Source organism: Schistocerca serialis, chromosome 2 (assembly GCF_023864345.2).
Source record: "Schistocerca serialis cubense isolate TAMUIC-IGC-003099 chromosome 2, iqSchSeri2.2, whole genome shotgun sequence".
Classification (NCBI taxonomy): Eukaryota; Metazoa; Arthropoda; class Insecta; order Orthoptera; family Acrididae; genus Schistocerca; species Schistocerca serialis.
The window spans coordinates 1,163,048,106-1,163,162,867 of NC_064639.1; the positions used below are offsets into that span (position 1 = coordinate 1,163,048,106).

Here is a 114,762-nt window from a genome sequence, read left to right on the forward strand (position 1 = left end):
CCCAAAGTTAATACTTTGCTGAAAGTCAGCAGGCATTCAAGGTATAGTTCAGGAATACCTGCGGGAACATCATGGGACAAATTTCATGTTCGACCTAATGAAGCACTTGTGCCATTTATCGCGTATTAAGAAACCACAAACCTGTGCTTTGCACCCACATGCGAATGACCGTACTGGCAAGGAACCCCTTGAGTGAGAGATTGCAAAATGCCTATGATGTTTACGGTTTTCGACGCCAAACATATTGTCTCCCACGCAACCACAACATTGACTGCTAATGGCAACAGGAGCCAGGACCAGAGGTATTCAATGGTGAGCATAGCAAGAGGCTACAGAGAGTAGCTGACGTGTTTCGTCGACGAGTAACTCACAACAGTGCTACAGTGCTAGTGGTGTCGATGTAAAGCAGAGCAATGGCAACGATAAAAAATGGGAACATTGTCTTATATATACAATAATAGTATCCAAAGTTGACATTTCGTAAGAAAAAAACGAAGGAATTTCGCAAAATGAAAAAGACGTGGGAGATGAAATACTAATAAAATTATGAGCAGCCGACCGGTTGCAATGGATAAAGAAATTCTTTACCTAGATTTCGACAAATATAAATTTGTCTTATTCAGAAGGTAGCAATTTTACATTAGTAAGGACTAATGTACCATCGCCGTTTTTACAATTGTCGGCATAGATCCATTTGTCAAAAATGAAAGATAGCCCTAAAATTAGGGTTTGTCACGTAAATACAAAATAGTTCATGGATCTTGCAGAGTCGGTTGTGAGCCATCCTCCACCTTTTATTATTAATCATTGAATTCCTTGTGTTTATTGATGAAGTTCAACCAGCGATATTTTTCTGCCTAGTGGCCGCTAGCGCCCCAGTTACCTGCCCTGATGTTAGAGTATTTTCGCAGCAGTGTACCTTTCCTCGCCTTGCCTCTGCTGTCCGGTAAGGCGTCTAGTCTGACACCCTCCTTGATTGTGGTTCGGACGTTTGCTTCTTTTGGACTACTTTGGTCGTAATGGGTACTTCTGCTTCTGGGTGTTCTAACATCAGATTCAGAAGACGCAGTGCTGTCCGCCACTTCCGCCTTCCCTGCGTTATTCCATCGATGTGTTGGTTATCAGACGTTAGGTAGATGTTGCAAGAGTTTAAACTGTCACTAGTTTGAGTTGCCATCCTGTTAAGTGAATAAAACTCTTGGCTGCCTGTCTCACCGTTTACGAAACTGAGCGACTTTTCCAGGTCGACCCTTGAAGCACTGTCTGAGGCCCACTCCTCTCTTGATTTGATCAGATTGTGATGATTGTCAATAAGGCCTTCAGTCGTGAATGCAATTTGTCTTAAGAACTTTTAAGTAGATAGCTTAACAGTCAAATTTGATAATTGTTCCTTATTGTAAACCTTATATGCAATTTGTTCCAAATAAAGTGTACGTGATTGAAAAAACAATAAACCTGAGCAACTAACGGTAACTGAGTAAGGCGCTGTGCACACCTTTTCCTGCCTTCCCTGAGTAAACACGTTTGAAGTGTGTTCCTCTTCTGATATAAATGGATAATCATCCACCTTTTGAAGTAGTCCTTCCATATAGCGATAATATTACATGATGGATTTCTGTGTTTCTATACCAGCGCTCTGTGACACAAACCACTGTGTACTTTAAAGATTGGAGCTCAATTTCAAATTACTGTATTTTAATTATCTGTTGATTGCATATTTCGATGAAGGATTGTTAAGTCTGTGAAAACTCTCATTATGCTTTCTCCGATGGTATCTTTTCTTTATACCTAGTAAGCGTGCAGTTTGGTATGTCAGAATTTGCGTTGTGAGTACTTAACACAGAATTTTTTAGACTGTGGTGGAAACTGTTTAGGCAGGGGAACATGTCCGGATTCATCCTAAACAGGACCTGCTTATCGTACCCACGATGCACGCCTCATATTTTCCTGAATAAGTTGTACCAAACGTCGCTGCACAGTCTTAATTATGTGAGGGCCATACTTAATGGAACGTCATCTATCAGTGGTCTCGACTGGTATCGGAGCAGCATGCTCCAAATCGACAGCCCATCGAGCATTGATGATTCTTTTTGCAAATCTATGCCCAAAATATTACATATATTTACGTTTATGGCAAACTACCAATCCCTGCATCAATCCTCTACCCTATACATGTCTTTCTCTATTTCGCTACAGTTTTCAGGCGTTGAAACTTTCTCGTAGGCAAGAGAATCGCTTCCAAACATCCTCAAGCAACTTCCTTTTGGCACTTTTCATTATTTTGGGTCGATTGCCAATTTTTCACCGTGTAGATATCTTATAAAATCGTTTTGCATTTGGTTTCGATCTTCTGATGACCTCACTAGAAGATAGAACGACAGCATTATCTGCAAACAAAATAAGACTGTTCTCAGATTGTCGCATAAGTTTTTTATGTACATAAGAAATAGTAGAGGGTCTGTAAGACTACCTTGGGGAACGCCAGAAATAAATTCTGTTTTACTCGATGACTTTCCTTCAATTGCTACGAACTGTGACCTCTGCGACAGGAAAGCACGAATCAAGTCGCATAACTGAGATGATATTCCATAAGCAGCCAATTTGATTACAAGCCGCTTATGAACAACGCTGTCAAAAGCCGTCTGGAAATCTGAAAATACAGAATCGATATAAGATCCCCTTTTTACTTCTTGCGAATAAAGAGTTCATTGTGTGTCACAAGAATGATGTTTCCTAAATCAGTGTTGACTGTGTCTCAACGCACCATTCTCTTCAGGTAATTCATAAAGTTCGAACATCCTCAAGGAGCTTCTGACGTGTTCCACTGGATCATCTATGTACTATTATCTGGTCGATTGCAGCTATTTTAATTCTCTACGCTCGTCGAATTATATCTCATACGGTGAATTTTCCGAGAAGAGGAAAAAAATTAGCATGGACTTACATTTTGGGAAATGATGCAGGGAGGGAAAGCCTAGGAAACACAGAGACACTTTCATTCATTACTCTTTTCCAGAGAAGGAACTGTCATAGGATGCATTGGCGGCACAAACCAACCACTTATGCTGAGGTGAAAAAAATCATGGGATACTTCTTGATATCGTGTAGGACCTCCTTTTGAACGGTTGTTGTTGTTGTGGTCTTCAATCCTGAGACTGGTTTGATGCAGCTCTCCATGCTACTCTATCCTGTGCAAGCTTCTTCATCTCCCAGTACTCACTGTAACCTACGTCCTTCTGAGTCAGCTTACTATATTCATATCTTGGTCTCCCTCTATGATTTTTACCCTCCACACTGCCCTCCAATGCTAAATTTGTGATCCCTTGATGCCTCAGAACATGTCCTACCAACCGGTCCCTTCTTCTTGTCAAGTTGTGCCACAAACTCCTCTTCTCCCCAATTCTATTCAATACCTCCTCATTAGTTATGTGATCTATCCATCTAATCTTCAGCATTCTTCTGTAGCACCAAATTTCAAAAGCTTCTATTCTCTTCTTGTCTAAATTATTTATCGTCCATGTTTCACTTCCATACATGGCTACACTCCATACAAATACTTTCAGAAACGACTTCCTGTCACTTAAATCTATACTCGATGCTAACAAATTTCTCTTCTTCAGAAACGCTTTTCTTGCCATTGCCAGTCTACATTTTATATCCTCTCTACTTCGACCATCATCAGTTATTTTGCTCCCCAAATAGCAAAACTCCTCTACTACTTTAAGTGTCTCATTTCCTAATCTAATTCACTCAGCATCACCAGACTTAATTCGACTACATTCCATTATCCTCGTTTTGCTTTTGTTGATGTTCATCTTATATCCTCGTTTCAAGACACTGTCCATTCCATTCAACTGCTCTTCCAAGTCCTTTGCTGTCTCTGACAGAATTACAATGTCATCGGCGAACCTCAAAGTTTTTATTTCTTCTCCATGCATTTTAATACCTACTCCGAATTTTTCTTTTGTTTCCTTTACTGCTTGCTCAATATACAGATTGAATAACATCGGGGAGAGGCTACAACCCTGTCTCACTCCCTTCCCAACCACTGCTTTCCTTTCATGCCCCTCGACTCTTATAACTGCCATCTGCTTTCTGTGCAAATTGTAAATAGCCTTTCGCTCCCTGTATTTTACCCCTGCCACCTTTAAAATTTGAAAGAGACTATTCCAGTCAACATTGTCAAAAGCTTTCTCTATGTCTACAAATGCTAGAAACGTAGGTTTGCCTTTCCTTGATCTTTCTTTTAAGATAAGTCGTAAGGTCAGTATTGCCTCACGTGTTCTAATATTCCTACGGAATCCAAACTGATCTTCCCCAAGGTTCGCTTCTACGAGTATTATGCAGCTGTGGCTTATTAAACTGATGTTCGGTAATTTTCACATCTGTCAACACCTGCTTTCTTTGGGATTGGAAGTATTATATTCTTCTTGAAGTCTGAGGGTATTGTGCCTGTCTCATACATCTTGCTGACCAGATGGTAGAGTTTTGTCAGGACTGGCTCTCCCAAGGCCGTCAGTAGTTCTAATGGAATGTTGTCTACTCCCGGGGACTTGTTTCGACTCAGGTCTTTCAGTGCTCTGTCAAACTCTTCACGCAGTATCGTATCTCCCATTTCATCTTCATCTACATCGTCTTCCATTTCCATAATATTGTCCTCAAGTACATCGCCCTTGTATAGACCCTCTATATACTCCTTCCACCTTTCTGCTTTCCCTTCTTTGCTTAGAACTGGGTTTCCACCTGAGCTCTTGATATTCATACAAGTGGTTCTCTTTTCTCCAAAGGTTTCTTTAATTTTCCTGTAGGCAGTATCTATCTTACCCCTAGTGAGATATGCCTCTACATCCTTACATTTGTCCTCTAGCCATCCTTGCTTAGCCATTTTGCACTTTCTGTCGGTCTCATTTTTGAGACGCTTGTATTCCTTTTTGCCTGCTTCATTTACTGCATTTTTATATTTTCTCCTTTCATCAATTAAATTCAATATTTCTTCTGTTACCCAAGGATTTCTATTAGCCCTTGTCTTTTTACCTACTTGATCCTCTGCTGCCTTCACTACTTCATCCCTCAGAGCTACCCATTCTTCTTCTACTGTATTTCTTTCCTCCATTTGTGACAATTGTTCCCTTATGCTCTCCCTGAAACTCTGTACAACCTCTGGTTTAATCAGTTTATCCAGATACCATCTCCTTAAATTCCCACCTTTTTGCAGTTTCTTCTGTTTTATTTGCCCCTGGAAATGTCTTACAATTTAATACCTGGTTCCTAAATCTCTGTCTTACCTTCTGATACCTTCTAGTATTTCCAGGATTCTTCCATGTATACAACTTTCTTTTATGATTCTTGAACCAAGTGTTAGCTATGATTAAGTTATGCTCTGTGCAAAATTCAACCACATGGCTTCCTCTTTCATTTCTTTCCCCCAATCCATATTCACCTACTATGTTTCCTTCTCTCCCTTTTCCTACTCTAGAATTCCAGTCACCCATGACTATTAAATTTTCGTCTCCCTTCACTACCTGAATAATTTCTTTTATCTCATTATGCATTTCATCAATTTCTTCTTCATCTGCAGAGCTGGTTGGCATATAAACTTGTACTATTGTAGTAGGTGTGGGCTTCGTGTCTATCTTGGCCACAATAATGCGCTCACTATGCTGTTTGTAGTAGCTTGCCCGCACTCCTATTTTCTTATTCATTATTAAAGCTACTCCTGCATTATCCCTATTTGATTTTGTATTTATAACCCATTTGCTACTGAGCATCTCTCTTGCAGAGTCTTCCACTGGAGTTTATTTCTCATCTCCATAACGCTTTCACGATTACCAAGTGATCAAGTAACGAAGCACGCTGCTCTCCGTTGGATCTCTTCTATCAACCCTATCTGGTACGGATCCCACACTGGTAAGCAGTATTCAAGCAGTGGGCCAACAAGTGTACTGTAACCTACTTCCTTTGTTTTCGGACTGCATTTCCTTAGGGTACTTCCAATGATCTCAGTCTGGCATCTGCTTTACCGACCATTAATTTTATATGGTCATTCCATTTTAAATCACCCCTAATGCCTACTCCCAGATAATTTATAGAATTAACTGCTTCCACTTGCTGACCTGCTATATTGTAGCTAAATTCGTTGCACATCCTCTTGCATTACAGTACAATTTTCCATTGTTAAAACCTCTCGATATACTACGGAATCATCCGTAAACAGCTTCGGTGGACTTCCGATGTTATCCACAAGGTCATTTATATATATTGTGAATATCAACGGTTCTACGACACTCCCCTGTGGCACACCTGAAATCACTCTTACTTCGGAAGACTTTTTTCCTTTGAGAATGACATGCTGCGTTTTGTTATCTAGGAACTCTTCAATCCAATTACACAGTTGGTCTGATAGTCCATATGCTCTTACTTTATTCATTAAACGACTGTGGGGAACTGTATCAAACGCCTTGCGGAAGTCAAGAAAAACGGCACCTACCTGGGAACCCGTGTCTATTGCCCTCTGAGTCTCATGGACAAATAGCGTGAGCTGGGTTCCACACGATCGTCTTTTTCGAATTCCATGCTGATTCCTACAGAGTAGATTTCTAGCCTCCAGGAAAGTCTTTATATTCGAACATAATACGTGTTCCAAAATTCTACAACTGATCGACGTTAGAAATATAGGTCTATAGTTCTGCACATCTGTTCGACGTCCCTTCTTGAAAACGGGGATGACCTGTGTCCTTCCAATTTTTTGGAACGCTACGCTCTTCTAGAGACCTACGGTACACCGCTGCAAGAAGGGGGGCAAGTTCCTTCTCATACTCAGTGTAAAATCGAACTGGTATTCCATCAAGTCCAGCGGCCTTTCCTCTTTTGAGCGATTTTAATTGTTTTTCTATTCCTCTGTCATTTATTTCGATATCTACCATTTTGTCATCTGTGCGACAATCTAGAGCAGGAACTACTGTGCAGTCTTCCCCTGTGAAAGAGCTTTGGAAAAAGACATTTAGTATTTCGGCCGTTAGTCTGTCATCCTCTGTTTCAGTACCATTTTGGTCACAGAGTGTCTGGGCATTTTGGTTTGATCCACCTACCGTTTTGACATTAGACCAAAATTTCTTAGGATTTTCTGCCTAGTCAGTACACAGAACTTTACTTTCGGATTCGTCGAACGTCTCTCGCATAGCCCTCCTCACACTACATTTCTCATCGTGAAATTTTTGTTTGTCTGCAAGGCTTTGGTAATGTTTATGTTTGCTGTGAAGTTCCCATTGCTTCCGTAGCAGTTTTCTAACTCGGTTGTTGCACCACGGTGGCTCTTTTCCATCTCTTACGATCTTTCTTGGCACACACTCACCTAATGCATATTGTACAATGGTTTTGAACTTTGTCCACTGATCCTCAACACTATCTGTGCTTAAGATAAAACTCTTGTGTTGAACTGTCAAGTACTCTGAAATCTTCTTTTTGTCACTTTTCCTAAACAGAAAAATCTTCCTACCTTTTTTAATATTTCTGTGTACGGTTGAAATCACCGATGGTGTAACTGCTTTTTGATCGCTGATTCCGTGTTCTGTGTTAAATGTTTCAAATGGTTCGGGTCTGTTTGTCACCAGAAGGTCTAATACGTTATCGCCACGAGTCGGTTCTCTGTTTAACTGCTCAAGGTAGTTTTCAGATAATGCACTTAAAAAAATTTCACTGGAGTCTTTGTCCCTGCCACCTGTTATAAACGTTTGAATCTCCCAGTCTGTATCTGGTAAACTAAAATCTCCACCCAAAACTATAACATTGTCAGGAAATCTACTCGAAATATTTTCCAAATTTTCTTTCAGGTGTTCTGCCACAACAGCTGCTGAGCCAGGGGGTCTATAGAGACATACAATCACCATGTTTGAGCCTGCTGTAACCGTGACCTTCACCCAAATTATTTCATATTTCGGATCTCCGTCAATTTCCTTCGATACTATTGCACTTTTTATCGCTATAAAACGCCTCCCCCTTCACTCTGCAGCCTGTCTCTGCGGTATACATTCCAGTCTAAGTTTAGTATTTCATTACTGTTTACATCTGGTTTCAGCTTAATTTCCGTCCCTACTACTATGTGGTTTATTAATGAGAGCAGTTCTGGGACCTTTCTATAGACGCTCCTGCAGTTTACTATTACCACATTAATATTGTTATTCCCTGTTGTGTTTTGCCTACTGCTACCTTGTCGCGTGTCAGAAGGCGTCTTGTCGGGCCTATGGAGGGAATTCTCTAACCTAACAACCCACATGTGCACTGCACATGTACTCCACTACCCTTGTAGCCGCTTCCTGCGTGTAGTGCACGCTTGACCTATTCAGGAAGACCGTAGATTTCTCCACCCGATAGCGGAGGTCGAGAAATTTGCACTCCAGATCTGCGCAGAATCGTCTGAGCCTCTGGTTTAAGCCTTTCATTCGGCTTCAAACCAGAGGACCACATTGGTTCTGGGAACGAGCTCAGATTCCACCCCGTGAGCGAGGCTTTCCGCCTTCACCAACTCCGCCAACCGCCTGTATGAACTGAGGATGACCTCTGAACCCAGACGCCAGGAGTCACTGGTGCCGACATGAGCAACAATTTGCAGTCGGGTGCACCCAGTGCTCTCTATCGCCGCTGGCAGGGCCTCCTCCATTTCTCGGATGAGACCTCCAGGCAAGCAGACAGAGTGAACACTGGCCTTCTCCCCCGACCATTCCGCTATTTCCCTAAGGGGCTCCATCACCCACCTAACATTGGAGCTCCCTATCACTAATAAACCCCTCCCCCCGTGTGCCTGCTCGGTCCTTGCTGAAGGAGCGGCCACATGTCCACTCACAGGCAGAGCGGGCGATGCCACATGGCCAGCCCCCACATTGACCCTCCGCCTCGTGCGACGCGAACGCCATTGAAACCGCCATTGCCCTGGGGAGAGGGTGGCCCAATTGCAGCCGGTAGCCATGGTTAATTAATCTAGTAAAAGTTTGCATTAAGAAAAAGGATTCCTTATACGATGTAGTATAATGTTGTGCATTGTAAAATACATAACTGTGTTATATGCTATAATGGATCATTGACCCTTAGATTATTTATGACAAATAAAAATAATAAAATCACACATCCAAAAAGTCTCCGTACAGTGCTGACCTATTATTTATTTAGCGTATGGCAAGTACAAATCACGTTTATAGAGAAATAAGCTGCTACAATAACTTTATAACTTTGGCACTAAAAAACAAGACATAAAGAATTAAATAGAGTTATGTCATGAACAACATATATATAATTACAAATTAACATTTAGGTTTTTAATATATTGAACTGCACTTCGAGTCGCATCCAGGATGTCCGTTGTTTGACCTGAGTAGACTCTCAGAGGCCGCTCTGCAATGATGTGCCGGATCGTCTGCTTCTCAGCGCCGCAGTCGCACTTTGGGGATGGTGCTCTTCCCCATTTGTGCAGAGAGGCCACACATCGGCCATGGCCCGTCCTGATCCTGTTGAGGATGGTCCAGGTTTTACGTGGTAAGCCAAAGCCTGGAGGTCTGTTCGACGGTTTCAGTAAGGTGTTTACCTGTGGTAGTGCAGATTCCTCCCATTCCACTTTCCAGCGTTCTTCAAGACAGAAACCATTTTCCTCCAGATCTTTAGCCCTTATAAGAGGTGGATGTCTAGAGCGCAATCTATCTCTGTCAATGCCATTGCTCAAAGCGTGAATCGGAAGTTGCGGGTTGTCTTGTATTTTTTTAAATTCTCTGAGAAGCGCATATTCTCTTCGTAAGTGAGGTGGCGGTATGTGGCTCAGTACAGGTAGCCAGTGAAGGGGAGTTGAGTTTATTGTATCTGAAATAATCCTCATAGTATGGTTCAGTACTGTGTCCACCATCTTGGTGTGAGTGCTCTTTTGCCAAACAGGGGAACAGTACTCTGCCGCAGAGTAGACAAGTCCCAAAGCAGAGGCGGAGGAGCCCCAGCTGGTACCACATAGTTTTTGAATGATATTGTTTCTAGTACGGATTTTTGCAGCGGTGTTGATGAGGTGTTGTTTGTAGCTAGGGTTCTATCTAATGTCACTCCCACGTATTTTGGATTTTTATTATAAGGCAGAATATTGTTATCAAAATATATCTTAAGACGTCTGTTAGCCAATTTATTATTCAGGTGGAAACACGTAGCCTCAGTTTTAGTTGGACTAGGTTGTAGTCTCCATTCACGAAAGTACGTAGCGGTAGCTGTTTGGTTGGCCATTCGGTTCACCTGGTTTCAGTATCGCTATGAATTTTGCTTTCTTAAGGGTATTTGGTATTCTTCCAGTTTCCATCATGCTAGAGAAGAACTGTGCAAGCCATAATTTTGCAAATTTACCGCAGTGAATCAGAAACTCTGGATGAATTCCATCAAAACCTGGGGCTTTCCGTGGCTTGATGTGTCTCAGAGCCAGTGTTATCTCTTCGATTGAGAGGGGCTGCGAGTGTAGTGAATTGTTTCCTACTAAAGATTACAACTTTTTGAGTTCCTTTTTAACTTTTATGGTATGAGCTCGATCCCCTGGAGCTCTAGAGGTTTTACTGATGTGCGCCGCAACTGTGTTTGGAGAAATAGAGCTGGTTGGTCGTTGGTTTCTGCTACTGCCACCAAGCTTCCGTAGTAGCGACCACGCCTTTCTGCTTGATTTTGTGAAGTCCATTTCCTCAACAGTCTCTATCCATTTAGTGCGCCTGGCAGAGTCCAGACTGTGCAATAAGTCATCTGCAGTCTCCCTGTCCCCATGCTCTAGGAACTGTTTATAGAGGCGCTCACTCTCTTCGTACCACTCCGGCACGTATTCTTTTCCAAATCCCCGGGGAATGCTGCTCTTAGCTGAGCTGATGACTGCTCCCACAAATCTTTTGTAATTTTTATAAGTTGGAGGTATCCATCCAAGGCGTTTATCAAGTTTTTCTGAGAAAGTAGCCCAGTCCGCTTTCCCAAAGTTCCATCTGGGCCGAGGATATGAGGAAATTAGGGGAATAGTAAGGCCTATTTCTATGAGCACCGGACGATGTTGGGAGTGAGGCAAGTCCCCAAGTATTCTGCGGGAGGCTGGTATAGGTTTGTTATTAGTGTCAGCCGTAACAAAGCATAGATCAGGGTGGGTTTCAGTTCCCCATGCAGCTGACTGAAATGTACTTTGGTCTTTAGCGTCAAAGATTAGCTGTGTATTGCAGTCTTCAGCCCATTTCACCAAGTCTTCACCATTCTGGTCAGATGTGCGGTATTTCCACAGTTCGTGGTGGCTGTTGAAGTCACCCACATATATTGTGGGGTGAGGCAGGGGTTGTAGAACTTGTGGAGGCCACGAGTGGCCTGGAGGTTTGTAGATGTTGTTTACTGTTAGTTCACCTACTTTTACAGTAACTTTGTGGATATCACATGTGGTAGATGTAGAAATAAGGACTGCATCTTCTATGACCTTTCTAACGTACGTTGCTGTACCATAAAGCCTGTGATGTGTAGCACCTATCAGGTCATAGCCCGTTATTTTACCTCTTGATCTTAGCTGCTCATCGTTTTCTGTATGGGTCTCCTGGATTGCAACTATGTCAATGTTGAACAATGTTAAAATTTTATGCATGTATTGGCATTTGGCTTTACTTACGCCTTCAATATTAAGTTGGCAGACTCGTACGATTGGTCCGAGCTGTCTAATCAAGTTGGCCTCAGAAGGACACTCAGCATTCCGTTTTCTGTGAGTCATCGTGATTTGATTATGACCAGGAGATCGTTTACCGATTGTCTGGTCGCCAGTATGGTGCTAGTTCATTTAGCGTTACCCAGGGTGCACGTGTAGTTTTCAACTACGGACGCAAACTAGCTTTACACCCCTGCTGACCTATTAAATATATTTATCAGAAATCAGAATACAATATTTTAAGAGAAGTAGCAAATCAAAGATGGGGTGAAGTGTGTAGAGAAACTAGAGTAAATTCGAAATTCTCTAAACTCTCACAAATGGGTAACAGCCAGTGTTAAGAAGCCCAGCTCAGTTCCAAGGAAAAGTGTCATAATGAAAGAGGGTGCTTAAAATTTTATCATAGGTACACAAAGATTTAGAGGAAGGCGATGTTCGCTGCAAAAATATCGTTTAATGGGAAAAACAGTATAAAATGCAGAGACTATATGCAAAGCACTCTGTGACGTCATTAAACAGGAAACAGGAAGAGACAAACGCATATTAACATGCCATTAAGTGGAGGGTTAGAGTTATAAGTGATCCACACCACCTACCAAATTATATGGATGAACATATTTCAAGTTATGTAGAGAAATTACAGTAAAAATTCCGAAAACATACGTAGCAGCTTTTAACAATTATGCACTAAGTGTAGTGAGGTTTCTACCAGCCATAGAATAGAAAGGCAGTAAAATTGTGCAATATCTAAAAATAAAAACGTTTGTAGGTTTAAATAAAGTACCAATATGTGTGTCGATACAAGGTTCCTTCACAAGCGTAATAAATGAGTCACTTCCGTCTGGGGAATTTCCAGAATATTTAAAATAGACAACAGCTGTTCCCCCGCCAAAGAAATGTCATGCAGAAGACACAGATAGCTATTGGCTTGCCCATTTCCATGCTGTCATCATTCTAAAAAATAATAGAGTTAGTTATGATAGCTTAAAGGATTATTTGTACAAATGCAATCTTCTATGTGAATCACAGTTTATATTCAGAATGGTAGAAGTATGGAATCAGCCACTGTGGACTTCACAAAAGTGGTAGCTGATTCTTGTGTCAAGGATAAGTACTTCATAGCCATATTCTTAGACCTTCTTAAGGCTTTTGTTGCTGTTGACCACAAAATTCTATTAAATAAGCTAGAATCATTAGGAATAAAAGGCATAGGTAATGATTGATTATAATTATACACCCAGTAGATAAGGTACAAAGAGTACACACACTTATCACAAGAAAAATACATTAAATTTCCTCAGAGTAGAGTATTAGGACCAATACTGTTTGCGATATACATCAGTGAGTTTCCCAGTAGTTTCAGTTATGGGATCAAAATTCCATTTGTTGGTAACAGTAATATTATAATCACTCAAAAAACAAGAGAACTCCTAGCAGAGTAAGCAGATGAAACCCTCAAGAAGTTTACAACAGGTCAATATGAAAGAATGTGACAGTGAACATAAGGAAAACAAATGCCAGGAATTTTAGTTTGAAGAGGAAAAAAAGACACATAAACTAAATATAGGCGGCATCTCTACAGACTGAATAACAAACACAGAATTTCTGCAGATGAATACTGATTCTCAGTTTAAGTGGTTGAACAGACAAAGTTACCTGAAACAGGATGTCATCAGTATGCTATATTCTTAGAATCCTGTCATAATTATGCAACAGCCAGTATCTGTAAGTTACAGACTATTCGAATGTACACTCAGTTCTTAACTATGAAATTCGTTTCCGAACAATAAAGACGCACAAAAAAGAACACAGTTTTCGAACGACAGAAAAGGGCCATAGTAGCAGAGTTTATTGTAAAGATATGTAAGAAACAGTGGAGATTTTAAAGACAGCGTGTGAGTACATAATCAGTTAGTTGCATGCATCACAAATAAACTCGTTCATGATAATTACTGCACAAACAGCTCTGTCATGACCATGGAACGAGATCTACACTGAATTTACAACTACAAAATACCAATAGAAATCAGAAAACAGTTTTCTACATACGAATAAAATTGCACAATAGATTGACCAAGGAGATCAAAGAGATTACTAACAGTAACTTATTTAAAAAGGCGGTTAAAACACCTGTTAAGCAATGCGTTTTATACAATGAAGGATTACTTAAATAACTCTGGTTAGGGATTTGACAGAAAATGTAACACAAGTAGACAATTATAACGATAATAATACTAAAACCTGATTTCAAATAACACTTATACACTAACTTTGTTTTCTTTCGTTCTTCTTTTTCTTACCTGGAAATACTTGCTCTCAAAGGTGAACACTGTATAATACTAGTATTTCATCTTCTTTCTAAGTTGAACATCTGACTCCACATAGAAGGACAGTGAGTCGGTTTTTGAGGCTAGCAAACGAGTTGTGGTACACAAAATGGAAACAAACTTCATCACTAATGTCATGATGTCAGCTGATACTGTATACATTGTTAGGAAATAATGTGTAGGTATTGTATGTAGTGTGCGAAGTTTGTAAGTGTGTACAGTCAATGAGAGTGAGAAGTAGTGTTGTACAGTGTGTAAATTATTAAATATCTTCCATGAGAAATAGCATTTGTTCTAGGGATAAACCGAATAAGATAGCACTGCTTTAAACAATGTTTTGTCGACCACTTCTTTTCTGCATGAATTATACTTCCTAATTATTATTCCAATGAGTCTCAGCCAGTCTTGCCCGTGGGAGAGTAAAAGATTCAGTCTTAATATTACCATCCAGATTTTGCTTGTCCTTGTTTCCTCCAAACCACTTCAAGAAAATATTGCAATAGTTCCTGCTCTCAGTCCACGACCAACCACTCATCCCATCCGTGTCAAACCATATCTGCAAGTATATAAATGTCTATACAAATAAATCTTGTTATTTCTTAAATTGTAATGCCATAATACGTCCAATACCCTTGTACAGGTGATCTAATACTACTACTACAATATCAGTAGTAAACCGCTGGAAACAGTACCAGCTGTAAGATACCAAGGAGTAACTGTCCGACCGGACAGACGCAAGTGGAACGGCCGCATAAAACGAACAGTAGAGGAAACAGTTGCCAGGCTGAGAGTCACTGGAATAAAAATTTGGAAATAGAATTCATCCACAAAATAAGTGGCTTTCAGAACAATTGTAACACGTTTTGTTGAATGTTTTTCGTGAGTCTGGGACCATTTCCAGGCTGGATTCATAGAAGAAATTGAGAAAACGCAAAGACGTGTGTCACGTTTTGTTATGGTATCGTTTAAGAAGCGCGAGGCCGTTATGGAGATGTTTAGTAAACTGCAAGATTTTACAAGATAAGAGTTGAGTATCGAGGAGAGGTTTGCTATTGATATTTAGAAAACAAACATTCCAAGAGGAAACAGTGAACGTATTATTTCCTGCTATGTTTCACGCGAAATGACTACAACAAGATAAGTAGGATGAATTGGAGCCGTTACAGAGGTTTACTGGCTGCGGTTCTTCCCACTTGCAATACAGGAATGGAAAGGAGGAGGGAGAGCGAACGATAGTGGAGCCGCAACTACCTTCCACAACGCACCGTAAGGTATTTTTCAGAATATAGGTGTACCACCTAACCACGACTGTTGCAGGAAACATGCGGTGACGGTGTGGTGGCCAAGGAAACCGCATCGCACAGTGAATGTGTTCGGCACAGCTGTGCATATATTATCAAGTGGTTTAGCGTATCCTCGTGAATTATCAGGGTAAAAACGCTCGATAAACTGACCGAAGGGCCCAAACTCCCAGGTGCAATAACACTGTGGGCGAGTAATAGAGGCAGATTACATGCTTGATTACCAGAGGTGCGTATGATCATTACAATAGCAGGTACTTTCCAAGAAGAGTAATTTGAAAGCGGCAGACTAAATTTGTAGTTTACTGTGCGTATTCTGCGTGTAACTTGCATATTGCGAGGTGATATAGTGGTTGTCAGACTCCACATGTCCGAGATTTAATCGTCAGGCGGTCTTCAGATTCATGTGTTATCACGGCTTTCACCTCTGTTGATGACGAAGCTTCACTGTGGTGGGGCGGCCACTGCAGGTAATTCTGTAGCTGGCTAGTTATTTGTCGAAAAATTGGAGAAAGGCAAAAACATATGCTCATCAATTTAACAACGCCTAATAAATTACTGAGGTGTTAAAACGATCCTTCGAGTTGGAGACAGCTCTACTTTGTTCTTAAGATTCTCGTAAAAAATCTGAGTCATTACTTATTTACAGACCTCGAATTTGTATGTGGCAAGTGTTGCGCGTCAGCTGAAAAGTTCTCCACGGACTACCAGTGATCCCCATCTGCTCTCATATTCTACAAAATACAAGATTCTTGTACTAGAGTAGTACCGGTTACAAATTTCTCATTAACGCGCTATCTCGAGAGCCCCCGAACGAGGCAACTTCGCTGTCCAATTGTGTTCGACGTCTGCGCTGCACCCCGAGCCAGCTGCCGCCCTTGATGGCCATCGTCAGACTGTTGGGGTCCGTCTGGAGAGTCGCCGGCGTTTCGGCGACGGCCACCAGGCTGAACCGCGCCAGCAGGTGCACCAGCACCAGCTTCACCTCCATCAACGCGAACCTCTGCGCTGCAACAACAAGACCCCAGTCAGAAGCATATTCTGTGCTCGTAATTTGCTACCTACTGGTGTTCTCAAGGAGTTAGTATTAACTACTTTCCTATTCTTCAGTTGTGTAGAAGAAATAATTAGCCCAAAAAGAACATGTGTATCTTTCAGGAGGTGCTTACCGATGTTTCATTCTAGCATATCTCTAAAGATTAGCTATCTGCAGCTCGTCATCGTCTTCATTTAAAGGAAACATTTCTCGGTACATACCATTTACGTAGTTTCTAGGCTTCCACATGGTGATCCTGTGAGGACTGCGGTTTAAACTATCAGTCGAACGTATCTTGTAATCACTTTTATTCGTTTCTCTCGATGCCGCAGCCATCCATAAAGTAAGAAATCTCCATAAACGAAACCGCCTCGGCTGCCCAAGCTCTAATTTATAATTCTGGGCAACCACAATTAAACAGATGATCTCGCAGAGCCATTTAAAAGTGTCTTCATCAGAATGTGCAGTCGACACATGAAGCACATGCTACGACTTCACAGCCACAGTAACGGTGGTCCAGATCTTCACGGCTGGCTGGTTCCGCTTGTGCTTGTGCAGAGTGTTACAGGAGAATTTTGGCAGCCTAGACGATTTCTTTACCAGAATTTCCTACTTCAGTATACTCACTTAACGCTGCATATGCTCGTACAGAGTTTGGACGAAAATATGGGAAGACTGCCAGAAATGCGTTGTTAATCATAAATGGAGATGCTAGCCAAGCGTGAAGCTTGCCTTGTTGTTGTACCTGACCACAAATGGCAGCCTTGCTGTGTCCTCAATACGGTACAAGTGTCAGCCGTGCCAACAGCAGTGTTCTGTATAGTTGTGAGTGCCTTGTGTAAGAGCTGAGTGAATTCGAACGTGGGCAAATTGTTTCTGCTCGTATGATGGATGTTTCCGTGACAAAGGAAGCCGAAGTGTTTGGTGTTTCAAGAGCCACCGTATCCTTTATACCATATACAGGGAAAGCGAAAAAATATCATGCGCCAAGTCGAAACACGGACGAGACTGTGTGTTGAGTGATCGTCACAGATGGTGGTTGAAGAGGACTGTGACGAATAATAAGAGGACGACAGTAACAAGTATATGCAGAAGTGGATGGCCCACTCGCGAACTATGTCAGGAGGAGCAAACTAGAACAGCAAAGCCCCTCGTCACTGGCGGAAATACCTGGAACAGAAAACATGGTGTCGAAGCGATAAAACCTCGACCATGGGGCAATGGAAGAAAGTCGTTCGCTAAGAGGAGTCTTTTTTCACACAGTTCCCAACTTCTGCCCGACTTTAGGTCCCAGGAGTGAACCAGGTGGGCGATGATTTGGGCACCCATATCGTGACATCCCATGGGTTCCGTGGTTAATCCGGAAGGTCACGTTACTGCCAAGGTCTATATCACCTTTGGCTTATCAGGTCCATCCCCTGGTAAAACTCCCCACCCCCCCCTTTTCCCCTCTCTAGCGGCGGTGCTTTGTTCCAAGATGACAAGACCTCTATTCACTAAGCTCACGTCATCCAGGGCTGGATGAATTGTAGCATCCCCTGTGGCCGGAACAGACACCGTGTCTAATACTACTGAGCCTTTGTCGCCTACTTTGGAGAGATGGGTGTGCCATCGTTTTCCACCTCCATCATCGTTACCTCAACTTGACAAAATTTCGCAGGACAATAAGATTCCCTTGAAAACCGTACGTGACCTGTCCCTTCTCAGACGACTGGAAGCTATTTTGAAAGGCAAATGGTCTCATACTGCATATTAGGCATGGCAATGTGTTGTGTTTTTGCTGTTTCCATATTTTTGGCGTACCCGTGTATATTTAACTCTCTCCAAGTTCACTATCAATCCTAGAAATTTCTCAACAGTTCGAAAAAAATCTTATTTTCTTAACAGTTCGAAAAAAAATCTTATTTCTGTGGACTGAACTCTCAAGCATTTCTTAACTGCCAAAGTTTCGCTGTTTTTTACTAACTCGGTACAGTCATTCTTTTTTTTATCTACATATCGTGACATGGCAAGCGCTTTGGCTGTCTGCGTTTTGGTTGTCCAGAAAATGTTCCAACTTGAAAATCACCTCGTCGTCATTCCGAAAATGCCTCGTAACCAATGTTTCCTCAAGTACTCACTGGACGCCATGTCAGGAGAATATAGCGGAATGATTCAAAGTTTTACGAGCTGCCGTCTACCAATATGGTTTGGTAGTTTTATTACACTACATAAATGGTGTAGTAAATGGTAGCACTACCGGCAGTTTTGGTAAGGAAGGAAATACAAATAGATGTGTAAGAGAGGATCTGGGAGCCAACAACTTCTCTTTGTTTGCCTATTCGTTTTGTACACGCAGAATATACACTCGCATTTTGTAAGTAATATAAATCAGCTGATCGTGTAATTTCCGCGCTTTTATGTATCCAAAGCAATTTCTTTTGATACAATCATAGTTTACACCCACAGACATAAAAATATATAATTATTGTCCTCATCCTGTACCCAGGGCAAGAAATTCCTGTTATTATTGATAAACGAGAAAGTTATTTATGTGTAGTAGAAATATATTTCATTTAATCGAATAAGTTTTGAAGCTAAGATTGACATAATTTTGTGTTGCAGCTTTTTTTATTTTACATTTTTGTTGCGAAAATTTCGTTTTCTAACGCTGTATGATAAACGTGTTTGTTTTCTATATTTTTACTACAATAAAACCTAAATTAAACATTGACAATTTGTGTTTTGTTATAAATACTACCATTTTTAACTAACAGACAAGAGGACAACTATGTAGAAGAAAAATATTCCGTATGTTACACGGCCCCTTATAAATCCTCATTCAGTGTCCAGACGGTTCAGCGCTTCTGGTTTTTAATGGAATCTAGAGAGACGCCGATCGCACATGTAAAGAAAGCGACTGTGATGGGGTAACACACTACACGTATGCAACACACCTAACGTACAGGTAACTGACCAACGCTGCTAGGAAATCTACTACAGTCTACGCTTAATTATGATAGTCTATGATAGACTACGCTAATTTTACAGGTCTGTGTATAGTCCAAAGGAGAAGCATGCATAATTGTGTCCTGTGCAGCATTCTGCTGCGGAAAATTGTTGTGGTTCAAAATCGGCCCCTTGGGAAGTTTACAGTGAAGAGATTTTGGTAGTATGCTAGTGTTACAGTTTGCCCCTTATGAACATAATTTGTTTTCACCAAACCATGGCATCCAGCATCACCTGACTCTACGTTGGTTGGGTATTGCCCGTTTCGGCGGCGAAGAACCCACATGTTGTCACTGGTTTCTTTCGTCCTCTGTGTCGGGGTCATAATGTAGCATCTAGAGGCATCTGAAGTCTGACAACAGTCTTGACACAGCTGCAACATATCCATCGCTGCCTCCGTTCGACGGGCTTTTTGAATGAGTGTCAAAATGAAGAAAGATTACGCTACAACGTCCCGTCGACATCGAGGTCATTCGAGATAGTGGCTCTGAGCACTATGGGACTTAACAGCTATGGTCATCAGTCCCCTAGAACTTAGAACTACTTAAACCTAACTAACCTAAGGACATCACACAACACCCAGTCATCACGAGGCAGAGAAAATCCCTGACCCCGCCGGGAATCGAACCCGGGAACCCAGGCGCGGGAAGCGAGAACGCTACCGCACGACCACGAGATGCGGACATTCGAGATAGTGGACGGATGTCAGCAGTCGCGGAACACAGCAACCGGTGATATTTATTATGTTGAAAACGTCGTGCAAGATGTTGAAAATTGATCCATAAGTGATTTTTCACTTTTTCAGCTATTGCCTCGATTCCGGCGCGCTTGTCTTCGAGAACCCGGGCATCCTCTTGCGAATCCCGGGTCTTTACGTTGAGATTGTGTACCACTTCAGCAATTCAACTTCATCAACTCAAAAATGATCGTTCCAACGTTCTTCCCATTAAAATGGGATGCGCCATTTTCTTTTCAAAATTGCAGTGGCGTGGCATGGTACAGCGATGTGAGGATTTCAGCGTTCACCAGTACTGCAGATGCATAACTGCAACAACAAAAATAATGCAATAATTAAAACCTTATGACTACCCTCATACCTCTATATCCTAACAGAAATCTGTCTGTTGATGGCAAGTGGAATAAAATGCCCATATCTTGTCTTCGGCATTTACTTTTGTGTACCGTGACACACTGATTGATCCAACCTTCCTCTATACTTCGAGGGTCCGTGACGGTGTAACGTGTTTGCTGGTCATCAGTTCTTGTTGTCCAGCATTGAAATGACACGTGATGCGCTGCATTGTGGCCTCTGTTAGAGTGTGCGACAGTTCAAGGTGGACCGTGAAACTAACACTTTGCAGCGCATGGCACATGGCTATGCCGACGACACACAGTTCACCCTCGATACGACGGTGTGCGGTGGTTCCAGTCCTTGCAGACTCAGAGATGGAGAGCCTGCTTACTGCGCCAGTTAAGACCTGCCAGTATCATGCGTCAGTCTACGTCTGACGATAACCCAATCACATGATATGGCGAACCACTGTTTTCGCTGTGGAACAGGAGGTCTGCAATACAGCAGCTATCGCTGATTAAATACCTCGTATTCATCACTATTGTCCGTTGTGTGGTCATTAGAAATTTGAAGATTGCCTCCTACTTGCGGATACTCATTGCTTGCGGCCAGATAGCTGAAACACGTTATTCTGAACGCTGGGCGCTGATGTCATTTGTGTCGTTCCTCTTTTGAGACAATCCTTTTTTTAATAAACAGCTGTATCTAAAGTTAAATCCCAACTAGCTCCGCAGATGGGGAGGACATCGAGGAAATACATTATGAGATAAAAGAAATTATTCAGACAGTCAAGGGAGCTGAAAATTTAATAGTTATGGGGGGACTGGAATTCGATAGTGGGAAAAGGAAGAGAAGGAAAAGTAGTAGGTGAATATTGACTGAGGAAAAGGAATGAAACAGGAGGCCGCCTGGCAGAATTTTGCACAGAGCATAATTTAATCATAGCTAATACTTGGTTCAGGAACCATGAGAAAGGTTGTATACGTGGAAAAAACCTGGAGACACAGGATGGTTTCAGATTGATCGCATAATGGTAAGACTGAGGTTTCGGAAACAGATTTTAAATTGTAAGGCATTTACAGGGGCAGATGTGGTCTCTGACCACAATTTATTGGTAATAAACTGCAGATTAAAACGGAAGAAACTGCTAAAAGGTAGCAATTTAAAGATATTGGACCTGTGTAAATTGAAAGAAGCAGAGGTTGTAGAGAGTTTCAGACAGAGCATTAGGGAACGATTGGCAAGAACAGGGGAAAGGGATATAGTAGAAGAAGAATGGGTAGCTTTCAGAGATGAAATAGTGAAGGCAGCAGTGGATCACGCAGGTAAAAAGACAAGGGCTTGTAGAAATTCTTGGTTAACACAAGAGACGTTGAACTTAATCGATGAAAGGAGAAAATATAAAAATGCAATCAATGAACGAGGCGAAAGACAACAAAAACATCTAAAAAATGAGATCAACAGAAAGTGCAAAGTGGCCAAAGGACAAATGTAAGAATGTAGACGCATATGTCACAGGACAATTAAAGAAACCTTTGGAGAAAAGAGATTCACCTATACGAATACCAAGAGCTCAGATGGAAAAGCAGTGCTAAGCAAAGAATGGAAAACAGGAAGGTGGAAGGAGTATGGTTTATACAAGCGGCAATATTATGGAAATGGAAAAGGACGTAGATGAAGATGAGAAGCGAGATATGATACTGCGTGAAAAATTTTACAAAGCACTGAAAGACCTAAGTCAGAACAAGGCCCCGCGAGTACACAGCATTCCGTCAGAGCTACTGATTGCCTGGGCAGAGCCTGCCATGACAAAACTCTTCCATCTGGTGAGCAAGAGATGTGAGACGGGCGGAATACCCTCAGACTTCTAGAAGAGTAAAATAATTCCAATTCCAAAGAAAGTAGGTGCTGACAGGTGTGAAATTTACCGAGCTATTTATTTTATGTCACAGCTGCAAAATACTAACATGAATACTTTACAGCAGAATGGAAAACTGGTAGAAGCCGACCTCGGGGAAGATCAGTTTGGATTCAGAAGAAATCTAGGAACACGCGAGGCAATGCTAACTCTACGACTTCTCATAGAAGATAGGTTAATGAAAGGCAAACATACATTTATGTCATTTGTAGACTTAGAGAAAGCTTTTGACAATGTTGACTGTAATACTCTCTTTCAAATTATAAAGATGACAGGGGTAAAATAAAGGGAGCGAAAGGCTGTTTACAATTTATGCAGAAACCAAATGGGAGTTATAAGACTCAACGGGCACGAAAGGGGAGCAGTTGTTGAGAAGGGAGTGAGACAGGATTGTAGCCTATCCCCGATGTTATTCAATCTGTATATTGAGCAAGCACTAAGGGAAACGAAAGAAAAATTTGGAGTAAGAATTAAAGTCCAGGGAGAAGAAATAAAAACTTTGAGATCTGCTGCTTCATTGTAATTATGTCAGAGACAGCAAAGGACTTGGAAGCGGAGTTGAAAAAAGCATATAAGATTGACATTAACCAAAGCAAGACGAGGATAATGGAATTTAGTCGAATTACATCAGGTGATGCTGAAGGAAATATATTAGAAAACGAGACACTTCAAGTAGTAGGTGAGTTTTGCTGTTTGGGAAGCACACTAACTGATCATGGCCGAAGTAGAGAGGATATAAAATGTGGACTGGCAATGGCAAGACAACCGTTTCTGAAGAAGAGAAATTTGTTAACATCGAGTATAGATTTAAGTGTCAGGAAGACCTTTCTGAAAGTGTTTGTACAGAGTGTAGCCATGTATGGAAATGAAATATGGACGATAAACAGTTTAGACAAGAAGAGAATATAAGCATTTGAAATGTGTTGCTACAGAAGAAAGCTGAAGATTAGATGGGTAGCTCACGTAGCTAATGAGGAGGTACTGAATAGAATTTCTCTTATAAATTTGTTGCACAAGCTCGCTAGAAAAAGGTTTCGGTTGGTAGGGCTCTTTGTGAGGCATCAAGGAGTCACCAATTTAGTAGTGGAGGGAAGCGTGGGGGGGGGGAGTGTGGTTAAAATCGTAGGGGGGGGGGGGCAGGAGATGAATACAGTAAGCAGATTCAGCAGGATGTAGGTTGCAGTAGGTACTCAGAGATGAAGAGGCTTGCACAGGATAGAATAGCGTGGAGAGCTGCATCAAACCAGTCTTTGGAGTGAAAACGACGACAATAACACGACAAGGGCCCGAAGCAATATGTTAATTATATTTACGTTTGTCTAAGGAGCGTCATTCTGTTTACGAGAAAGTTATTTGACCTATGTGTTCTTCCTGCATGGTCAGTGTATTTACTTTCAATGTACTCCGTGTACTGTGCAATGAAAAAGTCACAATGCAAGAGAATATAACAATCATTTTTTAATGTGGGTAAAAAGACTTCGGCAAACAGCGCCACATTACTGCACCCCTTATCCCTGGAAGTAAACCAGTGAACAAGCTGAGGTCACCAATATAAACAGTGACCGGACGATCAAGAAGTTTTACTAATAAAACATTCTCGGGTTTCAAGCCGCGTCAAGTGGTTTACTGCCCACGAGCTTTCGGCAGAGATATCGTCTGCCATTGTCATCCACTTGACAGTGGCAGAGGAGATCTCTGCCGAAAGCTCGTGGGCAGTAAACCACTTGACGCGGCTTGAAACCCGAGAATGATTTACTAACGGATGTCGCCGCGAAAGCATGCATTCGTACAAGAAGTTTAATGTCCCAATAGTTGGTTGCAACACGAGAAAAATGTTTACCAATGCACATGCGAGGCCCAGATCCGAAGGGGAAGTAAGTGGACTTCTTGATGCTGCGCCTGTTCTCGGGGCTAAAGCGCTGCGGGTCGAAGCGCTCTGGCTGTGGGAAGTACTTGGGGTCGTTGTGGATGGCGTGGACAAACATCCAGACGTCGTCCCCGGGCCGCAGTTCGACTCCCCGGCAGTGCTCTGTGGCCGGCAGGCGGTAGGGTCGCACGCACTGGCGGTCGAGGACGAAGGCAGACGGATACATCCGGAGCGATTCTGCGAACACAAACGGGTGGAACTGTTCTCGTCAAACACACGTAGACACTTTTGGAAGTTACGGGAAGGCCACGAACCACATATTTTAAGCAAAAGTAGGATAAGGTTAAACAGCTGCCTCGGGAAGGAGAAAGGATGTTACGCTGACCGCGCTTGTTTGTTCAAGCACTTCTGCATCGCCGTGCAGGATGTTATCAGCTACGACAATGACGTATGTTACTATTATTTAATTTAAAAAGATCTTACCAGAATAATAATGTAATTAAAAGAGGGATACGAGTATGTAAACAAGCAGAAATTTTAAGAGATGATCAAAATTTTTCGTATTGTTTTTCCGCTTACGATCTAAGTAGCGAGGACCATTCCTTTTTTTTTTTTTTGCGCGTACAGGATTGTACACATATTTTCACATGCCATTTATTTACAGGTGATGGATTTACGACTCACCCGAACACAACCTCTTGCGCACCTCTACGACGTAACCATTTTCAGCGAAGACACAAAACAGCGATGCAAGAGATTCCAGTTAGTTTTCTGCGTGTCTGTAACTATAGATAAGCGCCCCCTTGCACTCAGTCAAGTAAACAGATCTGTGCGTCTACAACGAGCGACAGCACTCGTTCTGATCACAACTTAACTGAAGTTATCACGAACTTCTCTGAACTGCGGAATGTTAACAAACTACAGATATTCTTCAGACTAGTAAATCATAGGATTCCAAACATTCATCTGTCCATCGAAAGATAAAAAGAAAACAACATAAACTCGTTTAACAGCAGTGTATGCGATAGCGTACCTATGTTTTGGAGAGCCTGTTCTTCCAGCAACACGAACTGAGTGAGGAGGCCCAGTCATTGTCGTTGCATTCGCACCGTCCAGCCACCTGGATTGGCGTTTCCGCGATTTCCTCAACCGCTTTAACAAATGCCTTGACGAATTCTTTGAAGAAGAAACTTCCGGGCTCCTTCGTCATCATTCCCCAACCCGAGCTGCGGCTGCGTCTCTTAATGACTTCGTCGCACGCGATTTCAAATCTTACTCTCCCTTCCCCTGAATTTATGTAGCTTACGCGCTGAATTCTGCTGTTGCTGCTATTCTGTCGCATTATGGTTGTAAACACCCTTTATTTTTCGCTTTCTATCAGGTGAAGAAGCTGGAATATAACTGCACTAAGGCACTACTATAGAAAATTGCTTTGTCTCACATCAACTGGTTCTTAGGAGGAAGAGAGTTCATGATAATGACGGAACATATTACGTTTAAATGGTTGCTGAATTTTATGTACCCAGTGGGCGATATGAGTCAGTGAATTCCAGTTCAAGAGAATTCACCGATTGCGTAGGCAACATGTGGATGCTGACGAAAGCAAAGGAGAGTTACAGGCAACTGAAGACGATAATGAACAGGGAATGAAAAGTAAGAAAGAGTTTTATTTATGAAGACATAGATGGGTTGTCACACAAAATCTCTAATAAAAGAAATAGCGTGGGTAGTTACTGAAGAACAGCGTAATTTTACTCAAGAATAGTAACATTATTTGTTCCCCGGCCATTGTGTAAAGTAAACAACGAGTAGCAGAAGAGTCCAAACGTTGTAGTGAACAAGTCGTAAATCTGATGTTCAACAATGTAACTCCTACAAGGCGAAGATTAATTTGTGTAACGTATGAACCTCTGGAAGAGGTGCACGAGACTTTTGCAAGAGTAGACTTAGGAATTATTGGATCAATACCTAAGAATAAGAAGGGAACAAATACAAGCACGTTCGATCATTTCTCGACATACTAGGATATCAAACATCTGTTAGAATGACAAAACGTTTGAAAAACTGTACGTAAAAGTTTAGTCACAAGTTGGGTTCATCGTCTTGATTAATTATTGATCAATGGAGGAAATTAATCAGTTTTAATTTATGTTGATGATTCAGCGAGAAATACCAGAGACGATGGAATCGTCGAGTGAACACGCTGAATCATTTTTAAGATTTATAACAATAAATACTAGCGAGAACCATGAAAACTTGGATTTTGGTCTTCTGCATGCAATACGACCGTAAGACGAAAAAAATGGGTGCTTCCACTGGCCTGAGACCTTACCAAGTTATCTACGACAGGAGGGTTAATCCATATGTGGACTTTGTCCATTCGATCTATAATATCAGTGTCATGAGCAAATGAAATAAAGGCACATACCTAGCACATATATAGCATCGTGTAGCATTCCCCTTCGCCGTGAAGGTAGCGACGACGTGTCGTGCTGTGGACTCCTCGAGACACGAAAAGCAATGGGAGTAATCGTAACCCATGCTCACTCCTGTGACGCTCATTACTCTAGAAGGTTCTTGCTATCACTGTTCAGATTACTTACATCTCGCTCGATGGCGTCCAATGTGTCTCAATATACACTCATGGGAATGGAAAGTGTCACAACATGTAGCAAAAGTCTGATATTTGTGAAACATTGTAGAGGTGTTCATCACGTAACGGTTATTAGATGATTAAACTTCCATTCTATTCGGGACATATTCATCAAAACTAGTATGAACTCGGTCCCCCAAGGACACGAATTCACTGCAGTATTTGTTGTGCCACGGAGTCAAACAGCCTCCGAATGGCATCTTGAGGAATTTCTAACCATCCCTGAAGCACATGCCAATGAGTCATGGCGATTGATGACTCAAAGCTCCTACGGAAGCACACGTCTTCCCAGAAAGACTGTAAGGATGACAAATCGCGGGATCGTGTAGGACAGACAGAAGCCAGTACATTCCTTAAGTCATTTCTCCTGTGAAATGAAGTATGGAGTCTTTCATTATCCTGGTTCAATATGACATTTTCTATCCCGGCATTGAAGGGTATGACAACAAGGAACTAGCTTCCCTTCCCTACAACGTCAGATTTGATTCTCTCTCTAAAGCTGGTTATTTTATGGTTTTCGACATGATGTATATTTATTTTGTAACTGTACTCGGCCTCCAGTTTGGGATTATAATAATCGTATTCATGTCTTAAGTATTGATCCTCACCACGACTGCCACCTGGCGGCCTAATCGCCCTCCTGTACGGCGCAGTTGCCGCAATCATCCGGCCTGGCGTATTGTCTCACGGAAAAGATGCATGAGTCCATACCTACAAGTGATCACAAAAATCTTGGTATGTTTTCACACTGTATTTTGGTACATTTTTTCTCTTTGCTTTTAATGGTCAGTAACTACTATTATGCATTATATATTACTTGTGGTTCCTTACGGACTTTTTCAGATTAATCTGATGATGCATAAATCTAAAAGCGTAATTAAAGAAAATGGTGACAACACAACTTATGACTTCCATGTATTTTTATAGGGTCCATAATGCCACGGATACAACCCTCAAATCGCTTTGCATTTAGTCACAACTGGTTTAGCAGGTGGTGAAACTCTCATCGGTATACTAGTTGACAAAACTACGTAAATGATAAGATACAAGATTAATGACTTCGAAAATAATGTCAAGGTCCTACGAAGAATTCCGCTTACCGGAGACGACCATGTCGAGGTACTGGCTGGCCATGACCTGCTCGTAGCTGGGCTGGCCCCCACTCTTCCGCATCAGATCGTCCACCTCGTCCAGCAGGCGCCGCTGCACCTCTTCGTGCGTAGCCAGCAGGTGGCTGCAGAAGGCCAGCGCTGTTGACACGTTTTCGAAGCCACCGAAGAAAAATATCAGAGCCTGCGCCGCGATGTCGTCGTCAGTCAGAGCTGCCGTCGGAAAAGAAAAACAAATAAAGATGCGCAACGGCAGGTCAAGAGTGCTGCCATCGCCAGGACGCAGTACACTGAGGTGACAAAAGTCGTACACAGATGGCCGTAGTATCACGTGTACAAGGTACAAAGAGGGCAGCGCACTGGTGGGGCTGTCATTTGCTCTCAGGTGATACAAGTGTAAAGGTTTCCGAGGTGATTATGACCGCACGACGGGACGTAACAGACTTCGAACGCCGAATGACAGTCGGAGCTAGACGCGTCAATAGTGCGCCGAGATTACCAAATTCCAGGCATTACAGTACCTCTCATCACGGACAGTGCCGTGGCCGAGGCCTTCGCCGAGAGTAGCGGCGTGTGCGTAGAGTTGTCAGTGACAATAGACAAGCAACACTTCGTGAAGTAGCTGCAGCAGTCAGTGTGGCACGTATGATGAACACGTCCATTAGGACAGAACCGCGAAATCTGACGTTAACGGGCTGTCACAGCAGACGACCGAGGGGAGTACGTTTGCTAACAGCTAACTGAGCAAGCTGGTGGTCGCTTCATAATGGTGTGGGCTCTATTTGCGTGTAATGGACTGTATGCTGTGGTCCAACGCAACTAATCATTGACTGGAAATGTTTCTATTCGACTGCTTCGCGACTATTTGAAGCCATCCACGGACTTCATGTTTCCAAGCAAAGATGGAATTTTTATGAATGACAATGGGCCGTGCCACCGGGACAGAATTGTTTGCGACTGGTTTGAAGAACGTTCTGCAAAATTCGAGCGAATGACTCGGCCACCCAAATCACCCGACATGATTCCCATCGAATATTTATAGGACACAGCAGAGCAGTCAGTCCAGTTTCTGATCTACGCTGAGCGGCAGGAGATCCGACACGACTTTTCTCACCTTAATGTATTTCAAGACTATCCCAAAAGACGTGAGGCACAAATTACACTCGTGCTCATAAATTAAGGATAACTGCAGAATGTGGTGCCACACAGCGTGGCACCACACAAAACTGGCGCTAATAGAATAGGCACACAACGAACACACACGACACAGATCTGTAAGTCCACGGTATTGGTGATAAGTTGAGGAAACCGTCCCGAAACACATGTGCTACAAAACGCCACTGTTTCCTGCGCATGTACCCAGACATCGATATGGGACATGATCACCATGCCCACGTACTCAGGCCGCACAACAGGTTGGCATACTCTGGATCACGTGGTCGAGCAGCTGCTGTAGTATAGCCTCCCATTCTTGCACCAGTGCCTGTCGGAGCTCCTGAAGTGTCGTAGGGGTTTGAAGACGTGCAGCGATACGTCGACCGAGAGCATCCCAGAGGTGCTCTAAGGGGCTTAGGTCTGGAGAACAGGCAGGCCACTCCATTCGCCCGATATCTTCTGTTCCAGGGTAACAGACAGGCCACTCCATTCGCCAGATATCTTCTGTTTCTGGATGCTCCTCCACGATAGCAGCTCGGTGGGGCCGCGACTTATCATCCATCAGGAGGAAGGTGGGACCCAGTGCAGCCCTGAAAAGGCGGACACACTGGTGCAAATGGCGTCCTGATACACCTGACCTGTTACAGTTCCTCTGCCAAAGACATTCAGGGGTGTACGTGCACCAATCATAATCCCAGCCCACGCCATCAAACCACGACCTCCATACAGGTCCCTTTCAAGGACATTAAGGGGTTGGTATCTGGTTCCTGGTTCACGTCAGATGAAAACCCAGCGAGAATCATTGTTCAGACCACACCTGGTCTCGTCCGTGAACATAACGTGGGACCACTGTTCCAATGACAATGTACTGTGTTCTTGACGCCAGACTTTACGGGCTCTCCTGTGACCAGGGGTCAGTGGAATGCACCTTGCAGGTCTTCGGGCGAATAAACCATGTCTGTTCAGTCGTCTGTAGACTGTGTGTTTGGGGACAACTGTTCCAGTGGCTGCGGTAAGGTCCCGAGCAAGGCTACCTGCAGTACTCTGTGGCCGTCTGCGGGCACTGATGGTGAGATATCGGACTTCTTCTGGTGTTTTACACTGTGGACGTCCCGTACTGTAGCACCTGGACATGTTTGCTGTTTGCTGGAATCGTTGCCATAATCCTGAGATCACACTTTGTGGCACACGGAGGGCCCATGCTACGACTTGCTGTGGTTGACCAGCCTCCAGTCGCCCTAGTATTCTACCCCTCATAACGTCATCAGTATGTGTTCTTTCTACACACAGTCACGACCGAAAACGTCTGCACACTTATTCGTTGCACCGTACTCTGACATGCACCAACACACCTCTGCGTATGTGGACTGCTGCCAGCGCCACCGTGCGACGACCGCAGGTCAAATGCACCGCATGGTCATACCCCGAGGTGATTTAAACCCGAATACCGCCCACCAGAGTGCTGTTTCACCATGTATCAGCATTATCCTTAATTTATGAGCATGAGTGTGTATTAAATTATTTTCTTGTTGTATCTTTAAATTCAGCAATTCCACAAGATATCGAACTAGGTATTTCTTCGAAACCTGGCAGCCACTTGACGTGTGGCAAACCGACAACCAAAATTATTAACAAGAAAAATAGAACAGGATTATGAATGTAGCTTAAACAATGGGTGCAATTGGAGGAAAAAACAAGATACATAAAGGGAAAAACTTAAACTGAAATCAGCAAAGTTACGAACACATTAGACATATAGAAGTGCAGATCAAAAAAGACTTTCATACCAGAGAAACGAAACGAAACGTGATGAAAACACAGTTATCAGCCAGACACAAAAATGTCAAAATGACCTACTATCAATAACAGAAGAAAAATATCTGTATAATAGTTTCACAGATTATTAATTCAAATATAATAGCTCTGCATATATTATAAAGAATGTTACAAGCTTTAATATCAGGTACAAAGAGCATATCAGAACCCATTCCACATATTCAGAAGACCTAATTCAGGAAAACCATACATTATATTCAGTCGGCAGTAAGTCAGTTTATCACACAGATATACAGGAACTCGGGTCTCTGAAATTTAACCATGTTTGTTTTCACACAGGTTGTATAGGCAATTCAAAATTACTCATCTGTTTCTCCACTTCATGTGTATTCTTTTGAAAGTTTTGCATTCTACATTCCTATTTACACTAGCGATGGGTCGCTCTAATTTTATAAATGCCGCAACACAATCCTGTGCTACTTTAGAACAGCTGCTATGGGATTTTCAACTTGTTTAAATAAGATCATTGTTACACGAGGGTGCGCTGGAAAGTAATATTCCGAATTTTTACCTGAAAGCTCTTAAAAACATCTTAAAGAAAACCAATGTTATTAACATTCTATATCTTTATTCTTTATGTCTACATATTTGCAGCCCTATGCTGCTAGAGGAATCCGAATTGTAGCGTGTAACAAGGCGGCGTGTAGCGTAACTAGGTCTGTGGTGTAACTACGTCGGTGCGTGAGCATCAGCGTGCTGTAACGGAGTTTCAAATTCGAAGAATTCGTCCACTCGTCCTCTCTTTCAGCGTGACAATGCCAAACGACAGACGAATGTCGCGACATGTGTAACAACCCGACCCCTCGAGTTTGCTGTCATCCATCATCCTGCATACATTCCCGACTTGGCCCCATCAGATTTTCATGTTTCCAAAACTTTGAGAACACCTTCGAGGACTTAACTTTGATGGTGATGAAGCGGTCCAAGCACAGATGAGGTTGTACTTGAAGATTTACAAAGTTAATGACGCTTTTTTATTTGAAATGCTATAAGAGTTTTCAGGTAAAAAATTCGGAGATGTTAATTTTCAGTATGACCTCATCCTATAAACTCCCAGGTAAAATCGTTTCAGAGGAACAAAATGGCTAGCGCATAAATTCAGTTAGAAGTAACAGACTCACAAACCTTGGTTTCCTTCTTTTTTCATTCGCTGTCGATAACGTAAACATAACATAACTCTTCTGTAACTGTAATTACTCCATCATAATTTTATTCGTTGTTTTGAACACATTCTACCTATTGACATAATGGAAAGCTTCCTCTACATCCATAAACATTATTAATGTGATCTACTCATTCCTCACAAAGGCAGAAAAGCTTAATTTCTTCTTCAATAGTATCTATTAAACATTGCAAGGTCTACCGCTTCTTCCGGTCGCAGGTGCTGACAAAGATATTTATTTAATGACAGATATATTTAGATATACAACAAATACAAATAAGAAATTTCTCGCTGACTTGAAATGTTATGCAGTTAACATTAGGAAATTAGTATGTAGCACAAATTATTTGTACCCAGAGTCTAATTAGGTCTTCTCAAAACAGAACTTTTCTTGGAGACTTGGGATACAGTCTTTTTAGCTGCATCATTATTGTGAGACTCTCAGCAAGAGTGGAAATTTAGCAGCTTTACAAATACACTAAACAGCTTCAGAGAAACCGTAGTACGAGGGTTATTCGGAAAGTAAGGAACGATCGGTCGCGAAATGGAAACCAAAGTGAAAATCCGATGACGTTTTGCACAGGTGTGTTGGAGAGTGCCTCTAGTATGCCCGTCGATCACATTACGTCTTTTTTTTTAGTTCTGAGCACACAGGGAGCATATAAAGATACCTAGAACAATAGTGTCTCCCGCCAAGTACGAGGGTCTGGTGAGAAATTTCGCCTGAAGCTATGTAGCCAACATTACACAACTGTCGTGCGTTTTCTTCTTCAAGACAATTCTCAGCCGCATTCTGCAGAGACAATGAAAATCCCCCTGCATCGTTTTCGATTGAAATGTTTTATTACGCACAATACAGCCCGTAATTGTCTCCCTCTTGAGTTTCATCTCTGCTCAGACGAACCGCACGGCACGGACAACGAGCTGTAGGCCAGCGTAGAGAATTGGCGGAAAGCACTGGCGGCTGCCTTCTGTAACGAGGGTATTGGAAAGTTGGTACAACGCTACGACAAACGTCTAAGTCGGATCGGCGACTATGGAGATAAATAGCTGGAAGTTGTAGCTAACTGTTGAAAATAAAACAGTTTTGATTTGCACTGTGGTTTCCATTTCGCGATGCATCGTTCCTTACTTTCCGAATAGCCCTCGTATATGTGAAATTTCGTATTACTCGTAGTTTATTAACCTTGTTTGTTTTACTAGCGTAAAGATATAATTGATGTTTGTATCTAGCGGTGTGAGGAAGCAGCAGTTTGTAGTACAATTTCAAACTGGTTACTTTAAGTTACTGAGAGCAGGTACTTCATTATAAATCTAAACTCTTCTGCGACCTAATATACGTAAAGGCTTGGTGACACGAGGAATGAGCTACATTTACTTAAAAGAACAGCTGTAGCGGAAATTTTACTCAAAATCTCAAGAAAAACTCCAAAGCATTGCGAAAAACCTTGTGAACTGAAGAGCTGTCACTCTGAGAAGGTGTTACGGTAGTTGCTGCTATGTACTTACTCATAACATCGCGTTTTGTAGGTCCGATCTTCTCTTGCTCCTCAGAGTTTACGTCACCTCGTCGTGCTTGCAGTAGCAAATTTATCACGTCCGGACGAACGATACCCTCCCTCTTTCTGGCCTGAATTGCGTCCCTTACCATTGACCTGAAGAATTGCACCGACTTTCGGTCGAAGAATGGGATGCCCAGCACCTGCAATAACATTGTAAGACAAGGAAAGTCGGAAATCCGTGTAAGCTCGACTAAGGCAGCTCAGTAGAGCTCTCGTAGAACCTACCTGCATGATCCTCGGCGATACGAAGTAACCAGCAGCGGTGAGGGGGTTCACCTTCGTCAGTCTGCGGCCCATGCGGTAAAAACTGTTGTCGCGGTCCATCAACGAATCCACCTTGAGACCAAAAGCCGTCGTTGCAATTATGTCGTTCGCCACCCGGGTGAAGAGGTCCTTCATCTCTACGGTGAAGATGTCTTCCTTTCTTGAGGAAGCTTGGACAAAGTTATAATTAACTGTCAGCAGGTGGATATAATTACTGTAAAGCTTTCAAATGTGGAACACTGTTTTATTTTAAATCAGTTTAATGTATAATTCGAAATACACTTGTGTGCAAAACTTAAGAATGAAACTGGTATTCGTATGACGCGACACTGTCAAGTAGTATAGCTTGACGAAACTTGGACAATACATAGAAAGAACTGTTACTATACAGTACAGCAGCTAACGCAAATAATTAATCAATGAGACGAACAGGAATGACACTTTTATTTACCGACAATAATTACGCTGAAGTCATCGTGACTCTTGATGATTCCCTGGGCATTACAAAACGCGGGACACGGTTCTTAAAAGCGTGTGTGTTCAGCATGGCCGGCAATGTAAACTCTGCAGCGTGTCCCACGCTGACCCAATGACCGGTAAGCGCGTTCCGCGCCTCCCCCATCGCGGATGACGACCGCTGTGTGGTCTCGGTGCGAATGAAGTTGCTGCAGTACGTGTTCCCAACGGATGCCTCGTGTACTCGATGTGACTTAATTCGGGGAAGGGTAGGACAGTCCATTCTACGACTATCCTCTCGTTCCAAGAGCTCCTCCATTTGAACTGTTCGATGCTGTCGCGCACTGTCAGTCATAAAAAGATGCAAATGGGGAAACAGTACAGTGTCGGAAAAACGATGACCGGTGAGTGTACCGATTTGGAGGTCAGTAAACCCATGCAACGTACTGCCTCCCCGCACCATAACACCTGTACCGCCAAAGCGACCATGTTCGGTAATACACGAAATGTATTCTCAGTTGCGAATACGCGCAACCATCATCTGTATAGTGGATCGACGACTGTGAAAATTTGTAGCGGACCAGGACTCGAACCCCGATTTCCCGCTCACCGCGAGCGGCCGCCTCACCATCTGGCCATCCGAATGGGACTCACGGCTTGATCCAAACTTCCATTTGTCGTCAACCATGTGTCTACAACTTGTACATCCATTACGTAAATTCCCGTCCTGGGGAGTCATTTTACTTGAAAGTCGCCTGCCCGGTGTCGGCGGATAAATGCGATACTGCAGTGCCTATTTTATTCCAGAGTACAATGCACTGCTCCTTCGGACATGCATGCAAGTCGAGAGGAACATTGGCTCGTAATTCGGAATAACACAGACACTGCAGTATCGCCTTTTCGATAGTACTCCTGGATGCATTACTTGTTGGCACCTCGCGCCATATAAGGGTACATAATGCACCCAGGAAAGGGTGCATACTGCACCAGGTGGTATATTGTCGGGAGACATAACGTTACATGGGCGTACTGACCTCCAAATCTTTCAACGCGGAACACTAAACGGTGAGATTGTGAGACTGTATTCCTTCTCAATGTGCGTCTTTTCAGGGGTACATTCGGTCCTCGCTTAATTTTTTATTTATGACAATGCGTGACGAGGTGGAGCAACTTCTTGGAACTAGAGGATATTCTGTGAATGGACTGGTCGGCGCGTCCCCCAACTTCAGTCCCACGGATGTGTTGGGGAGACGTCCAGCAGTCAACCGCGCTGGTGGAGAGGTGGAGTGCCCCGCCACAGGATCCCTCACCACTCTTGCGGCCAGCGTGGCAACTCGCTGGACATCAGGCACCGCCGTCCGTGGTGATCAGTGTAAATCTTGTCTTTGAATAAAGTTGTCATTTCCGTTTGACTGCTTAATTCTTTCAGTTATCTTCTGCAGTGTAGCAGTTCCCTCCATATACGTTCCAAGTTTCATCAGGCTGTTATTTGACAGTCCGCCCCGATAACTGAGTGATTGCCGGCACGGTAGCTCAGCGTGTTGCGTCAGAAAGCTGGTTAGCCTCTGTAATTAAAAAAAACTGAGTGGAAGGATCAACAAACGAACTTTGACGGATGTCGTGTGACGTCCGCAACGACCAAACCCAACGATCAACAACGATCAAAAAAAAATAAAATAAAAAAAGTGGCTAGCGCGGTGGTCTGACACGCCAAGGGGCCCGGGTTCGATTCCCGGCTGGGTCGGATATTTTCTCCGCTCAGGGACTGGGTGATGTGTTGTGCTCATTATCATCTCAACATCATCAGTGGAAGGCAACGGGAAACCACCACTGGGATCACTTCCCTGGACGCTCATGCGGTGGATCTCTCTGACGTGGCTTCCCCAATGACAACACCTGCCGTAAGGCACAGCACAAAGTTTTTAAAAGTTACTTGACAGTGACACATCATTCTACAGTTAGTTTCCGCCGTAATTTTCGCACACCACTGTATTAGTTAGTAGAATTATTTGTGTCTCACTTACAACCCCTAGACTGAGAAAAGTATTTCCCTGTCACGAGTAATTCATGAATGTGTTTCACAAATTTCGTAATAAGATTCTGAAGGTTCAAATACAGAGTATATTTTAAGGCAACTGCAAGGATTCTCTGTGCTATATTTCACTCAGTTTCTAGTGAACGTTGGATCTGATTTGAAATTGAAATCTAAAGAGTGGTAAGTATTGAGTGAGTGCAATCTAGTTGGTTTGTTAGTGAATTGTTTATGTGTTCCATGGATTTTCATTTCCTTTTCCCACTACGATACGGAATGCATCAGGTTATCACTTTCCGCATAGTTTCTCAATTAAAAATACGGTAACATGGTGATCAGTTACATGGCTGTCTTAATATACCATTTCTTGTTACTATTTTTCGAATATACTATGTTAAACTCTCTCTCTCTCTCTCTCTCTGTCTCAATCTGAGACACACACACACACACACACACACACACACACACACACACACACACACACACACACACACACACGTAAGCACGCACGTACAGGCACATGATGTTGTTAAACATACAGACACAGGGAGCTCTCAAGCAGATATAATTGCCATTTATGTTTGAAGTAATATAATTATCTAGTAGATCCTGTACATCACTGAGTAAATGATCAAAGATTTTTTATTTGCGAATATCTCGCTTCTTCCCGTGCCACATGAACAAAGCGGAATGAAAGACAGTGTAAATCATTTCTTCTTCTGGTATTATTTATAAGAATATGGATGTCAGCTTTTTTTCGAGCTGTGACTACTTGCTGCCAACAAGCCTCATAAGGGATAAGTGTATTGTGAAGCTGTTGTAGATATGTCCAGTTATTTTAAGAGCTCTCCATAAGTCATTGTATACAGTACACCATATATTGTCGTTATTAAAAGGTTCTGTGCAACGAAAAATCTCTTCGCCAGTGACAAGTTACCCAAAATACGATACCATAAGATTATAGTAAAAATAGTAAAAGAAAGTTGCGACCGAACCGCCGAATCTTTCCATCAGTAAATGGGGTATGTTCTCAACTGACTTGGTTGTTTTAACCCCCTCCACTGACGGAATGACCCGCTTCCTACTTCCGTATGTATAAAGCCAATACGGACTTGTAGCTGTCACGCCTTTGCGCTTACTGCTACGTATTGTAACCGTAAATAGCTCAGTCCTAATGGTAAGAGGTAGTAGTGGATTCACGTTATTAATCTTTGAAGACAGCACAGCTGCCACAAGCTCAGCTCACTTTTACTCCACTCCTACCCTCGCCATTGCACCACATTAACTAGGTGCTACATGGACCTTGCTAAATTCACTTGCGTATACATTTTTGACCGTTACTCGCCAGTATTTACCTAATGATTAGTACACTCCTAACCGGACTATTTCCGAAAGAGCTGTGATGATTGAACGGGTTCGATCCACGGCCTACAGTGCCCTACAGTTCACACGGTAACACTGGCTACCTGACCCACTTAACTTGGTAGTGAGCTTATGTATCCAATCACCACTGCTAGCAGCAGTGGATAATCCTATCAGCACAACGACAGCAGTAGACTTACCGTCGAATCCTCCTGAAAATAATTATAACTACGGTCGCCAGCTCTGAAGGAGCAACAGAATAAATCAATTTTTTGGCTCGTTTCAAAGTGAAACGGCTTGAGTTGAATTTAAACTTAATTCTGAATATTACTATTTCTGATCATTCTAGGTGATTCTACAAACCAAATACTCTCTCAATTTCTGTGAGTTGGCTTGGTAATTACCACCAAGACAATTTAAGCACCTTAGGTTAACAAAATTCTATCCTTCAACTTATTTAATGATTTTTGATATTACTCTTTGGACAATTGATATAGAATTAGTTAAGTGACTTTACTTGAAAGGTTACTCAGAAAAATTTAAGGAACTATAAATAGGTGACTCATTCTGGTGTGACCATTGCTCTTTTCAACATTCTTATACGCTAAAGTATTCTACAACCAAAAGAATTGTAAATGAAAGAGGCGATGGTGGCCTCAGTCTGATTTCACTACACTATGTTTGAGGTTACTACACTTTACAATGAACTACATGCGTCGTAATTTTACTCATTACTATATTCTGTCCTCTGCACTTGCATAAAAGAAAACTGGTATTCTCATTTCACATGTATACAAAGTTCGACTTAACAATTGCAAGCAGTCTTGCCTTGGGTAGACGTGTCGGTGCTGGTGGTGAGATGCATGTGGCTAACGCAGCTCTTCACGCCTCATGCCCTCAATGGCGGCTGGAACTACGAGCTGTAGCACTCGTATAAGCTACTGCACGTCCGCCATAAAATCCGGGCGCAGGAACTCTTACAATCAGCACCAGTGGCATAGAGACGGCTTTGACAACCATTCGTCGCGTTCTACTCCACAAACGGCGACGATATTCGCCTCTTCGCTGTTGCACAATCACTTTTGCGTGAGCACAGTTACGCACGTCCGATCACGTCAACACTCCCCAGGCCATTTCATTGTTCAGTCCCTGTGTCTCCAGCCACCCCTAGCTACGCTCGTATCACCAAGAGTGGGGGCATTCCCCTACCATCTTTTTACCGAAATCATTTAGTATTTAAGAATATTTATATTTATTACCCTGGAGTTCATACCAGTCATAATGATTTACTACTAGCGCTTTACAACATTAAATTATACAGTAATAACTTACAATTACCAAGAAAAAGAATACATTTGACTCCGAGAGCTTAGTGCATTGTCTGACAGGTAGCGCTAATTCCCAGTTTCGCCAATAGATGGCATCAGGGTGCACTCCCTGGCAATCTCACACCAGCGCGCCCGTTTCCAACGCGCGGGCTCCAAATTACTGTCAGCCCACCATCATTTCAGTTCCGTTACACATGCCCCACTTCTTATTGAAGTATCTAACAGTTATAATTCAATAAGAAGTCTCTCCTATAATGAATCTGAAATGTTCGTTAAGCTTTTTACCAAGGGTTTTCCCTTTCTTACTGATACACCTCGATACTTATATTACATATTTAAAATTAAACACCAATTCTTTCTCTCTTTCCTGCTAAACATTACATAAATGATTTACATATATTCTTTCCAATTTTCTTACTTCTAAACACAGTACCCTTTAAACATCTTTTTTTTTTTTTTACAAAAATTTTAAATACACTTCTTTTATCTCAGGCAAGTAAAACACACGTTATGCGCCTATTACTTTATTGCACGTCCTTTTCACTTTACCTCCTCACTTTTCTACCTCTTCCACAACACTTATTTACACATTTATTAAGGCTTTCTTAGAAGCTCAGTCTTTCCCAGTCTGTTTAGTCTCTACTTAAACTAGAAGTTTCATTATAATACTGCAACATATTTTAGTGAACATTTACCTTTCACATAGAACAAAAGAAACAAAACTATTTACATATTGGTTTACTTTAATATTTATTTATATATTTATTTTCAATCTGGTAGAATTCGTGGTTCATACCTTTTGAGATCCACTATGTTTCTTACTCCCAGGCGTTTGCCTGTTAATGGGTACTCTAAATAATAAGCATTCACATTGAGTATGGACACTATTTTAAATGGTCCATTATATATATATTTAAATTTGCTGATCTCGTTATTAATTTCACTTGACTTTTCATGTGTTTTTACAAGAACGAGATCACCTATTTTGAATTTAGGATTCCTTACTTTTTCATCATGACGACGAATTCTCGCATCTGCTTGTTTTCTCATCTTGTCTTTTACTAAGTTCTTTTTACTATCATAATCTAATTCAACTCTATCTGGAAATTCTAGTAGGTCTTCTACTAGACTTTTACTTCTCGTCTTTTTCAGGATTTCTTCTGGAGTAAATCCAGTGCTCTCGTTTGTTAATGAATTTATGATTTCTTCGAATTCACTCACACACATGCCCCACTTCTTGTGGTTACTATGGCAGTACGTCCTAAATAACTGACCTATATCACGCATATATCTTTCTGCCGGATTGCTTGATGGGTGATAAGCTGAGATATGTACCACTTCTACCTGTTTCTCAGTTATCCCATCCTTCCACATTTTTGAGCAAAACTGAACACCATTATCTGATAGTATTCTCTTTGGCTTCCCTACTTTCACAAAATAATCACACACCATTTTATCATACACAGCTCTGGCAGTAGCTTTTCTCAAGGGATATAGCTTTATATACTTTGAGAAAAGTTCAACTGCTACAAATATGTACACAAAACCCCCCATGGTTTTCGGTAATGGTCCAAAGATATCTACTGCTACTATTTCTAATACTTCATCAGGTTTTATTGATTGCATGGGCCCTTGATTAGTTGCATTTGTTACTTTCGCCTTTTGGCATAGATCACAAGATCTTATCCTCTGTGCTACCCTTCGTGCCATGTTGTTAAAGGTAATGCATTCATCTAACTTATTGGTACACTTCCGTGCACCACAATGGCCATATGCCAAGTGAACATAATCTATCAGCACTTCAGTGTGTTGTTCCGGCCAACATACTCTCCACTTCCCTGGATTATTTAATCTTTGAAGATACAGTACACCTTTATGTATTTTATATGAAGCCCTTATGTTAGTTGCGTCCGGATTGTCAAACTTGACCTTTACCGACTTGAGTGCATCATCATCACTTTGATATCTTCGCATATTCCGACATATTTCCCTAATTTTTTCTCTTCCTTCCGCTTTTTTGAAGTAATTCACCTCAAAAACAGCTTCCCTATTCTTTACACTTTCTAGTGTCTCACATCCTTCCGGTAATCTCGACAAAGCATCCGGTACTGCATGTTCTTTCCCTTTAACATACTTGATCTCTATATCAAATTGTTGTAAAAACAGCGCCCATCTGGTCAACCTGTTATGTAACAATCTGCAGTCCTTCAAAAATATTAAAGCTTTGTGGTCTGTATGGACCACAGTCTTATGTCCCCATAAGAAAAGTTGAAATTTCCTAAAACCCCATACTATAGCTAAAGCCTCCTTCTCTGAAATCGTATAGTTTCTTTCGTACTTAAACATGGTTCTACTCGCAAATGCTATTTGTCTATAAGTTTTTTCCCCATCTATCATTACCTCCTGAAATATGGATACTCCCAATCCATAATCTGAACTATCTGTTGCCATGTGGAATGGTTCACACAGGTCAGGGTACCATAACTTTATATTTTTAGCCAAATTGTCTTTTAGCCGGTTGAATGCTGTTTCACATTCCTCAGTCCACATATACACACTGTTCTTCTTAAGTAGGTTGTTCAGATGTGGGCTATTGAACACCTGATCATCCACATACTTACGATAAAAGGAACAAAGTCCTATAAACAACTTTAGTTGTTTTTTATTCTTGGGAGCCGGACAATTTCTTATTGCTGACTTTATCGGGATCTTTTTCAATTCCCTCTGGTGTTACCATGTGACCTAAAAACTTTATTTCTTTCTTCACAAACTCGCATTTTTTTCAGGTTTAGGGTCATTCCTCCTTTAATTAAAGCTTTGAACACCCTGTCGCATAAGTCCGTGTGCTCTTCCCATGTCCTTGTAGCAATTAACAGATCGTCTACATAAACCGTGATTAGCAAGCTAAGTTGACTCCCTAAAATTTTATCTAAAGCCCGAATGAACACTGAAACGGAAGTATTTAGGCCAAATGGTACCACTGTGAAATGGTAGCATTTGCCATTGAATAAAAATGCCGTGTACTTCCTAGACTCCTCACTTAATGGGATTTGCCAGTATCCTGCAGTTAGGTCTAAACTAGTCATGTACTTTACACCATTAAACTTCTGCATTAAATTATCTATGTTGTCTGGACGATCCAACTCCCTCTTCACTACTTTATTCAGAGTACGAGCATCTATCACTATTCGTACACTTCCATCCTTCTTACCTACTATCACCAGTGGGTTATTATATGGGCTAGAACTCCGTTCAATGACCCTACATGAAACCATTTTATCTATTTCTTTTTGAAGTGCTTCTTTCTTAGACAAGGGTACATTATATGGTGGTTTAAAGAAAGGTTCATGCTCCTCTACCTCCATGCAGTACTCATAATTTATCACTCGTCCCGGTTTGTCCGAAAATACCTCCTGATTTTCTTTCAGAATTTGCTATAGATCCTCCCATTGGGCATCAGATAGTCCTTCCGTTTTATCCACTACATTTTGAAGGAGTGTCTCCTTATTTCCTTCTTCAACTATCTGCCTCACCAGAAACCAATCGAATTTTTGACCTATTCCTGAATCATGATCATCTCTAAATTCTACCCATCTCAGCTGTTTCTCTTCCATTACTCTAGATGATTCAAATGGTATTTCTAATACCGCACTATCAACTTTAGAAACTATTATCCCTTTGTCACAATCTACAATTACTTTCTGTTTTATTAACCAGTCAATGCCTAAAATGATCTCGGCACTGAGCTCTGGAACTACTAAAAATGCATTCGAAAATACCTTGTTTTTTATCTTAAATTCCATCATCACTTGATGTTTAACAGTTTTACTACATTTCCCTGTCGCCCCTATCACTTTAACACCTGTTACTGGCATCATGACTACTCCTCGTTGCTCTTTGATCATCTCAAAAAATGCGTGCGAAATAGCACTTATTTGAGCACCCGTATCCAACAATACATATAAATCGTACCCACATACATTAATGGGCAGGATTGTTTGCATCCTATTGTCCTCTTTCATATTTTCTTTATCTTCCCATAAAAAATCCTTTTCCACGGCCAAGTCTTGCCATATTATTTTTCCGGTTTTTATACTGACCATTCCATCTGGAGGTTTCTTTCTCCTTTTCATCCTAAATTCTTTCACCACTTTTTTCCAATAGTCCTTCGTCTAGGCTCTTTAATGCCAGCTCGTTCTCATTCAAATCTGTCATGCCTGAACTCTCGGTTGCGGGATCGGAAACTTCCTCTACTTCTTTTTCTCCCTGGATGCTTTCTGATGATTCTGACGATAATTCCTCCTCCTTAGAAATATGACCTTCTTCGGATTCAAATAATTCTCGCAAATTATAATCCATTTCTCTGCTTTCCCTTTGTTGGATAGTGCATTCGCCACTCTTACTTTCATTATTTTCCCCTACTAATGGAATTCCAGTCTCACTCAACTCATTTGCTTCAGTACTACAGGGATCACAACACTCTTTCTCTTGGTTAGATACACTTTCTCTAAGTTCTTTAAAAGAATCTTCATCACAGTCATGTACTCTTGCTGTCGCTAGGTACACATCATAATCGGTATGGCTCTCTAACACTGTCATATTCGGGTCCAAACTAATCACTTGAGTGGGAGATCTTTCTAATTGTGCTGGCTGACTTTTGAGCTAATGTACATATTCTGCATACGAGGTAATTTCTGAATCGGCATGCGTCTCTGCACTATGCCCCTTTTTCTTATCCACCCTTCCCTCTTTAATTACTTCTCGATGCGATTCGTCGACTATTCGTACGAACCTTTTACCATAAGAAACATCACTCCTACCTTGCCCCTGCCTCTCTGCACAGTTGCCATCCCTACCGACAAACAACGCCTTCTCTGACTCTTCCATCATCAATTCGTCACTCTGGCCTTGAATTGTACTTATTTCATTCACGTGAGCCTTTACATCCGACCGATATTCTTTTCCTACTTCATTTCCCTTAATAATTCCTCCCTGCTCTCTCTCCTCTGTTTGTATCCCTGCATTATACTTCGCAAAGTTTCGTTTATGTAACTGCTCTTCAGGCGAACGACGCACTATCCTACTATAGTACTGACTACTCCGATCTTCCCTATATTTGGGCCACTTCTTTCTTTCCGCGTGCGTTAGGCCCTTGACCTGCGCGGTATTTAGTTTTCCTGATTTTGATAATGCATCCCGTTTCCCTGATAGTGTCCTCTCCCTCGCTGAGAGTTACCTCCTCGACCTCTTCCTCTCATCATTTTAATTTGCGGTTCATTCCTACCACCTTTTACTATTCCATTCTGATTTCTGAAACCTCGAAACTCTCTAGTTTCACGCCACCTATCTTCATTCTCGATTTTTTCTAAAAATTCATCGAATGATCGATGAGTGCCTCCTACATAACGCTTTGAATCGTCAGGTAGCTTTGTCCACAACTCCCACACTATCTCCGATTCTGATCTACGATCTTTAAGATACTTCAAACGCTTGAACCATCCTTCACAGTATTCTTTCATGAGCCCACGCCCATGTTCTGGCATTCTGGCGACAACGAATTCTCTCCACAACCTATCTCTCTGTTGTGTGCTCCAGAATTCCTCAAGGAACTTTTCTTCGAAGTCTGTAAACTTCAAATTGTCGATATCCTAATTCAATCCCCAACGTTTAGCATGACCTGCTAAAGCGTCTATAACTAAATTAATTTTTTCTTTATCCGACATGTCTGTTGGTAAGACACGTTCACAATTTTTTTTTATGAAATCCATCGGATGCCATCCACCTTGTTTCTTTTGAGGATCGTATTTTTCCTCCCTACTCAGTATTTCCGATTTTTGCATTACCAATGGGATACCACTACAGTTAAGAAACGTCTGATTCTGAACTTGCTGACTTAACAATTTTATCTCATTACGCAGTGTTTTTTCCTGCTCCTGCACACATGCATCAAAACTCAACATGGTATTGCGCAGTGTTTCAATATCAGCTGCTGTTTCTTTAACAATCTCTTTCTTCACAACTGGTACTATCACCTGTAATTTACTTTCAATTATCGATTCTAATTTTTCACTAACCAAAGGTTCCACTGATTTCTCTATTCTCTGAATTTCGGTATTAAATCTTTTCTCTATTTCTGTGACTTTTCTCTGAACATTTGTTATTTCAGCCCTAATGCTATTTACTGATTTGTTTACCTCTGTGATACGCTGGCTTTGCGTATTCAAAATATCTAAGTTGGCTTTTATTTTACCAGATAGGTTTTCATCCAATTGGGATATATGACTAGCCATTTCTGCTTTCAAACTAGCATTCCCTTCTCGAATTTGCGCCATCATCCTATTTAACAAACTTGTTATTTCATATCCTCTTCCTTGTGACTTGCATCCACAGATACATTGAATTCACTTTTCACTACCTTTGGTTTCACTTCCCGTTCCTCCTGTCTTGTGGGTGTGGATTCTTCTATAAGATTTTCCAACCCTACAACAGTATCTATGGTCCCTAATTCTGGGTCTGACCTTGTAATGTTTTCGTCTTGCTTGTTACTATTCGACTCCATCTTATGCTGCTGTATTTCGTGCCTAACAGAAATGTTTATTAAACCAAGTATTACTTGTTTAACTCCTACTATTGGACTTTCTTTTGCTGCTTTGCAGGTTGTCGTCTTGAACTTACCAATGGTGGTATATTTGTCTACAACAGAATTTTAAATTTAAAATTTTCTTCAAACTACAAGTTTATATAAAACACTTTCATTGCAGCCATTATTCTACAAACTTGGTAAGTCCTGTCACAGTCGCCACATGCGACCGAACCGCCGAATCTTTCCATCAGTAAATGGGGTATGTTCTCAACTGACTCGGTTGTTTTAACCCCCTCCACTGACGGAATGACCCGCTTCCTACTTCCGTATGTATAAAGCCAATACGGACTTGTAGCTGTCACGCCTTTGCGCTTACTGCTACATATTTTAACCATAAATAGCTCAGTCCCAATGGTAAGAGGTAGTAGTGAATTCACGTTATTAATCTTCGAATACAGCGCAGCTGCCACAAGCTCAGCTCACTTTTACTCCACTCCTACCCTCGCCATTGCACCACATTAAGTAGGTGCTACATGGACCTTGCTAAATTCACTTGCGTATACATTTTTGACCGTTACTCGCCAGTATTTACCTAATGATTAGTACACTCCTAACCGGACTATTTCCGAAAGAGCTGTGATGATTGAACGGGTTCGATCCACGGCCTACAGTGCCCTACAGTTCACACGGTAACACTGGCTACCTGGCCCACTTAACTTGGTAGTGAGCTTATGTATCCAATCACCACTGCTAGCAGCAGTGGATAATCCTGTCAGCACAACGACAGCAGTAGACTTACCGTCGAATCCTCCTGAAAATAATTATAACTACGGTCGCCAGCTCTGAAGGAGCAAAAGAATAAATCAATTTTTTGGCTCGTTTCAAAGTGAAACGGCTTGAGTTGAATTTAAACTTAATTCTGAATATTACTATTTCTGATCATTCTAGGTGATTCTACAAACCAAATACTCTCTCAATTTCTGTGAGTTGGCTTGGTAATTACCACCAAGACAATTTAAGCACCTTAGGTTAACAAAATTCTATCCTTCAACTTATTTAATGATTTTGGATATTACTCTTTGGGCAATTGATATAGAATTAGTTAAGTGACTTTACTTGAAAGGTTACTCAGAAAAATTTAAGGAACTATAAATAGGTGACTCATTCTGGTGTGACCATTGCTCTTTTCAACATTCTTATACGCTAAAGTATTCTACAACCAAAAGAATTGTAAATGAAAGAGGCGATGGTGGCCTCAGTCTGATTTCACTACACTATGTTTGAGGTTACTACACTTTACAATGAACTACATGCGTCGTAATTTTACTCATTACTATATTCTGTCCTCTGCACTTGCATAAAAGAAAACTGGTATTCTCATTTTACATGTATACAAAGTTCGACTTAACAATTGCAAGCAGTCTTGCCTTGGGTAGACGTGTCGGTGCTGGTGGTGTGAGATGCATGTGGCTAACGCAGCTCTTCACGCCTCATGCCCTCAATGGCGGCTGGAACTACGAGCTGTAGCACTCGTATAAGCTACTGCACGTCCGCCATAGAATCCGGGCGCAGGAACTCTTACAATCAGCACCAGTGGCATAGAGACGGCTTTGACAACCATTCGTCGCGTTCTACTCCACAAACGGCGACGATATTCGCCTCTTCGCTGTTGCACAATCACTTTTGCGTGAGCACAGTTACGCACGTCCGATCACGTCAACACTCCCCAGGCCATTTCAATGTTCAGTCCCTGTGTCTCCAGCCACCCCTAGCTACGCTCGTATCACCAAGAGTGGGGGCATTCCCCTACCATCTTTTTACCGAAATCATTTAGTATTTAAGAATATTTATATTTATTACCCTGGAGTTCATACCAGTCATAATGATTTACTACTAGCGCTTTACAACATTAAATTATACAGTAATAACTTACAATTACCAAGAAAAAGAATACATTTGACTCCGAGAGCTTAGTGCATTGTCTGACAGGTAGCGCTAATTCCCAGTTTCGCCAATAGATGGCATCAGGGTGCACTCCCTGGCAATCTCACACCAGCGCGCCCGTTTCCAACGCGCGGGCTCCAAATTACTGTCAGCCCACCATCATTTCAGTTCTGTTACAAAGTCTATTTCTGAAACTTCTATTCCCAAAATCTGCTGGTATCCGTAATGTAACAGTTGCACAGATTAGACGTTAATGACCACTTGTAAAATGGGCCTACCAGTTCAGTTTATTGTTAATGTCAACACATAATACTTTAAAATGTCCTACATCCTTTATTGATTTCTCTTCATGCAATATTTCTAATGGTGTGGTCCATCCTTATCCGCTACAGAACTGCAGTTATTGGAAACACAACTTACAGTTTCATAAATCATTAGCGTTCTATATTACTCAAGGTAACGAAGAAAATATCCGATTCAAAACTATTTCCACAACATTCGAATCATTCCAGTTCCTGAAATCTATTTCGACATTCCTGCGTTCGGTCTGTCGACCAGTGAGAAATATTGTTAGAGGCCCAAATCTGGGAGAGACAGTGTTAGAAGTTCCACGTCATCACAACAATCGAGTTGCTAAAAATCGCACAGACGAATACTCGGTGCCACACACGTCCATGTGAGCGACAGGCATCCACTGCGCACAGTTTGACAAAATTTTCATCCAGAGCTCCACGGAAAAATGACAGCGCTGCTTACACACTGGTAACCTCCTGTTAGATCACGACAAAATGTCAGCCTGGTGCAAAGACCGAGAGTTATTTCTTACAGTAGAGAGAAGCAGATTTGTGATGTCCATGAAAAGTAAGAGTGTGGTACTTCCGGATTACTGAGACATTAGAATTAGTCACGACATATAAGTATTTGGAATTAGCATTAAATAGGTATATGAAATGGAGAAACCACCTAATCTCAGTTATCAGAAAAGCAAATGGCAGTCTATGAATCATTGACAGGAAAAATTGTCTGCAAAAGAGAAGACATATATTACTAAGGCTGACACTCTAGTACTGCCCAAAAGTATAGTAGTCTTATCATGCTGGATTAACAGGAGACTTACAGCGTATAAAATGAAGGGCTATGCCAATGGTTACAGATCTGTTTGATTGCCGAGAGCGTTTAACAGATATAATGAACCAATTTAACTACAGATACTCGAAAAAAGACGCTACACACCTCTCGAGAACCCTCTTAGAGAATTTAAAGAATCGTCTTTTCTGACTACTGGTTTGCACGTAGTGGTGAGAGTCGGTGATACTTGCAATCAAATTTGTTAGGCCCAACTTACGGATGACTGGGCTCATTGATACTCTGATGAGCAAAGTGCTGCTGAGACGAGACATTAGATTCGTATTCGGAAGAATGGCGCTTCGGGTCCCCACCCTGCCACCCAGAAAGTGGTTGCTTACATGGTTTTCCTTAACAATTTAAATCAAATGCCGAGGTTGTGCCTTTGAAGCGGACATGGCCGATTTCCTTACCCATGTATTCTCAGGAAACTATTCAGACGTTAAGGGAGCCGAAAATTTAATAGTCATGGGGGACTGGAATTCGACAGTAGGAAAAGGATGCGAAGGAAAAGTAGTAGGAGGATGTGGACTGGGGGAAAAGAATTAAAGAGGAAGCCACCTGGTCGAATTTTACACAGAGCATAATTTAATCATAGCCAACACTTCGTTAAATAATCTTGAGAGAAGGTTGTACACGTGTGGAAGAGACTTGGAGACACTGGACGGTTTTGGATTAATAATATAATGGTTATACAGAGATTTAGGAACCAGATTTTGAATTGTAAGAAATTTCCAGAGGCAGATATGGTCTCTGACAACAATTTATTGGTTATGAACTGCAGATTAAAACTGAAGAAACTGTAAAAAGGCAGGAATTTAAGGAGATGGAACCTGACTAAACTGAAAGCACAAGAGGTCGTAGAGAGTTTCAGAGGAAGCATTACGCAACGATTGACAAAAACAGGAGAAAGGGATACAGTAGAAGAAGCATGGGTAGCTTTGAGAGATGAAATAGTGAAAGCAGCAGAGGATCAGGTAGGTGAAGAGACGAAGTTCAGTACATATCCTTAGGTAACACAAGAGATGTTGAATTTGAACGATGAAAGAAGGAAATTAAAAAAATGTCACAAATGATGCAGGCGAAATTAAATACAAACGTCTCAAAAACGACCTCGACAGGAAATGCTGAATGGCTAAGCAGGAATGGCTGGAGAACAAATGTAAAGATGTAGAAGCATATATTACTAGGGGTAAGATAGATACTGCCTACAGCAAAATTAAAGAGACCTTTGGAGAAAAGATAACCACCTGTATGAATATCACAGATGGAAAACCAGTCATAAGCAAAGAAGGGAAAGCAGATAGGTGGAAGGAAGGGAAAAGGAAACGGACACAGGGAGATCAGAAAAGAGATATGATACTGCGAGAAGAATTTTACAAAGCACTGGAAGGCTAAGTCGAAACAACGGTCAGGAGTAGACAGCATTCCGTTAGAGTTACTGATCGTCTTGGGAGAGCCAGCGACGACAAAACTCTTCCATCTAGAGAGCAAGATGTTTGATACAGGCGAAATACCCTCACACTTCAAGAAGATTACAGTAATTCCAATCCGAAAGAAAGCAGGTGTTGACAGGTGTGAAAATTACCAAACTAGCAGTTTAATAAGTCACGGCTGCAAAATACTAATACGAGTTCTTTACAGAGGAATGGGAAAACTGATAGAAGCTGAGCTCGAGGAAGATCAGTTTGGAAAACGGAAGGCAATACTGACCCCACGTCTTACGTTAGAAGACAGAGTCGAAGGACACGAAAGGGAAGATGCGGTTTGGAAGGGAGTGAGACAGGGTTGCAGCCTATCGCCGATGTTATTCAGTCTGTATAGTGAGCAAACAGAAAAGGAAACAAAAGAAAAATTTGGAGCAGGATTCAATGTCCAGGGAGAAGAAATAAATACTTTACGGTTTGCCGATGACATTGTAATTCTGTCAGAAACAGCAAAGAATTTGAATGAGCAGTTGTATGGAGTGGACAGTTTCTTGAAAGGGGGATATAAGATGAACATAAAGAAGAACAAAACGAGGATAATGGAATGTAATCGAATTAAATCAGGTGATGCTGAGGGAATTAGATTAGGAAATGAGACACTTAAAGTAGTAAATCAGTTTTGCTATTCGGGGAGCAAAATAACTGACGATGGTCGAAGTAGGGTGGATATAAAATGTAGACTGGCAATGGCGAAAGAACCATTACTGAAGAAGTGAAACATGGACGATAAACAGTTTAGACTAGAGAGAATAGAGACATTTGAAATGTGGTACTACAGAAGAATGCTGACGATTAGAAGGGTAGATCACATAACTAATGAGGCTAGAAGAAGGGGTCGGTTGATAGGATACATTCTGAGGCATCAAGGGATCACCACTTTAGTTCTGGAAGAATGCTTAGGGGGCTGAAGGGGGGGGGGGTATAGGGGTAAAAATCGTAGAGATGAGACCGAGAGATGATGCTTGCACAGGTTAGAGTAGCATGGAGAGCTGCACCAAAGTCTTTAGACTGAAGACCACAGCAACAACATTTCCTCAATCCTAGATCGTGCTCCATTTATGATGACCTCATAGTCGGCTAGTCGTTTTAGTCTTCCTCATGTTTCCGATTCTCGACGGCGTAGTTAAAGTAGACTTGGCCACTTGTAACTTCTCTCTGTTAGTTCTCTAACACGCAGACATCTCCACAGACTGCCCAAAAAGTCCCGAGACCGATTTTATTCCTAGCGTATGAAAGACGTCAGCGGAATAACCCACCCATGAACTAAAAATGTAAACAAGAGATATGTATTCGACCACTCAGTTATGAGCCGACAGTTTTAATAGTGGACGTGCGGACGTAGTGTTTCAGCGTTGGTATGTCACAAATCGCAGTCCTGCAACACCTCCAGAACTTCCTTAAAAGAGCAGAGTGTGTGCAAAATTAGTCCCCCATACCATGACTCCGAAACAAAACAACGACGCGTGGACGGCAGTCGCGACATGATTGAAATGCCAAACGTGGAAAGTAGTTTCCTGATAAAGAAAATCGTTGTGGGTGACGAAACTTGGTGTTATCAATAAGACCCTACCATAAAGCGACAAAACGCAGAAATTCAGGTCTACGGTCAACGCCTTGAAATTGACAATCGAGACAATGTGATGCACGAGTTCAAAAACATCACAAAGAACTTTTCTAGGAGTTTCACGTAGTTTTATGAACATTCTGCGCCTTTTGCGTAACTGGGACGGGGGGGGGGGGGGCGGGGAGCAGACTGTATCGTTCGAATTCATTCGATTCTCCCTGATGTAAACCCATCCCCAACAGTGGTCTAGGACACAGTCTGAATTCCGCAGAGGACGTTTTGCTTACGTCCCGTCTGCGCGGTCGCGAGTGCCCGTAGTTGTTTACTACTTCGGCGCCGCTAGTTCAGAGTCCATCACTACCGACGCAATATGGCACATTCATACAGACAAACCACCATCAAGATCAGTTTTCAGCCCGATCATGCACAACCGCGAGCTTTTGAAGTGGAATGTTTTCTGTGTGACGACGTTAAAACTTAACCGCAGTACATAATTGGTATCCATCTCTGTATCACGAGCAGTGTTGTCTACGTCAACTTAGTAAGTGACGAGGTGTACACCAGAATCGTGTGCACACATGCGAACGATCTTAAATTCAAACATTCTGATGGCCATATTGGGGCGGTCTCTATCGATCACGCGGGGCTTGGCCTCCGTACGATACGCGTCTTCGAACTCCCTTTCGAAGTACCACCGGACGTAGCCACCGCGGCTTTGCTTTCCAGCCTTACGGTAGAGTGCTCAGCCACATGGCCGGAAAATGCACACGTTTACAACGTACCCGGTTCTTAACGGAGTGCGACAGATCAAAATTGAACTGACCAAACATGTACCATCTTATCTTGTCAAAGGCGGATGCAGGGGGATCATTATGTATGACGGTCAGCCAGACACTTGCTCCCGTTGTGGCCAAGAAGGGCACGCCAAGTCTCCGACGACGGCTTACTTAAATTCCGATGGGTGAATCTATGCCTCGCCGGCGGGGTGGCCGAGCGGTTCTAGGCGCTTCAGTCCGGAACCGCGCGATTGCTACGGTCGCAAGTTCGAATCCTGCCTCGGGCATGGATGTGTAGTTCTAAGTTCTAGGGGACTGATGACCTCAAATGTTAAGTCCCATAGTGCTCAGAGCCATTTCAGCCAATCTATGCCTCCTTCTACGGTGACGACCGTTCCTCTCAATTACGCCGAGGTTGCACGGGCGGCAGCCCTTTCCAACGCTGACCACATTCGTCCGATAGCCGCCCTCGATATTGAGGCCATGATGGAGTCTACAGTACCGGATCCGGCCTCTACAACGGCTGCCCCTCCTGACGATAATCACCGACCGACCTTGCAAGAAAGCATGGATGCCAGGAGAGCGTAACAATTTTCTTTTAATGTCTTAACTGTTGCTGCAGGCAGTGCGATGACGTCAGCGGTGGTCCGCGTGGACGATGTGTGAAGTGAATCCTGGTTCGTGGTGTGAAGATAACGATGGATCCTCCTGTTTCATTAATACTCCAGTTACGGCGGTGGTCCACGTCTCCGTTGTAGTCGAATCAGCTGGCAGCACTGGCGTGATAATAATAGTTCCAGTGTGTGCCTTGTCGTTACGTGCGCGACGTTTTATTATTAAAAGTTTATTAATCACGCGGTGCGGGTGGGTCGGAATTATGCAATGTCTTTAGTATTTACGATATATAGCCGGTTAATGCCAATACTTCGCACAGTTCTTTCACCGTGTTGCCACAGGAAAACAGTCACATGTGTTTATAACAGTCCGGTAAACATCCGTTCAATATACGTCGTCGTCTTTAAGACAGTTTGGACGATATAATAAATGTTTCTTGATCAAATCACAGCACTGTTCCTTTACTTAACATTTTGGTTTGTTCCACTTTCACGCAATTCTAACAGTTAGTGTCTCCACGCGACAATGGTGTCTGATTCACGCCTAATTGTCACAAGTTCACACAGTATGTAAAATCGTCACCGCAAACACTCGATATACTTTTCAGGTTTTACTGTTTTTTAAATCTTGCTCCCTCTCTCTCTTTTCACATTTTAACTATAGCGTCATATTTTTTATTTACCCTCACTATCACAGATACAAAATAAATATGGTATATACTGCCTGTCAAATATAAATTGAATATATTTCATATATATAATCTTTTGGAGTGAGTATTCCCTAACTGTGTGTCATATCATTCAATATAATTTGCAAAATTACAGATTATTACATCATATTGTCTGTGTTCTTTGACATAAATTGGTTTAATTTGTTACAATATGGTCACTATTTAAAATTTCATGCACACATAAACTTTATCGTCTTACAATCTCATTAGCATTTGACTCTGTTCAGCAGTTATAGGTCATATTCTACTTCTCACAAAATTATTTACAAACCAAATACTCAATTAAGGTTTCAGATTCCTTGCCCTATAAGGCTTTAAATCCACTACACTTTTAAGAGCAAACTTCTTTTTCGATTTTGGGTAAACCAGATAAAATGCATTTGGGTGGGGTATACTAGCCACCTCAAATGGGCCTTTGTACACATCAAAGAATTTAGAAATCTCACTATTTATTTCTTTAGACTTCTCATATGTTTTAACTAAAACTATATCCCCTCTTCTTAATTCAAGACTTTTTATTTTGCCATCATGTCCTTTCTTCCTTTTTAACAGTTTCTTCTCTACCAGCTCTCTTACTCTTTTCTTCTTTTCGTCCCAATTTAATTCCTCCTTAGTAGGGAAAGATAACTTTTCCTCCACCAAACTTTTCTGTCTCTCACCTTCCATAATCTCCTGAGGAGTAAACCCTGTTACATAATGATCAATAGTATTTATAACCTCTTCAATATTTCCTACTATATCTCTCCACGAACTGTGGTTACTGCTACTGTAGGTACAGCAGAATCTGCCAATCTCCATCATACAACGTACTATGGGGTTCCCCTGTGGGTGATATGTTGAAGTGTAAATTACTGTAACTCCCTGATTAGTAAGAACTTCTTTCCACTTCTTACATGCAAACTGTGACCCATTGTCAAACAATATGGATTTAGGTTTCCCAAACATCACAAAATAATCACCTTCCAACGTGCTCAAAACGGCTTTCCCAGTAGCTTTAAGTAACGGATAGAGTTTTATAAGTTTATAAAATACTTCTAAGACTACAAAAATGTACGCAAAACCTCCCTTAGTCTCCAGCAATACACCACAAAGATCCACAGATAACGGTTCCATCACATCATTCGGTTTAATATTTTGTATAGGAAGCTTGCATGTTTGATTTGTAACTTTTGCTCTTTGACATTTGTCACAGATTTTGATTCGGTCGTTCACTCTCCTTACCATGTTGTCAAAAGACACACTTTCCCTTAACTTCTGTACACACTTGTTAGCACCTACATGTCCAAAACTCAAATGTATATAATCTGTTATCTCATCTATATATTCCTCAGGCCAACACACTCTCCAATCATCAGAATTTTCATCAGTAATATTTTGGCAATTTGCTGTTACTATCCTTCCTTTCCAACTCACATTTCACCATCTTCTATATTTCATCCTGATTCTGGTACCTTCTCATGTTTTTACAAATCCCTTAAATTTTTTCCCCTTGAACACCTTTTATATAAAATAATGTTACATGTTCCTCATCCATATCATACCCCACCTCATTACCTTCACTCAACGGTAACCTAGATAAAGCATCTGCAGTTTTGTTCTGTGTACCTTTAACATACTTTATCTAAAAAGGAAACTGTTGTAAGAACAAAGTCCATCTTGTCAACTGTCTATGTACCAGGTGAAACGTTTTGTAAAATGTAAGGGCTCTGTGATCAGTATAAATGATAGTTTTATTTCCCCATAGGTAATCTCTAAACCTTTGGAATCCTCAAACTATTGCCAATTCTTCACATTCAGTCACAATGTAATTTCTCTCATACCTGATCAATGACCTACTTGCAAAGGCTATCGTCCTATGAACTTCATTTTCCTCATCCCCAAAATTTTGAAACAATTCCACTCTAATACTGTACCCACTCGAATCAGTCCCCAAACAAAATGGTTTACTAAGATCAGGATGGTGTAAAATCTTTTACTCTTTCAAAGCTTCCTTAAGTTCATTAAAGGCTTTCTGACACTCTTCTGTCCAAACATAGCTCACTTTAGGACTCAATAACTTCTTCAAACAAGGGTTGTTAAAAACTTGCCCTGACACAAAATTACGGTAAAAATCACACATACTGTGGTGTGCGTACTGTAAGACCATCGGTACACACACCTTCAGATTATTTGACTTGTCGCTCTAACGAAGTAGGCGAGTGTCAGCAATATGTCTCGTGGTCTTATCGTGGCGTGTTTATCTTCTGTCGGTAGGTCAGATGATAGAAATGCCACTTGCACGCTTAGAGTAGCAGATTGACGGTTACCAACTTTAAATAGAACTTGATTAATTTTCACACACATTTATTAAAATAATAACAAGCACAAAAATAACTTGACTTGGTTCTGGATGCTATTTACAATTGACATTCTGAAGTTCCTTTGGCCTTGGTACGTTAATCTTATTCACACATATCTCTGATACTTGACAAACTGTCTATACATTTCTCTTCATGGCTATGTACAGGAATATGGTAATCTTATTAGGCGCAAACTGAAACTTGACTACAGACTAATGCAGACTGGTACAGACAGGTGCAGATAAAGGCAGACTCGTACAGACTAACGTAGACTGACTAATCGGAGGTCTGTACACTCGTTAAAACACCTCACGCGTTCGGGTATCATTGCGCGAGTGTGATCCGCGAGGAGAAAAGGTTCTACGTTAGCAGCAATCTCATTGGCTGCATTACATATTGATACGCGGATCGGCGGAAGTATAATTTGGTCCGTCTCTATGAGAGCGCCATCTCGTGGTGCGGAGACGGACGAGCGCTGCGCCTGCGCTGTTGTGCTTAGCGGGGCGCGATGTAGTGGGAAAGTTGTGTACGCGCTGACTACGCGGAACTATGTACACATACCCATAAAGATTTCAAATCTTTTCTATTCCTCGGGGATGGACACTCTTCAATTGCTTTCATTTTGTCTGGATCGACTTTAATACCAGTAGTAGACAAATTTCTACCCAAAAACTTTATCTCCTTGCGAACAAACTCACACTTTTTGAGTCTCAGGGTCATGCCCCTTTTCCTTAAGGCTTGAAACAACTCATTTAATTAACAACAATGTTCTTCCCATAACTCAGTGGCAACTAATAAGTCATCCACACATATTGTTAGTTTTGAACTCAACTCTGGTCCTAATACTTGATCAAGGGCTCGTATAAAAACAGATACACTAATATGCGGCCCAAATGAGACAACAGTGTACTGATAACACTTCCCATTTACCAACAATGCTGTATACTTCCTATATTCCTTGGCAAGTGGCACCTGCCAGTATCCGGAGGTCAGATCGAGACTACTAAGATAGTTTACTTTGTGATACCTCTGTAACATCCACTCCATATTTTCTGGCCTATCAGTTTCTCTCCTTACCACTTCATTTAACATTCTGGCATCAATAACTAGTCTCACACTACTATCTTTCTTGCCCATAGCGAACAAATGTGAATTATATTCACTCTTCCCTCGCTCTATAACACCACAATCCAACATCCTCTCAATCTCTTTATTCACCGCTTCTCTCTGCACGAACGGTGTGGAGTATGGTTTTTTCGAAAAAGGTTCATGCGGTTTGATATCCAGCTTACATTCAATATTCTTTACTATTCCCGCTTTGTCAGAAAAATCTTCTCTATTTACTCACAACACTTCTTTCAGTTCTCCTTTCTGGCATTCACCTAACCCTTCAACTTGAGACATTTGGTTCTCCAGTTCGTCTATCAGTCCATTTGTATCCTCCTCACTTCTATTATCCAAGTTCAGCTTAACATTACCCAAACTAGTCCCTACCGGCATCATCTTCACTTTCAAATGCCCTAATAAGTTGTCCTTGTCTATAACCAATCCATCAAACTTCACACTGATCCTTGATCCATCACCCTCAAAATTAACAAAACTTTCCCCACAATTTATCTCTGCTTTGCACTCTCTCAACCAACCCATGCCCAATATAATATTCACTGTTAACCCAGGTACTATGAAAAATATTATATACTAGACCTATGTACCAAATGTCAAATTCCAGAATTATTTGATGTTTAAGAACCTTGCTTAATTTCCCTGTAGCACCCACTATCTTCAAACCTACTACTGGTACATTCATCACTTCATTATGCTCCTTTATGTTATTAAATAAACTTTCAGCAATAGCACTAATTTCACTACCTGCATCCAAAAGAGCTTTTTCTTCCCAATCATACATTCCAATTCTCACAAAAGGTTGCTCAATCCTATCCTCCTCATCACTACTTTCTTCACGTAACAAATCCTGCTCAATTTCTCCATGAACCCAGTCATCACCATTCAACTTTCATTCCCTTCTAAACATTTCTGAAGAGCACAAACACTTACTTCCTGCTTATCATCATCTGCTATTCCTACATCTCTATGAATACTAAAAACATTAAGTTCTTCCTCATTAATTACTCTCTCTTTATGATTCAAAGCATGTGTATTCATCACTTCTCCATTGACCTCCGAAATTGACCCTTCTCCTAGCTTAATATCTTTTCTTAAATCATCACATTCATGGAAAGCACGCACCCTTTTCACTACTTTCATTCTATCCTCCCCTACTGCAACCGTTACTTATATTCTTCCTTTCACTATTATCACTAGCATTTTGCGATATCTTCTGTTCCTTTATCTACCTCTTTTGCTGCTCTTCATGTTCTTTAACTCCCTCATACACCTGGGACAATATTTCCATACAAGGGTCCCTTAATTCCTTACCACCTTCACCATTAACTTCAGGTCCAATTTCTTCAATCACCAGACCATGATGACTACATACCCTATCACCATAATCATTACTAATACTATTACACATCACTGTATCCCTTACATTACCATGGTAATTTGAAAATTCAATAGGCCCTAACCTATGACCCGCACCAGCATGGGCGATCACTGTAGTGGGTTTCTGTTTCCCTCTCGTGACTCCCCTACTGTCTGATAACCTTGGCTATTTCCTCTGAAATTTCCTCGGCCTCTTCCTCTACCTCTAACATTTACTTGGTTCACTCTTCCTATTTTATCCTGATTCTCATGATGACCATCTACATGCCTGTTCTCATTAAATGAACAGCCCACTTGCCAACTGTCTACATCCCTCACTCTGTTCAGAAAATCTTTAATAGTATTAACATTTCCTATCAACCCACATCTTGTATTAGGAGGCAACTTCCCTATCAATACTTCTATAGTGTCTTTGTCACTCCATGGGCTGTCCAAATATTTCAGTTTACTGGTGCACTTCTCACAATATTCTCTCGTATTCTCCCTAATGCTTCTGTCATACCATGGAGCCTTCTTAAAAGCTTCTATGACAGCACTTTGTTTTTCTTTTGACCAGTACTCTTTCAAAAACGCTGACACAAAATCCTCAAATGTTTCATATTTTTCTGGTGCAACAGCTCCCCAATCTAAATCTTCCAAGGCCACTACGACCATCTGGTTTTTGGAGGTGACTACAATTGTGTAATGGCGCCCAGAGACCAACTCCCATGACATAATCCATCTCCGGAAATTGAGACGCTAATTCGAGACCTGCAGATGGTGGACACTTGGGAACGTCTTCACGGTCACCGACCGGGATTCACACACTTCACGAGTCACTCTTCCAGTCACATCGACCGGATTTATGTCTCACGCTGTCTTGCCGCTGAGACACAGGATGTGGAACTGTGGCCTGCAGCTTTCTCGGACCACTCAGCTTACATCTGTGCCGTCACCCTGCGGCGGCAGCAAGTGTGGAGAAGCTGCAGCCCGTGGAAACTAAACATCGCTCACCTGTCGTACCCGGATTGTCACCAAGCCGTTGACGATATGTGGCATTCGTGTGAAAATCGCCTCCGTGCATATCCCACAACGATCCGCTGGTGGTTGGACTGCGCCAAACCGGCACTGAGGCGAACATTGATAACCTACGGTCGCGACCACGCTGCTTGGCATCGACATAAACTCGATTATTACTTCAGGGTACTGCGTGACTGCGGTGCTATGGCGCCGTCTCCGGAACGACAAAGGGCGGTCTACCGTGCTAAGGCTCAGATCATCGCTAATATGCGACACCACCCAGAGGGGGCGGTCATCCGCTCGAGGACGAAGGATCGGATACCGAGCCAACGACCGTCGATGTTCCACGTACCTCGTGAACGTAAACGACGCCAAAGAGCGCTGATACGCTTCATCGATACGGAGGACGTTCGTTGCCTCAACACGCAGCAAAACACAAACACAGCGTTCTACGATCTCAGACGATTTACGGCACCGTCACCCCCGGCAATGGAAGCGGCCTTGATGGAAGAAATTACAGAAGAAGAAGTGATTTACGCCATTAGAAAAGGAGCTGTCAACTAGTCTCCGGGTCCTGATGGCATCCCCTTGGAATTTTACCGGACTTTTCAATATTTATTAGCCACTCGATGGACGGACATCTGTCGCGAACTACTATCCCTGCGGCCCTTGTGGAACGGATGGTTATTCCTATTCACAAACCGTCCGGTGGCTCACGGCTGCAGGGCTACCACCCACTGACGCTATTGAACAGCGACTTTAAGATCTTTTCTCGACTGTTGGCGGCGTGCACACACCAGACCTTACGACACGTCATCTCACCGGATCAAACGTCATTAGGAGGCGACAATAATATTCAAACAGCACTCAGTGAATATCATGACTTGATGTCGTCTGAAGGGTGCGCTGGTGGCAATCGATTTCAGTCAAGCTTTCGATCGCGTGGACCACGTCTGTTTGGAAGCGGTCCTCCAACATATGCGGTACCCACAGCCATTCTTCACTGTCGTCATGCGACTACTCCGTGGCGCGGCGTCCAGGGTGATCGTCAACGGCCGACCTACGCAGCCCCTCACAGTTTCTCGGTCGATACGCCAAGGCTGCCCTCTGTTCACTTTACTTTACGCTGTGGCCATGGAACCACTCCAATGCGGCCTGCGCCAACGACTAACGGGTATGACGTTACGAGGACACACTTTCCAATGTAAAGCATACTCTGACGACCTGGTGATTGTCACCCGCAACGGCGACGACACCGCTAGCGCACTGAATTGGATAGCGACGTATAGCATGGCCACTGGTGGTCGTATCAACGTCGCAAAATCGGTGGCGATGAACATCAAGGTCGGAATGTCGGAGGGCAGAGTCACTCCCTTACAGCTCAGCGATACTTTGAAATGTCTCGGCATTGATTTCACAGATGATATACGACGAACCGCTGCTCACAACTTTCGACGGCTTTTACGAAATGTTCGGACTGGGATAGCCAGCAACCGCCTACGAGCCCTGGACATCGTCCAACGGACCAAGTATATCAACACACAATTAGCGTCACGCATTCTGCACATCGCCCAGATATTACCTATACCGGTGATGTTAGCTCGCCGTATACTTGCGGCTTTTGGGTCCTTCGTGAGTTCAGGAATGCTTTTCAAGATCAAATATGAGACTCTCACCCTTCCCCCGGATCGGGGAGGGCTTGGCCTTTATCACGTTCATGACAGAGCGGTCGCCCTATTTGTGAGAACATTAGTCAAACTATGGCACCGCCGTCCGGACAGTCTGACCAGTTTGTTAATAGAAGAACTAGCACCGCCCTCCCTGTTGCCGCCTGTGCCGATACACCACGTCCCCTCGTCACTCTTCTACATCGGTGTCTTTTACCTCGAACTACGTTACGTTCGACTTGCCTTACCAGCGATTCAGCGTGACGACAAATACGGTTTATCGGGTCCTGCAACGTGAACGACCCGTTAGCGTCGTGGAGAGGAAGCACCCGAACGTCAACTGGTGAGTAGTGTGGAGGACAATTCACCACGTAGCACTGGACACTGACGTCACGGCGATGTGGTATATCACTGTCACTGTCAAAGGTGACCAGATCAAGGCTACGTGCGATCCACGTGGTAGACTCACCCACGTGCACGAGCTGTGGCGTTCAAGACGACGATGAACACCGTCTTAGCTGTAGCGAGTCTGCGGCAGTGTGGCACTTAGTGAGGCAAATGTCAGCGTACTTCCTTCGAGTGACGCCGAATCATATCGACCCCAAGACTATCTTGTCCCCGATGAGACGTATTACCCACCCACGAAAACTAATGCCATGACGCAGCTTCGTGGACATGCAGTGCATTATTTGTTTCCAGACGGCACTAAGGACCCTTTAGACTTTTGGAACTACTTGCAGGAACGATATTGCAAGATTCTCCGTAGCCCAAAGTATCGACAATATTTTTCCAATTATTTGTGGAGTACGTTCCACGACCCTCCACGTAGCTGGAACATCACGGGTAAGAGAAGCTAAAATTACAAGACGATGATAGAACACTACACCGTACAACGCGGGCTCTATCTTGGTCACTGCGAGAAGTCATACCTGGATGATGCAGCAGACAGAGAGTGTCATCGTGCCCCCTCGCACTCTGTAGCAGTATTTGCCCCATTTCCTCTTTTTGTCCCCGGTGCGAAACGTTCTTCGCAGTTTTTGTTTCCCATCCGGTGCAAGATGTAGTACCGTTTTTGTTTCATGGCTTCCTTAGCCTCACACTTCGCTCTCTTTCTTTATGCCCTTTGCTGCAACTATAAGCATGTTTTCAGTTATGTGCGATCCCACCTCGACGCAACTGAGTGTGCTTACTAGTTTCAGTTACTTTCTTACTGTTAGAAAAGAAAAAAAGTAAAAAGAAAAATAAAAGCCAAATGAAATAGCAAAAAACGTTCAAAACAATACACCCATTGCATCCTGTGTACCACATCACATCCCCAGGATGGGAGGGAGGAGACGTCGTGGCCAGGCCTCGGGTTGCGACCCCTGCCCACCTCGCCTCCGCCACCCCACAATCTGATTCATTTCGATAAAAATAAAATAAATAGCAGACGGAGATACGTCTTTCATTCATAACCAAAACGCCTGCGGTCCCAGGTTCGAATCTCGCCGCTGCTGTAATTTTGATTAATAATCAGCATTGGTGGCCGAAGACTTCCGGCACAAGAAGTCGCCCTCATTCGGATCTCCGGGAGGGGACAGCCAAAGGGCTGGCGACCACGGAAAAAAGATTGAACAACCAGCGAAAGGATAACGTTCTACGAGTCTGGACGTGGAATGTGAGAAGCCTGAATGTAGTAGAGAAGCTAGAAAAGCTGAAGCGGGAAATGCAAAGGCTCAATCTAAATATAGTAGGTGAAATAAGAAATGGAAACAAGACAAGGATTTCTTAACAGATGAGTACAGCGTAATATCAACAGCAGCACAAAATGGTATAAGGGAAGTAGGATTCGTTAAGAATAGGAAGGTAGGGAAGAGAGCGTCTTGTTGTGAACAGTTCAGTGAAAGGGTTGTTTTTATCAGAATCGACAGTAAACCGACACCGACAACGATAGTTCAGGTACACATGCCGATGTCTCAAGTTGCAGGTGAAGAGAAGGATTGAATGGCTCTGAGCGCTATGGGACTTAACTTCTAAGGTCATCAATCCCCTAGAACTTAGAACTACTTAAACCTAACTAACCTAAGGACATCACACACATCCATGCCCGAGGCAGGATTCGAACCTGCGACTGTAGTGTTGTAGGAGGAATGAGTAGAAGAAAAGGTTACAGGAGAACGTGGGCTTGGGACAAGGAATGAGAGAGGAGAAAGACTAATTGAGTTCTGTAATAAGTTTGAACCAGTAACAGCGAATACTCTGTTCAAGAATCACAAGAGGAGGAGGTATACTTGGAAAACGCCGGATGATACGGGAAGATTTCAGTTAGATTACATTATGGTCATGGTCAGACAGAGATTCCGAAATCAGGTACTGGATTGGAAGGCGTACCCAGGTGCTTACATAGACTCAAATCACAATATAGTCGTGATGAAGAGTAGTCTGAAGCTTAAGACATTAGTCAGGAAGAATCAATATGCAAAGAAGTGGATACGGAAGTACTAAGGAATGACGAGCTACAGTTCAATTTCTCTAAGGCTATAGATGCAGCAATAAGGAATAGCTCAGTAGGCAATACAGTTCAAGAGGGATGGACATCTCTAAAAAGGGCCATCACAGAATTTGGGAAAGAGAACATAGGTACAAAGTGGGTAACTGCGAAGAAACCATGGGTAGCAGAAGAAATACTTCAATTGATCGATGAAAGGAGGAAGTATAAAAATGTTGCAGGAAACTCAGGAATACAGAAAAACAGGTCGCTGAGGAATGAAATAAATGGGAAGCGCAGGAAAGCTAAAGCGAAGTGGCTGCAGGGAAACTGTCAAGAAATCGAAAAAGAAATCGTTGTCCGAAGGACGGACTCAGCACACAGGAAAGTCAAAACAACCTTCGGTGACATTAAAAGCAAGGGTGATAAAGGGAATTCCACTGTGAAATGCAGAGGAGGAAGCGGATAGCTGGAAAGAATACATTGAAACCTCTATGAGGGGGGAGATTTGTCTGATGTGATAGAAGAAGAAACAGGAGTCGATTTAGAAGAGATAGGGTACTCGGTGTTAGAATCAGAATTTAAAAGCGCTTTGGAGGACTTAAGATAATCTAAGGCAGAAGGGATAGATAACATTCCATCAGAATTTCTAAAATCATTGGGGGAAGTGGCAACAAAACGACTATTCACGTTGGTGTGTAGAATGTATGAGTGTGGCGACATACCATCTGACTTTCCGAAAGGCATCATCCACACAATTCCGAGGACGGCAAGAGCTGACAAGTGTGAGAATTATCGCAAAATCAGTTTAACAGCTCGTGCATCCAAGCTGCTTATAAGAATAATACACAGAAGAATGGAAAAGAAAGTTGATGATGCACTGGATGAGGATCAGTCTGGCTTTAGGAAAGGTAAAGGCGCGAGAGAGGCAATTCTGACGTTGCGGTTGATAGTAAGAGCAAGACTGCAGAAAAATCAAGACATATTCACAGGATCTGTCGACCTGGAAAAAGCGTTCGACATTGCAAGATGGTGCTAGATGTTCGAAATTATGAGAAAAATAGGGGTAAACTATAGGGAGCGACTGGTAATATACAACATGTACAAGAGACAAGAGGGAATAATAAGAGTGGATTACCAAGAACGAAGTATTCGGATTAAAAAGGGCGTAAGACAGCGATGTAGTCTTTCGCCCCTACTGTTCAATCTGTACATCGAAGAAGCAACGATGAAAATAAAAGGAAGGTGCAGGAGTGGAATTAATATTCAAGGTAAAAGGACATCAATGATAAGATTCGCTGATGACATTGCTATGCTGAGTGAAAGTTAAGAAGAACTACACGATATGCTGAACGGAATGAACATGTAATGAGTACAGAGTATGGATTGAGAGTAAATCGAAGAAAGACGAAAGTAATGAGAAGTAGTAGAAATGAGAACAGCGAGAAACTTAACATCAGGATCGAAGCTCACGAAGTAAATAAAGTTAAGGAATTCCGCTACCTAGGCAGTAAAATAACCTGTGACGGACGGAACAAGGAGGACATCAAAAGCAGACCGGCACTGGCAGAAAGAACATTCCTTGCCAAGAGAAGTCTACTAGTATCAAACATAGGCCTTAATCTTGAAGAAGAAATTTATGAGGATGTACGTCTGGAGTACAGCATTGTATGTCAGTGAAACATGGACTGTGGAAAAACTGGAACAGAAGAGAATGGAAACATTTGAGATGTGGTGCTGCAGACGAATGTTGAAGATTAGGTGGACTGATAAGGTAAGAAATGAGGAGGTTATGCACAGATTCGGAGAGGAAAGGAATATGTGGAAAACAATGATAAGGAGAAGGGACAGGATGATAGGACATTGTAAAGACGTGAGGTTCAAAATGGCTGTGAGGACTATGGGACTTAACTTCTGAGGTCATCAGTCCCCTAGAACTTAGAACTACTAAAACCTAACTAACCTAAGGACATGACACACATCCATGCCTGAGGCAGCATTCGAACCTGCGACCGTAGTGGTCGCCCGGTTCCAGCGCCTAGAACCGCTCGGCCGCTCCGGCCGGGAAGACATGAGGAAATTACTTCCACGGTGCTAGAGGGAGCTGTAGATGGCAAAACCTGTAGAGGAAGACAGAAATTGGAATACATCCAGCAAATAATTGAGGACAGGTCGCAAGTGCCGCTCTGAGGGAAAAAAAAACCTGAGTGAATACTCTCTCTGTAGTGACGAAAAAATTTCCAGAGATGGCGGAATAATACCATTGTACCTGGGTAGCAAACCCAAGTCCGGAAACAACTATCAACAGCTACGAAGCGGAACGTATTGTGGTATCACTGTGGTAGATGTTGGAAGTGTTCCAAAAATGAATAGCATAGAGACAGAAGTGATGACACTTTCTGCAGGACCTGACCATAATTTTGCAGGACAATGCTCAAGCACGTATAGTGCAAGCTGTTGCTGATTTGTTTGACAGATGGGGCTGCTACGTGCTATACCACCTACTGCACTCCCCTGACTTAAGGCCTAGTGAGTTCAACTCGATTTCTAAACTGAAGGAAACACTTCACGGCATTCGCTTCAGAACTGCTACAAATTCGTCGGGCAATAGACCGCGCCGCTCGAACTGTCAACACAACTGCCACTGCTAAGAGTATCCTACGACTTCCACATCGCTGGCAACGGGTTATACACAATGCTGGTGACTACCTTGAAGGTCAGTAAAACTTTGAAACACGTATCTATTTTGTGCGGGCTATAAATAAATAGTTGCCATTATTGAAGTTCCAACCCTCATAAAATATGTGACCACTGACGCCTTATTGGCTGACATTTGGACCTGTGCTATTTTCGGGCGAGACTATGCCTTTTGAACCCAGTCTGTACTCTTGTCTTTTCACTTCACGGTCACAACTATAGAACCAAGATTCATCGGCAGTTATGATGGCTTCCATCAATCGTCCATTTCATCTTGGACACATAGTTTCCAAAAGTATCAAACGTCAACTGTGTTGTACTTCTGAGCAGGACTCACTATTCTGGGAATCCAGCAAACACACAGTCGTGACACTTTTAAACGGTTCGTCAGACTGGTTTGAGCACATATCGCCGGAATTTCCTGCATTTTTAAAAGTTGTTTAACAATCACAAGAGAGTCCTGATACATGATTGCTGTCGCATTGTTGATTTTGGTGTGAGTTAGGATAGTCGTGGGGGCTCTCTCTTTTCTTTTCAACTCACAATGCCTGTTCCATTTTTGAAAGCCTTATGCCACCGGAAACAAGCAGCAAAACACGTTGTAGACTCACCATGAGCTCTGGGAAGATTTTGAAGCGTTTCTGAAGCAGTCGTCTTCAGCAGAACTAAAAAGTTATTTGCGTAATGTTGCTGTCGACTTTCTTCCGTTGTAAACTTTACAGTCCGCTCAAGGTACAACCGCATTCAAGACGCTACTGCCGAAGAACGGTTGAGATCAGGCAGGTGTGGCGCCTGGTGGCAGTTGAGGATACTCAGCAGCTGCTAGATGGCAGTGCCTTTCAAACACCTCTAAAAATTAGGCTCGGTCTTTGGTGAACAAAACTGGTAGATGGCTGAGTGTGGTGCGCCATGCCTTCTATACACGTTGTAGAGTTCGCTTTTATGCACCACCACATCACGAAAGTTCATTCGCGGTGTAGTCATGGGATCTTTTCTACAATTCCTTCAAGTCGCCACATCAAAACGTCTTACTGCACTGGTTCCGTGCAGCGGACTGGTACATACAACTTTACTGCCCTGCCTATACGTTAGCGGTAGAGTGTCACAAATCCATTTACACACCACGCTGTCTAAGATGCCTTCCAACGGTTCACGCGGCTACCCCCGCCAGAGGTTCGAGTCCTGCCTCGGGCATGGGAGTATGTATTGTCCTTAGAGTAAGTTAGTTTAAGTTAGCGTAGGTAATGTATAAGCCTAGCGTCCGATGACCTCTGCAGTTTTGTCCCTTACGAATTTACCACAAATTTCCGAATTATCACGAATAACCATTTACACGCTCAAACCATGGAGTTTAGAGTATCGCTCGTGAACATTTAACGTTCCCACAGAGATAGCTGGGAAGAGATGATCCTGCTTTCTGGTCAACTTGTACACCTAATTTGATTGTACTTCATTTGCTGTTAAGGGGCCACGTGAAAAGTATTGTGCGCAGCAAAACTGTCGAAAATTCAGAGGATCTCCTGACAAGAATTCTTGCTGCCTGTGGTACCGTTCTAACATCATCGGCATTGTTCCAACGAGTACAGCAGAAGTTTGTGCTATGATGTCAAGCCTACGTAGAACTTAAGAGACGCAACTTTGAATAACTGTTGGGAATGTTACACCTTGTGTAAATTGTGCAGATGGTAAAATTAATACGAAAATGAGTCTTCTTGTGTTTTTATAATTAAGGACGACCAAGAGTAAACCATTACCATTTTTTAAAAAATTCGCTTACAACTTTCGAGGCAATCGTTTCTGGACTTGGAGCTCTACTTCAAATTGATACACTTGTCCTTCGCCACTGGAATCTTTTATCACGTTCACTGACACATCTCGCATATTGTCTAAGGCATGTCCCTACGAGACAAGTGCACGTACACTGGAATTTTGTTACACAGATGACCACATAGAATGCAGGGTGTCTCCTCTTAGGGTCTCCTGGAGACACAGACACAGAGGTCTACCTTCAGAGAGTAGACGAAGTTCCTCCACATGCGTCCTGAACCCCTGCAAGTTCCACTTAAGTATGGGAGCCATCTATGTCGGGGGTAGCACCTTCATTCTGTCTCTCCGACGGGGTGGGGAGACTGCAGCAGGTGGAGGGGCAGTCGTAGGGCGAGATGATTGCCCCACACATAGGGCGCACTCCATCAGCTCTGGGGAAGAGCCAGATGAAACTATCCATCTTACTCCCCTGAGCTACGAGGCTATACACTCCACAAAAAGAATGACCTGCGTGTAAAGAGAGCTCGAAGAGGCGTAGGTATTTTCGCCAGGACGGACTACCACTCCTCGCCTCTCTCGCTTACGACGAGTTTACAGGCCGTCGCTGTGTCCGTGCACGTGCGTCATCCATTGACTGTATGTTCGCTTTACTTGCCCCCACATGATGCACTTGATGAAGCGGCCCTCACCGACCTACTTACACAGCTCCCCCAGCCGGTCATTATTTGTGGTGATTTTAATGCCCACAGTGTACTTCGGGGCTTTGCAATTACCTGTCCCAGGGATAGAGCAATCGTGAGGCTTCTCCTGTCATCCTGTGCCTACTTGCTCAATGCACGACAGAGCACTCGCTTCTGCACAGCGACTGGGTCGTTCTCTGCCATTTATCTCTCGCTTTGCTCTCCAGCTCTTGCCGCCAGTGCTCAATGGAAAGTGCTAGCTAACTTGCACGGCAGTGATCACTTCACAATCTGGATTCACCTGCCAGATGGCGTGGGCCCTGAAAGGAGACCACCACGATGGGTGCTCAGTGGGGCCGAGTGGATACTTTATAGCCAGTTGGCCCAGTTCGAACACTGTGCGAATGTTGAGGCGTGGGTGTCGAAAGAGACAACCTGTCCCTTGGTGGAGTGCCGAATGCCGTTCTTCAATCAGGACCAGGCGTGCGGCTCTGCGTAGGTTCCAGGATCGGCCGACTGCTGAGAATCTTGCAGCCCTTCGGGTGGCGAGGGCAAAATGTCGCCGCGTTATTCGAGAGAGCAAGAAGAGGTCGTGGCAACAATTCCTGAGCACCATTAATCGTTCCACCAAAAGTTCCATTGTGTGGGAGACCATCAGGAGAATTTCTGGGAGAGGAGGGAGGTGCCCCATGGATTCCGTAATGGTTAACGGCACTCTCCACACGGATCCGCGAGACATTGCCCAGACTATGGCAGAGTATTTTATCATGGTTACTGGAACAGCCAGTCAGGATCCGGGTTTCCAGCGCCATAGAGCGTTTGCTGGGATGTGTAGTCTGGACTTCCAGTCCACCTCTAATGAAGTTTACAACTGCCCATTTTCTATGTGGGAGCTGGATTCCGTTTTGTCTGCAGCTCGTGACACATCCCCTGGTCACGACAGGATCCATTACAGTATGCTACAGCACCTCACAAGGCGCAACAAAGAAATCCTCCTCGCACTTTTTAATGCCATTTGGGCGTCAGGTCACTTTCCTGACTCGTGGAGTGAGGCAGTTTTAATTCCTTTTTAAAAACCTGGGAAAGACCGCGCGAGCCCAAGTAGCTACCGTAGTGTTGCCCTCATGGGAAAGACCTTGGAGCGGATGGTCAACCACCGCCTTGTCTGGATGTTCGAGTCACGGCAACTCCTTAGTCGCTTTCAGTGTGGGTTCAGGAGGTTTCGTTCCACCTTCGATAACCTTTCCCTCTTGGCTTTCCTACGCCGTCATCACCTTCTATGTGTATTTTTTGACATCGAGAAGGCCTACGATACCACTTGGAGGCGTCTCATCCTGGAGCAGCTTCACGAAGGGAGTTTTCGTGGTTTTATTCAGTCTTTCCTCTCACCACGATATCTTAGATACAGAATTGGTGACGTCCTGTCTGACTGCTTTGAGCAGGAGAACGGTGTCCCTCAGGGTAGCGATTTAATGTGACTGTCTTTGTCATAGCTATTAATAACATTACCTCTATAGTGAAAAGTCCTGTCTAGTGTTACTTGTTTGTGGATGATTTCTCTTTGTTTTGCTCTTTTTCAAGCCTCGCAGCGACACCACGTCAGTTGCAACTTACTCTTAGACTTTTGGATAAATGGACGCAGAAGAGTGGCTTTAAGTTTTCCACCGAGAAGTCCGCGTGTGTTCTTTTTCACTGTTCGCGTTCGATTTCAACGTTTCCTGAGTTGAGGATGAGGGACACTGTCCTTAGTTTTAAAGACACGGTGAGATTTCTGGGACTCATTTTTGACTCGAAGCTTACGTGGTTACCTCATCTTAAAGACCTGAAACGACGGTCACTTAAGGCTTTAAGTATTTTAAAGTGTCTTAGTCGCAGTACATGGGGAGCCGACAGGACTTACCACCTCCAGTTTTACAGGGCGTTTGTGCGACCTCGGCTCGATTACGGGTGCACGGTGTATGGGTCTGCGAGGCCTTCTTGCTTAAAGATGTTGGACGTTGTGCACCATGAAGGGCTTCGGTTGGCCACTGGGGCATTCCGAACTAGCCCCATACCAAGCCTCTGTGCAGAGGCTGGTGAACCGCCACTTCATGTGCGGCGGCGGCTACTTACGGTGCGCCAGGCGTATAAAGCTTTGTCCACACCATACACACCTGCACACCATACCGCTGCTCAGCTTCCTCTGGCACGGCTATTTCATAACCGGCAACGAGCGACGCGGCCCTATGGAATTCGCGCACAGGATTGCCTCTCTGCAATGGATATGGCTGGCCTTCATGTTTTCCGTCGCGGTTGGAGTAGATTTCCACCTTGGCTCCTCCAGAGACCCAGACTTATTTTAGATTTGACTAATTTTAAGAAAGATAGCACACCAGATTTTACATTCCTATCTCAGTTTTTTAACATTTTAGATGTGCATCAAGGTTTTACCGCCGTTTACACTAATGGCTCCGAACAGGAGATTTTCCTTGGCTATTCTGTAGTGTTCCCTGATCATGTTACCCGTATTCGCCTCCCTGATGAATATACCGTTTTCGCAGCGGAGCTCCACCCGATCCTGGAGGCACTGGAGCAGATGAATCGTGTTCGGGGCAATCGATTTCTCCTCTGCTCCGAATCTCTTAGTGCCTTACAATCACTGCAGAATCTGTACACAACTGAGGAGATGGTCCAACTGATATATGACTAACTGTACTTGCTCCAGCGGCGGGGTAAAGAGGTGTTCTTCTGCTGGGTGCCTTGTCATGTCGGAATATGGGGCAATGAACAGGCCGATCGGGCTGCGAAGGAGGCCTGGAGAGAGCAGGATGTGGTCCAGTGTCCTATTCCCTTGCAGTGTGTCATCTCTGCACTCCACAGAAAGTGCATAGAGTTGTGGGAGGAAGAATGGCTGGCGGTGGCGGACAATAAATCGCGGTTGGTGACGTCAACAACTCGGCCGTGGCGTTCCTCCTGCCGGTTGTTCAGGCGGGAAGTAGAGACCCTCACGCGTCTTCGGATCGGGCACCGTCCTCTCACACGTAGCTTTCTATTACGGCGGGAGGATCCTCCGTTTTGTGAGGCTTGTGGTGTGCACATCTCTGTCCGGCACATTTTAACGGACTGCATTTTATACTCTGATGCAACGGCAGAAGCACAAGTTGATGGGGATCTGCCCTGTGTTTTAGCTAATGATGAGACGTGTGTGTCTAGGGTTTTAGAGTTTTGTAATGTGTCTGGACTCTGGCCTACACTTTTAGGCTGGAGGTTTTAGCGTATTGCAAAGTGGCTGGCTCCTCCCTTTCTTCCTTGCCTTCAGCCGGCCACTTCCATCTGCTATATAGTTTTAGCTCCCTCTACCACTTTCTTCGTGTGTTGTCCATGTTTTACTGCAGTCGGCATGCTTTGTCCCACGTTTCGGTGTGGGTAGGCACATATTTTTGCAACCTTGCTTCCTGTGTCTTACGTTCTGTTTTATCTTACTGTTCTGAGTATTTTCTTGACACCAGTCTGATTCTGTTACTGAGCGGACGCGGAAGACCTTTCCGTCGTGCGCCCATACAACCCTCTCCATCTCCATCATCATCACCATCATCATCGTCATCCACTAAGGGTCGTCAGGAGCAGTTCTCTGTTATAGTCATAAAGCTAAATGATGATAGTGAGTGATAATTCACAAGTTGCAACTATTTTTAACACTCACTTCCTGAATGTAGCAGCAAAAATATGGTTAAAGGGTTGAGTTGAAGAAGCAAAGAAATATGTTAAAAATGTCATTCCCCAGGACCTTAGGCCTTTAGAAATAACACTAACATCCCCCACTGAAATTAGGGGAATTATAAATATACTGAAAAAGAAGAGCTCGTGTGGTGTTGGTGGAGTCTCTAACACAATTCTGAAGTGTTACTCTAATATAATAAGTGGAGTCCTTACTGATATATGTAATGCTTCACTGGCACAGGGAATTTTTCTAGACAGAAACCATGGACCTTGCCGTTGGTGGGGAGGCTTGCGTGCCTCAGCGATACAGATAGCCGTACCGTAGGTGCAACCACAACGGAGGGTATCTGTTGAGAGGCCAGAAAAACGTGTGGTTCCTGAAGAGGGGCAGCAGCCTTTTCAGTAGTTGCAAGGGCAACAGTCTGGATGATTGACTGATCTGGCCTTGTAGCAATAACCAAAACGGCCTTGCTGTGCTGGTACTGCGAACGGCTGAAAGCAAGGGGAAACTACCGCCGTAATTTTTCCCGAGGGCATGCAGCTTTACTGTATGATTACATGATGATGGCGTCCTCTTGGGTAAAATATTCCGGAGGTAAAATAGTCCCCCATTCGGATATCCGGGCGGGGACTACTCAAGAGGATGTCGTTATCAGGAGAAAGAAAACTGGCGTTCTACGGATCGCAGCGTGGAATGTCAGATCCCTTAATCGGGCAGGTAAGTTAGAAAATTTAAAAAGGGAAATGGATAGGTTGAAGTTAGATATAGTGGGAATTAGTGAAGTTCGGTGGCAGGAGGAACAAGACTTCTGGTCAGGTGACTACAGGGTTATAAACACAAAATCAAATAGGGGTAGTGTAGGAGTAGGTTTAATAATGAATAGGAAAATAGGAATGCGGGTAAGCTACTACAAACATCATAGTGAACGCATTATTGTGGCCAAGATAGATACGAAGCCCACACCTACTGCAGTAGTACAAGTTTATATGCCAACTAGCTCTGCAGATGACGAAGAAATTGAAGAAATGTATGATGAAATAAAAGAAATTATTCAGATTGTGAAGGGAGACGAAAATTTAATTGTCATGGGTGACTGGAATTCGAGTGTAGGAAAAGGGAGAGAAGGAAACATAGTAGGTGAATATGGATTGGGGGACAGAAATGAAAGAGGAAGCCGCCTTGTAGAATTTTGCACAGAGCACAACATTATCATAACTAACTCTTGGTTTAAGAATCATGAAAGAAGGTTGTATACATGGAGGAACCCTGGAGATACTAAAAGGTATCAGATAGATTATATAATGGTAAGACAGAGATTTAGGAACCAGGTTTTAAATTGTAAGATATTTCCAGGGGCCGATGTGGACTCTGACCACAATCTATTGGTTATGACCTGTAGATTAAAACTGAAGAAACTGCAAAAAGGTGGGAATTTAAGGAGATGGGACCTGGATAAACTAAAAGAACCAGAGGTTGTACAGAGATTCAGGGAGAGCATAAGGGAGCAATTGACAGGAATGGGGGAAATAAATACAGTAGAAGAAGAATGGGTAGCTTTGAGGGATGAAGTAGTGAAGGCAGCAGAGGATCAAGTAGGTAAAAAGACGAGGGTTAGTAGAAATCCTTGGGTAACAGAAGAAATACTGAATTTAACTGATGAAAGGAGAAAATATAAAAATGCAGTAAGTGAAACAGGCAAAAAGGAATACAAACGTCTCAAAAATGAGATCGACAGGAAGTGCAAAATGGCTAAGCAGGGATGGCTAGAGGACAAATGTAAGGATGTAGAGGCCTATCTCACTAGGGGTAAGATAGATACCGTCTACAGGAAAATTAAAGAGACCTTTGGAAATATGAGAACGACTTGTATGAATATCAAGAGCTCAGATGGAAACCCAGTTCTAAGCAAAGAAGGGAAAGCAGAAAGGTGGAAGGAGTATATAGAGGGTCTATACAAGGGCGATGTACTTGAGGACAATATTATGGAAATGGAAGAGGATGTAGATGAAGATGAAATGGGAGAAATGATACTGCGTGAAGAGTTTGACAGAGCACTGAAAGACCTGAGTCAAAACAAGGCCCCCGGAGTAGACAATATTCCATTGGAACTACTGACGGCCGTGGGAGAGCCAGTCCTGACAAAACTCTACCATCTGGCGAGCAAGATGTATGAAACAGGCGAAATACCCTCAGACTTCAAGAAGAATATAATAATTCCAATCCCAAAGAAAGCAGGTGTTGACAGATGTGAAAATTACCGAACTATCAGCTTAATAAGTCACAGCTGCAAAATACTAACACGAATTCTTTACAGACGAATGGAAAAACTAGTAAAAGCCAACCTCGGGGAAGATCAGTTTGGATTCCGTAGAAACACTGGAACACGTGAGGCAATACTGACCTTACGACTTATCTTAGAAGAAAGATTAAGGAAAGGCAAACCTACGTTTCTAGCATTTGTAGACTTAGAGAAAGCTTTTGACAATGTTGACTGGAATACTCTCTTTCCAATTCTAAAGGTGGCAGGGGTAAAATACAGGGAGCGAAAGGCTATTTACAATTTGTACAGAAACCAGATGGCAGTTATAAGAGTCGAGGGACATGAAAGGGAAGCAGTGGTTGGGAAGGGAGTGAGACAGGGTTGTAGCCTCTCCCCGATGTTGTTCAATCTGTATATTGAGCAAGCAGTAAAGGAAACAAAAGAAAAATTCGGAGTAGGTATTAAAATTCATGGAGAAGAAATAAAAACTTTGAGGTTCGCCGATGACATTGTAATTCTGGCAGAGATAGCAAAGTACTTGGAAGAGCAGTTGAAGGGAATGGACAGTGTCTTGAAAGGAGGATATAAGATGAACATCAACAAAAGCAAAACAAGGATAATGGAATGTAGTCTAATTAAGTCGGGTGATGCTGAGGGAATTAGATTAGGAAATGAGGCATTTAAAGTAGTAAAGTAGTTTTGCTATTTGGGGAGCAAAATAACTGATGATGGTCGAAGTAGAGAGGATATAAAACGTAGGCTGGCAATGGCAAGGAAAGCGTTTATGAAGAAGAGAAATTTGTTAACATCCAGTATTGATTTAAGTGTCAGGAAGTCATTTCTGAAAGTATTCGTATGGAGTGTAGCCATGTATGGAAGTGAAACATGGACGATAAATAGTTTGGACAAGAAGAGAATAGAAGCTTTCGAAATGTGGTGCTACAGAAGAATGCTGAAGATTAGATGGGTAGATCACATAACTAATGAGGAAGTATTGAATAGGATTGGGGAGAAGAGAAGTTTGTGGCACAACTTGACCAGAAGAAGGGATCGGTTGGTAGGACATGTTCTGAGGCATCAAGGGATCACCAATTTAGTATTGGAGGGCAGCGTGGGGGGTAAAAATCGTAGAGGGAGACCAAGAGATGAATACACTAAGCAGATTCAGAAGGATGTAGGTTGCAGTAGGTACTGGGAGATGAAAAAGCTTGCACAGGATAGAGTAGCATGGAGAGCTGCACCAAACCAGTCTCAGGACTGAAGACCACAACAACAACAGATTGAAGTACGCAATTGTCAAACCTCTTCATAATAGAGGGGACAAGAGTGACTTAAATAATTGTAGACCAATCTCATTGCTGACTTCATTTTCTAAAATATTCGAAAAAGTTATGTATTCAAGAGTAGTCTTACATTTAAGTGAAATTAATTTACTCAGCATGTCACAGTTTGGATTCCGGAAGGGTAACTCGACTGAGAATGCTATCTACACATTTACCCATCAAATAGTACACGCCCTAAATAACAAATTATCGCCAGCTGGTATTTTTTGTGATCTATCCAAGGCATTTGACTGTGTGGATCATGTCACAATCTTAGAAAAACTCAGGTTTTATGGAATTGCAGGCTATAAACACAGATCGTTTGAATCATACTTAACGAACAGAAAGCAAAAAGTTGTTCTGAATAAGACAAATAACGTTGGGAGGGTGGTAAATTCTAGTGAATGTGGAGTTATCAATTTTGGGTCTTCTGCAGTTCCTTCTTCATGTGAATGACCTCTCACTTAACGATCAGCAGGCAAAACTAATACTTTTTACAGATGACACGAGTGTTATAATAAATCCCATTCCAGAAAAAGCAGTTGAAGATATTGTTAAGGATGTCTTTCAAAGAATTATTAAGTGGTTCTCAGGAAATGGACTCTCCCTTAATTTTGAAAATACTCACCATATCCAGTTCTGTACACCGAATAGAGTCATACCGACAATTGATGTAGCATATGAACAGGGCTGAGTTAACAGGGTAGATTTCTCCAAATTTTTGGATGTTCACATTGATGACAGCTTGAACTGGAAGAAACATATTACTGAGCTTCTCAAACAACTAAGTTCAGCTTCTTTCGCTCTTCGTATAATCGCTAGTCCTGTTAATAAACAGATCAGCCTCCTAACGTACTTTGCTATTTCCACTCAATAACGTCTTATGGAATAGTTTTCTAGGGTAACTCACCACTTAGACATAATGTATTGCTTGCATAAAAGAGAATAGTGAGAATAATTAGTGGTGTTCAGGCAAGGACTTCATGTAGGCACATAGCAGTTAGGTATTTTAACTGCACCATCAGAGCACATATATTCGCTAATGAAATTCGTTATAAATAATCCATCTCAATTCGCGAAAAACAGTGATGTTCATTCGTACAACACTAGACGGAAAAATGACCTTTCCTATCCGTTATTGAAGCTGTCAGTTGCTCAAAAAGGAGTACATTATTCAGCAACAAAATTCTTTGATCATTTACCCAACAGCATAATGTGTCTGGCAGGTAGCAGATCAAGTTTTAAATCCAGCTTAAAATCATTTCTTTTGGACAACTCCTTCTATTCCATGGACGAGTTTCTGTTTCAGAACTGGTAAAAAAAAATATATATATAAAAAAATAAATTTGCTCCAAATGTAGTCGCATGTGTAGAACTAAAAATTTCAGTCATATTAATATTAGCACTATTCATGTGTGTATATATATCTTGTAATCTGACTTGTTCCAACATCACATCGATAAAATAATAGTGAAAATGAACTACGGAACATGACATAACTAAACTAAACATCAGGTGCTCTATTAAATACTTGCAATCTGTTTCTGCGTTGTCTAGCAGTAGTCAGCTCAAGCAAAGTGTTCATGTCTTCCATGCAACGCCGAGTATCGACGGAGAGCGTCGGCTTGTTTCGCGTTACAGAGAAAATTATTTTTAAAGCAGAAGTTTACATGCCCATTCGATAGAGTTGTCCCAGTTTAGTCTAGAGCGAGATTCTCTCTATCAGCTTGTATCAACAATGACAGTAAGAGTCGAAGAACAGCCGAGTACCACAACAGCGACCGCACTGCCCCCTGGCCCGCGCTGACTGCTACCAGCAAGCGTGCAGCGCCACTCAGCCGCTGCTGGACGGCTGCTCACTTCTCGTGTTTTACTGTCCCTGTTAATACATATCGATAAAACGAATATCGGACTGGACTAATTTCGGAGAGTTCTAGCGAATGGACACGTAAACCTCCGATTTAAAAATAATTTTGTTTGCAGTGGGAAACAAACCGACGCTTTCAGTTGACACCGGGAAGCGCTTGAAAGACGATACGAGCGGTAATTGTTTGCGCTGACCTCAGCTACACAGTGCAAAAACGAAATTGCAAATAACTGCCGAAACACCAGAGAAAATGCTCCTGACGACTCCTGACCAGGTATAAAACAGGAGAGTTTGCTATGCTATGAAAATAATACTGTTCTCTGATTGTATAGTTACTTACCTGGATATTCGGCAATTTTCTTGTCTAGATAATCAGTCATCTGTTGGCAAATCTCTGACATCGGCATAAACATGCTCTTCATCTTCACTACGGAAAATGCAGGAGTTAATATGGTCCGCATATCACGCCATTCTGTTCCTAAAAAGTATGAAATAACTATAACTACTTAATATTTGTTTACAATGTGCGAAACACAAAATACAAAAAATTCTGATACACTTCCCTCCTCTCGCAGAGTTAGTATGCGAACAAGCTGCGGAGAAAAATTGTACATGTCTTTATTTAGGTACAATTTATGGCGAGTGATTCACATGTTTGAAAAACTGTATAATTAACATACAGTAAAATTATCGACAAATATCTGTTGGGTACACGATACATATCTATTAAATAAACGAGTACGTTAGTTTTTGTGTATTTAATTACACTCCTGGAAATGGAAAAAAGAACACATTGACACCGGTGTGTCAGACCCACCATACTTGCTCCGGACACTGCGAGAGGGCTGTACAAGCAATGATCACACGCACGGCACAGCGGACACACCAGGAACCGCGGTGTTGGCCGTCGAATGGCGCTAGCTGCGCAGCATTTGTGCACCGCCGCCGTCAGTGTCAGCCAGTTTGCCGTGGCATACGGAGCTCCATCGCAGTCTTTAACACTGGTAGCATGCCGCGGCAGCGTGGACGTGAACCGTATGTGCAGTTGACGGACTTTGAGCGAGGGCGTATAGTGGGCATGCGGGAGGCCGGGTGGACGTACCGCCGAATTGCTCAACACGTGGGGCGTGAGGTCCCCACAGTACATCGATGTTGTCGCCAGTGGTCGGCGGAAGGTGCACGTGCCCGTCGACCTGGGACCGGACCGCAGCGACGCACGGATGCACGCCAAGACCGTAGGATCCTACGCAGTGCCGTAGGGTACCGCACCGCCACTTCCCAGCAAATTAGGGACACTGTTGCTCCTGGGGTATCGGCGAGGACCATTCGCAACCGTCTCCATGAAGCTGGGCTACGGTCCCGCACACCGTTAGGCCGTCTTCCGCTCACGCCCCAACATCGTGCAGCCCGCCTCCAGTGGTGTCGCGACAGGCGTGAATGGAGGGACGAATGGAGACGTGTCGTCTTCAGCGATGAGAGTCGCTTCTGCCTCGGTGCCAATGATGGTCGTATGCGTGTTTGGCGCCGTGCAGGTGAGTGCCACAATCAGGACTGCATACGACCGAGGCACACAGGGCCAACACCCGGAATCATGGTGTGGGGAGCGATCTCCTACACTGGCCGTACACCACTGGTGATCGTCGAGGGGACACTGAATAGCGCACGGTACATCCAAACCGTCATCGAACCCATCGTTCTACCATTCCTAGACCGGCAAGGGAACTTGCTGTTCCAACAGGACGATGCACGTCCGCATGTATCCCGTGCCACCCAACGTGCTCTAGAAGGTGTAAGTCAACTACCCTGGCCAGCAAGATCTCCGAATCTGTCCCCCATTGAGCATGTTTGGGACTGGATGAAGCGTCGTCTCACGCGGTCTGCACGTCCAGCACGAACGCTGGTCCAACTGAGGCGCCAGGTGGAAATGGCATGGCAAGCCGTTCCACAGGACTACATCCAGCATCTCTACGATCGTCTCCATGGGAGAATAGCAGCCTGCATTGCTGCGAAAGGTGGATATACACTGTACTAGTGCCGACATTGTGCATGCTCTGTTGCCTGTGTCTATGTGCCTGTGGTTCTGTCAGTGTGATCATGTGATGTATCTGACCCCAGGAATGTGTCAATAAAGTTTCCCCTTCCTGGGACAATGAATTCACGGTGTTCTTATTTCAATTTCCAGGAGTGTATCAGGTTCCGTAGTACCATGCAACCCAAAGCAAAATTACGATACCATAGGAGGTAATAGAGGGAAAGCAACCAAAGTAAACAAGCCTTCGGCTAGAGGGTGAGAGACAATACAGATTAGTGCTACAGTAAAGATGACGTCCTTCAACTTCCATGCAAGGTCTTGACCGTGTCATCTGCAAAAATCTTTTCATCTACCCTCACTCCCAACAATTTAAAATGTCATATTTCAATGATTGTTACACTAGCTTGGGGTACTAACATTTCGCTTTTATGGGAGTTTCGTTTCAGAAGCTGAAAGAATTGCGTTTTGTTGAAGGTAAGCATTAACCTGTTCTCTGAAAGCCGTATGGTGATTTTACCGAATATGGGATTAAATATGTCATTTACATTAGGTCTAAGTTTCTTAGGATAACAGTTATCTCATCTGCAGACGGAAAAGTTTTGCGTCACCTGACACGTTTAGTAGCGCGGATATTTATCAAGAAAAATAATGGATCCAAAATGGAATCTACTGGCACCCCACTTTTCATGACTCCAGTCAGTTTCAAATCTCTTTCTTATTTGTTGACGATGGAGAACAAAGTTCTGCTTTCTACCTCCCAGAAGTGAACTGAACGATTGTTGAGCTTTCTCCATAATCCCACAAAGTTTCAACTTATGCAAAAATATTGCCTAGTCCACAAAGTCAAGTACTTTTCTTAATTAAAAATTTTCCTACTCTCCTAAACTCAGCCGTCAGCGCTACTGGTGCATGACACTTACAATAATAAACTGCGTTGTCTGTGACTACAAGAGTCTTCCACCCAAGCAACGAGTCTGCCAACAAATTGTGTATACTCAGAATCCCCCCCCCATGAACCATGGACCTTGCGCTTGGTGGGGAGGCTTGCGTGCCTCAGCGATACAGATGGCCGTACCGTAGGTGCAACCACAACGGAGGAGTATCTGTTGAGAGGCCAGACAAACGTGTGGTTCCTGAAGAGAGGCAGCAGCCTTTTCAGTAGTTGCATGGGCAACAGTTTGGATGATTGACTGATCTGGCCTTGTAACATTAACCAAAACGGCCTTGCTGTGCTGGTACTGCGAAAGGCTGAAAGCAAGGGGAAACTACAGCCGTATTTTTTCCCGAGGAGATGCAGCTTTACTGTATGATTAAATGATGATGGCGTCCTCTTGGGTAAAATATTCCGGAGGTAAAATAGTCCCCCATTCGGATCTCTGGGCGGGGCTACTCAGGAGGACGTCGTTATCAGGAGAAAGAAAACTGGCGTTCTACGGATCGGAGCGTGGAATGTCAGATCCCTTAATCGGGCAGGTAGGTTAGAAAATTTAAAAAGGGAAATGGATAGGTTAAAGTTAGATATAGTGGGAATTAGTGAAATTCGGTGGCAGGAGGAACAAGACTTTTGGTCAGGTGAATACAAGGTTATAAATACAAAATCAAATAGGGGTAATGCAGGAGTAGGTTCAATAATAAATAAAAAAATAGGAGTACGGGTAAGCTACTACAAACAGCATAGTGAACGCATTATTGTGGCCAAGATAGACACGAAGCCCACGCCCACTACAGCAGCACAAGTTTATATGCCAACTAGCTCTGCAGATGATAAAGAAATAGATGAAATGTATGACGAGATAAAAGAAATTATTCAGATAGTGAAGAGAGACGAAAATTTAATAGTCATGGGTTACTGGAATTCGTCAGTAGGAAAAGGGAGAGAAGGAAACATAGTAGGTGAATATGGATTGGGGGGAAGAAATGAAAGACAAAGCCGCCTTGTAGAATTTTGCACAGAGCATAACTTAATCATAACTAACACTTGGTTCAAGAATCATAAAAGAAGGTTGTATACCTGGAAGAATCCTGGAGATACTAAAAGGTATCAGATAGATTATATAATGGTAAGACAGAGATTTAGGAACAAGGTTTTAAATTGTAAGACATTTCCAGGGGCAGATGTGGACTCTGACCACAATCTATTGGTTCTGAGCTGTAGATTAAAACTGAAGAAACTGCAAAAAGGTGGGAATTTAAGGAGATGGAACCTGGATAAACTGACTAAACCAGAGGTTGTACAGAGTTTCAGGGAGAGCATAACGGAACAACTGACAGGAATGGGGGAAAGAAATACACTAGAAGAAGAATGGGTAGCTCTGAGGGATGAAGTAGTGAAGGCAGCAGACGATCAAGTAGGTAAAAAGACGAGGGCTAATAGAAATCCTTGGGTAACAGAAGAAATATTGAATTTAATTGATGAAAGGAGAAAATATAAAAATGCAGTAAATGAAGCAGGCAAAAAGGAATACAAACGTCTCAAAAATGAGATCGACAGGAAGTGCAAAATGGCTAAGCAGGGATGGCTAGAGGACAAATGTAAGGATGTAGAGGCTTGTCTCACTAGGGGTAAGATAGATACTGCGTACAGGAAAATTAAAGAGACCTTTGGAGATAAGAGAACCACTTGTATGAATATCAAGAGCTCAGATGGCAACCCAGATCTAAGCAAAGAAGGGAAGGCAGAAAGGCGGAGGGTTTATACAAGGGCATTGTACTTGAGGACAATATTATGGAAATGGAAGAGGATGTATATGAAGACGAAATGGGAGATAAGACACTGCGTGAAGAGTTTGACAGAGCACTGAAAGACCTGAGTCGAAACAAGGCCCCGGGAGTAAACAACATTCCATTAGAACTACTGATGGCCTTGGGAGAGCCAGTCCTGACAAAACTCTACCATCTGGTGAGCAAGATGTATGAGACAGGCGAAATACCCTCAGACTTCAAGAAGAATATAATAATTCCAATCCCAAAGAAAGCAGGTGTTGACAGATGTGAAAATTACCGAACTGTCAGTTTAATAAGTCACAGCTGCAAAATACTAACGCGAATTCTTTACAGACGAATGGAAAAACTGGTAGAAGCGGACCTCGGCGAAGATCAGTTTGGATTCCGTAGAAATGTTGGAACACGTGAGGCAATACTAACCTTACGACTTATCTTAGAAGAAAGATTAAGAAAAGGCAAACCTACGTTTCTAGCATTTGTAGACTTAGAGATAACTTTTGACAATGTTAACTGGAATACTCTCTTTCAAATTCTGAAGGTGGCAGGGGTAAAATACAGGGAGCGAAAGGCTATTTACAATTTGTACAGAAACCAGATGGTAGTTATAAGAGTCGAGGGACATGAAAGGGAAGCAGTGGTTGGGAAAGGAGTGAGACAGAGTTGCAGCCTCTCCCCGATGTTATTCAATCTGTATATTGAGCATGCAGTAAAGGAAACAAAAGAAAAATTCGGAGTAGGTATTAAAATTCATGGAGATGAAGTAAAAACATTGAGGTTCGCCGATGACATTGTAATTCTGTCAGAGATGGCAAAGGACTTGGAAGAGCTGTTGAACGGAATGGACAGTGTCTTGAATGGAGGATATAAGATGAACATCAACAAAAGCAAAACGAGGATAATGGAATGTAGTCAAATTAAATCGGGTGATGCTGAGGGAATTAGATTACGAAATGAGACACTTAAAGTAGTAAAGGAGTTTTGCTATTTAGGGAGTAAAATAACTGATTATGGTCGAAGTAGAGAGGACATAAAATGTAGACTGGCAATGGCAAGGAAATCGTTTCTGAAGAAGAAAAATTTGTTAACATCGAGTATAGATTTAAGTGTCAGGAAGTCGTTTCTGAAAGTATTTGTATGGAGTGTAGCCATGTATGGAAGTGAAACATGGACGATAAATAGTTTGGACAAGAAGAGAATAGAAGCTTTCGAAATGTGGTGCTACAGAAGAATGCTGAAGATAAGGTGGGTAGATCACGTAACTAATGAGGAGGTATTGAATAGGATTGGGGAGAAGAGAAGTTTGTGGCACAACTTGACAAGAAGAAGGGATCGGTTGGTAGGACATGTTTTGAGGCAACAAGGAATCACAAATTTAGCATTGGAGGGCAGCGTGGAGGGTTAAAATCGTAGAGGGAGACCAAGAGATGAATACACTAAGCAGATTCAGAAGGATGTAGGTTGCAGTAAGTACTGGGAGATGAAGAAGCTTGCACAGGATAGAGTAGCATGGAGAGCTGCATCAAACCAGTCTCAGGACTGAAGACCACAACAACAACAACAGAATCGACAAACCGCTGATAGCCCAAGAAGATATCAAATTTCTTTACCCTCCGAAAAAATACATACAGAGTTGTTGAAGACTTGTAATGATTCTGTTTATTCATTTTAAGAGTTTAGAAATCTGACTATGAAATGGGAACGATGATTAATGGTTTAGTGTACCGTCGACTACAGGATCATTAGAGAGAAGCACGACGATGTCTTTTTTAAGAAAATCGTCTCATCGTTCACTTTAATAAAATTTAGGGAAAGAATCGAAAACCTACGCCAAGATATCCCTAGATGAAATTAAACATCACTTCTCTTAAACACGAGTCCCGTCTAATAAGCCATGTTCCACATGTTTTGGTATTGAATCTTCAGAATTCAAACGTGTCTGTACTTTTTTAGACAATCAAAGAAAACATGGAAAAAGCACCCGCCTCATTAGCTGAGGTCGCTGTCGTACGCCTGAACTGTGGCGCTCGGCTCAGAGGTATTTGGTTTGAATCTTGATGGTGGAAAAAATTGCACCATGGGAATTTGACAGGCCAGCGGAGAATTGGTGGCGTAAGGTTCCCAATCGCCAGACTTTTCCTTAATGTCCCAGGTTAAATTCCAAACCTCTCCGCAGTCTTTCGTGGCGTGCGCTGTTGCTGGTGGTACATCTGCCGGATGGAGACGTTAAGTTCGGTGACACCTTTAGTGCTGTTCGAGAGGAGCTGGCTTCTCCCATCACCATACAACACAAACATGACATTACACTACATAAACTTATCACACTCAATAAGACAGGTATCTAGTGTTTCGCCCCTACTGTTCGATCTATATATCGAAGAAGCAATGACGGAAACAAAGGAAAAGTTCTAGAGTGGAATTAAAATTCTAGATAAACGGATATCAGTGATAAGATTCGATTATGACATTGCTACCCTCATTGAAAGCGAAGAAGAATTACAGGCTGTGCTGAATGGAATGAACAGTCTAATGAGTACAATTTATGGACTGAGAATAAATCGAAGACAGACTAAAGTAAGGAGAAGTAGCAGCAATGGGAAAAGTGCGTAACTTAACATCAAGGTTGGTGATCGCAAAGTAGATGAAGTTAAGGAATTCTGCAGCCTAAGCAGTGGCAAAAATAGCATTCCTGCACAAGAGAAGTCTGTTACGTTTGGAGTACTGCATTGTACGGTAATGAAACATAGACTATGGAAAAACAGAAACAGAAGAATTTCGAATCATTTGAGATGTGGCGCTACAGACTAATGTTAAAATTAGGTGGACTAATAAGCTGAGGAATGAGGAGGTTCTTCGCGGAAACGGCGAGGAAAGGAATGTGTGGAAAACAATGACAAGAAAAAGGGACAATTCTTAAGGACATCTGTTAAGACATCAGGGAACAACTTTCTTGGTACTGCAGGGAGCTGTAGAAGGTAAAAATTGTAGAAGACAGAGATTGGAATACATCCAGTAAATAACTGAGGACGCAGGTCGCATGTGCTGCTCCGACATGAGGAGGCTGGCACAAACAGAAAAAAAAAAAGAAAACTCACTAGATACACTGACAAATCTCACACACCGCAAGGAAACAAGTCATTTAGGGCGGAGGAAGAACCGACCCATGTGGATCGCTCAACCAGCACTGCCTTATGATTCTTCCTCTCTTTATCGAAAAAAAATGCAATAGTTTATTGTCCGTCGGATACTCAACATTTATCATATAGCTGACGTCATTAATATATATATAAATTATATTTATGATAAATTTACATTATACTTTCTGACCATAATTAAGGAAAAAATTATTAGTAGTGTTTGGGCTTCTTTAATAACATAATTGAAAGAAAACAGCCCTCGCTCACTATTTTCAACGAAATTAACCAGGTTTCTACACTGCTAGGAGTGTCTTCCTCAGGATTTAAATCAAAGAATGCTCTATAACATGGTCACAGAATTACGACTAAAAACGTATGATACAGAGTATACGTACAGAATCATCGTGAAAGATTGGCAGTACTTATATGTCATTTAGAAAATAATAAATACGCCATGAGGGCATTAGTTACAAAGAAATTTAAGATAAAAAATTGTGATGGCGAGCCACTAAGGTCTGCTCGTTACTTGCGTGGTTACGGGTTGCAAACGGACTGAAGGTGGCCGCGTTGACAACTGCGGCCAGGAGTACACGGCACTGCAACGAGCGCGCCATCTGGTAGCCGTAGAATAAACTTCCTTGATCTGACGCTTACCATAGAAACAAATACAATTTATTTCAATATATTTCGTAAAGTAACATATACCGACCAGATCGTTCCTGCATCTTCTACACATCCACAATCGCATAAAAAAGGTTCCTGTCATTCTTCTGTTCACAGAGCCATTTCCATCACACTCTCTAAAGAAAAGTTCAACGACGAAATCAGTTTACTTAAAACAACAGCAGTTAACAACGAATATAAACCTAACATAGTAGATGACGTCCTTAAAAAGAAAACTGCTAAAATAATTACTACGCTAGGCACTTCTGTTAACTGGTGTAACTCAAAAAAATACTTCTCTATTCCTTTTGTGGGGCCTATTTCTTATCAGATCCAACGCATACTTCGAAAAAACTACGATTGCAACGTTGCTTTTTCTACTAATAACAATTAGAAAAAACTTTATTCATAATTTACATTCTATTCGTTCCTCTTTAGAAAATTCTGGTCTCTACAAAACTGTCTGTGATACTTGCTCCTCTTTTTTTGTGCAGGTTGCCGAAATGTTCTTTTCTTTCTAAGGTAGTCCTGTGTTTTCCAATTATCAAATGTTTCTTGGCTGTATTTCACGTCAATATTGCTTTCTACAAGTTGTTATTCAGTCCTATCTACAGTTTCATGAGAATGTTTTATGTTTTATTTTACTGTTACCGGTATAAGCTTCGATGTAGACAAAATTTTACGTTGTATGCTACTATTAAGCAAACATTGCTTCCTATTATGTACCAAATACTGTTCTTTTATATTCTTTTCTGCCTATATTTCAATGTGAAATAGCCTAATTGTATCTACGGCTACTAGATGGCGCGCTCGTTGCAGTGCCGCGCTCTCCTGGCCGCATTTGTCAACGCGGCCACCTTCAGTCCGTTTGCAACCTGTAACCACGCAAGTAACGAGCAGACCCTAAATTTCTTTGTGACTAATGTCCTTTTGGCATTTTTATTATTTTATAAATGACATATAAGTACTGCCAATCTTTAACGATGATTCTGTACTTATATTATGTATCATAAGTTTTTAGTCATAATTCTGTGGCCATGTTATAGACCATTCTTTGATTTAAATTCCGAGGAAGACACTCCTAGCAGTGTCGAAACCCGGTTAATTTCGTTAAAAATAGTGAGCGAGGGCTGTTTTCTTTCAGTTATAACTATTCACGGTCTCTGAACGTGCAGCCATGTACAAAATTTTCTTTAATAATAATCTGATTTATTTTCTGACCTATTTTGGTACTGTGGAAGAAACATGCGTTCACGACCTAGCATCAGAAATAGTTTTGCAACGGATAATCATGTACTGACACGGATACAGGAGAAAACGTAAGGTTCGGAGGCACGGTCAAGGGTGGTAAAATACTAGGGGTTACCTGTGCCACAGCAGTATCATTTTTAAGTTAGAGAGAACAGAAAAAAAAACAAGTTTTAAGATTAAACCTTTAGTTTGAGAGAGATATCTAATACACTGCACCAGTGCAAACAGCTGTTCGCTAAAAATTTTCAACAATCACCAGAAATTTTATTGACACCTATTTGTATCGATGTGGAATGCTATCTATTTTACTGGATCAGAATATTCGTCGACTGAGTATTTTGCTAGATCAGAATATTCGTGGACTCAGGAGTGAAATTAGTGAACTACTTATTTCCACTGATTAATCAAAGTTGTTAATCTGCTGTGTCTCTGAACATCATGTGGCCATTCATATACGATTGTTAAGTGCTACAAGATTTAGTTTACCATCTAACTTTTGTAAGGCGAAAATAGGTAAAGTAAGAAATTTCACTTTCATCAGGAATTATTATAAATTTAAGAACGTATGTGTGTTTAGAGCAGCATATGGAAACATGTGCAACAGAAGTACTATTTCTTGCAATCTTTTAGAATACTGACTGTATACCAAACACCTGCAGTTGATTGTAATCTGTTCATGAATCAGATCGAAGCGCTATTGGCCTCTTTAATTGTAAAAAAATGAAGAAATAGTTTACTACAGATTTTTTTTAAATCCCTTCAAGTAAGAATTTATTGTAATCAGTAACATCAACAGTCAGCTTAATTCATTCTGTAAACTAACCAACTACGGTGACAAACGCTGAAGACCTTGATATTCAATTTTTACATTAAAAATTGGAAAAGATAAAAATCGGTTTCTTAACCATCTAATTACAAATCATATATTGTCAAAATCGCAGTATGGATTTCTAAAGGTTTCCTATATTTACAAAGTTTATAGCAAGTATTGTATGCACTTAGTTCGTTAACTAATACACTACACGTTATTGGTATAGTCTGTGATCAGTCAAAGCCATATGTGTAAATCACAACATCCTTTTAAGTAAATTAGTATATAATGGTGTTACAGGAAATGCTGCAAAACGTTTCAGATCGTATCTGTCTGACGGGAAACAAAGAGTATCAACGGGGAAGAGTCTTACATTAGTAATCAACGAGGAGCTAATTACATATAATGTCCCACAAACTTCCATCTTATTCCTCTTACCTTTTCTTGTTTCTATTAATAACTTATCAGTGACTATTACCAGATGCCAAGTCTGTTCTGTTTGCAGATGATACAGACATTGCAATAGCTATGAAATCAAAAATAGTTTTAGAAAGATTCGTTAACGGAATTACTAAAAGCAGTGTTGAAATTGCAAGAGGCGCCCCCCAGAACAAGACCAAAATATGATAAGAAGGAGGTAAACGAAGCTAACAGTGTTAAATTCTTGGGTTTACAACTTAGTCGTAAATTCAATTCGGGAGGATCATATCAAGGAAACAACTCTTCATGTGGATTGCAGATGTGGTCGAACAAAGGTAACATAAAAATAAAAACGCTAGCATACTTCGCTTACTTTCATTCTTATTTATCTTATGTGACAATTTTTTGGAGAAACTCAACACGCCACGCTTAATTTTTCCCAATCCAAAAGCGTTTAGTACGAATTACTTGTAGTGCGAACTCAAGAACATTCTGTGAAAGTCTGTTCAAGAAACTTTTGATACTTACAACCACTTCCAGACATAATTATTCCGGTGTGAAATTTGTTAAAAAGAATATGGCTCTTTTTCAAACGAACAGATTATTTCATGGAATCTATACTAGAAATAAGAATAATTTTCTCAAAGATTTAAAGTCTCTTACTTTGGTCCAGAATGATGTTTATTATTCGAGGACACACACTTTCAGTAACTTGCCAATACCCATAAAAAGTTTGATTAGTAATAAAGATCAGTTTAAGAGGAGCCTAAATGGTTTTTTTGATGGCCAACTCCTTCCATTCTGTTGACGAATTCGTTAGTAGGACCAACTGGTGTGTGCATATTATTAATAATGTCAAGTAATGTGAAGGTTGCGTAAAATCTGACTTTCGCACATTTTCAGTATAGAGACGTGATCATGTAAATATCTGTTGTAAACTGATTTCCCCTTCCACGATGCGCAGCTACAGCAGCCAAATAATTGTCTTATGCACCTCAGCGTACTGTATATTTACATATTTTATTACAAGTTTCTCATTACCTTTGAAATGAAAATACGTTTAAGATTTTTTGACTTACTTCACATCAGTCAGGACCACTTTTCTTGGAATGTGTGGAAGGACATTAGTATACCGTCCTATTTTTTAAATATGTATTAAAGCTTTTTTTATTTTTAACGTCTCCTCTTTCTGAATCTGTGGAACAAAACGTGCTTCTACTCTAATGTAATTAAAGACTGTTTAATTTGCCGGCCCGGCTGTGGCTACTTCTTTCGGGAAGCAAAAGCTATTTTCTTACGGATTACCTCGAAAAAGGTAGAACAATAACTGGAAAATATTACGCCTGGATTTATGAAACGCGTCTCTTATTTATCGGGTTTAGCACTCTCTAACGCCAAAGTAAATTTGGAACTGGAAATTATTATCAGTTTGATGAAGCTGTTATAACAGCTGCAGATGACTGTTCACATGCTTTCCAGACTCGTACAACTGTGATGGAATCTATTCACTTGAAAAATGTTAAGAGTATCTGCATTGGCAGAAGATCATTCGAAATGGAACACACTCTTCTGTTACTTAGGCAAGTACAGGTTGTAGGGAGCAGCGATTGTTGATTGTTTGTGAACAATTATATCAGTACGGTGACTTGCTGCGCATCATAGAGGTACGAGGAACAAGTCCTTTGGCACGTGGTTAAAGTTGACTCTCCTTATTCAACAACGTTCGCAGCTATTAAGCACAATTTCTTTTATCGTTCCTTCTTGGCTCTAAGACTGATTCAGATTTTTGCACACGCGGCATCATAATTATATTGTCAGAGTTTGCAATGAAACGTGGCCGAATAACTAGTCTACATCTACATCTACATCTACATCCATACTCCGCAAGCCACCTGACGGTGTGTGGCGGAGGGTACCCTGAGTACCTCTATCGGTTCTCCCTTCTATTCCAGTCTCATATTGTTCGTGGAAAGAAGGATTGTCGGTACGCCTCTGTGTGGGCACTAATCTCTCTGATTTTATCTTCATGGTCTCTTCGCGAGATATACGTAGGAGGGAGCAATATACTGCTTGACTCCTCGGTGAAGGTATGTTCTCGAAACTTCAACAAAAGCCCGTACCGAGCTACTGAGCGTCTCTCCTGCAGAGTCTTCCACTGGAGTTCATCTATCATCTCCGTAACGCTTTCGCGATTACTGTTCCTTCAATAAGCTCACAGACAACTCCATATTTTCCGGGGGTAAACAATACCCGTTCTCATAGCAATATCAAATCCGCTGTAGATTATCAGAGACTCTGTAGGGAAACATTGTCACAGTAGAAACGTACACAACTCTTGGCCAGGCCAATACACCGAGAGTTTTATTGAAGAGGTTCCGAGCAGGTGGTCAAACTGGGGATCTTATATTCGAATTAGCGCTACGATTTTCTCTTACTAAAAGCTGTTTTCGAAACGTTGTTATGCATCCGACATTCGAGACTGAGTTATAAAATTTATAAGCCTGTTACCTTTTTACTTGCCACTTCCTGTTACAGTTACGACTTCATCCATCTTCCGATTATCTGGAAACGTAGAATGGCAATACACTTGTTAAAAAAACTCGGCGGCGATCTCTTCCGTTCCTAGCACTCTGTGCTCTGTAACTTTCTTGTTTAGCAGCATACGCAGAATCGCTGTTATTTAGAGTTCAGAGAAATTATACGTAGCTATATCACCGTAATATTATTTTAGGTGCCTTCGTATGATGTTAATGCAGTCGTCTGTCTGAAGCCTAATAAGAAATGAAACAAGATAATGTATTTAAGATTCGCACGACCGCACGAGAAGCAAATTCGCTTTTTTACTATATGAAACGTTTGCGTCAAGGCTATAACGGCAGATTACTGCTTATGTAATTCTTCTGGGTTTTTGCTTCTCCAACAATAATAATTTGACAGAGTCCTGTTGTGAGTGAACTTTGGCTTTTGCGAAGACGAAGTACAGTCAGTCCTGCATTTGGATCGTCAGTGTGAAGCACGACAGTGAATGGCTGCCACCTGTCTATGTTATCAGTATTAATATCGTCGTTGTCCCTAATATTCGGCCTTAATCAGTTCCTCTTTTCTTTATTAAAAACGAAAGTGGTGCCAAATTAGCATGTATTTCAAAATATTGTCTCTGCATACCAATAAATTACAATCCATAAAGTGTGTGGGACTTACGTCACACAGCTGTTCTACAAATATCTAAGCAATAGGTTACTTAAGGAAGCGAAAAATAATTCGACAAACACTATCAAACACGCTGGAGCTAACAGAAAAATGCCGGTGCTGTGACGGACATTTTTCCCGTTTTAACTAGCGTTGTATATATTTTTCGTAATCCAAGACATTATGTAGGTTCAAATGTCTTTTTATACAAATAATATATGTATAAAGGTATTTTTGTTGTATTACATGTATGATAAAATGCAAAATTCTGTGTAAATATCATGTGTAAGTAGAAAATGCTATGGACCACTAGAATAAAGTTTGGTGAGGGAGGTGCGAGTTGGTCATTACCGCATTCGGAGCAGTTCACATTCGGAAATTTCAGAAGGGATGAGCTTATTTCAAGTCAAATTTCGACAGCAGCCAACAGCGTGAGACTAGATGGAGGCAAGATTTTAAAAAGCTTAGAGACTCAAACAGTTCAATGGAAATCATTGCAAGAGCAATGAAGAATCTTCCAGAGATATTAGCTTTGTAAATAAAAACCGCCTTTTCTTTCTGCAATATATTTTATTTTCTCCAGGCGCATTTCGCCTTTCACTTTAAGGCGTCTTCAGTGTAACGTAGAATGATGCGGTTTTGATATACGATATTTGTAGACTGTAAAACAGTTCACATGTTGTATTATACGCCAATAAGTGCTTACTTACAGTTATTCGCGCCTGTGGCTCGCGACTGCGTCTCTTATCAGCAGGTCACTTTCTGGAAGTCACACTATAACTTCACTTACGAAACAAAGGTGCGTTCTCATGTTACGAACTTTTTTCTTCACAATTTTCATATTTTTTGCGCTAATTGCCGTGGAGCACTACTAATCTACCGTCACTAGTTGTAGGTACTGATAATGGTGTCATTGTAACGAGTCGTTAAATTTAAGGACAACACATAGAGTATCGAAATTTCGTCGGAGGAGAGAACCTGACGAGGAAAGATACAGAAAATGAAGGACATAAGAACCGAAGATTTAACAATTAGAGAGATGCTGAAGATGGTGGAAGAATCGAAAAATCCAAGACATCAGATGGGCAAGAATTGTGCGAGTTTCATCAAAGAAACGAGAATGAATTGCACGTAGCAGCGACTTTGTACTTAGATGATAGCAGCTATTATTTTGACTAAGACCAGCGGATGAACAGTTACCGCGGATGTGCAGACGGTACAGCAGTAACTGTTCAGCGAACCTTACGCCACTGAAACTAGTCTTGGAACAGTGCAATGTTTGTTAAAGTGATGTACTGTGAAGGCCATAGCACACGTTGATCCTAAAATGTAAACTATAAATAAGGTGACGCCACGACATTCAAATAAATTAATGTTATCCAACCTAAGCAAATTCTAAATCTTTCTGCAATGTTGTATCTGTTTATCTACCAGTGACTGAGTGTGTGTAAACTCTGGTTCGAGTTGCAGGCGTAGACGTGAGACGTGGCCACGGATAAGTTCCTTGTAGGCATCACTCAGTTCTGATTTATTTTGGCGAAACAGCGGACAGTTGTAGAGACATCAATTCAAGTGTTGTTTGTTGACAGTTAGTGATAGAGCAGTATTCCAGTCTTGTTTATCAATCAGTACAACATTTATTTGTAATTAAGCAGATTTGGAAATGTCCATTATTGGATTTGATCCTCTTATATCTCGCAGGTGACACCCAATAATGGCGATAAAATAGATGAATGTCATAAAAATGTCTCGGCCAACAAACACGTCAGATATGCCCTGCCGTGCACCGTTAATAACCATTCGGATCTTATGACAGGCATATCTTAAACACTTCGCACACAGCACCAGGTACAGTTCAGAGGCAATGTGAGCTCAGATGTGGCAGTAAACAGTTTAATCGGAAATGTCTTTTCTTCTGATTGGCTAACAGGTTAATCTTGTATTTTTTTACGTAAAATGCCCAGAAGGAGTAATGAGGACTTTGTGCTTGTCGTGCGACATACATACTTTATACACTGCGGCGCACTGCAACATTAAGTAAAGTAACAAAAAGTACTTCTTTTTTCGTCGTCAGCCTTATGGTTCGTTTAATGTGGTCCGCCATGCCTTCTTCTCTTCTGGCAATCTTATTATCTCAGTTGAGCAGTTACAGCCAAATCCCCAGTTATTTGTTGGCTATATTCCGATCTACAGTTTCTTTCCCATCTACGAGTCCTTCTAGTAATATAAACATCATTCCCTGATGTCTTACCAACACCTATCATCCAGTCTCTACTTCTAATCAGTGTTTTCCACATATTTCTTTCCTCGCCTATTCTGCGGAGAATTTCCTCATTTGCTGCGAGTCGACCTAATTTTCAATATATTTCTCCAACGTCACGTAGCTGAAACACTTCGATTCTCTTCTTTTCTGGTTCTCGCAACGTCCATGATTCAATTCGAAACGCTGTGTAAGCCCTCCTCCGTAATTTTAGAAAGGTCTAATGTTGGGTGAGAGATTTAAGTTCAGCCACGAACGCACAGAAAAACTAAGCTGTAGCCCAACTTTCAGTCCGGAACCGCGCTGCTGCTACGGTCGCAGATTCGAATCCTGCCTCGGTCATGGACGTGTGTGATGTCCATAGGTTAGTTATGTTTAAGTACTTCTAAGTCAAGAGGACTGATGACCTCAGATATTAAGTCCCATAGTGCTTAGAGCCATTTTTTGTAGTCCAACTGTATTTGGCGTAACTGTACTTGCCTTAGAATTAGCAATAAGGGCTGTTCAGGTTTATCTGAAATAAAAATGGCTTCCTTTAACTTGATTTATTTAGCTTCAGACAAAAGAGAAAGCTTCTAACTGCATCACACTCATTCCTTTGACGATATTGACATATTTTAAAGTCCGTGTGTTCCAAAAATGGCCACGGACGATTCAGCGTTGCTGTTCCCACTAAATATTTCCCTCAACGCGCCACTGTACACTTAATGACATTCAATTTAGCGTAATTACGCTTCACAGCTCTTTTAATACGTGTTCAATCAAGCGCGGACCGAGTCTTCCTCTCTACTGCCATTGCGCCCACGCTACTAACTGGCATTGTTGACACAGAAGAGGTATATAATCAACAGAAAGAGACATTAACAGCTCTCTGGGTAGCGGCAACAAGCAACACTGCCTTATTTTGTAACGCCAAGACATTGAACATATTAGTTACATGTGGATGGAAGAGAAGCTTCCAAAGTGTAACGTAAAAGTATTTTCTGAGTCATAAATTGTCGTCTCCGGCCCACTCGCCTAATATAGGGTGCCTATGAAGCTGTTTTCTCGGATAGCTAGACAACAATTCAAGCAAATCATATTAATGGAGTTTACTACAGTAAATTGAATTGACAATACGTAACTTAAGCGGAGCTACAATGCGGTGCCGCAAGCAAATGGCGGCATGCAAATAATCAATGTCCTTCCACATACACGGTTTCCATACAGGCAAACAACAGTGTCCACAGGCCACGTCTCATCTTCCAGCGAGCCGCCTCTCGTGCGGCCGCGGCCTGCTTCTTGTAGAGGCCTCCGCTGTCGTGGTGAAGTACCAGCCGGCGTACTATTGGCTGACGCCGTCTCACAGCCTTCTCTAGGCTGTTACGTTCCAGGCCGACGTGCCGGCACTTGACTTTACGCCGGAACATTAATCATGACCGGTTCATGTTCGAAAAGGCAAAACGGATGTTAAGAAATCGTCAAACTTTATACCTTTATGTGCTGAGACAGTCGGGACGAGACCAAGTTTATTTACTGGGTTTGATCCTGGTATGGCCGAGCGGTTCTAGGCGCTACTGCAGGATCCGCGCGACCGCTACGGTCGCAGGTTCGAATCCTGCCTCGGGCATGGATGTGTGTGGTGTCCTTAGGTTAGTCAGGTTTAAGTAGTTCTAAGTTCTAGGGGACTGATGACCTCAGATGTTAAGATGGCTCAGAACCATTTTTTATTTTGATCCCGTAACAGTATCCTCTGAATTTAGACAGGAATGTCATTACTGCAGTCTGATAACGTTGCAGTTAAAACATTACATCACTTGCAGGTTACATCATTTGTGCAAAACTAAATCATTGGAACATCCGACGATTGTACACAAAGTTAATACTGTTTAAATGAAAATAATAGGTCTCTCTTGTACGTTGGCCTACTTAACGTAGAAACGTAGTCTCACCAACATTTCAGCGTCGAACAACTGTAGGCAGTAGCGGTTCGTGAGTATACATTCTGGGTGTTCGCGAATTTTTAGATTCAGATAAATCTGAGAGTGTGAAATTAATTGCATCTGCTGTATAACAGTCATGCTTTTCCAGGACAAAGTCATAGCTAAACATGAACAGACTTTTTATTCCGCATGTTACATGAAAATACGAAAGCATTTTGTCATTATTTTGTAAAGGAAAAACTAATTTTTGTTTATTTTCTTTTTGCATGGATACGAGTGCAACAAAAGGCATATTATATGAAAACGAGGAGCAGAGAATTAAAAGAACCTATTTATCCACCAGCGGGGGAGATTGACTATGCAGAGAAGATAAGAAATTTGCGCAACAGCTTGCATGATTATGCTTAGTAGCGTCTCTCTTGGCGTATTTAGCTTTCTTTCCTTTTTCCACACCGTTTCCCTAATAGAAAATTTATTAATCGAAAGGACTCAAAAACCATACCAAACTTAGACTCATCAGTATAGTGTAAATTATTACGAAAAATTCAATCATTTGCGTCGTAATACTTTCCTGCAAATTGACAGGAATTTATCGAAACGCGATTTCAGGTGTAAGATTTATTTGCATAAAAAATGTTTATACTGATTTTTATTAATTTTTGGCAGTTGCTAGCAGGATCAAAATGGCTGACCACAAATTACCCATTGTTGATCGTAACGCAAAACGTGCTATCGGCCAAGATGGTGATGATTTGCACGAACAGATAAATCAAAACAAAGCGCCAACCGAGCAGCTAGCAGAAAGCCGACATACTCGTAAATCAGAGATAGGTACCACTGAGCTAATAAATGACAGCACAGATACACCGACAGATTATGACGATACTATGACGACTATCGATGAGACTATTTCACAGATCCACAAATATCAAGAATCTTTGTACCGGAATGTTCTGTAACTCTATATATACCGTATGTGTTCTGGCCGGGGGCAGTTCGCACCGCGCTCTTGTATGTGCAAGTGCTGAATAAACCTTCGTTAAGTGAAGCTAGTGTTCGTCATTCATCTAATTACAGCTTCTTCTACGTGACATTATTCTGGTGGAGGCGCCGGGTACTGGAACTTGTGATGGCGCACATTATCGACGACACAGTGGCTCCCATCAGGCCACGACAGAGCCGCCGTTTACGCGGAGAGAAAGCCGAGTTTGAGTCATATTCAACAGATCCCAACCTGCCGGAGACAGAAGAAGAAGAGGACGTTACGACGACAGCAACTGTGTGCCACCGGGTTCTCTGGTGACGATGGCCAAGATTCAAACAAGTGGCTGAAGGTTTATGAGCGCATAGCCAAATTTAACAAATGGGATGACACCGTGTGTTTGGTTAACGAATTTTTCTACTTGGATGGCACTGGCAAGCAAAGGTATGAGAACAACGAGGAGAAGTTCACAAGCTGGGAAGTATTCCAGGCGGAACTGCGCAAGTATTTCGGCGACACACAACGACAGAAGTGCAAGGCTGAAGATAAATTAAAGTGCCGGGCACAGCGTTCAGGAGAAACTACGGCATCCTACATTCAAGACGTCTTGGAGCTGTGTAAAATAGTGGATCCTAGGTTGAAGGAGGAAGGTAAGGTTGCACATCTCATGAAGGGCGTTGCTGAGGACACGTATCAAACCCTTCTCATGAAGGAGGTTTCGACAGCAGACGACTTCATAAAATGGAGCCAGTAAATCGAGACACGCAAGAAGTTTGAACGGCTTCCAAACGTTGTATCGGTGTCTGTGATGCAGGAAGGAACTGATTCTACAAGTGTTCTTCGTCAGATAGTGAGAGAGAAAGTTCAGAAGGCACATGGATTGCACGACGAGCAAAAAACCGAGACGCTTCAAGAGGTCACAAGGGAGGAAGTGGAACAGACATTGAACCCAATCTCTCGTCCTTCATTTCTCTTTAAAACGGCGAAAAAGTCGAGTCCCAGGTGAAGTTACGTTCCTACAATGCCGCATGAGGAACCTGTTTTTGCACCTAGGAAGACTGACGTCTGGAGGACCCAGGATAACCAACCAGTATGTTTCCACTGTGGGCGACCGGGGCGCTCCCCAAAACGCCCATAAAGGTCTCTATCGCCGTTTAGAAGCTTCAGCCGATCACCTACCTAGCCGCCGCAACCTGGAAAACTAAAACGTGCGACCTTCCTTGGAGGTGAGGCAGCTGAAGAGAAAAATCCTCCGCCGTCGATCACTACAAAAATGATAGGAAACTACGTCGATACCCTCATGGATGGCCGACCAGCCCAAGCTCTTGTGGACTCTGGAGCATCATATTCAGTCATTTCGGAGAAGTACCGTCACCAGTTGCAGAAAACCGTATCGTCGACAGCAAAACATCTCTGCTGAAGGTGGCTAATGGGAAATTTGTAAAACCTACAGGAGGGTGTGTCATTCGTATGGGTATAAGCGACCATACACAGCCCTTAGAATTCATCGTCTTACAAGAATGTAGTCTTGACGTCATTATAGATTGTGGTCACTCGAAGATTATGCTAGACGAGATGAGATACTGTAAACAGAAAGATGCGCATCCGAGTGTGTGGAGACTATGTGTTCTGGATGAAGTGACCATTCCTGCAGTCAGCCGAAGAAAGGTAACTGTCATGTGTCATGCCATGGCCGGCCCGGGTGCCCGAGCGGTTCTAGGCGCCACAGTCTGGAACCGCGCGACTGCTACACTCGCAGGTTCGAATCTTGCTTCGGGCATGGATGTATGTGGTGTCCTTAGGTTAGTTAGGTTTAAGTAGTTCTAAGTTCTAGGCGAGTGATGACCTCAGAAGTTAAGTCTCATAGTGCTCAGAGCCATTTGAACCATTTTTTGTCATGCCATGCATCAATCAATCCATGGATCTTCTAGTGGAACGTAAGACAAGCATACCACTGAAGAATAACTTGGTCATCCCAGACTCTGTCGTCTCGTTTAAGAACGGATTCGGTGAATTGTGGATAGTTAACTGTCGCCAGAGAACCGCAGATCCATCCAAGACGCATGTGCGTACCAAACGCTGAGCCGTAAATTGCAGAACAGCTGAGCGTCATAGAAACCTCCCATGCCGAGTATGTGGGCGAAATTAGCGCTACCACTACGAGGCAAGATCTTCTAGCTCGACTATCACCAGGTCTCACTAAGGAACAACAGAAGAAGCTTCTTGCCACTCTTCAAGAGTTGCAATAATGACTGTGTGGACGATGCGGCCTGTTCTACACCTTATTTCAGATCTGTATGACGATGTTATGCTGATTACATTTATATGTTTTGACGATGCCATTATGGCCTTATCACTTTAAGACATGGTGTAAAAAAGATGTGAGGATGGTCATTACGGACTGAAACCGGTCATCGTCTAAAGAAATCATATTGTTATCAAAGACTGAAATAAAAAACATTTGGCAGAATTGGATCACTGTTTGTATACGCGACCATGTCGCAGTTGGTGATACACTAGACTGTCTGAAGGGGGCTAAGTCATTCTCAACAATGGACATACTCGGGATACTGGCAAATCGAAGTAGATGAGGCTGATCGTGAGAAAACTGCATTCATCGCCCCTGAGGGCCTGTATGAGTTTGAGGTAATGCCGTTTGGCCTGTGTAATTCATCAGCAACCTTTGAACGGATGATGGATAATTTTCTAAGTCACCTGAAGTGGACGATGGTTCAAATGGCTCTGAGGTCATCAGTCCCCTAGAACTTAGAACTACTTGAACCTAACTAACCTAAGGACATCACACACATCCATGTCCGAGTCAAGATTCGAACCTGCGACCGTAGCGGTCGCGCGGTTCCAGACTGAAGCGCCTAGAACTGCTCGGCCACAACGGCCGGCGAAGTGGACGATGTGTCATTGTTATTTAGATTACATTATAGTGTTCTCAGAGACATTTGATGAACACACAGAAGAAGGACGCCAAGATATCTCAGATTATGCTTGCCTTAAATCGGTCAGAGGATGTGAAAGGACAATTTAAGGATTACTTTGCAAAAGAACTTTGATCCGTTTGGAAAGATGTGGCTACCAATGATTCCTAAACACATGCGGTTAGACGTTCTACTGAAATTCCGTGACACACCTGAGGACGGACATTTAGGATTTATTGAGACGTACGATAGAATCCGCAAGAGATTTTTCTGCCCATGTATTTTTTTAGGAGCGTCCGTCAGTATGTGTCGTGCTGTAGAGAGTGCCAGAGGAGGAAGGCAGTTCCTCAGAAACCACCTGACCGACACATACCAATTCCACCAACCCAGACCCCTTTCCAGCGTGTTGGGATTGACCTCCTCGGACATCTGCTAGTGGCAGTAGATGGATTATTGTTTGCACTGATTATCTGACACGCTATGCCATTACAAAAGCCGTGAAAACAGCCGAAGCATCCGAGGAAGCCACATTCATCGTGGAAGACATTGTATTAAAACACGGTGCCCCAAGGTCGTTAATTACGGATCGAGGAAAAGTTTTTCAATCGAATCTCGTGAGAGAGATAAACCGTGTGTGCAACATTACTCCACATGACGAATGCCTACCATCCGCAAACTAACCGGCTTACTGAACACCTTAATAAGACACTATTCTTCTCGGGTGTGCAGCCGGATCATAACATCATCTTGACAGTATCAAGTTGTCGTTATGATCCGGCTGCACACCCGAGAAGAATATTATAAATAATTACGCCGGGAAAGCCTTCGGAGTCAGGCCTTAATAACATCTTGGCCGACATGTTATCAATGTTCGTCAATATTACACTGTGTTTCCGTTACATCCTGATGACGTGGACGACGCTTACATCGGCCAGGTGTTAACCAGAGCTGAGGAAGGTCGACTCCGCGCGCTGCAGGCTCAAGAAAACGATCGCCGAAGGTACGACGGGAGCCACTGCCCTGTTGTGTACCAGCCTGGTGATTTCGTCTGGATCTTCACTCCTGTTCGGAAGGTCGGTCTCTCTGAGAAGCTCCTCAGGTGCTATTTTGGACCTTGTAAGGTTGTAAGACAGTTGTCTGATGTTACTTATGAAGTTGAAGTTTTCGACCCCGACACAAGACGACGAAAGATCAGAGATACGGTTCACGTCCTTCGAATGAAGCCCTATAAGGATGCTGGAAGCCAGGGTAAAGTCGAGTTCCAGCAACAGGCAACAATCGGAAAGGTGACGAAGAGCGTAGCGGCAAAATAAGTTCTAAAAAGATCACCGCCAGGGTGAACATCAGTCATCGGGAGTCGGAGTACGCAGGACCGATGACTCGTTCCCGGGCTAGGACGACGTAACACCGAGACCCTGGTCTTTTAAGGAGGAAGCAATGTCGCAGAAGAAACTGAGTAGCACCGTCGATGTGGTGTAGAAGTTATGATACTAGACTGTTACATGGAGGGTCGTGAGTTCAAAAGTCAGCTGAACTATAAAATTTTAATTTTGATGTCCGGTTCGAGGACATTCTAGAAGTATCCACAAATATCAAGAATCATTGTACTGGAATGTTCTGTAACTGTATATACACCGTATGTGTTCTGACCGGAGGCAGTTCGCTCCGGGCTCTAGTATGTGCAAGTGCTAAATAAACCTTCGTTAAGAGAAGTTAGTGTTCGTCATTCATCTAATTATACCTTCTTCTACGTGACAATATGAAAACAAATTTCAATACAGTTACACAACAGCTTGGTAACTTGAAAGAAAATTAACGATTTGTCACAAGGTTTTTCACACTTCAAAACAGAGCAAAAACAGGTGTTGGAAGATTTCCAAAACAGTGTCACACAAAAATTCAATTATCTGACAGAATATCCACACACAGAGATATATGAAAATTAAAAAGAAATGAGAATACAATTAAAACAGGAGGATATTTCTGACGTTAGAGAAAGTATTGACGTTTTGAACGAAATGGTAGGTTCAATTAGTGACAATGAAGAACATGTAGAAAGTGAATTAAAGAAAATCACGGACACGAATGATAATATAAGAGCAAATCAAAACCAAATGTGTAATACTAGAAAGAAAGTGATCACTACTGTCAACAAGCTACACAAGGACTATCAAGGTTTACCATTGGCAGTAGAGGAGCTAGCATTAAGAGCAGAAAGCTAGGAATTAGAGTCTGACTGTGCCAGAAAATAAAGAACTGAGACAGGGAAAAATTTAGATGATAATAACCAAAAGAGCAAAAGCAGGTACCTTAGGACAAAGTAGCGAAGTATATGTATGCGCAGTAGAAGAGGCCATGGGGAAAAGTAGGTCAGGCTGCTAATATTCAACTACCTGTGCCCAAGACGGATGCGTGTAATAGTTATCCACATCTTGTGACAAGGCCGACATCGAGCGCAAGTGAAGACTACAAAATTCGTAGCCGGCCGCGGTGGCCGAGCGGTTGTAGGCGCTTCAGTCAGGAGCCACGCGACTGCTACGGTCGCAGGTTCGAATCCTGCCTCGGCCATGGATGTGTGTGATGTGGTTAGATTAGTTATGTTTAAGTAGTTCTAAGTTCTAGGGGACTCATGACCTCAGATGTTATGTCCCATAGTGCTCAGAGCCATAGAAAATTCGTAATTTAACTACAGCAGTACCTACAGCACATGCTCCGCACACATGTAACAACATATCGGTGTCAGATAATGCCGCATGTTTAACGTCCATCTTCGCTGTGGAAGGGTTGCTTACACATGGCTAGTTTCCCTCGTATTCGGCAGATGGAAAGTGGATGAGCCCGGTAGTTTTTTCAGTGCGTTCCGCAATGTATTTCCGCGTAACCGCAAAGAGGCTCAAAAGATAAGATTTGTTCTCGGTTGCACCCAAGATGACGTTCTTTTGGGGGTTACTGAAATGGGAGAGCGTTGTCACAGTTACGAGCAATATGAAGGTACTTTCTTGAACAACTACTGGTAGGAAGCCGTTAAGACGTAAAATCTTTAACCCGCCTCCATTTAATAGGCAAACGTGGAAGCTTGCGGGGTTATTTCGAAAAGTATTTAAATAAGGCCAGATATTGGACCAACCCCATATCACAAGTGAATGTATTGAAGATATTAAAGAACAGACTTCTGTCATGGATAAGGGAAAAATTAGTAACCACAGTTTAGGTTTCCATTGACCTCATTTATGAAGAGGCACCGTGGCAACATAAAGCGGCAAATAAACAAACACCTCAGCCCGTCTTTGGAAACCAACCTGTAAATAATAATGTTGCTACACAACAGGCATGGCAACCGTATCCGACACAGTACATACAAAAAGGGAATGGATATGGTAATGAAAATGGGACGAACAAAAGATTTAAGCGAGGTTATCAGAACAACAGGAACAATTATAACGGACAAGCGAACTACGGTCCCCCAGTACAAGACATCCGTCGCCCGCCAGTGGTAACAGTCAGCCAGTGCAGTGGCAAGCGGTCGCCAACAGTCAAATGCCAGAGCGGACTTTAATATCGCAACTACCAACGGAAATTCGCGCGAAGATGGGTCACGCGCCGCCAATGGTTCAAATGGCTCTGAGCACTATGGGACTTAACATCTATGGTCATCAGTCCCCTAGAACTTAGAACTACTTAAACCTAACCGACCTAAGGACATCACACAACACCCAGTCATCACGAGGCAGAGAAAATCCCTGACCCCGCCGGGAATCGAACCCGGGAACCCGGGCACGGGAAGCGAGAACGCTACCACACGACCACGAGCTGCGGACGCGCGCCGCCAATGGCACGAACTGGCGGAGCACAACGGGCTGTGCAGCTCTCTGAAATCACTCCGGCCACCGAGGTCTACGCTCCTGCACCAGCGGAAGACTCCAACCAGGCACAGAGAGGCCCACGCTGCTGACAAGGGAAGGAGTGGGGGCAATACACTTACAAACACACGTTTTGGGAGATACGACGAACAAGATGACATGAAAGATGATTTATACCGACGTGGGGTGGAAGTTCAGGAAAACTTGTACGAAGAGCAGGTACAGGCAGTTACGAAGACAACGATATTTGACATGGAAGTACACTTAGTTCTAGTCACAGGTGCAACGACAAACTTAATGTCAACTGAATTTTTCCAAGAATTAATGAAAAGAGGTAAAATTCCCAAGTTCCCAGCGCAAATTGTAGAATACGGACGGCCAGTGGAAACTAACCAAAAGTATTGGTTACAAGCACTTATTCCATTGAAAATAGTACACTTTACAGTCAAACGTAATTTCCTCATCACTGACAAATTAATAGCAAATTGTTCGATTGGAATGGACACGTTTAGGACTTATAAGACGCAAATTGGCACTGAAAGTGGTAAATGCTACTTCAGTGAAAATGAACAGGTATTTTCTGCCGGTTTAATAAAAACGTTAGACAAGAAGGCCAAGCAGAAGGAGGAGTCTGATGCGACAGCTCAGTTTGTATTTTCTACTGTATTATTTGCAAACACTCAGCATAATGAACACATGCCAGAATTGGATGTAAACTATGAAATGGTGGAGCAAAAGGTAAGTGAGTCCAGCACCTTAAGTGAACGGGAGGAACAGGATTTTACAGATGTGTTTTTTAAGTATGTACATGTATTTGCAGAACAACCCAGAGTTTTCAAGGATTATCAGTACAATATGGATGTTTACCCAAGTGCAACTTTATGTGTATCATCATATGCCATTCCTTAGACGTAAAAAGAGGCTTAGTTAATGCAAATACGCTCAGTCTCACCGATATGGAGAAGGATTTCTGTCTGTGCAGAGACGCCTCCTCGCATGGTCTGGGGACGTGTCTGTTCCAGATGAGGCTGAAAAGGACTGTACATGGTGTACATAATAATAATAACTTAATTTCAGTTTTATTTTAAATACTAGTGTTAAGGAAAGATGTTTAGAAATATAAGATTTTTACTTATATTTTGATATATATGAAGTAGCAGGTAAGTAAAATTGAGAGCGATATTAGACAATAGAGCGCTTCAATAGAGCGCTTCGCTTGATGCGAAGAGCGGCGAACCAGAGTAGAACTTGCGACACGCGCTGTGGAGTAATCGTAACTGTGAGATACGTCAGCAGACGAGGTGAAAGCAAGGAGTCGCGCGCATGCGCGTGTAAACACTGCCGCAGGAGATTTAGTTCTTTGACAGCCGACATGGTAGACGACTGCCAGCGAACGCACACACGTATTTATAGGAATTATATACATATAGGAAGAAAGAAGGAATAATTAGAAACTCTCAACACTCAGTTGTCTCTTTATGATATGTGTATGAACGTGATCATTATAAACAGCATTATCATTTCTACACGTCGAATGACAACATCTACGGCAATTAAACACGTGTCGTGAGTACTTAAATTAGACGTCGTCTTAAGTAAACAATGTCTATTTCATGTAGTAGGAGCATAACAAGAATCTACCATGAACAATGCTGATTGAGAGTCTTCTTGTAACACGGTTTGAGTCATATACCTTTTCCTTAGTAATCCGATGGGCCGGTAGTCAAATAGATTCCTTCCTTCATTCCTAGAGGTGATGCTAAGCGTAGTTAGACAAGCGTTCCCTAGAATTTAGAACTACTTAAACCTAACTAACCTAAGGACATCACACACATCCATGCCCGAGGCAGGATTCGAACCTGCGACCGTAGCGGTCACGCGGTTCCAGACTGAAGCGCCTAGAACCGCTCGGCCGCACCGGCCGGCCGAATGTATTAAATCTAATTTTGTTAATAACAGTAGGTTTAAAGAGTAACAGCATAGAAAATCAGACACTTTATGCAAAATAAGTAAGTGATTAATAGAGTTGGACGACAATTCGGCAAGGGACCTGTGTAAAAGTGATTTTTTTTTTTCAAAATTGAACGATTAGTACTCGTATGCAAACCTACAAAAATTTTTACTAAACTATGGTCACCTCTGAATAAATGGAGAAGTGTTTTATTAGGAACTTACCTTATCGTTGGGTGCTCGTCGAAGGATTTCCTCTCTGCTCAATAAGCACGTTACGACAGGTAAACAATGGATCCCGGGGCGTCAAATTGGAGTCTTCTGTCACTGCATCGAAATTACCGCAAGCAAGCACACCGTTTCCACGAAATGAACAAATACTTGTGGAGGAATACACTGTGAGACACACGGCGACTTCGCTGTTTCACTCCGCATGAAATGGACCCGCACGAGTTAAAAGAATTCAGCGAGGACGCAACCGTTACAGCCCCACTGCCGTGCCGCCAACTACTTGCCACTCAAGTGGGCGCAACAATGAACAGGACTTGACCAAGCGTTGTCGAATACGCACAGTGTTCACCCCCTCTTTATAAACCGTTTTCCTTGTAATTATTTGTATTAATATATGTAGATATAATGTAAAGCTGACGTGTCCACTTAACATGACATTACTCTTTCTAAAAGACCGAGAAATAAAATGCTTAAATGGCTTTGACCCCTCCCCCCCCCCCCCCACATCGCTACTGGATAGCAACCGATTAATCACACGATACTGCCTAGCACTGTACACCCCCATACGATGTCAGGGTACAGTGGGGGGCAATTGTGCAACGCCACCGCAGAAGACGGCAAAGATAGGCTTTCAAAATTCTCTTTGTAACAACAGAGCACTGTCCGGGGAATATTTAATTTTTCAACAATTTTTGTCTCAATTTCGCTTAAGAGTACTTGTGTTTTAGATCTCACACGAAAAGGATGTGTAATTTTTACTCCTGCGTCAACAATGAGTGTAGTGTATGCCATGTGTGGTAAAAATCCAAAATGGAAAAATACATATACATTAAGAGTTATCATAGATGCAAGAGTATATATATATATATATATATATATATATATATATATATATATGCACGAAACGTCAAGATTTAATGGTTGGACTGTATAATCGGCAACCACAGAAAATTAGAGGTAAAGTCAGCGCAACTTTATATATATATATATATATATACAGGGTGAGTCACCTAACATTACTGCTGAATGTATTTCGTAAACCACATCAAATACTGACGAATCGACTCTTCCACAGTTCGATCGTGTGTACCGGAGAGCACCGAATTACGTAGGGATCCAAAGGGAACGGTGATGGACCTTAGGTACAGAAGAGACTGGAACAGCACATTACATCCACATGCTGACATCTTTTTATTGGTCTTTTTCACTGACGCACATGTACATTACCATGAGGGGTGAGATACACGTACACACGTGGTTTCCGTTTTCAATTACGGAGTGGAATAGAGTGTGTCCCGACATGTCAGGCCAATAGATGTTCAATGTGGTGGCCATCATTTGCTGCACACAATTGCAATCTCGTCGTCGTACACGCCGCAGTACATCTGGTGTAATGTCGCCGCAGGCTGCCACAATACGTTGTTTCATATCCTCTGGGGCTGTAGGCACATCACGGTACACAATCTCCTTTAACGTACCCCACAGAACGAAGTCCAGAGGTGTAAGATCAGGAGAACGGACTGGGCAATTTATGCGTCCTCCACGTCCTATGAAACGCCCGTCGAACATCCTGTCAAGGGTCAGCCTAGTGTTAATTGCGGAATGTGCAGGTGCACCATCATGCTGATACCACATACGTCGACGCGTTTCCAGTGGGACATTTTCGAGCAACGTTGGCAGATCATTCTGTAGAAACGCGATGTATGTTGCAGCTGTTTGGGCCCCTGCAATGAAGTGAGGACCAATGAGGTGGTCGCCAATGATTCCGCACCATACATTTACAGTCCACGGTCGCTGTCGCTCTACCTGTCTGAGCCAGCGAGCATTGTCCACTGACCAGTAATGCATGTTCCGTAGATTCACTGCCCCGTGGTTTGTGAAACCAGCTTCATCGGTAAACAGGTAGAACTGCAACGCATTCTCTGTTAATGCCCACTGACACAATTTCACTCGATTATTAAAGTCATCACCATGTAATTGCTGATGTAGTGACACATGAAACGGGTGAAAGCGGTGACGATGCAGTATGCGCATGACACTACTTTGACTCAGTCCATCGGCTCTCGCAATCTCCTGTGTACTCATGTGCGCGTTCATGGCAACAGCAGCTAACACACCAACTGCACCCGCTTCTCCTGTGACGGGCCTGTTACGGATCCGTTTGCGTGCTGCGACCATACCTGTTGCATACAGTTGGCGGTAGATGTTTTGCAATGTGCGGCACATTGGATGCTCTCTGTCCGGGTACCGTTCTGCATACACTCTGCGGGCTTAAGCTGCATTTCGTCGACACTCGCCATATACGAATATCATCTCCGCCTTTTCAGAGTTCAAATACACCATGGTCACAGTTCCTACAACACTGCACTATCACAGACGTCTGGTAACACGGTGTACTACAGTTGGTCTGCGTGCGGCGACGAATGCAGCAAGCGCTACATGCGGACACTGCGACAGCTAGTCCAAACCACAACAGTGTACTACAGCCACACTCGTAAACACGGTCGTCATCGTAAACATGTCCCTGCAGATGCTGCTCGCCGACCGTGGCCCGTGTTTGTTACAACACACAACTGAACGTCGGAGGTTTCAAGCGTCAACTTTAGGTTACAATATCTCCGGATGTAATTAACATTTTACAACGCAACAAACGGCACTGATTACTTATTTCTTTATATATTCAGATGTGCTAACAAAACTAACGTGGTTTCATTTTAAAAAAACGTAGGTTTGTGTTAAAAAACATACTTCCGTGCATTTTTGTATGGTTTGTATTAAACAATTACACTAGCCCCTCTCCTCACGTTCGGTCTGTGGAATCAGACCGTCAGTATTTGATGTGGTTTACGAAATATATCCAGCAGTAACGTTAGGTGACTCACCCTATATATATATATATATATATATATATATATATATATATATATATATGTGTGTGTGTGTAATAATCGAACAACTGACTTTTTGTTAGGCATCAAGTAAGCTGCAAAATATGGATTGTGTAACTTCAGTATTGGTACGTTGCATCGTATTTTTCTTCGGCTGCGAGGAAGACTGTTCACGGAACCAGATTTAGTTTCAACACGAATTCATGCTTTAATTCCAGTACTGCAAGTAGTAACTATCTCTCATTACATAAATTTCATGCCGTTTCATATTCTATGTATTAGCTGTTGGGCTGCCTTCCAGCACTGTTAATCCAAAATGGGCCAACAAAACTAACACAAGCATTAATAATAATAACAGTATAATTATAACAATAATAATATGTGTAACTTGTCTGACAAAAGAAAGAATTGTTTTTGTGGAATTTTGTTGGTTTGTATATAATTAAGTACAGTTTAGGGCAATAGCAAAATAATGTGTAAGCTTTCGCAACTCTCCGTTTCGCATGCGTGTAAGTGGGAGTTTTCGTGCTTTTCCATTTTTTAGGATAAATGTCCAAGATTCCTAAGAGATGTATCAGTTCACGAATTTACTTCTCGGCTGAAAATCAGATTTGTTGTGCTGCACCCGAACAGAACCTTGTGCTAACTGTACCTCTCCATGCTAACCGTTCGCTTGAAGTCACGCTTATTTGATTTGGTCACTCTCTCAATCAAAGGATCTGTTCACGGAGGCTCTAGTTCTTTTGTGCCTAACTTTTCCGTGTAATTTACTTTTTTGTTCCTAGAATGAGATTTTTTTCCCTGCTGCGGAGAGTACGCTAATATGAAAATTCCTGGCAGATTAAAGCTGTGAGCCGGACGGAGACTCGACCCTGGGACCTTTGTCTTTCGCGGGCAAATGCTCTACCGACTGAGCTACCCAAGCACGAAGCACGACCCGCCCTCACAGTTTTATGGTTCAAATGGCTCTGAGCACTATGGGACTTAACATCTGAGGTCATCAGTCTCCTAGAACTTAGAACTACTTAAACCTAACTAACCTAAGGAGATCACACACATCCATGCCCCAGGCAGGATTCGAACCTGCGACCTAGCGGTCACGCGGTTCCAGACTGCAGCGCGTAGAACCACACGGCCACACCGGCCGGCTCACAGTTTTACTTTTCTGTTAGCATTTAAAATAGATTCAACACAGTTCATGTTTACACTGCACATGAAAGCTGATTCCTGCACTGTAAGCAATCAGCTCCAAAGAGAAAGTGCCATTTGTGGAAATGATGAAACTGAAGTAGTAATGTCTACCAACATGGTCACTTGAGTAAAATACAAATGAGGCGTTGAGATCCGTAAGAGCCTAAAGCACACCGCCGTCGATCCCACATTTAAGCAAATATGAGAGAAACCAGTGATACAGATTTTCCTGAATTTTCATATATGCAGTATGGGCCTACAGCACAGGTAACCCTGACTCACTGTAAAATCAACAGTTTTCAGAAGCATTAATAAATGCTACAGTCTCACAATCGACGCCGATGTGCTTTACGCCCTTATGACTGATTCTCAGCGCCTCAAATAGATTACTGTACGACAAAATTTATAACATAGGTTACATTCAGTACAACTTTTAACATATACCGACGTCCGATCTATAGCATATAGTTAGTGAATCAGCATGCCTGAAAAGTTTGCTTTATCATATAACAGGATTTATGTCAGGGGAAAAGGGAGAAAAGTCTGCCGCAGTGTTCTACCATCTGGTCGCACTGACGTAAACTTCTAGTTGAGTGGCACATCGTGAGGCGTGCATGTTGTTTATCAAATCCCTTTGTTTTTGACCCTTAGTGCAATTACGTCACGCGAGTTGCGCATGCGCAAAAGCTCACTAAAACGTGCACAACTGAGGGTGTGCTCACGACCCTGTTGCCAAGTTTCACGACGCCTAGAGGAGCACTAGCGCGTTAGATTTAAGTGCCGTGTACCGCGCTAGAGTGGCCGCGCGGTTTAATGCGTCATGTCAAGGTTCGCGCGGCCCCTCCGCCGGCGATTCGAGTCCTCCCTCGGGCATGGATGTGTGTGCTGTTCTTAGCACAACTTAGTTTAAGTAGTGTGTAAGTCTAAGTACCGGTGACCTCAGCAGTTTGGTCCCTTAGGAATTCACACACAAGTGTTGTGTGTTTCAGAGTGCAGCATCTGTTTTACGTTTAACAGCGTGCAAAGGAAAATAACTAATAAATCCGCAAGGTGTCGAAAGTTAGGGTGTTCACGTGCTCTTGTGCTCGCTCATACACAGCAGCCGCCACTGACATTATTAAACTAGTCAATTACTGTACTGCATAAACGTGTTTTATTTACTTTCTCTTTATTTCTGTTAGCTTTTAAATAGAAATATTAGATTGTCAGCAGCGATTTGTTTTTAATTCAGTGCACAACGTACAGTAATATCATTCAGTCTTACTCATTATCAAATGGTTCTTGAAAGTCTGCGACTGTAAAAATAAAGATTTTGCTTGTTAAGCAGTAATACTTCCGTTTACACAATGACAGCAGCAAGCTGAGATCAGATTTGTGGTGTCGGGTAGGATGCTGAATCATCCAACATGTTACACAAACGAATGAATTTTCAACCTCAATGATCTGATGATAGGGGACGCGGTAGTTGCTCTTATCCGAGAAAGAAATCTCCAAACGCAATGAGAGATAAAACAATCAGTCCTGACTTCTGTTAGGGCTGCTCAAAGGCGCACGAAAACAGCATAACAAAAAAAGGCTAGATCTCTGGAATTCTCAACAGCAATGTTAATTAAGCCTTCTAACTACATTTCAAAATTGCTTGTTTACCCGACTATCGTTTGCTTTCACTATAAATAGAAACTGTCTGTTAAACGTACCTCTGAAAAATATCCAAGACAGTGCTTCCGAGCGTGAAATGTCGTTCGAGTTACCAGTAGAATATCCGAATGTAAATCAATAAAGAAATTCGCCTGTATCTACATGGAAATATACATCGGCAATTACAAAACTAAACTTGTTCACATTACAGTAAAACCATGAAAATAGTGTAGCAGCTCGCACCTCGTAAATATCACGCTTAAGATGACACATGACAAGATAAACACACCTCACAATGGGAATCATTTCCAAACGAGTCGCTTCTGTGAATGACAGGAACAAATACCGTTGATTAACAAACACACGATTCCGTGCTAACAGGCGGCTAGTACCACCCAGCACGACGTTGCAAGGTGAGGCGGCTAGGTTTCCAGTTGGCTTCAAATAAGATGGCGCGTTGGCCAATCTGTGTGCTTACGTAAACCATTGTTAACGCAACACTACAATGCCCGTCCGCCGAAAAAGGCGGGAGACAGCAAAAAGTTGTAGAGGCTAAGGCTCGCCAGCTAGCAGCTGCTGCTAAGTAGTTCGCTGCCAAGATATCGATCACTGTATCGTTACGACCGATTTTAAACAAACGTTTTTGTAAATAAATGAACAGGCCGTGCAAAACATTATGCCTGGCATTTTTGACCACAGGACGTTTAACTGTGTGAGTACTATTTTGAACACTCCACTGGAATAGTTGGTCAGTGAATACGGGATAGATGTCATCGATTCTCACAGACAATACTCTCAAGAAGTCACGATTCTACAGCACGACAGACACAAGCTCAAACTCAAGGCGCAACATGGTTATTTTCAGAAATTTCCCTAACTATAACCAACTCTACCACTGTTGTTAGAGAACTAGATGTTATGGTCTACGTGCAGACATTAACCCTGAAAATTTCACCATACCTTTCAGTGCGAGAATCATTCGCTGCAGTAGTGGGTTGCACCCGTCGACGCTCATGAAATCGGCGTGATCGGTGAAATGGTCAAAATCGGTGGTGGTGATGGCGTGGACGATTTCGGGATCCCTCACCAGCAACACTGGGCTCGCTAAATTGTAGACCCCCGCATAAGAGTAGGGCTCCAGCTGTCGGTACAGACGGGCAGCGACGTCGACGAAGGACCTCCTGCCCAGCACCACGTCCAGCATGTTGCCCACCAGCGGCAGCGGGGGGGCCCAGGGGACGCCGCGGCGCGAGAAGAACGTGCAGTAGCGCCGCCACCGGTACAGAGCCAGGGAGGCGGCCCCCACCGCCAGCAGCAGCAGAGCAGCCGCAGGCAGCCACCACGGGAGCACCATCTCCTGCCGAGTCCAGCCAGTCGCTCGTTCCGTTACAGGTCTCTCGACAGTTGGCGGCTTACGCAGGCCGTACTAATGTCTCGATCAACGTAAAATCAACGCGTCACAAAGAAGCAAACGTAAATAATGAAGATACCGGTACCACAGGTCTGCTTTAACCATGACATCATTAACATGGTGCAAATAAACACTCATCGAAACCAAAACATTCGTAAAATACGTGCTATAACAATAACTTCACAAGACCTGCCCCAGAAGTACTAGACCTAACAAAGAAAATACAAAAAGTCTGAGATAAACACATCTTTATTTTCCTGCATAGTCTCCTTTCAGCTCGATAATTTCCCAACAAAGTTCAATAGCTTCAGTACCCTACTCACAATGAGGTGGTAAAAGTCGTGGGATACCTCCTAATATGGTGTCGGACGTCCTTTCGCCCGGCATAGTGCAGCTACTCGATGTAGCACAGACTCAACAAGTCATTGTAAGTCTCCTCCAGAAATGTTGTGCCCTTCTGCCTGTATAGCATCCATAACTGCGAAGTGTTAGCGTCAGAGGATTTTGTGCACAAACGAATTTCTCGAATATGTTCCATAAATGTTGCATGGGATTCATGCCGGGCGATATGGGTGGATGTTCTTTAACACTCGAACGCCCAGAGGGGTCAGAATGACTCTTTTAAGTTTTCCGAGTGCAAGCTGTGTTTTAAAGACTGATTCAAGCGACATATACTTTCGTGTCATTTATTTATTTCGCATGTGCTCTCATTATATTAAAAAAACAGTGCATTTCGCCTAACTGATTATCACCTTCTTCCAGTTTCACCTTTAACGTCGGGAGGGGTCATGTTGACCTCTTTAGAAAACAGCTATAATTTTGTTTATATTTATGCCATACATTTACCTCTTGCATCCTTAAGCCTCGGCTACTTTACTCTGTAGTGCAATAATTTACTTTCGTTCGTCTTATTGCCGAATGAAATGACAACATTGGACTTGGTTCACCGTTGTTCGTCATTCTCTTGTAAGAATCAGTCTTTCAAAGGTGACTGTGAGCTGAAGATTAAAATGAATCAGAAAGAATATTTACGGGAGGAAGAGATTCTTGCAGAGTTACGAAGAGGAAGAGTTTTTACCGCA

At 42.5% G+C, this 114,762-nt stretch overlaps 1 protein-coding gene across 1 annotated transcript; it reads right to left on the bottom strand.

Annotated features, from left to right (window-relative positions):
* Positions 1–16,071: 16,071 nt before the first annotated feature.
* On the bottom strand, positions 16,072–113,623 carry LOC126456687 (cytochrome P450 9e2-like). The gene is made up of 7 exons (XM_050092429.1): positions 113,230–113,623; positions 78,531–78,668; positions 33,883–34,091; positions 33,605–33,797; positions 27,934–28,155; positions 24,154–24,417; positions 16,072–16,307 (listed from the first exon to the last, which is right to left on the bottom strand). The coding sequence occupies exons 1-7, from the start codon at positions 113,621–113,623 to the stop codon at positions 16,072–16,074; spliced, it is 1,656 nt and encodes a 551-aa protein (XP_049948386.1).
* Between the last annotated feature and the right edge of the window lie 1,139 nt (positions 113,624–114,762).

What these genes read in the sequence shown, in the direction of transcription:
- LOC126456687 (XM_050092429.1), bottom strand. Translation starts at nt 113,623, where the DNA reads ATGGTGCTCCCGTGGTGGCTGCCTGCGGCTGCTCTGCTGCTGCTGGCG. An exon ending in AATGATTCTCGCACTGAAAG is followed by an intron (nt 78,669 to 113,229) that starts GTATGGTGAAAT and finishes CATACTTTTTAG; the next exon opens with GAACAGAATGGCGTGATATG. An exon ending in GAAAATTGCCGAATATCCAG is followed by an intron (nt 34,092 to 78,530) that starts GTAAGTAACTAT and finishes ACTTTGTCCAAG; the next exon opens with CTTCCTCAAGAAAGGAAGAC.